Source organism: Balaenoptera borealis (assembly GCF_965194805.1).
Source record: "Balaenoptera borealis genome assembly, chromosome: 4".
Classification (NCBI taxonomy): Eukaryota; Metazoa; Chordata; class Mammalia; order Artiodactyla; family Balaenopteridae; genus Balaenoptera; species Balaenoptera borealis.
The window spans coordinates 42901657-43033262 of NC_138861.1; the positions used below are offsets into that span (position 1 = coordinate 42901657).

General features: G+C 42.8%; 1 protein-coding gene and 1 long non-coding RNA gene across 9 annotated transcripts; both read right to left on the minus strand.

Moving 5' to 3' along the window:
* Nucleotides 1–31977: 31977 nt before the first annotated feature.
* TMEM154 (transmembrane protein 154) lies at nt 31978–76041 on the minus strand. 8 transcript variants are annotated; one of them, XR_014244534.1, is made up of 8 exons: nt 75682–76024; nt 53114–53371; nt 52985–53023; nt 47589–47616; nt 46347–46432; nt 44432–44492; nt 41239–41474; nt 31978–34352 (listed from the first exon to the last, which is right to left on the minus strand). XR_014244534.1 is itself a non-coding variant. In XM_082391581.1 (7 exons), the coding sequence occupies exons 1-7, from the start codon at nt 75767–75769 to the stop codon at nt 34337–34339; spliced, it is 576 nt and encodes a 191-aa protein (XP_082247707.1). In that variant the 5' UTR covers nt 75770–75999; the 3' UTR covers nt 31978–34336. The 8 variants fall into 8 exon arrangements, 7 of the variants coding, with proteins under 7 accessions (XP_082247707.1, XP_082247710.1, XP_082247709.1 ...); XM_082391581.1 differs by lacking the exon at nt 41239–41474 and having other exon boundaries at nt 75682–75999; XM_082391579.1 differs by lacking the exons at nt 31978–34352; nt 41239–41474 and adding an exon at nt 41484–42461 and having other exon boundaries at nt 75682–76031.
* A 3803-nt stretch (nt 76042–79844) lies between these two features.
* LOC309628455 lies at nt 79845–109144 on the minus strand. The gene is made up of 5 exons (XR_014244535.1): nt 106572–109144; nt 104649–104987; nt 85124–87473; nt 83954–84255; nt 79845–80803 (listed from the first exon to the last, which is right to left on the minus strand). It is a non-coding gene; the product is annotated as an uncharacterized lncRNA (long non-coding RNA).
* Between the last annotated feature and the right edge of the window lie 22462 nt (nt 109145–131606).

Genomic DNA, 131606 nt, shown 5'->3' on the forward strand with positions numbered 1-131606 from the left:
AAGATGACCATATGTGCATGGGTTTATCTCTGGGCTTTCTATCCTGTTCCATTGATCTATATTTCTGTTTTTGTGCCAGTACCATACTGTCTTGATTACTGTTGCTTTGTAGGATAGTCTGAAGTCAGGGAGCCTGATTCCTCCAGCTCCGTTTTTCTTTCTCAAGATTGCTTTGGCTATTCGGGGTCTTTTGTGTTTTCATACAAATCGTGAAATTTTCTGTTCTAGTTCTGTGAAAACTACCATTGGTAGTTTGATAGGGATCGCACTGAATCTGTAGATTGCTTTGGGTAGTAGAGTCATTTTCACAATGTTGATTCTTCCAATCCAAGAACATGGTATATCTCTCCATCTATTTGTATCATCTTTAATTTCTTTCATCAGTGTCTTATAATTTTCTGCATACAGGTCTTTTGTCTCCTTAGGTAGGTTTATTCCTAGATATTTTATTCTTTTTGTTGCAATGGTAAATGAGAGTGTTTTCTTAATTTCACTTTCAGATTTTTCATCATTAGTGTATAAGAATGCAAGAGATTTCTGTGCATTAATTTTGTATCCTGCTACTTTACCAAATTCATTGATTAGCTCTAGGAGTTTTCTGGTAGTATCTTTAGGATTCTCTATGTATAGTATCATGTCATCTGCAAACAGTCACAGCTTTACTTCTTCCTTTCTGATTTGGATTCCTTTTATTTCTTTTTCTTCTCTGATTGCTGTGGCTAAAACTTCCAAAACTATGTTGAATAATAGTGGTGAGAGTGGGCAACCTTGTCTTGTTCCTGATCTTAATGGAAATGGTTTCAGTTTTTCACCATTGAGGACGATGTTGGCTGTGGGTTTGTCATATATGGCCTTTATTATGTTGAGGAAAGTTCCCTCTATGCCTACTTTCTGGAGGGTTTTTATCATAAATGGGTGTTGAATTTTGTCAAAAGCTTTCTCTGCATCTATTGAGATGATCATATGGTTTTTCTCCTTCAGTTTGTTAATATGGTGTATCACGTTGATTGATTTGCATATATTGAAGAATCCTTGCATTCCTGGGATAAACCCCACTTGATCATAGTGTGTGATCCTTTTAATGTGCTGTTGGATTCTGTTTGCTAGTATTTTGTTGAGGATTTTTCATCAGTGATATTGGCCTGTAGTTTTCTTTCTTTGTGACATCTTTGTCTGGCTTTGGTATGAGAGTGATGGTGACCTTGTAGAATGAGTTTGGGAGTGTTCCTCCCTCTGCTATATTTTGGAAGCGTTTGAGAAGGATAGGTGTTAGCTCTTCTCTAAATGTTTGATAGAATTCGCCTGTGAAGCCATCTGGTCCTGGGCTTATGTTTGTTGGAAGATTTTTAATCACAGTTTCAATTTCAGTGCTTAGTTTTAACCATTTTTAGTTGCACAATTCAGTGGTATTAAGTACATTCATAGTGCAATCATCACTACTATCCATTTCAAGAACTTTTTCATCACCCCAAACAGAAATTCCATACCCATTAAATGACAGCTCTTCACCCTCCCCGCCCCCCACCCCAGCTCCTGGTAATCTCTATTCTACTTTTAGTGTCTATGAATTTTCTTCTTCTAGGAACCTCTTATAAGGAGAATCATTCAATATTTGTCCTTTTGTGTCTGGCTTATTTCACACAGCAAATTGTTCTCAAGGTTCGTGCATGCCATAGCATGTATCAGAATTTCATTCCTTTTTAAGGCTGAATAATATTCCATTGTCTGGATATACCACATTTTGTTGATCCACTCATCTGTTGGTGGACATTTTAGTTGTTTCCACCTTTTGGCTGTAGTGAATAATGCTTCTATGAACATGGCTGTATAATGTCTGCATCTTTTTTCAGGGCTATACATCCTGTCCAGTGGTCCTGTCCATATAGCTATCCTCTGTTTGTTCCAATAACACTCCCTTTCCCTTGGCCCTTTGGGCTTAGGGTGGTGAGGACTCCCTACTCTTGCTAGTCTTGGGCCTCTGCACCATGCCTTGTGGGCTTCCCTATACGCTAGCCATGCTTTGGTAATTCTTCCCTTGATTAATCTTTGTTCGAGTTACCCAGTTTGAGTGTGACATCTATTCCTGGCCAGGTCTGACTTTCACTAAACTTTTGCTACAAACTCTCCCCACTTTAGTCCTGAAACAACTGAACACCTCTCAAAGAATTCCTGGGCATATGACTGCTCAATACTGACAAGCACCTGGACATTTAAAATAACACTGATGCCCAGGCTCCTTTCCATTTCAGTCAATTCAAAAAATCTAGTTCTAAGACCTGGAAAATCTTCATTTTAAAGAAGTATCCCAGTGATTCTAATGCTATTGGTCCAAAGTCCAACATGAACCCCCAGCAACTGGGACCAATGGTTTGTAGCCCTGAACCAATGCAGTTCTAGGTCCACTTTAGGAACTTAGGCCCACATTTCTGAACCACAATAGCCAAAGTATATGGAAGTGAAGATATTTGAAAATTAATCACATTTCATTCATGTGCACTTTCTAAATTAACTTTGTTTTATATTGTGTTGCCTTCCAAATGGTCAGCTTTTAGGAAAGAAGAACAGAACGGTTTTCATACCCAGAAATTTTCTTCTAAGCTGCCAACATCTTGTCCACTTTTCTCCAGGCGCTGTCTCCTTGCGCCCTAATCTTTTTACGTTCAAGATTCTGTAGCAGCCATAAAAGGTTAAGATTGACAAACTACCAGCATCCAACCTTCACACTTCCAAAAGCTGCTTCATTCTCAATATTCCTCGTGGTATATTTTCCGAGGTATACAAATCCAGCTGTCCTGAAGCGTAAGGTTAAAAGCCACACCAGACAGCTACAACTACGTTACCAGTTCCCCCGGCCCTCCTGGCAAACGATGGCTGCAAAGTTAAATGGTGCTCAGAGAGAAGTCGGGGCTGAAAGGCAGCTCAGAAAACAAGCCTTATCTACCTCAATATTTTGCCAAAGACAACTACAAATTCAGAGTATTAAATAAGTTATATATTCTTTGCTTATTACCTCATTTTCATTCTCAATCCTTTGAGGTGGTAGTTTTACGCAATTCATTTAACTTCCCTCATTTTCAATTTCTTCATCTACCAAAAAGAGAGAAAAAATATTTTGCTCTACTAAAAAGCATCTAAGATCTCAGCAAATTAAAAATTATTCAGTTTGCAGTTCCATATTACACAGGAGGAAATGCGGTGCAGAGGAGTTTAAATGATAGCTCTAAATTCAAACCGCTCTATAATAGCAGAGTTAAGCTTCAAATCCAGACCTTCTGGTGTTTTGTTTGTTTTGTTTTGTTTTTGATGTCCAAATTGCATTTTATTTTTAATAATAGGTAGGTATTACATTTACATTAAAAATTTCCTATTTTGAAAAATAGCTTTAGAAATAGAGTGCTAGTTTGAATTTTATGTTGATATAAACGATGTACAAGGATCTCTTTACACAAGGGCCTTCCCATTTTGATCACTGCCTTAGCCTTCCTCTGGGTCCTAACAGTATAACCACTTTTTGTTTGTTTTGTATTGCTTACTAATGTATGAAAGTCGATTTCTGCTCTACTTTTTTTTAATTTGGTCTCAAATAACTGCCCCACGTTCTTTTGCCTAAGTGAATACACGATCAATTCTTTTTTCTGCCCATATTAGTCTCTTTTAAAGCATGATCCAGAGAAGGGACAGAGGAAATGTTTAAGTATGATTTGGTTAAGGTTGTCTTCTGGGTAGCTTTTGGCAAAATTAAGAGCTTTTTTATATTCACAAACTTGATGGTAAGCCCTCCCAGTTCTTGCTTAGTTGATGGGCCAAAATGAAGCCAGTCAGAGGTGCAGAGGAATTTAATTAGCTCTAAAACAGAACAAAAACAAAAAAGAGAGAGAAATCAAGCAAACAAGAACAGATGCTGTGAGTATTAACCTTCCACTCTGGCTGGTGAGACAGTGGGAGCGTGGTTGATTTGGTTAGTGCAGCCTGTCAGCCCTGAGGTTTTAAAAGATGAAATACCTCCAACCTTAAGTGAGCTGGACAGGAGCTAAGTGCAAGGGAGGCGTGAAGAACGGCGAGGAGGCCCCCGTCTGGTTCACTGTGGCATTCGGTTCAGGTTAGACACCAAAATAGCCTGCAGTTCCGTGCACAGCACCGGTGGCCAGATGTGAATGCTCTGCAGGGCTGAAAAACGGTCCTTTCTGGGGGCGGGTGACTTCTTCCAAACTTATCTGCACACCTTTTTTTCCCCTTCATCTTTGAGATAAGAAGTTGAATCACTAAGTTTCCTTCCTGCTCTTTAACTCAAAAAACCAATAATCTTCATTTTCTAAGCATCTTTCTAGATTCTGCTGGAAGCTGCCCTATAACTGACTCAGTGCTTTCCTAATATCCTATGAACTGTTGATAAATTGAGATTTTAATGTTTAGTATTTCAATGTGACAACATTCGGGAATATCCTATTTGTCTTTTGAAGAACTTAATCCTAAAGCACTATCATAATCTCTTATAGCAAGCTGCTTTTTTGAACCAGAAGTGGTTAAAGATAGATATCTTTATTTTCAGTACATAACATACAACTTCTCTTTACTTCAAAATCAGAAATAGGTTTCTACTGGGGGGAAAAAAAAACCCCTCTCTTTCTCATCAGGCAGTGGTTTAAGAAAGTGTTCTGCAGATTTTCCCAAAGCAAAAACCATACTTTCACTTCTGCAGTGAGCACAGCCTTTGACCAGCACTGAGATGTCACTAAATTTGCAATAATTTTCAAACACGCCACACCCTGGCATCGAGTTAACAGTTGGAGTCATTGGCACAGGCAGAAATCAGACACCAGTTTTTGGCAGTAAGGAATGGGTGGAATGAAGCACGTAGGACAGCTTGCTGGAAGCCAGGTGTTGTTTCAGTGCAGTGTCATTGTCAGTTTCATTTCCTAAGGGTTTGGGGCTGATTGGACAGCACAGTGAGTCCACTGCGGCCACAACACCTTCACGTTGCCATGAATACCTGAAACAAGAAACAAATGTTCCTTATACTCCTCAGTAGATTCTTTAAAGGAATGTCATTTTGATTATAGCAAGGAGTAAATAAATGACTAGTAGAGGTAAGAGTGAGTCTGTATTGACAGGTTATGCGGGAGGAAGTGACAGTTCCGATGGCCAGAACCTGCCCCCTGCGTTGAACAGGGGATGTAAGGGACACTCCCACCTTTTGGCCCTGGACCTGCAGGTCTCAGGGTGTGATGCCAGATTTGCTGTGTTGTGTCAGGACAGGGGTCTTGTTGAGAGCACAGGGTAAGACCGGATCCCCGTGGGTGAAGAGAGGAATTTTCCTGGCATGGAGTGGGGAGGGGGAGGGGATTGGTCATTCCCAGGGAAGGAGGCTGGTCCTCAGGAAGGAGCTAGAAGTGGGAGGGCAGGGCACGTGGGCAGGAAGGGCAGCCCCTTCTTCTCATGGCCTCCCCCTGGCCTAGGGCCAGGATTTAGACGTAATTCTGCAGCCTGTCCCTCTGGGGGAGAGAGTGAGGCGGCCTCCACTGTGGAGACCTCCTGGGAGCAGGGTGGCGAGGCTCTTCCAGGGCCCCGTGGATGTTGGAGCACACTGTTACCCTCTGCGGCTCGCGTTTAGGCTTTGCTTTAATGATTTTAGCTCAGTCGCGGCTGTGGCTGTGAGGAGTTAAAGGTAGGGTCGTTCACCTTCTCCTGGGTCAAGGGGGAGCTTGTGTTACAAGGGGGTACTCCAGTCTCAAGTGGGACAGTCCCAAAAGGATGGTGAGCATGGGAAGCGGAAGATGGCATCTGGCCACCAGCCCCGGTGGCGCTTTTTCCTCTGCTGCCACCTTGGAAGCAGTTTACATGGTAGTTACCCATCGGACTCTTGAGCAAGACTTTGTGGGTTTATGTCTCCGTCTGTCGCTTACTGGTTGTTGACCTTGGGCAAGTTAACCTCTCTTGGCCTCAATTTCATTGTCTGTGAAAAGGGGATGCAACAGGTTGGTTGTAAGGATTAAATGAGTTTATTGAGTAACATGTAAATACTACTTAGGTGTTAGCTTTTCTTGTAAGATTAAGGATGCTGATGGATTTCCTTATAACAAGGTTTCTCAGGATCACTGGTGAAATGCGTGAGCAGCTACAGAAGGCAAGGCCAGGGGGAAAAGGAGTATGGGAAGACGATCGAAGAAGAGGACGATGTGGCCGCCACATGGCAATGAAGAGGAAATGGTTTAAAAGGACACCCTGCACTGTCACCTCCAGGAGAAGTAGTCATGGCACCCCTGTTTCCGCCCAGTGCAGGGGGTGGGGGGGAGAAGGACAGGGGTGAGCTTTCAGCCTAGACTTAGGGTCCTTGATGGTAACAAAAGGAGTTGATCCAAGGAAATCAACCCCCGGCCAGTCCCTGCCATGAGATGAAAACTCTATATTTTATGACACAGTCTTAAGCCCAGACTCCAAGCATATTTGGTGTGGCCGCTCAAGGAGGAGCTGATGGAAACCCTCAGTCACAAGGGGAGTCTCTTTTGCTCTGGTCTGCTGGCTGCTTCTCGTGACACGTAAGGTCTGCTGATCCCCTGCTGGATGAGTTTCCCAGGGCTGCCATAACAAACGATCACAAACTGAGTGTGGCATAGAACAACAGAGGGTGTTCTCTCACAGTTCCAGAGGTGGGAAGTCCCAGATCAAGGGATTGCCAGAGCTGATTCCTTCTGGAGTCAACAGTTAAGGTTCAGGATGAGCTCAGTGACCCCCCACTCCGAGCCTCCAGCTGCCGATGGAACTTTCCACAGGGCCCGACTGTGACAGTAATAGGGTGCCTCTGGTGAGGTCAGGGTTTGCACAGAACAGCACGACGGCAAATGCTGGAGGGAGGGTGTTGGGTGAAAAACCTTATCCACGTCTGTTTGTGCAGCTCTCTCCACACCAAACTGCTAAGCCCCCATCAGGGCATTGCTCCGTCTCCTCAGGGCACAGGTGGCCACAGAGAAGAAGGACATGTCCTCTGCCCATAGCCCCAGCCCAAGCTCCTGAAGTCTGGCCTGGATCCTGGCATGAAGGATGGCCCGTTATTAGATGCAACCGAGAAGGACATTCCAAGCCACTTTATTTTCAAATGGGCAAGAGCAAATCAACAGCCTTTCCTTTTCATCTGGCAGGGTATTTTCTTCATGCAGCAGCACTTAGCAACGGCTTCTTCCCTCCTGATTAGAGCTGCCATTAGTGAAATGATTCCTCAGCGCCGTGAGTCAGCTCAGATCCTGACAACTGTAACCATTCCAGATGGTGAGAACATCAGCGACAATAACGGTCCTACCTGTCGGTGTCTGCGGTACATTATTCTCGGAACCACGGGAGACAGATGCAAGCTTGTAGCCTGCAGAGATTTACAAGGTGTGGCTGCAAAGTCACAACACCGATTGCACTAGCCACAGGTGGAAATCAGGAGTTTTTTGGGTTTTTTTCAGAGTCACAGCTCACCAGAGGGGCCTGAACACAGCACCAACTGTGAGAATCAGAGAACAAAAAGACTCGTGCGACCCAGCAAAATGCCAAGTAAGAAGTAAGAAACAGGTGCTCAGACTGTCTCGGGGACCGTGCTGGTGACAGGAAGGCTGTTTGTGGGATTCTTTCCTACTGTCACCTCAATAGACTCGTAGACCTTCGAGGAAAACACAGGCGTCCAATATGTACGTCTTTCGGTGTGAAGAAAAAAAGGCCCACTGCAGTTGCTCACGGGGGCAGCAAAAAGCCCAGCATCCTGGCATATCGGTTTTTCAGGGGAAGATATGCTGAGTCAAAGAGAAAGAAAATCAGTTTTTAGAATGTGTGCAAATGACTTCACGAAGCTGTTTGAATGAAGCAGGTCCCGCCTCCCCGCCCCCACCCCCACCCCGAATATCTGGTTTCTTTGGAGAGCTGTGAGCGTGTACTAAGCACAGCTAAATTCACTTTAACAATTTTCAAGCTTACATTATAAAACATAGTCCTGGGCGAAGCCCCATCATCGTTACGGCAGAGCCAAGCGTTCATTTCACAATCGGTTGTTTAAAGTCAATAATAGATCAAGTGAGCAACTGCTAAAAAGATGATGCATTGGCTTCATTCCGTGTTGTTACAGAGCCCAGCATCCGGAGTTAATATACACACGGAGATGCTGGCAGACGGCTCCTTTTGGTAATAATCTTCATTTTTATGAATGGCTCATTTATTTTTTACATGTTCCTCTTTAGCCCTGCCCTCATTTCTTCCCTCTGTACCAAGCCCGGCTCCCAGGACTCAAAGGTAGAAGAGGAGACATAGATCTATCTGCATTTTAATGGAGACAGTGAGCTGGCTGCTGCTGACTGCAGCTCCACAGCAGTGAAAGACGATGAGAAAAAACATCAGGAAAACGAATCTGAAATTGGTCTCAGAAGCGCCAGTCAGCTGGTTATTTCCTGAGTCTACACCCTATGCATCTTTGTAGGTGTTTGTTTCAAATCCAGTTGGTGACTCATCATTACAGCGCGTCTCTCCCAGCTGCTCACCTCCTGCAGAGGAAACTTTCTATGCACAAGGCGTTTTATCTTTTTCTTCTCATCACCCGAAGACTAAGAGGAGCACACTTACTCGGTCAGGAAAAAAAAAGTACAACCCTCAAAGGAAAATGCATTAGACCTTTGCCTTGGAGGTGATTGGGGCCGGGTGTAGAGGGGCTTGCAGTGGCTCCAGCTTTTCTTGCAATTGCCTGTGTGTTTATATCAGAGCCCCCAAGGGTCTGATCATCGCTGTTGAGCTGTCCTGTATTTTTTCTGCCCACCAGGCTCTCTGCTTTCCCCAGATTTCTGAATGTTTCCCGCCAAGGAGGGCATGAGGCTACCCTCTGTTATTCTCCAGAGCACGGATTCCTCTTTAACTGGTCACCCCCTCTGCACAGCCCTCCTGCAGAACAAAGATGCAGATGGGCAAATTGAGAAAGGGATGGCTAAGCAGCTCTTTGGGGTCATGAGCTACAGCCAAGGGAGAGTTGAGACTCCTCAAAACATACAAGAAGTGGTAGAGCCAAGTGTAGAACTTTGGCTGCAGAGTCGGACTGCCCTGCCTGGAACCCTGGGCCTTCTGCTTAGTAGCTGTGTGAGCCTCAGTCTCTAGAAAGTGAACACAATCATAGTTCCTCTTGCAGGGGGCTGCTGAGAGGCTTAAATGAGTTAGTGCGGGTAGATTACTTAGACTGTCGCCTGGCACAATGTGAGTTCTAGCCACGGTTGTTATTTCAACTATTGTACTAAGCAGTTCCCGCTTTAAATGCCCCAAAGTGCCCAGTGGTGCCCATCACCCTAGATCAGCAATAAGAAGACCTCGTCAGGGGAAATTAAGCCTCTCCCCCCGCCTCTCAGATCCTTAGTGAAGGGAGCTGGTCTCTGATTGCTCCTGGGTGCTGATGGAGTCATGCTTGTGTTTTCCTCCGGGTGGAAAACTGAAAAGACCTCCTCTCCCAGGACTCACAGTTGGTCATGCCTCACTTGTGTTGGTATCTCGTCAAGTCGGGGGGCTCACTTGACACTGTGGGGGGCTGTCAAAGCAGACCTGCAACCGGAGCACTCACACTTTGAAGCAGTGTGGGAACAGTTGGATAATGTAAAAGGCAGCCTCTGATCAGGCCTCCCCATTGCGTGGTGGGGATGGCAGCACTCGGGCGCTCCGGGCAGAAAAAGATCAGAGAAAACAGCTCAGCCCTGGAACCGTAACACCTGCCCTACAGACGTCTCTTCTCGGTGCTAACAGGTTCTTCTCTTCCCTTTTCTTTTTCTTCCTCCTTCTCCTCCTCCTCCTCCTTATTCTTCGAGAATTTATTTGAAATACGTTTCCGAGGAAGACCCAGCATATTGAGGTGGTATCCAATATGATCTTACAGTGGATTTCACAGTGGGGTCCTCAGATTCCCTGCTGGAAAATGATCTGGTGTGCTCATTAAAGCTGCTGATTCCCAGGCCAACCCTCCTCAGGGGTGATGACTCAGGACTACGAATTTTTAAGAAACTGCTCAGATGCTTTTTATGCACAGTTTAGTGTGAGAACTGGTGACTTGGAAATGGTTTAATCTAGTGTCTTGATATTGCAGATGGGGAAACTGAGGCCAGGGAAGTGAAGCAGCTGTCCCAAAGTCACCCAGCTAGTTAGTGGTAGTTGCAGAAGCCCGTAGGAGAGGAAACTCGGGAGTGTTCTCACCACAGAGAGGACTTCAGGCTCTCCGGATGAGAGACCTTCCCAGACAAGCAAATACAGAGTTCTGTTTCCTCTCCAGCTGGCATACAGTCCTGGCCACAGCCATAGGAGACTTATTGCCATATTTTACAACAGACGTAAATTCTGTGTTTCCAAATAAAACTCAAATCCAGTATATGCCCAATGAAAATAAATTAATTTTAATGAGGATCTCACAGTGTTTATGGATTTTGCATGTTTCATTTGGTAGTTTTATGCTATTTTACCTTGAGTGTTGATATTGAATTGAGGAAGTGTTTTTTTTTTTTTTTAAGATAGGAAAGAAAAGACCATAAATATATTTCCCAGCCTTTTATATTTGACAAGAATTACTAATGCTAACACAAAACTATGTAAAGTAGCAAAGAGTAGATCATGACACAATTGGGAAATGTCAGGGATAAAGGCTGAAGGTGGGGAAAACATGGCTACAATACAGGTGTCTGTATCTTACCTCCAAGTCACGATGTTTTAGAGACTCGTGCATTTGTCATCATATTGGAAGTAATTCAAGGCCAGAGTCTGTGACTGTTGTCTTCTTTATACTGTCCTGCAACGCTAAGCTCAGCCTCATGGAAACACTCAAAATATGTTGCCCGATGAATGGAAGAGGGAGTTGAGGTGAAGGTGAAATAGTGGGAGAGGAGATACGTGAAGGTGAGAAAGGAAAATGAAATCAAGGTGTGGAGGAAGCCTTTATAGGATTGGTGTGTTTGGAAGGGGATCGGTGTCACAGAGGAGAGTGGCATGGTTTGGCAGGCAGGCCACAATGATTCCAAGGAAACAGAGATGCTAGTAGGACAGATGCGGAGAACTGGAGTGATGGAATTTAAAGCTGAGGCACATGAGAAGCTACCTATCCAGCTTTACACTGAAAGCATCTCAGAGGGATGGGTGAACCATCTATCTAATTTCATTCATTCATGAGAAGCTACCTATCCAGTTTTACATTGAAACCATCTCAGGTGGCTGGCTGGCTGGCTGTTCTCATTTCATTCATTCATGTTTTATTTATTCACCAATTCATTCAATGATTCCAAAAAAGATTTGTTGCTTTCTAATAATACCGATAATAATGACTACCAATTATGGACTGCCTACTGTGTGCCATTCCCACTTCACACAACAGAGGAGCTGGGGCTCAGAGAAGCTGGGTGACTAGCCCGAGGTCACACAGCTGGGATTCAAATCCAAGCCTGCTCCCTGCCAGCTCCCCTTTGAGTCACTATAAAGTTGTTTAAAGTGAGCCTTTATTCAGGCAGGTTCAGGTGCAGCTGCTACGAACTCTTCCCACTGACTCTTCCCTCACTTCCTCCAGGGGCTCTGGTTCTGCCCAGCTCTGCCTCCTACTTGCTGTGTGATATTGGCCAAGTCCCTTCATCTCTAGGGGTCAAGTCTCTTCATCAGCAAAATGCGGGGACTGACTAGGTGATTCCCGAACTTCCCTGTTGCTCTAGCATTCCACGCGTCCGTTACTGGACACTCATGCCTCTCAGCTGGGCTAACGTTTATGAAACCTCACTTTCCTCTCATGACCTCGACGGTCTCCTCTAGGCTGTTGCTCTGTGTGGTAGAATCAGCCCCACCCACCTGATATACACTATTCTTAGTAGAAGAATCCTTGACTTTCTTCAATGTAGCAGTGCGCACATCTCAAAGGCTACATTCCCAGCTTTACTTAAAGCAAGAGGCACCTCTTGTCTAAGCTTTGGCCGATGAGATGGAAGTGGATCGGGCTTTCAGGGGAGTCCATTTCACCTCCCTCTTCTTCTTTCCTGCTGCCAGAAAGGCAGCTTTGATGACTGGAGCCCCAGCAGCCACCTGAGGACAAAGGCGACTCTGAGGATTGAATGGTGGCACAGAAAAGAGAGGGAGAGTGTGGGTTCAGGGGACCATGGACCCACCAGACCAGCCCTGGACTTCCTACCTCCAGACTTCTTTTAGGGGAGAGAAAAATAAGCCTTTACAAATTTAAGTCTCTGTCTTTAGATTTTTTTTTGCTATATGCAGGCAAACTAACTCTCACAGATATACCTACAAACTCTTCATTCTTTCTCTCTTTCCCTCTAGCTGTAATATTTCCCTTAAGTCGTAGTGTTAAATTTGCTACATCCTGCTGGACAAATTCATGACCTGCTGGCCCCTCCAAATAAATATGTACAATGCCAGATGCATAATCATCCCTAGAAACTTTTTCTCCTGTTCCCTTTTGCAGTAAATGGCAGGGCCACTTTTTCTGTCACTAGTGTTCAAAAACCTCCATTCCTCTTAATCAGTTATCAAATCCTATAGTTTCTCCACTCATTGATCTAATGTTTTGAGGGCATATTATCTCAAGAGATGCTTGGCACCAGGGTACGATGGTAAGCCAAACAGATATTAATCTATTCTCGTGACGCTTATAATCAAGGGCAAACATTTATCTGTTCTCATGACACATAATCAAGGCAGGCATTAGTTGGAAAAAACACACACAAACAAGCAAGTGTTACACACACAAAAAAAGGTGCTGAGGACACACAGTGAGGGCCAGGGAAGGCTTCGACTGAGCTGAAACCCAAAGGATGAGTGGGACCTTGGGTATGGGGGCCCAAGGAAGGAAGGGCAGAGGACAGTCCATGAGCTGAAAGAAGGCTGTTGGCTGAAGCACTAGGAGCCTTGAGGGATCCAAGAGGCAAAGGCAGGGTGCAGGCACATCAAGGACTTTGAGCTTCATTCTAAGATCAACAGGAAGCCATTTGCAGGGTTTTAAGTGGCAAAGAGACGGTGGGCAGTGACCTGACCATATTTGCGGTGTCATTCCTAGTTCTTTCCTCCTCTTTTCGTAATTCCGTCTGCTGTTACACTCGTTCCCTCTTGCCCGCTTCTCTTCCTGAAGCGCTCCCTCCACGGACTGAGCATCATTATCCCAAATCCCAGGGCTGATTATCTTGCCCCCATTCTCAAAAGTCTTCACGAGCTCCTCATTTCCTGCCAAATGAAATCCAACTTGAACTGTGCAGCCTTTGTCACCGGCCGGTCTCCCTCCCATCCCTGTGCGCTCCAGACAGACTGCACCTCGTTGTGCCTCCATCTCCCTGCCCTTCCCCCTGCCCTTCCCTGGGAACTGCAATGTCATTTTCTTCCTATTTTTTTTTTTTGAACTTCTTTTATTAATTGATTCTGCCAGCATTTATTAAACACCCATTGTGTCTAAGTTGTTACATATTCCAAAGGCTACCTGTATGATAATGTATGAGATGTATAATAATACACTGAAGATGCAAAAAATACTTTTAAACAAAAATGAAAAATAATTTGATAAATAGAAATGAGGACTTTACTAGGACATTTTAAAAATTATGGAATTAGTATAGATATTATTGTCTGATAGGTAAAATTGTGTGATGTTAATTTAGCAAGATAGTAGTCATAAATTCAAAGTCATAGTTTGCTATATGTTGATTAAAATGTTATAGTACAGACATAATCTTGGCACTGCCCTGCAGTAAATAAATGTATCCTGTGGAGATTCAATATCTCATGTGTAAATATTATTCGATCCATATTTAATGTCTCCAAAACTTATTATAGATTTTCATATTCACTGCTATTACTTTTTTAATAAACTTTTTTTTTTTTAGTTTGGAATAAACTTCAATTTCCAGAAAAGTTGCAAAGATAGTACAATGAGTTTCCATAGGTACTTCATCTAGTGATATTGCCATAACCATGATATATTTGTCAAACCAAGAAATTATCATTGACTGCAATGTCATTTTCTTGAATGACCATCTGTAAAAACCTTCTGTCCTTCAAGACTCTGCTCCAAGTCAACTCTTTCCTTGAGGTGTTGCCGGCTTTCCCATCCCAAAGCCATCTTTGCTCCTGTGTCTCTGAGCTCTGTACCTGCTCCTCACCAGGAACTTGTCACTCTCTGCATTTGGGCACAAGCCTTATCGCCCGAAACACCTTGATGGGAGGATCCTAGCTTCCCTTCTGCACCCAACAGGTCTCACTGTGCCCCACTGAGAGCAAGGGGCTCAGCAAATGGCAACTGAAGGAACAGATGAATGAAACTCAAATAAGCATGCAAACAGCATCCAGGGTCACACTTTGCAAACTTTCTCTGAAGTCAATAAAAATGGCACATCTGCATGGTGACCCTGGTGAGATGCAGGCTGATTTCGGAAACAGACGATCTGGGTTCAAATCCCAGCTCTACCACATACTACCTGTATGACCATGAGCAAGTTACCTCACCTCTCCGTGCCTCAGTTGCCTCATCTGTAAAATGGGGGGTAATAATATACCTATCTGGTGAGGTAAATGAGTTACCTCACATGGACACTTAGGAAAGTGCCTATTACAGAGGAATTACTCAATAAAATCTTCATCATCACCCTGTCATGCTGACTTAGAAGGACTCTACCTTTGTGAGAAATGCCTTCTGTGACCCAGTGACCTACAAAATGGCACCTGGGGCCAGAGCCCTGGGCAGCACGACTCCCCACAAGCTGTTCATCGGGGGAGCCTCCCAGCAACTCTGTAACTTGACGAAATGAACCTGGCAGGCCTTTCGTCTTGTTTCATAGACTTCCAGTTAGTGCTGTTTCGGCCTGTGAACTGAACTCCTTAAGGGCAGAGACCATAAGAGCGCCAGCCAGTACTATACAATCGTTAACATACACCAGGCGCTCACTATTCAGAGCATTCACCAGAAAAATCTCATGAGGCAACTAGGACACAGAGAGGTCAGGTGACCTGTCCAGGGGCACACAGCCAGCATTCCAACCCAGGCCATCTGGCTCCAGGGGCTCTGGGCTTTACCAGACTCCTCCACCCCCCTCTGCGTCTCTAACAGCTGGAGCATAATAGGCACTCAATACATGTTTGCTGAGTGAAGGAATCCCAGTGGAAGGGAAGCCTTCCAGTATTTTCTCTATACAGGATTTCTGACTGGCTTCCTCTCTCACTGACCCTTTTTTTAAACTCTCCACTAGCAGCTGGTAAGGGAGCCTGCCCTTCTCAGGAAACCCTGCTCCTGCTAGGCTGCTCTAGGGGGTCACCCCGTGAACGCCCCACCAAGGTCCACCCCCAGCCCTCTTCTCACTGCCTCTTTCTTAGAAAGAGGATTTTAACTGGAATTTATTTTCAATAACTTTTTACTCTATCAAAGTTGTGCGTATTCATTGTGGAAACTCTGACTGCTACAAAAGTGCATGAGAAAGAGAAGTTTAAATGGAGCATATTTCTGCTCTTTATTCAAAACCTTCTTCAGTGTTAAATGATCCTTAGGGCAAGAAAATGAAAAGAACCCTAGTGATTAGATATTATGCATTGTGGGGAGAGAACATCTTTCCTGGTCTGCCTTAGTCTTGCTTAGCTTCTCAGGGTCCTGACAATCGCCTTAGCCTCCTCCGCTCCTGTCCTAAACAGTGACTTCATGCACAGGGTATATACAGAGTTCCAGAAACTGCCCTGCTTCTCCCATAGTCTCCGAAGAGAAAGAGGCAAACTGCCTGGCTTACAGGAGAGCATGTAGAAAAATCTATATATTCTGCCTTATGGAGCAAGTTTTTGAAGCCCTCTTACCTTTTTTTTTTTTTTTTTTCAGTATCCTTTTTCCTACCTACAAAAAATGGTCCTGGTCATGTACACCTAAATATAGTCAGTCAGCTTTGCAACTAAGTTTCAAAAGACATTTATGCTGCAAGAATATCAGACCTAAAATTAGGATTTTTCTATGTTTTGTTTCCTAATAGTTCTGCCTTGGTTAATGAAAACTTACCCACTCTGTTCTTTTTTTAAAAAACTTATGCTACAAAGGCAATAGATATTTACTGCAGAACATTTAGAAAATACTTTAAATGCACAAAGAAGGATGTGAAAAGCATCGGTAAATCCACCATCCTGGGAACCTGGATGGTTCTGGAGCTCTGACTCTCTGCATGGGTAAATGAGTGGAATGGGAAAGAGGAGCATACCTAGTAGTGAATAATTGTGTACGTGGCTGGGCCCAAATGCCCTTCATCTGGTTGCCACGCTCTGATTCCCCTTGGAAACTGCTTCCCCCACATCCTCTTCTCCTCGACCAACCAACTAACCAACCAACCAACTAGTCAACCACCCACCTACCCATCCACCCACCCATCCACCCATCCAACCATCCAACCACTGCATGCACACACATGCACAGACTTCAACCTGTGGCAAGAGAAAGAAATGTCCATCTCAGTCAGTCCCAATCCCCATTTTCACGGGGTTAGACATAAAACCCAGATGGTCTAATCTACTTCCTTCTGGGGGACTTTTCTTAATTTGATGCAAGGAAAGAGATTCCCTTCTACTCTGATGGGCAAGATGGAAAGATGAGCTCCCTGGAGCTACTAGCTGCAATCGTCATAGCCCTGTGGAGAAGGTTGGTCTCAGAATGAAAGATAGAGAGAAAACTGGAAGCCTGGTTGTGTTGGAGTCACCGGGCTGGCGTCCCTCATTCCAGACACTCCTGGTACTGGCTGTCTTCCCGCCTTTCCCCAGTTTGGGTCCAGGAGTCCCTAAGTTTCTTGGCCTGGGCCAATTTGAGTGGGACATTTTCTTATTGGAAACAAGAGTCTTGTTTAAACAAACACACCAACATTTAAGAAAAAAAAAATTAGGAGAAGTATGTTTATTAAGGGTAATTTTTTTGTTTATTCAAAGGAAATCATTGGGCCTTGCCCTGTCCACACCTCATGTCACCGCTCTGGATCTGGCCAGAGACGTAGGTGGCCTGCCCCCTCCCTCAGGTGGCCCTGTCAGCTCTGACAGGAGTCGGGGTATGTGCCCTGTGCTGTGGGGACACTCGTCCTAGCCCAGGGTCTGCTGTTCATGCTGTCTCCCTGGAGCTGGGGTTCCCCACTTGACAGGGAGGGTGTGCAACTCTGGCGAAGAGAAAGCACTGGCTCTTCGGTGTCTTTCCCACCCTCCCACCATTAGGCCAGGCTGACCACCGCTCCCTGTGCGTCCAGGGGCCAATAGAGGCAGGCTGTGGACATCTCGGCTCCACTGTGGAATCACCCAGAGCCCCCTCATCCCACTCCCATCCCTTTCTAGCCCGCTTCTAACTCCTGCCTCTAATCTGTGTCCCAGGTTTTGACTCCTCTCCTGCCCTTTTTTGATCTTCACAACTAATCCTGGTTTCTCCTGTTTAACCAGAGAACTCCTTAAGAATTTTTTCTCACATTCTCCCCCAACCCCCAGCCCACTAAGTTCTCCTTGCTCACTTCCCAGCCCCACTGAGAACACAAATCCTGACATTAATCCATGTGGCTGCTTCCTCAGGTAGATCTATCCTAACTCCCTGAAGATGGAAGTTGGGTAGTATAAGCACAGAGGAAGGATGGAGGTCCATCTGGAATGAACAGGGGTGGGGATACATTCACACCAGGTAAAAAGTCATCAGTCACCACTTGGAACAGGATGGAGACATTTCTGTCCAGATTCATGGAAGTGTGAAATAAATGGGTCTCCTAGTTTACTATCTCGCCCTGTCAACTGGCTTGGCTGCCTTCACCGACATCCGGCGCTGGCTGGAGAACATCTCGGCAAGAATGTATAGCACCTCTTATCTATTTAATCTGCCTTCCTGCCCAGAGAAGAAACAACCCATATCTTGTGCTTGCATCATCACCTTAAATAGATTATTTACTCTTTGATTAATAAAACCTCTATTTCTTTTCTCCATGGACCCTCCAGAGGGCAAAGAAGAGAAGCCCAAAGCTGAGGCAGAAAGAACTGTGGAGAGGATCTTAATGATCTTCTGGGCTCCTTCCCCAGGATTCCTTCACCCTCCAAATTGGGGCCACTTTATCTCCTCCAGCTCCACTTGCTTGTTAGTTCAATTATGATTGTTCTCAGCCTCCTTCCAGAATGGATTTAAGGTAGCTAAAAATAAAACACACATACAATAGGACAATTTCAAATAAAGATTAAAAGTGATATCAGAATCCACTAGATGGAAGGTGAGAAAGAACACAAACTGGGAAACTTGGAGAGAAAATGATGATGGAAATTGAATAATTCTTTGGGTTCTGCTCTCTCTGCTGATAAAGACTGACTAGGTATCAGAGTAAGGGTAGTACAGTGACTCTTAGCTCAGTAGGTGTTTGGTTTTTCCATGATTATTGAGCATCTACTAGTGTGAAACACTGTTTGGGATACACTTGCCTGAGACTTTTCAACATCTATCCTCAAGGTGCTCACAACCAATCTGGTCCCGTCATAACCTTATGAACTGAGAATAGTCATAAATTTCTATGTGTCTGACCCACCCACAATCTGTTCTGTGCCACAGCTCATGCCTCATGAAGTGGGTGAAACCACTTCTACCACCTACCAAAAATTATTAGACCAGGGATGTATGTCTAAGCCAAAGACAGCCATAGGGGCACTGGCCTCAAGAGATGTCATATATTCCTGAGGACACTTGATGTGAGACTGCCTAACATATTTCCTCTGTATTGCTTAGGGCTACACCAATTTGGGCAGATCGTATTTTCCAAAGATGCCTACAGCATATCGCTTATCTCACTTGTCTTCTCACAATGTGACCTTGACAACCCTCCCATTGAGGGGTAGAGTGTGTGTCCTCTCCACCTTGAACTCTTTACTGTCTCAAATAACAGTATGGCAGAAGTGATGGGATGTGACTTCTGAGTCCAGCTTATAAAAATGCCATGTACTTCCACTTTGGTCTCTAGGGAGACTAGCTCTTGGACTAGCTCAGCTACCATGCTGTGTGGAAGCCCAAGAAATCCATGGAGGGGCTTCCCTGGTGGCGCAGTGGTTGAGAATCTGCCTGCCAATGCAGGGCACACGGGTTCAAGCCCTGGTCTGGGAAGATTCCACATGCCATGGAGCAACTGGGCCCATGAGCCACAACTACTGAGCCTGCGCGTCTGGAGCCTGTGCTCCACAACAAGAGAGGCCGCGACAGTGAGAGGCTCGCGCACCGCGATGAAGAGTGGCCCCCGCTCACCACAACTAGAGAAAGCCCTCGCATAGAAACGAAGACCCAACACAGCCAAAAATTAAAAAAAATTAAAAAAAAAAAAAAGAAAGAAATCCATAGAGAGGCCCCTACCATGGGAACCAAGGCCCCTGGCCCACAGACCTGGCTGAGCTCCAATACAACAGCTGGCACCAACTTGCCAGCCATGTGAGTGAGCCATCTGAGAGTGGATACCCCAGCCCCAGCTGATGCCATGCGGAACAGAGATAAGCCATTCCCACTGAGCATCACCCAAGTTGCAGATGCATGAGCGAAATTAATGAATGTTGCTATTTTAAGCTACTAAGTTTTGAGCTGGTTTGCTCGGCAGCAACAGATGGCCAGAGCACCAATCCAATCAGATTTTCTCTCTTGGGAAGTATGAATGCATCCAGAGGTGGGCCCCTTGAACTCAGGCTGAATCCCAAACAATGCTGCTTTTCCTCTTCTACACAAGTCTTATGTATACGTTATGCTTGGCTATTCTTTATTTTTTTTTTAATATTTATTTATTTATTTATTTGGTTGTGCTGGGTCTTAGTTGCAGCAGGCGGGCTCCTTAGTTGCAGCTCATGGGTTCCATAGTTGTGGCACGTGGGCTCCTTAGTTGTGGCATTGGAATTCTTAGTTGCGGCATGCATGTGGGATCTACTTCACTGAACAGGGATCGAGCGCAGGCCCCCTGTGTTGGGAGTGTGGAGTCTTAACCACTGTGCCGCCAGGGAAGTTCCAATGCTTGGCTATTCTGAAAGCCAGGATGACTGTGACTGTGAAAGAGGTGATATTTCATGCTATTTTAAATTCTTTCAAATTCTAACACCAACACCCATTCTTAAATTTATTTTATTTATTTATTTTTGGCTGCCTTGGATCTTCTTTGCTGCGCGGGCTTTCTCTAGTTGCAGTGAGTAGGGGCTACTCTTTGTTGCAGTGTGCGGGCTTCTCATTATGGTGGCTTCTCTTGTTGTGGAGCACGGGCTGTAGGCACGCGGGCTTCAGTAGTTGTGGCATGTGGGCTCAGTAGTTGTGGCTCACAGGCTTAGTTGCTCTGAGAAATGTGGGATCTTCCCGGACCAGGGCTTGAACCCATGTCCCAGGCATTGGCAGGCAGATTCTTAACCACTCCACCACTGGGGAAACCCCCAACACCCATCTTGAGAGTATCTGGGCACACCTCTCCATTGCAGCCTTCAAGAGTATACATGCTATCCTGCTGACCTCAGAAAGTGGGAAATTTTTTTTCCCAGGTGACCAAACCCTTACCAGTACCTGGGTCCAGAAACTAGGCTTTTTCCTTTTCACCCCTATTCTAAGACCTGGCCTTTTTTCTCAGCATGATACACCATTTCCACTGGCTCCAGGGTCCTGCCTTTACTGTCATGCTGCAGCTTCTGTTATTTATCTCAGGCAGTGCCCACCTTCAGGCCTCCTTGACAATGATTAACACCTTCTGAAACATTTTCCTATTGCTTTTAATGGGGGGAGGCAGTGTCAAACAGTGGTCTAAAGCATGTGCTTTGCAGTTGGGGAGACCTGAAAAGTATACTGTGAGCATTAAAATGAGATGACATATTAAGTGTTTATAACCTATGGCCAGGATTGCTACTCCATCAAATGCCCCCATATTCTTTCACTGCTTTGTGAAACAGAACCCTCACTGTTGGGTGTGATAGGTTCCAACCATAGAGACTACAGTTCCCTGCTGCCTTCCAGATGGGTTGGCCAACGAGATGCAGGCCGAGTTGTTTCATTGGGCTGGTGGGGAAAAGTGGCTGACCTAGTTTGGAGCCTCACCCTTGCCCTGGTTCCCTCACTCCCCTTCTTGTGAATATCATGCTGGAGCTGGGGCAACCATCTTTGATCACATGGTGACCCCGTGGATGGAAGCTCAGCACTGATGGACACGGGGGAGAGTCAGCAGGAGCCCGGGTCCCAGATGACCATGGAGTTACCATACCTGCTTACCTCTCTACTCCTTCATGTGTGAGAGAAAAACCATCTTGTCAAAAACAATTTTATTAGAGGCTGAACTTAATCCATATCTGATACACATAATAAATGCTAGTCAAAATTATTGTTCTCTCTAAGCATCATTTCCCTAACTCTGTGAAACTGTGGAAACTGTGTGCTCTTTGGGGCCAAGTCATCTCCAGGCAGATCAGTCCCATCACTTCAGTTGCTTGGTCATTCCAGTTAAAATAAGAAGGAAATCCACACTGCAGCAGACTCTAGAGGCCTATCGATGCCATAACTGACCAGGTTTACTTTATTTGTTTATTTTTTTAAACAGTTGGTACTGCTTAAAAATATATATATATATTTTTTAATTTGGCTGCACCGGGTCTTAGTTGCAGCATGCAGGATCTTTGTTGCCACAGGTGGGATCTTTAGTTGTGGCATGTGAACTCTTAGTTGCAGCATGCGGGATCTAGTTCCTTGACCAGGGATCGAACCCGGGCCCCCTGCATTGGGAGTGTTGAGTCTTAGCCACTGGACCACCAGAGAAGTCCCTGACTAGTTTTACTTTAATTGGGACCATGAGGAGGAATCTTTCTGCTCATCCTTTGTCAATGTACTGACTAGTTTTTGTGACCTGCAAGAATGCATCCCCATTCAAAGAAGTCTTCGTATTTTCTACATCACGAACCTGCCAGTCGGCCTTGCTGTAACTGTTACAATGTCAAGGTGTGGAAAATGAGATTAGAATTAAAGGCATGAAGAAAAGTGAGTAATCAGGAAAAAGAGAAGGTTTTATCTCTAAGATTTTTCCATTTTTACTAAAAATATTTTTTAAAATTACATTCCCATAGACAATTAAAATTTTATTCCTCAACTTAAAAAGAAAGAAAAAGACAAGAATGGGTAATAATACCTTTTCGATATGCAGATAATCCAATTAATTTTTCGTCTCAACAATTTTGCATAAAGCAGGTTCAATTCTATGAGAATGTTTTGCATTGATATTGCTTCATTTATTTTAAAGATGTATATGGATCAAAAGAGTACGACTATGAAGGTAACAATCCTTTTTAATAGTCATGGAAGTTAAATTAAAAGGATTTTCCTTTAGAAAGATGCATAATTCACCTCTTTACACTAAGTCATCAACACTTTAGTAAACAAATATCTTATTTTCAAATAAACATTTATTCTAAATATTGGTATACATTAATTACCTGCAAATTAACGCAAAAGATTTCTTTTCTCCTATCTTGTAGAGCTTTTTCAATTAAATTTAGAAATGCTTTTCAGTCTATCACTGCTGAATGAGCAATTTGGCATATAAACATGTACCAAAAACCATGCAGCTGAGAATAGAATAATCTATACATACATATATTTATACATGTATACCTGACATTTATGAAGCCATAAGTCATAAAGAAAAAATATTATTATATATATCATTCTCAGCATGCAAGGTAGGAGAAAAAACCTGAAACCTTCAATCACTCTTAAAACTTTGATAGTTTTGCAAATCAGTTCCAATCAGCAGCAATGGGACCATTTCTTGTATGAGGCTTACAAGGTAGAATTTATACGTTGGTGGGACAAAAGCCAAGTGATAAATATGACATCTGATGATCTTACTGACCTCCTGAGGAAATACTTTACATTGCTTGTAAAATGAGAGCATCTAACACAGTATTTTTTTACATTAATCTCACTTTTAACTTTAAAAGCAAGATATACATATACTAAATTATTGCTGATGTATCAGATTGTTTTTTAACTTGTTGAATCACTACAATTCTTGCTCTTTCTGAAAGCTGACATTTATTAAACATGCAGTTTTCCCATGTTCCTTATGTTATTTATAATTTCAGGGGTTTCACCTAAGTCAGACTAATACAGTGATTACTCTCAACTGATCTTTTTTTTTTTTTAATATCTTTATTGGAGTATAATTGCTTTACAATGTTGTGTTAGTTTCTGCTGTATAACAAAGTGAATCAGCTATACGTATACATAAATCCCCATATGTCCTCCCTCTTGTGTCTCCATCCCATCCTCCCTATCCCACCCCTCTAGGTGGTCACAAAGCACCAAGCTGATCTCCCTGTGCTATGCGGCTGCTTCCCCCAGCTATCTATTTTATATTTGGTAGTATATATAAGTCCATGCCACTCTCTCACTTCGTCACACTTTACCCTTCCCCCTTCCCGTGTCCTCAAGCCCATTCTCCACATCTGCTTCTTTATTCCTGTCCTGCCCCTAGGTTCTTCAGAACCATTTTTTTTTTTTTTTGGTTCCATATATATGTGTTAGCATACAGCATTTATTTTTCTCTTTCTGACTTACTTCACTCTGTATGACAGTCTCTAGGTCCATCCATCTCACTACAAATAACTCAATTTTGTTTCTTTTTATGGCTGTAGTATAATATTATTATTATATATATATATATACACAATGTTCCATTGTATATATGTGCCACATCTTCTTTATCCATTCTTCTGTCGATGGATACTTAGGTTGTTTCCATGTCCTGGCTATTGTAAATAGAGCTGCAATGAACATTGTGGTACATGACTCTTTTTGAATTATGGTTTTCTCAGGGTATGTGCCCAGTAGTGGGATTGCTGGGTCGTATGGTAGTTCTATTTTTAGTTTTTTAAGGAACCTCCATATTGTTCTCCATAGTGGCTGTATCAACTTACATTCCCACCAACAGTGCAAGAGGGTTCCCTTTTCTCCACACCCTCTCCAGCATTTATTGTTTGTAGATTTTTTGATGATGTCATTCTGACTGGTGTGAGGTGATACCTCATTGTAGTTTTGATTTGCATTTCTCTAATGATTAGTGATGTTGAGCATCCTTTCATGTGTTTGTTTGCAATCTGTATATCTTCTTTGGAGAAATGTCTATTTAGGTCTTCTGCCCATTGTTGGATTGGGTTGTTTGCTTTTTTGATATTGAGTTGCATGAGTTGTTTGTATGTTTTGGAGATTAATCCTTTGTCAGTTGCTTCATTTGCAAATATTTTCTCCTATTCTGAGGGTTGTCTTTTCATCTTGTTTATGGTTTCCTTTGCTGTGCAAAAGCTTTGAAGTTTCATTAGGTCCCATTTGTTTATTTTTGTTCTTATTTCCATTTCTCTAGGAGGTGGGTCAAAAAGGATCTTGCTGTGATTTATGTCATAGAGTGTTCTGCCTATGTTTTCCTCTAAGAGTTTGATGGTGTCTGGCCTTACATTTAGGTCTTTAATCCATTTTGAGTTTATTTTTGTGTATGGTGTTAGGGAGTGTTCTAATTTCATTCTTTTACATGTAGCTGTCCAGTTTTCCCAGCACCGCTTATTGAAGAGGCTGTCTTTTCTCCACTGTATATCCTTGCCTCCTTTGTCAAAAATAAGGTGACCATAGGTGTGTGGGTTTATCTCTGGGCTTTCTATCCTGTTCCATTGATCTATATTTCTGTTTTTGTGCCAGTACCATACTGTCTTGATTACTGTAGCTTTGTAGTATAGTCTGAAGTCAGGGAGCCTGATTCCTCCAGCTCTGTTTTTCTTTCTCAAGATTGCTTTGGCTCTTTGGGTTCTTCTGTGTTTCAATACAAATTGTGAAATTTTTTGTTCTAGTTCTGTGAAAAATGCCATTAGTAGCTTGATAGGGATTGCATTGAATCTGTAGATTGCATTGGGTAGCATAGTCATTTTCACAATGTTGATTCTTCCAATCCAAGAACATGGTATATATCTCCATCTGTTGGTGTCATCTTTAATATCTTTCATCAGTGTCTTATAATTTTCTGCATACAGTTCTTTTGTCTCCTTAGGTAGGTTTATTCCTAGATATTTTATTATTTTTGTTGCAATGGTAAATGGGAGTGTTTCCTTAATTTCTCTTTCAGATTTTTCATCATTAGTGTATAGGAATGCAAGAGATTTTTGTGCATTAATTTTGTACCCTGCTACTTTACCAGATTCATTGATTAGCTCTAGTAGTTTTCTGGTTACATCTTTAGGATTCTCTATGTATAGCATCAGGTCATCTGCAAACTGTGACAGCTTTATTTCTTCTTTTCATATTTGGATTCCTTTTATTTCTTTTTCTTCTCTGATTGCTGTGGCTAAAACTTCCAAAACTGTGTTGAATAATAGTGGTGAGAATGGGCAACCTTGTCTTGTTCGTGATCTTAGTGGAAATGGTTTCAGTTTTCCACCATTGAGAATGATGTTGGCTGTATGGCCTTTATTATGTTGAGGAAAGTTCCCTCTATGCCTACTTTCTGGAGGGTTTTTTATCATAAGTGGGTGTTGAATTTTGTCAAAAGCTTTTACTGCATCTATGGAGATGATCATATGGTTTTTCTCCTTCAATTTGTTAATATGGTTTATCACATTGATTGATTTGTGTATATTAAAGAATCCTTGCATTCCTGGGATAAACCCCAGTTGATCATGGTGTATTATCCTTTAAATGTGCTGTTGGATTTTGTTTGCTAGTATTTTGTTGAGGATTTTTGCATCTATGTTCATCAATGATATTGGCCTGTAGTTTTCTTTCTTTGTGACATCTTTGTCTGGTTTTGGTATCCGGGTGATGGTGGCCTCGTAGAATGAGTTTGGGAGTCTTCCTCCCTCTGCTATATTTTGGAAGAGTTTGAGAAGGATAAGTGTTAGCTCTTCTCTAAATGTTTGATAGAATTCGCCTGTGAAGCCATCTGGTCCTGGGCTTTTGTTTGTTGGAAAATTTTTAATCACAGTTTCAATTTCAGTGCTTGTGATTGGTCTGTTCATATTTTCTATTTCTTCCTGGTTCAGTCTCTGAAGATTGTACTTTTCTAAGAATTTGTCCATTTCTTCCAGGTTGTCCATTTTATTGGCATATAATTGCTTGTAGTAATCTCTCATGATGCTTTGTATTTCTGCAGTGTCAGTTGTTACTTCTCCTTTTTCCATTCTAATTCTATTGATTTGAGTCTTCTCCCTTTTTTTCTTGATGAGTCTGGGTAATGGTTTATCAATTTTGTTTATATTCTCAAAGAACCAGATTTTAGTTTTATTGATCTTTGCTATCATTTCCTTCATTTCTTTTCCATTTATTTCTGATCTGATCTTTATGATTTTTTTCCTTCTGCTAACTTTGGGTTTTTTTTGTTCTTCTTTCTCTAATTGCTTTAGGTTTAAGGTTAGGTTGTTTATTTGAGATGTTTCTTGTTTCTTGAGGTAGGATTGTGTTGCTATAAACTTCCCTCTTAGAACTGCTTTTGCCGCATCCCATAGGTTTTGGGTCGTCGTGTTTTCATTGTCATTTGTTTCTAGGTATTTTTTTGATCTCCTCTTTGATTTCTTCAGTGATCTCTTGGTTATTAAGTAGTGTATTGTTTAGCCTCCATGTGTTTGTATTTTTACAGATTTTTTTTTCCTGTAATTGATATCTAGTCTCATAGCATTGTGGTCGGAAAACATCCTTGATATGATTTCAATTTTCTTAAATTTACCAAGGCTTGATTTCTGACCCAAGGTATAATCTATCCTGGAGAGTGTTCCATGAGCACTTGAGAAGAAAGTGTATTCTGTTGTTTTTGGATGAAATGTCCTGTAAATATCAATTAAAAGTCCATCTTGTTTCATGTATCATTTAAAGCTTGTGTTTCCTTATTTATTTTCATTTTGGATGATCTGTCCATTGGTGAAAGTGGGGTGTTAATGTCCCCTACTATGATTGTGTTACTGTTGATTTCCCCTTTTATGGCTGTTAGCATTTGCCTTATGTATTGAGGTGTTCCTATGTTGGGTGCATAAATATTTACAATTGTTATATCTTCTTCTTGGATTGATCCCTTGATCATTATGTAGTGTCCTTCTTTGTCTCTTTTAATTGTCTTTATTTTAAAGTCTATTTTGTCTGATATGAGAATTGCTACTCCAGCTTTCTTTTGATTTCCATTTGCATAGAATATCTTTTTCCATTCCCTCACTTTCAGTCTGTATGTGTCCGTAGGTCTGAAGTGGGTCTCTTGTAGACAGCATATATATGGGTCTTGTTTTTGTATCCATTCAGTGAGCCTGTGTCTTTTGGTTGGAGCATTTAATCCATCTATGTTTAAGGTAGTTATCGATATGTATGTTCCTATTACCATTTTCTTGATTGTTTCGGGTTTGTTATTGTAGGTCTTTTCCTCCTCTTGTGTTTCCTGCCTAGAGAGGTTCCTTTAACATTTGTTATAAAGCTGGTTTGTGGTGCTGAATTCTCTTAGCTTTTGCTTCTCTGTAAAGCTTTTAATTTCTCTGTCAGATCTGAATGAGATTCTTGCTGGGTAGAGTAATTTGGTTGTAGGTTTTTCCCTTTCTTCACTTTAAATATGTCCTGCTACTCCCTTCTGGCTTTCGCAGTTTCTGGTGAAAGATCAGCTCTTAATCTTATGGGGATTCCCTTGTATGTTATTTGTTGTTTTTCCCTTGCTGCTTTTAATATTTTTTCTTTGTATTTAAGTTTTAATAGTTTGATTAATGTGTGTCTTGGTGTGTTTCTCCTTGGATTTATCCTGTATGGGACTCTCTGCACTTCCTGGACTTGACTATTTCCTTTCCCATATTAGGGAAGTTTACAACTATAATCTCTTCAAATATTTTCTCAGTACCTTTCTTTTTCTCTTCTTCTTCTGGGACCCCTATAATTCGAATGTTGGGGCGTTTCATGTTTTCCCAGAGGTCTCTAAGACTGTCCTCAGTTCTTTTCATTCTTTTTTCTTTATTCTGCTCTGTGGTAGTTATTTCCACTATTTTATCTTCCAGGTCACTTATCCGTTCTTCTGCCTCAGTTATTCTGCTATTGATTCCTTCTAGAGAATTTTTAATTCATTTATTGTGTTGTTCATCATTGTTTGTTTGCTCTTTAGTTCTTCTAGGTCCTTGTTAAACGTTTCTTGTATATTCTCCATTCTATTTCCAAGATTTTGGATCATCTTTACTATCATTATTCTGAATACTTTTTCAGGTAGACTGCCTATTTCCTCTTCATTTTTTGGTCTGGTGGGTTTTACGTTGCTCCTTCATCTTCTGTGTGTTTCTCTGTCTTCTCATTTTGCTTAACTTACTGTGTTTGGGGTCTCCTTTTTGCAGGCTGCAGGTTCGTAGTTCCCGTTGTTTTTGGTGTCTGCCTCCAGTGGCTAAAGTTGGTTCAGTGCGTTGGGTAGGCTTCCTGGTGGAGGGGACTGGTGCCTGTGTTCTGGTGGATGAGGCTGGATCTTGTCTTTCTAGTGGGGAGGACCGCATCTGGTGGTGTGTTTTGAGGTGTCTGTGACCTTATTATGTTTTTAGGCAGCCTCTCTGCTAATGGTTGTGGTTGTGTTCCTGTCTTGCTAGTTGTTTGGCATAGGGTGTCCAGCACTGTAGCTTCCTGGTTGTTGAGTGGAGCTGGGTCTTAACGTTAAGATGGAGATCTCTGGGAGAGCTTTTTTCATTTGATATTACATGGAGCTGGGAGGTCTCTTGTGGACCAACGTCCAGTACTCAGCTCTCCCACCTCAGAGGCACAGGCCTGACACCCGGCCGGAGCACCAAAACCCTGTCAGACATACGGTTCAGAAGAAAAGGGAGAAAAAAAGAAAGAAAGAAAGAAAGAAAAAAATAAAATAAAAAGAAATAAACTTATTAAAATAAAAAAACTTTTTAATTATTAAAAATAAAAAAATTTTAAAATAATTTTAAAAAAAGAAAAAAAAAAAAGAAGAGAGCAACCAGACCAAAAAACAAATCCACCAATGATAACAAGCACTGAAAACTATACTAAAAAAAAAATAAATAAATAAATAAACGGACAGACAGAACCCTAGGACAAATGGTAAAAGCAAAGCTATACAGACAAAATCACACAAAGAAGCATACATATACACACTCACAAAAAGAGAAAAAGGAAAAAAAATATATCTATATATTAAAAAAAAAAGGAAGAGAGCAACCAAATCAATATACAAATCTACCAATGATAATAAACTCTAAATACTAAACTAAGATAAACATAAACCCAGAAACCAGTCAGTCACATACAGCAAACCCCAAGTCTACAGTTGCTCCCAAAGTCCACTGCCTCAATTTTGGGATGATTCGTTGTCTATTCAGGTATTCCACAGATGCAGGGTACATCAAGTTGATTGTGGAGATTTAATCTGCTGTTCCTGAGGCTGCTGGGAGAGATTTCCCTTTCTCTTCTTTGTTCGCACAGCTCCTGGGGTTCAGCTTTGGATTTGGCCCCGCCTCTGCATGTAGGTCGCCTGAGGGCGTCTTTTCTTTGCCCAGACAGGACGGGGTTAAAGGATCAGCTGATTCGGGGGCTCTGGCTCACTCAAGCGTGGGGGAGGGAAGGGTACGGATGCGGGGCGAGCCTGCGGTGGCAGAGGTGGGAGTGACATTGCAGCAGCCTGAGGCGTGCTGTGCGTTCTCCCGGGGAAGTTGTCCCCGGATCACGGGACCCTGGCAGTGGCGGGCTGCACCGGCTCCCGGCAGGGGCAGTGTGGATAGTGACCTGTGCTCACACACGGGCTTCTTGGTGGCGGCAGCAGCAGCCTTAGTGTCTCCTGCCCATCTCTGGTGTCCACGCTGATAGCCACTTCTCACTCCCGTCTCTGGAGCTCGTTTAGGCTGTTCTCTGAATCCCCTCTCCTCACGCACCAGGAAGCACAGAGGCAAGAAAAGTCTCTTGCCTCTTCCGCATCTCCAGACATTTTCTGGGACTCCCTCCCGGCTAGCCATGGCACACTAGCCCCCTTCAGGCTGTGTTCACGCCGCCAACCCCAGTCCTCTCCCTGGGATCCGACCTCCGAAGCCTGAGCTCAGCTCCCAGCCCCCGCCCACCCCGGCGGGGGAGCAGACAAGCCACTCGGGCTGGTGAGTGCTGCTCGGCACCGATCCTCTGTGCGGGAATCTCTCCTCTTTGCCCTCTGCACCCCGTTGCTGCGCTCTCCTCCGTGGCTCCGAAGCTCCCCCCAACCTGTCTCTGCCAGTGAAGGGGCTTCCTAGTGTGTGGATGCTTTTCCTCCTTCACGTTCCCTCCCAGAGGTGCAGGTCCCGTCCCTATTCTTTTGTCTCTGTTTTTTCTTTTTTCTTTTGCCCTACCCAGGTACGTGGGGAGTTTCTTGCCTTTTGGGAAGAAACTGAGGTCTGAGGTCTGAGGTCTTCTGCCAGCGTTCAGTAGGTGTTTTGTAGGAGTTGTTCCACATGTAGATGTATTTCTGATGTATTTGTGGGGAGGAAGGTGATCTCCACGTCTTACTCGTCCGCCATCTTGAAGGTTCAGTCAACTGATCTATACACTGGAAAAGATGTCACCTACTGTTTGTAGTATCTAGAGATCATTAACTTATTCCTTTCCATGCAGACAAAAGAAGTGAAAAATGTGAAGAATAGGCTTTTTGTAAAAGTCTAATTATTTATTTATAACCTACCAAAGGCCAGTGATAATAATATGACGGCAACGAAGGAGGATGATTAACTGAGCCTTCTGCACCTGGAGACCAATTGGCATGGGACCCCATCCACCTTTGGTTGTCTTAAGCAGTTCAACATATATTTCTAATCTTGTACAGCAATGAGATTAAAGTCCTTATGTTACTGTAAGTACTTTGGTTTAAGAATTTAACTTCTTAAAATATCATTTCAGAAATGGCTTAGAGTATCAATAGAGGTGATTTTAAAAGTTTTATTTTAGGGGGCTTCCCTGGTGGCGCAGTGGTTGAGAATCTGCCTGCCAATGCAGGGGACACGGGTTCGTGCCCCGGTCTGGGAAGATCCCACATGCCGCGGAGCAACTGGGCCCGTGAGCCACAATTACTGAGCCTGCGCATCTGGAGCCTGTGCTCCGCAACAAGAGAGGCCGCGATAGTGAGAGGCCCGCGCACCGCGATGAAGAGTGGCCCCGCTTGCCACAACTAGAGAAAGCCCTCGCACAGAAATGAAGACCCAACACAGCCATAAATAAAATAAATAAATTAATTAAAAAAAATAATAATACTTAAAATGTTTATAAAAAAAAAGTTTTATTTTATATATTGTATGGATTGCTGTCTCATGAACATGACGTATTATTTAGAAAAGATAATAGGGCAAAAAACAATACAAATCCCACCAGATATCTACAAAAGGACTAAGAGGAAAATAAAATTTGGTTACCAGACAAGACAGTATCAAGGCAATGTGAAAGAGATGTGCAAAAAAATAAATAATTCAGGCAATTGGGTATTTGGGTTATGCAATTATTAATAACCAATTTGACTACTTCCACACCACACTAATATACGGTGATCTTCTGGTTATTGTAAGAGCAAAGAAATGTAATCTATGAATGAAGCTACTCTGGACCACCTATTGTAGATATTAAATAGGCCAGAATTCATCCTGCGTGTGAAAAAGTAGCATGTGTAAATTTAATTCAATAGAAAATGTCAATGTCTTCCTCACAGTGAGAATTTCAGCCATGTCTTCCCAGTGTGAGCCATGTCTTATTGCTCTACTATATTCAGAATTTGTACTAATTCTGACAGAAGTTGAAACTAATGTGTACACTTTATGTTTACTCAACATAAGGGCCTTCTTACAGAGATGGTGAAAACTGATAGTTTAAGCAACCAAAGCAAATGAACAGACAAAAGTATTTTTTAAAGCGCCCGTTTACGTTGCTAGAGCTACAAGGGTGATCAGAAGCATCTGTCACCCCATGGATGTCAAGATCGATCCATGCTATGTGCTCGCTGTTTGGATGACAATGACCTTCCCAGAGAGAGGAGTCACAGCACTGAGTTGAGACTGAGATTTTCACATCTTTATTACAACAAGTTTCCTGAGGAGTTCAACAAGGCAATGTTGCTAACTTAGCTTACTTAATACGTACAAAAATGCAATAAAATTTACACAACTTGAAAATATTCTAAAGTCAGATTTTGCTCTGATTGGCTACCCAATTAGGGCAAATTATTAAGATTTTTACTAACAATAATCTGAAACATAAAAATTAAGTTTGGGTTTAAAAACAATTCTTGGAATGATCATAATCTATGATGCCTCTTGACTGGACAGTAATAAAAAGATACAGAGCACTAGAATTGAACTTTGGCTGTTTTGACTCATACTAATGTCATATATCTTGCCAGAATAAACTCTTTTTTTAAAGTGCTTTGCACATTATGCAACTATAAAGGTTAGTACATTTTTCAGATATAAACACAATGACATATTGCTGAAGCTTGCTTCTTCTGGAATTTGAAGTCATTTCAAATACTGAATGAGAATATATTTACCATATCATAAAATATAACTTCATCAAAGTGAGACTCCAAGACCTCCTATCCTTCTCTGAACTGCTAAAGTCCACTATTTGGTAGGATTGGATGACGCTTACAGGCCTAAAAGTTAAGCAAAACTCTTAGCTACCTAGAGAAAGAAGAGACTCTTTACAGAGTCAAAATGTGGATGAGAAACAAAGTAACAAAACAGCCAGAAATGATGATTTGGAAAGTAGCAATTTTGGCATAAATATCTTGAGAGTCACTATGGACCACAAGTTGAATATGAATATGCAAAATAGCAATGAAAACAAAAATGCCATATTAGGATGTGCTAAAGAGAATACAACAGACAGATCTGTTGTGGTTCTGTACCATGAAAACTGTCTTTTGCCAAAGCTCTTTGCAATCCCGGGATGGCCTAAGAGCAGTAGTTAAACACAGCCAGATAGTTCTATCTTTCACTGCGGTGGAAAGACCTCCCTGGCTTGGAACTCTGCCTTTAAAATTGTGGGCATAGTTCAGAAGGCAAGTGCTGGTTAAAGGGATTCTGAAAAAAAGGACTGTTTTCGTTATGCATTAAGGCAGCCTTTCAAACACAAGAACCCAAATAACAGCAGCAAATATTTGGTGAACCTCAACCCCCCCTCAGTTTATATGCGGGGAGTAAGATACAGTTTTCATTCTTTGTTTCTTTCCTGGAATAAAACATCAGGTGCCGTGGAAGAGCTGAGGGCTCCTAATTTGCTAGATTGCTTTAAAGGTCAGAATTGGAAAATTAAGGATTAAATGGAGATTGATTTTATGTGAGTGGGAGCGATAACTAGCCCTTCTGCATTTTGCACCATTGCTTCTAGCAGGAGGATGTCAACAAATATCACGTAGGATGTCATCTCTGATGACCGGTGGTGGCCTCCTGGGAGCTGCGTTGAGGACACGAGCCCTGGTCCGGCTGGCAGGAAAGATCCTGAGTGTGAGGAAGGGTACCTGCCTCGGGCACAGACAGAGCCTATTGCTGTTCTGCTTGTTCCAAACAACCTTAAAGATCTCAGAGACACAGAAGGTGGCAGAGGAGGCCCAGCTGCACACATCTATCCATACATCACACGCAAGGGAGTTGTGGTGAGGACAGGGATGAGCCGTGGGGAAATGTGAACAAGCAGTTGATTTTCTCCGAGAAGGAAAACAGTTGCTCTTTCACTGAGAATTCCACTCCTCCATCACCTGGCCAACTCAGGGTCAACACGTCACCAAACAGCATCCCTTCAGGACTGTGGGCTCTCACACTGTGTCTCATGGCAGGTGGAAATGAGCTTACCCACCCCCTGGGATGGTGTCCACATTGAAACACTTGCTTTGTTTGCTGTCTTTTCCATGACATAACTCACCTTGAGCAAAGTTCCCACTGAATGTAATTGACCTATCAGAGAACTTAACTCATGAGAGGAAATTATCCAAAGCTATCTAGGTCGCAAGGTGACCCAGAAGGAAACCATAGACAGCTTCCTGATTTGTACCCTGAGGAATGAAGCAGAAAGGTAACAAGGACTTGAGAGCGTGGCCAGGGTAATGGTACAGTCATCTAGAGGTTGGCTGAGCGGAGGGAACACCCACTGATAAGCGCTGACTGCATGTTATGGTTCCTCCACCCTCAGCAGCCACGTCTTTGCCTAGCACTTCTCAATCGAGCATTCTTCCAAGTACAGGTGATGCACTGGGCGTTGGAAGAGTGGGCGCTGGAAGCAACAGCAAAAGGTTCTTGTGTTTACGTTGATTTGAAATTAATTAAATTCGGATCCTCTTCATCCTCTGCTGGCAGGCCCAGCAGACTCCCTCCGGGGCTGCTTTCTCTTGGAAAACATTAGCACGATTCAGTTTCAGGATTCATTGTCACTGCAAAACACAGAACAATAGTATATTTCCAAGAAGCTACTGAGAGCTGGTCACTCGGCTATGGAGGTGACTCAGGAGAACATAAGCAGTTAGGGAGCCGACGGTGTCCAGATTACAATTTCTGAAACAAAGGTCAGTTCAGTTTGGATTTTATATCTGAACCCTGAGGAGGAAATCTAGGAAAGCCAAGAAATAATCCCTAGCTCTAGTTGTAATATCCTTCCCCAGGGCTGATGTGGAGAGAACCAGATGGAGTCGGGGTTCCCCCTTTAAAGAAATCGAATCCCATTCTCTATGAATAGATGCCAAACTGCCTTTTTTTTTCCTTAAAAAAAAATTTCGAATATGTTATTTTCTCTCAAGGGTTTGTGGTCCTGGCGTGTTTTCAAAAGCCCGCTTTCCCCCCATGCACAGAGGATCTGGAAGTGCCTTCTCAGTGTCATTTAGAATTCGATCATCAGGCATCTTGAGGTGTGAGTAGACATAAATTATGGACATGGTGTGTGGACATAACCATGCTAGCGGGCTAATTTCTGCTTTTGTTTCTCACTTGGCTCTCTCAGCCACAGATCTGGCTCTGTAGCTCTTTCCCAGTGAGACCATGTCTCCACCCAAGTCTCCTGGAAAGCAGACTGCTTGACCTCCCTTGCCTCCACCTACTTTTTAAAAATTTTGTGTCCTTTCACCCAAATTCTAGCATGTCTCTACTTGAAGGGACCTGTGTTTCCAAGGAAGTGCCTGAATGATGATCATCAACAGGACCTGGTGTCTCCTTAGCTCAGAGGCTCGTAGAGGCTGCAATAGACCATGTTGTTCTGACTCCTACTTCAGTTCTCGCCTGCTCAGTGACACACCAGGTGTTTCCAGAAGGTCTCTGAAACAACTTGATAGATGATAGACAGCTAGCTAGCCAGCTAGATGATAGAGAGCCAGCTAGCCAGCTAGATGATAGAGAGCTAGCTAGCTAGCTAGCTAGATGATAGAGAGCTAGCTAGCTAGCTAGATGATAGAGAGCCAGCTAGCTAGCTAGCTAGATGATAGAGAGCCAGCTAGCTAGCTAAATGATAGAGAGCCAGCTAGCTAGCTAAATGATAGAGAGCCAGCTAGCTAGCTAGCTAGATTTATCCAAGAAAGAGGAGGGGAGACATTGTGTGTGTGTTTGTGTGTCTGTGTGTTGTGAAGACAGGGGGAAGAAGCTGTGACCAGGAAGGATGACCAATGGGAAAGAAAGGGGAAAGCAGACATGGACAAAAGGACAACTTCTGTAGGAAAACTTATTTAATGGAAACTGACTGAAAATGAAGACATTCTTTATCTGAAGAACAAACGTAACAACTCATTTCATAAGTCACACTGAACAACTCTTAAACTGGGCAAGGAGGCTTCCTTTCTTGGAAATTGGGTGGTAGCAAGATAATATTTCTGAGATCCAGGAGTTCATCTCTATGGAGCATAAGTCTCTGAAGTGCATGTTTTCCTTTTGTGGCCTTATCTTGACATTTCAGCTACTCTAAGCAGACCAAAATACAATACAAGGCTGTACAGCAATGGGCACAATCCCTCTTTTGCCCACAACACTAATCTGTGTCCAGCAGTTAAAATAGAAGTGATTTTTAAAGTTAATTATTATAAAACCAATCCATATTCATTGCTGAAAAAATACAAAATACAAATAAACCAAATAAAAATACTAACAACCTCACTACAGTTAACATTTTGGTATTTATTCTTCCAAACTTTTTTCTGTGATAATGATATATATTCTTTTTGTACAAAAATGGAATTATGCATATTGTGCTGTAATCTGCTTTTCTCACTCTCATTCATATATAGACCTCTTTTCTGGCTAATAAATATACCATATCTTTTTAAGTGGCTATAGAGCACACCATTGTCTCACTATACCAAGAACATTATTTTTAGGCATATCCTTATTGTTAAACATTTAAGCTATTTCCAATTTATAATTTTTGTTTATTCTAAAAATTGCTACATCTTTGCATGCTTCCAGTTGTTACCTTTGCATAAATATCTAGAAGAGGAATTGCTAGGTTAAAATGTATGCAATTTTAAAGCTTGACCAGCCCATTGTCGAATTACCCCCCTTCCTTAGAAATTTACCTTCTCTTGACACTTTCCTTTCGGGAAATATCCTTTCCCCAACATTCTAATACTGGATATTATTATTTTCAGCTTTTGTAAATTCAATAGGTGAAAATAATCTAATATTTACCTTAACGTATTCTTGGGTTACTTTTTTTTGTTACTAGGAAGACTAAAGTTTTTTTCAAAGCTCTATTGGTAATTTTAATTTCTTCTTTTGCCAAACTGCTTATTAATATTCTTTGCTCATATGGGACATTATCTTTTTATTGATTTATGTATTAAGAATAATAATTCTTTGTTCATCATACATATCACACATACTTTCCCCCAATTCGTCATTTTCCTCCTAATTTTATATTGTGTTTTTGGAAGTATAAAAAATTTGAGTTTTTAGTGTAGTTAAGTCTATCCTTTTCTGATATGGTTTCTGACCGTGTGTCATGCTTTTCAACCAGACCTCACCTTACAGTTATAATATTTACCTTTAATTTTTCTGGATTTTTTTCTTTCTTTTTCACATATAAACTTATCTGGAGTCTATTTTAATCTAAAGTGTGAGGTCGAGTTCTAAATTTTCCCTCCAAATGTTAGTCAGTTGTCTTAAGACTATTTACTGAATAATCCACTTGCTATGAATTGCTACTTTTATAATATATTAAATGTTTACATATACTTGAGGCTGTTTTGAATATTCTATTCTATGCCAGTAATACTTATTTGGTTCTGGGTGTACACAGTTTTAATTATTGGAGCATGTTCCCTGCAAATCCACCTCCCCACACACAATTGTTCTCTTTCCTTCTTTTAGAATTACCCTGACTATCTGTGCACAATTATTCTTCCAGATGAAATGTTCATTGGGATCTTTAAAAGACTAAGTTGAATTTAAAAGGATAATTTTCACACGGTTGAGTCTTTCATTCAGAAACACAGTATGTTTCTCTCCACTTGTTTATATCTTTGATGTCCCTCCATAAAAATTTGAACAATTTCTTTTTATATTATCCATACATTTTTTGATTAAGTTTTTGCCTAGGTATTTCTCTTCTTGGGCTACTTCTATGGTTGAGCCAATGCTGTTGTGTGCTCATGGTGGCTTTTTGAGCACAGGGTCAGGTGGGCAGAGCTTAAATCAGGGGTCAGCCACTTTCTCGCTGTGTGACCTTGAGCAAGTTAACATTTCTTAGCCCATCTCATCTGCAAAACATGCATAATAATACCATGTGCCTTAGAAGGCTGTTGGAAAAAATCAATGAGAAAATGTGGGCGAAGCTCTATGCCACGGGTCTGACCTCCAGACACATGAACGGGCATTCTGATTTTGCTAGACTCTATGCTAGCAAATGTTCAGTTAAACACAAGCTTGAACATTGCTTCAAACAGCCAGAGCCTTTAAGAAACCATCTTCCAAAACAAACTTTCAGTTTCTGAGGACAGTGTAACCTAAATGCGGTTTGTTTAGAACACTCTACAAACATTATGAAGGCTTAGAGTGTGACACTGTCCACCAACCAGAACCCATTCATTTAAAGCATCAAAGAGCACAAGACCTCACGCATGATACGTGTGGAGCTTATGTGCTTAGAGATCTGGGCACTGACAACGTGCCAGGCCTGCCACACCAGAGACAGTCCCAGTGTGGGTACAAGTTGCTTCAGCAGTGGGTCAGCAGGTCATTCCTAGTGTCGCAACTCTCACACGCGACTTTCACCAGTGGTGTGATGGCCAGCGTGCCTGTTAGCAAGTCAGCAACTCGGGACCTGGCTCCCCACCCATGCCCGAGCCTGGAGGCATTATTCTCCCTCACGCTCATTCCTTTATTGAGTTAGGTGTGTTCCTTGCTATCTTTGTGGCTATTTATCATCTCTGTGAAATGATCAAATCAGCCCAGACGTTTCCAGCTCTGGCAAATCCTAGAGTTCCCTGTTAAAAATATCTTGGCAAACTGCCACAGAATTGCAACAAATAAAATCAGCGATCCCGCTTCAAACCTCTATTGCTTGCCTTGATGTTAATTCGTACAGTTTTGGTCACTTATCTGTGACGGTGGCATGAGTGAGTGATTTTTCTCAGAGTGTTATATGTAGATATTTTAAGAATGTGGGGTAGCTTTCCCAAAAGCTGTATAGTAACAAGCCTCCAAACTGTAAAAAACCAATTGAATTGATTAAAAAGCATCATCTGATGATTTTTAAGAAAGCATTCAAGTGGAACGCCACCAGTTAAATGAGGAGGTGCAATTGTAACACCTCGTTTCATAACTGCCCCTTGGTTGCAGTCAGGATCAGATAAGCCATCTTTGTCCTTCTGACCAGTTTACCTTGTAACAATCCCTCTTTCTGACCACAGCTAATGTTGCTTGTCTCCCAAGATGTAATAAACCTATGCTAAACCTTTCTCTAATTATGATGCTCTCTAACTTGGTTTGGGGAGGAATGCAAAGTTCAGCTTAGCACAAAGTCACGGAACAGTTAGATCATGCTCTCTTCCTCTTCATCAATAGAATGTCCCTTCTCCTTCCCGTAAGAGGCCTGCCCAGGTGGAATTATAGAGACGAGAATCTGGCTGCCATCAGAGCCAGGCCCAGAATTCGTCCAAGACACATAGATCATGCCCACGGTGTAGACACAATCTGGGCTAGTATTCAAGCAAGGCTGTGGTGTATTGAATTTAGTGCATCTTCCCTCACCCACCACACACAGGCGTAGACACACACACATACACACACCCCTGCATGTTTACCATCTCATTTGAGGTTAGCATCCTGCAGGATTATAAACTGTTACTTTGTATCCCTCATGATACTTAGCTCGGATTTGAGGGAAATCAGTTGGCACTTAATATACTTAATATTTAATACTTGTTGACTTTTAAGTGACTTGAGGGACTAGAGAGAAAAAGAGGAAGGAAACTCATAAAGTAATTGGAAGTGGCCACAGAGATTTACTGGAGTGGAGAGGCCAAAACGGTTCACACAAAACTGCTGTTTTCTTGCAATTCATGGTTCAGTCTTGTCAATGTCTGCACTGCATCAGCCACCGAAGACTTTCATAGTTGGCCTCATGGTGGATGGCTTTCTTGCTACTAAGGGTTCTTTTTAAAAGTTTCTAACTTGTTTTTTCATTTATGGAATACCTCTTTTATTTTAACTAATTAGTCAAAGAAAATGAAAATCCAATTTTAAAAGAAACGCTTCTCTAGATTGAGCTTCATCAAAAACTTGCTGTGCAAACTTGGACAAATCACTTAAACTCTCTGAGTTCCAGGTTTACTCAGATGGATTGTTTCATTTTTAGCTGGTTGTCTTGGCATGATGTGGACAATGCCAGGCACATATTAGGCACTCAATAAATATATTTGAAAAACTACATTGACGATCATACTTCCTCCAAAAAAAGACAAAGAGAAGGGAAGAAACAGGGAGAAATTCAAAAAATTCTCTATTAAGCTAACCTGCATTTTCCTGAGAAATACTAAAGTGATACATTTTTATAATATTATTGAGCTCAGACATGAATCATAAAATGAACAATGGAATTATTACAAAAGCAGAACAGGTATACTGTTACTTACCTTCTCTGACTTGGTTAATTTCCTAGGTAATAGTAGCTAGGTATCTGGCATCTAGAATAAATGTCTTATTATTGTTTTTATTACTATACTTTCAAAGTTATAAATCGACTTGGATGAAATCTAATTCTCCCCCAATCTTTCCCAATGCTGTTACTCAACATAAAATCATCACTGTGGCCAACAGGCATAAAGGGAAAGAAGACGTGCGCTTGGTTAATATTTGCAATTCCTTTTCTGTGGTTATTCACCTAAGCTTGCAGAGGCAGAAACACCACGCTTTCAGGAAATTGTCTAGTTATAAAGGCCTCAGGAAGAAGGAAGAGACTGCCCAGACTGTAAGCACCAAGATGAAAGGAATTCCATCTTGTTTTTGCCACTGTCGAGTGGCATTCGAGAAAGTATTGTAAGGATGGGGGTAGACAATAAGGGAGTGAATTCTTTCAAGATAATTTAAACAATAATAAAACCAACTCAATGGATCTGTTTTTTGTTATCAACACACGCTGGCAAGGCTGAACAATGTCAGTGATGAAATTCTCTTCAACTCTAGGGCAGACCTCGGCTCCACCCTGCCCACCCCTTGGACACTGTTCCACTGACACTGTTCCCAGTACCCCATATGTTGCCTGGCACATAACATGTATGAACTATAGGGAAAAATGCTAAGGTGGGAAATAAGGATATAGAATTCCCCTTCCCCCACCATTCCTTTGCTGTCTTTTCCCACTGATTTTATGAAAACATGAAAACCATACTTTAAACTTCCCATGGTACTTTGTACATCCCTGGCCCTTATTAAATTCCTGTGCTAAATTTCAGATTCCACAGCTCAAGGAAAATGTCCACTCAGTGAGGACAAGGCAAAGTAATGAGGAACTGCTGTCTAATGGGCTGTGTGGGAAAAGTCCGGAAAGACCTGAGATTATGGACCTGAACAAGAGAAGGTGAAGGGTTGACGTCTGCACACAATGTAGTGCATTAAGTGTAGGATGGTGACCAGATCACCTCGTTTGTCCCAGGATCAGAGTGGACTTTATGGATAACAGAAGCTCTATGTCACGGTGTCTTTCTAGCATCAAGAAGTAAATGGATTCCAGAAATCTTAGCTCCCCATCCTCCTGCTAATCCAAGCAGGATGGGGAAGTGTGTTTTCCACTAAATTCAATCTGCAGTGACTGTTATAAATTTTCTGAAGCATTAGAGTCACCTGTATACTGCTTAGACAGTAGAGGAAGGATGATTCACAGAGGTCAAAACCACTGGGGAACTTTGGACGTAATGATGTGTCAAAACAGGTTAACTGATTGTAACGAAGGTCCCACTCTGGTGGGGGATGTCAGCAGCGGGGAGGGCTGTGCATGTGGGAGCCAGGGGTATGGGGGGCTTCTATGTACTTTCTGCTCAATTTTGCTGTGAACCTAAAACTGCTCTAAAATAGAAAATCTTAGAAAAAAAAAAAAAGTCAGGTGGAGAGGATGGCGAGAATTATTGCCAGAGCATAAAAGAATTCATTTCATTTGTGTGGTGCTTTAAAACTTACAAAGTTTTTTTTCTCTCTTGGAATCCTGTTAAACTAGAAGGACAGGTGGCATTATATCCATTTTACAAGATGAGGAAACTGAAGCTTACAGAGTTAAAGTGACTTGTCTTAGTACAAAGAACAAATGATCATCCAAGTCGGGTCTTGAAACCAGTCTTCTGATTCTAAGCCCAGTGACCATTGCACTCACCACTTGTATCTCTAATGATTCACAAGCTTTCAGAAAAAAAATCTTCTATCTGTCCTGGATTCGAGATTCAAAGCAAATGTTTCATCAGTTATCAATGTAATTAAGACAATAAGAGAAAGAAATATAAATAAAACCACAACAGAAAAGATTATGCAAACTATAAGATAATCCAAACTATGTACCGTTTCAAAAATTCCAGACGGCTAAGAGGACTATTCTGAAATCACCAGCATATTACCTATGCTGGTAATGGATGGGGAACCTAAAGGCTCCAGATCATTACTAGGGGATGAAACAAATTCATGATTTCTCAGGATTGGTAAGCTCCAAAAAGAAGTCCCCAGGGAAACCAGGAGCAAAAATAATGCTCCACATACTAGATGTGCCTGGACCTTAGGACACAGGCTCATTAACCCAAAAGGCAATAAGTTTATGTATATCAATTCTAACTTTTTATAATAATTAAAAATAACTAATACTTATTGAGAGTTAATTTTGTACCAGGATTTGTTCTAAGTGCTTTGTACTTTTCTGAGTTTTTAGTGAATAAAAATTAAATTTGCTCTGCAATATCATGATACCCTTTGAAGTAATCAGACAGTGTCATCAGCACCAAAGACTGGGGACTCGCCACTCTTGGTTCTATAACCCTGGTCCTGGCTTCATCAAGAGGGAATGAGGTGACAGCCTGACAGTTGTCCTGTGAATTAAAACCAGACCAACAGAGGAATGTAGACATTCCCTTTAAAATCAATAATTTAGCATAAAGCAGCTCTCCAAATAGGTTAAGGCTTTTTGCCTTAAAGGCAGAAATGTGGTAGAGCTTATTTCAGAGACCAGCCTCTCAGTATTTCAAAAACATGATTTCTAAGAAGCTTTTAGCACCATACAATTCTATAATGTTAAGCTTCTTCTATGTTGCCAATAATTTCAAGGAAAAAGAGGCAGGTATATAAAAACCAATGACATCTCATATCTTTTGAGGGTGCACATCAGAGATACAGTAACAAGATATTTATAAGGTTTTGGGGGGTGATCTGAGCCCTAAACTGGACACACATAGATGTTCATTTTTAGGTAAAAATGCAAAGGAAATAATTCCTTCGTAATGTCCTCTGTGATACTCCCACTAGCATTCTTTTTTTCTTTCATCTGCTTGTTAATGCCTGATATCTCCTTTAAATAGGATAGACTCTTTTCTGAACCAGTGATGAATTCTAACATGCAAGTACCTGCAGAGGTAACAATGACTGACATCTACAATAAGATGCATATTCTGCATCAGAGCGGAGGTTCACCTCAGTAAGATTGTGGTGGCATGACTTCTTAGGTAAGGCTTAGGGGAAGAAGCAGAACAAGGGTCCGGAAGACAAACATCTGACTGCCCCAATCACTGTCTAATAACCAGTCTTTCCTTGCAATGCTCTGGCTTCAGGAACTGCTTATGACAAGTGACTGCACTCTGGAAACATTTAAGGTGACTGGTGCAGGACCTCTGGTTAACTTGGAAGGAGAGACGGTGGGTGGTTTTTACCCTGCTTTGAAAGTTTATTTTGTTTATTCCGACAGAAGTGTAATATCTCAGTTACAGGCTCAGTCAAGTTCCCTACTCGTTGGTCATCTCGGAGTCACCCCATCAGCAATTCTGTGCCCCCCAAATCACAGCAGTGCTCTGTGGAGCAAGTCCCTGACTTACTGAATCATCAATCCTATTTCCTGCGAGCATGTCCCAAGTCCTGACCAAAGGATTCTCTGATCAAAAACACCCAGACACGGTAATTTCTATCCTCACAAAAGATAATATAATGTAAACAAGATTGTGGAAGGCTAAAGGACGCACAGGCCCCAGCGCACTAAAATTTTCTATTAAGCAGAGCCACCTAGTGGTAGAATGGAATATAGGTTTTTAAAAATTCTCATTTAATTTCTCTCGTATAACAATCCAATTCAGGTGGGGTTTTCTTTTGTTTTGTTTATGTTCATTTTACTCACTCTTGTTTACAGTTACCCCTTTGAGATTGTCACCTCCATCTGTTTTCCTTACCAAACAGCTACTCATCCAAGGTAAACAAACCTACAGTTTGTCATAATCAGAAAGTTTTAGGACTAAAACAGAAGCCTACTCAACAGTGTCTCTTTAGAAGGGCAAAAAAATGTCACTACTAATTTATTTCTAAAGATAAAGAGTCACTAGGATATTTACTTTGTACCTTTCTATTTTCCATAACTCACACTTCCGTTTCTCCATACACCCATGAAAATTGTCACATAAAATTTATAGGCACAGGGACTTCCCTGGTGGTCCAGTGGTAAAGAATCCGCCTTCCAATGCAGGGGACATGGGTTCCATCCCTGGTCAGGGAACTAAGATCCCACATGCCGCGGGGCAGCTAAGCCCGCACGCCACAACTACTGAGCTGGTGCCCTGAAATACAGAAGAGAAAACCCGCATACCAAAACTAGTGAGAAGCCCGCGTACCACAACAAAGAGCCCGTGTGCCGGCAACTAACACCCGACGTGGCCAAAAATAATAAAATAAATAAATGAATAATAAAGAAATCTTAAAAAAAAAATTTACAGGCACAGAGAAGGTGAGCAAAAGTCCTCAACTGTGGTCTCCAATCTCCCCCTCCCAACCATATATAATCTGTGGTAGAAATTAGAAGTACCTTGGGTTGCTGTGGTTTGGTTCCTTTTCTTCCTCTAAAGTAGGTAAACACTCATAGTTGGCTAGGACAGAATAAAAGCAAGCTCATTGTTAGTCACTAAGATTCTGTTTTTTATCCACAAAACTCGTGCAGTTGAGCATCACATTTCTCTGATCTGTATGGTTAGTTGTGCAGAGATGGCCTCACCAGGGAGTTTCAGAGGTTAAAAGATTAATGACGGCAAGGCTCTTGAAATGGAAAAAGCACTAACAGCACAGACACAAGACTTCAACGTGCCTCTGGCCCCGTTGGAAAGGGCACAATTCATCACTGCTTGGTTATTCAGTCCCTGAAGAACACCACTGGGGCTCCAAAGGCTAGAGTCTGCATGGAGCAGGGTAGATACTGGAATAAAACAGCTTCACCCAAGGTCCTGTTGTGTCTGCAGAATGATTTCAGTCCGGAGGCACAACAGGAAAGAAGCAGGTAAAGTGGGGAACAGCCGACCTTCTTAAAGTCATCAGAATTCTCTCCTATTACACGACTGCTGTTTTCAAGGGGGAGAAATATCAATTGGATCTATCACCTATGTGTCAAAACCACTCTCTGCTTTAGTTGTCAAATGGAAATGCCTTTTTCCAGATTTCTGGTTTTAGTGAGTGTAACAGGATCATGATTTTATATTACAATTATCTCAGTCACAAAAGGAAATACACCAAAATATGAAGAGAGATTGGTTCTGGGTGGTGGAACACTTTTCTTCTTCTTCTTTTTTTTTTTTTTTTTTTTGCATTTTCCAAATTCTACTGTGTATGTATATTATTTTTATAAACTAAAAACAACAAAATGAAACTACTTTAAGGGTTATCTCAATGACCCACCCCTATCCTCAAATGCTTTACAGAACCATTCTTCCCTCAATACTGGACTACGAAAAACCGTTCAAAATTGTACAATTTAGTTAAATGGTTCTCATCTTTTGGAAAGCTCATCTTGATGAGCCTCTGGTACAAAAATTCTAACACCAAGCCTCTGGATTTGAGAACTCCATTGTAGATTGTTGAATCTGACAGCTCCCAGGGTATTTTCTTTAAGATAAATGTTAAAAATACAAGTGATATGATAATATTAATAGTAGATTGTATTAATTTAGCATGAGCATTAAAATAATTTATTGATTTTTTAATGGAATAAAAAATAGAAAAAACAGCTGTCATCATTTTTAAATCTAAATATTGATTTAATGAAAAGTAAAGGACATATACTACAATTATTGCCAGATATCAATTGGAAATTAAGTTATAATTGGATATTTATATTACTATCTCTATTAGTGCTGTCCAGTAGAACTTTCTACAGTGAAGGGAGTGTTCTAGATTTGCACTGTCTGATATAATAGCTGTTAGCCACAGGTGGCTACTGAGCCCTCAAAATGTGGCTGGAGTGAGTAAGGAACAAAATTTTAAATTTCATTTAATTTTTTAAATTTTAAGTTAAATAGACATATATGGCTAGTGCCTACTAGACAGACAGATCTATGTAAACCATATTTGATAAAGTTCTATATTTATATACAGATTAAAATCACAAATCTCTAGATTCTATAATATATCAGGTAATGCCAGATGGTAAATTTTTCCAGACAGTTTGGTTTCAAGAGATTTCCTTGCTCAAAAATAAGATCATTTTCAAGAAGAAAGAGGCCATTTGAAAAACTTGTGCAAAAATACAAAAGAGTGGCAACAATTGATGCAATAATTAAACTGCATATTTAAGGATGGTCAGACCCCCCGCTTACTTCATGCATGTGCCAGATGTAATGTGGGTGGGCTCACAGGGTCCCTCCAGGACTCATGGAATAGTTACAAAGCGGGGGCAGCCCTCTCTTACCAGAGAGCACAGAAAAAACCACCTTAGGTTATTCCACACCACATACCATTTCTATTCATGCTGTTCATCCACTTATCAAGCTCTTCCATTTCTATTTCCATCACAGAGGGTGTGTCTTCCTCAAAAATAGGTCTGGAGCGAGAAAATAAAGAGCTTGTTGGAAAAAACAAAACAAAAAACAAAACCAACATGTGTGATGTGTTGAATTTTGTTTGAGGAGCGCCTAGGACGTTGACCGTTGACTGTAAGGAAGATGAACTTGATTCAGTGTCTTACACTCCAGGGTAGGCTGGGGGTTTGCCCTATTCAAGAGGACCAAACTCTAATAGGAAAAAAGGCAAAAACGAAAATAAACCTTCATCCATTACTGATGATGGGCTGAAAGGCAGCCCAGGAGACTCTGCTCCCCCGGAAGATACCAAGCCCGAGACTCCTCCGGGGAGTTGCCACATTTAGCATTTTAGCCTTGCTCAATTTCACTTCCCTTTCTTTGGGGGTTTCTGATCAGTGCTCCAGGTCCAGAGGCCACGGTCAACAGGCTACTTTCATCACCTCGCCCTTCCATTCCCAGGCTTTCCTGCCTTGAAGAAATGGAGCCCTTGTGCTAAAAAATCCACCGTCCTCCCTGGCCGGTGCTCAGCGCGCAGTTCACGGGAGAAGCCCAGGTTAATGTAGGTGGGGTTGGGGGAGGGGACCACCTGCTCTGACCGCTGCGCTGCGTAGGCGCCACCCTGCAGAGGAAGCCAGCCTAGTGTCCAAACAACCGGGGAAGGGGGGCAGAGGTGGTGGTGACATCGCCCCAGGCTCCTCCGGGTGGCATCCTCTCTTCCTCTCTCTCCTCCACCCCTCCCGCCACCTCCATTCCTCTTCTCGCCCCCTCTCCCCACCACGCTCTACTTCTCAACATACAAACCCCAGGCTTCTACCAGGGCTCCCCTCCCTTAATACCAGCTAAAGTCTCTTCCCTGGAGATAAAATTTTTAATCAGAATAAATGAACGGATGTCCTTGAAATACACCCAGCGTCAGCATACTCAACCAACAATGCATTTGGAATCAGTAGCAGTCAGAAAAAAAGTTCTTTTCTGAACAAAGGACCTTGCCCTCCTCTCAGATCTCCCCTGGGGTGAAGTGTGGGCACTCTGGCACATCCTCCTGGGGCTGGGGAAGCCAAAGGTCCCCGCAAGGGGTGTCAAACCCAAAACTCTTGAAAAGCCGGCTCTCTAATCTGTTCATCCCCCGACATCCTGGCCCATCCCGAGCTGGACTGGACGCAGTGGGGAACTTACACTTTCATGTTTTCACTTCCCAGGTGATCTGCAAGAGAGTAAATAGGAAAGTCATGTTAGCGTTCAGTGTGTGTAACAACTTTTTATTTCCACAACAGCTGAAATCTCCTCTACAAAGAGAGGAAATGACTTCAAGTAGATAACGTTTTGAAAGGAGCAATAGTTAACCTCTATGTCAAACAAGGGCAGACTGCCATATTGAAATGTGGTCCCATCCACGTAAATCTGTTCTTTTAGATCTGGTGGTCCTCTGAGAGTGCTCACTTCACAGCGGATGTCCATCCCTCTTGACTATTTTTATCCATAGGAAGAGGAAAACAGTGGTAAGAGGGAGAAAGGAGGAGTTGAAAAAAGGGCTTGTTCCTGGGCCCCCACATGTGCCGGTTCAAACCACTGCTGTCTCATCTCCTTGCAACACACCAAACCAAACGTGACACTGTCCCTTTGTCCCGGAGTAGGACGTGGGGTATCAATCACGGGCTCCCCCTGGAACTCTCCTTTCGCCCTGCTCTTTGTGTGGGTGGATCTCTCACACCCTTCTGGTCTCACTGAAACCAAGTCCCCCCTAAAACAGAAGGTCCCCTACCGAGTTTATGATTAATCTCTCTATCCAAATCTTCATCCCCCTTCTTGTTCCCTCTGACCTCAGTCCTGTGCTAACTGAACACTAATCAACCAGAGTCAGATGACTAAAACTGCTGTTATCGATAACATCGTTAATGTACTAAAATTGCTGTTGTAGATCTCACCATTAAAGCACAAACTCAGGTTGTTTCTCCAGGGCAAGTGGTGCTCACAGACCCCCAGCCATGGACCACCTGGCCAGAGAATCGTAAACCAGAAACATCCTGACTCCTAGAATCATGATTAAGAAATGTCACAGAAATGTCACAAGACGATGATTAATCGCAGCTTCTTTGTTCTTCTTTAAAAACACCCTTAACTCAATGATCAAGTTGGAGTGGATCTGAGGCTTGTCTCCCACCCCCTTGCTTGGCGCCCTGCAATAAATCCTTCCTTTGCTGCAAACTCTGGCTTCCTTTGCTCTTTCAGAGCCTGGCTTCCTGTACCGCAGGCACTCGAGCCCTTTGCCCAGTTACATCAGCTTATACTCTTTCCTCAGAGAGGCCTCCCCTACCTCCTCTGTCTGAAGGAAGGCCCATCTTTCCTACTGCTTCCCAGCTCAGCTCCTCGTGTGCTCCTTCACAGTGTCTGCCACAATTTGTCATTGATCAGTTTCTCTGTTTAACTCTTTTTTGTCTGTCACTCCCACTAGACCATAGCTGCCAAAGGGCGGGGATCATGTCTGCCTTGTTCATGGTGGCGTCCCCCAGCCCTACCCCATCCAGCTTGCACGGTACCTGACAAACACCCCGTAAATATTTATTGAATAAATGAATAGGTCTTAATCTGGATTGTCCAGCCCTGGGGTTAAATTCGTGCCCAATGTTTTGGATTTAGCATTCTCATAATAGTGAAACTTCCAACAAGCCTGCTTTTTGTTGCTGTTAGTTGAGGTGAGTCAGGTAACAGTTTGCAAAATGGCTCGAATGCTGACCAGACTCCAGATGAACACGGGCAAGAATTAGGGCCCAGTGCTCAAACTCTGTTTTGTTTGGCAGGGGAACCAATGCACCCAGAGAAACGAGGCAATGATGGCCAGAGAGTGGATAGCACAGCCCCACTGCACCTTTTATGATGTGAAAACCACTGAGAAGCAAACCACTTTGTAGAGGTCCACCGAATAGTCAAATGGTCTCGATCCTTAGCCATCAGAGGCCTCCTTTGTCTGGCAGGCAGAGGTGCAGGTCCTCAGCGAGGGGACACAACCAGCAGGCACCTGGAACTGAGCTCTTGGCAGCCGGGAGCTGCTGTAATTTCCTGTGGGTTGGCAAGCTTTAATGGCACCGCTAACCCAGGAAAGTTGGGCCTCAGATGTCAGTTTCATGCCATCACTGCTTCCCTTCGAGGGGCTGTAGGTTGTGCCCTCCTGCCTCTCGGTAGGAATCTGAAGCTTCCCGCAGGTGCCTAACTCCTCAGACACTTAAATTGGGGAAAGGGGAGTACGCTCATCTTATTTTATATCCACGCATTTTTCATCTAAAATGTACAGGCTATTTCCTTAAGGGATTTTACTAGAAATAAAGCCCCTATACAGCTGAACCTCCCTTACAGGTGACCCATAAAAATGCCCCTTTTTTGTCCCTCCCGCCTCCCCCTCCCTCTTTCCCTGCTTAATAACCCTTCACAGCCCCACTGTCGAGGGGGGGATTTATCTTTCTAATCTGGGTGCCCGCAGGCTTCGCGGTGAGCCAAAGCTAGCCCTGCATGCGGATGATAGAAAAGTTTAAAAACCCATTACAAAAGTGCATTACAAACGTGAAGCTCCTGTAATCAGTATTCAAAGAGAGCAAAAAGCCTCCTGTGGCCTCGTCTCCCCTGCTCCACGGCCATTACCCTTGCCCCAGTCGCCATGGCAACGGGAAAACATCTGGGAGAGCGCCCCGGAGCCGAGCATTAAACTGGGAGGGAGACCAATTACCCGTCCTCAGCGATCAGACCCTGCCCGCTCCACTCCACCTGGCTTCTGTCTCTTTATTAATAGCCACCTACTCCTTCTGCACCGGGAGGCAGACGCAGGTCTCACACAACCCCCGACCCGCACTTGATTCCACTTTCCCTCCCACAGCCCTGCCACTTCCTGTCGGCCTCCCCACTCCCTCCGCCTCCTTCAGTTCCCCCCTGACACCCACTTAGCCCCACGAAGCCCTCCTGCGGGCTAGACTCCCGGGTGCACTTGACTGTAGGATTGCAGGGTAGGGGTGGGGATGGGGGGCCCAGCAGGACACCGGCTTGCTTATCTGGTTTCTGTGCTGAACAGTGAGCAAGAGAGTGTCTTTATGGAGATTGAGCCCAGCCAGGTGTCCTGTAGTTAAAGCCTGTTTAAAGGGATGCTTTACTGCCAGCTGTTTCCCCTGCAGCTCTTTCCCAGAGATGCAGCACATCAGGACACCTAATAAATGTTAAATAATAACAACTGCAAATCTAATGCCTGCAAGTCTAGGGAGAAGGACAATAGCACATTAAGTCACTACACAGCCTTCCCTTTCCTGGACAAGGAACGGACAGGCCCAAAGAAAAAAGGTAATTTCCAAACAGGTGAAGTGTTCTTTCTACAAATATTGGCCAAGTGCTCCCCAGTTGTCAAATTTAAAGAAATTTCTTGGTGTGGAAGAATACAGCAGGCTCTATTCACCTGAGGACAGAAACAATGTGTCTATTCCTAACCGGAGACATCACCCATGCCCTCCCACAAAACATTCCTTTGGGAACTTTCCAAGCAAAATGCTGGTCTGACCCAGTATGACAGTTTTATTTTTCCTGGAAAAATAAATTAAAAATATATTTAGATCAAATTCCATTAATTTAAATATATTTTCCTTTTACTGACTTGCATTGTAATGCTAAATATGAATGGGGGGACTTCAGTGGGCAGTGGTTGTGAACCTTTTATCTGTCAGTCTGACAGAATATGTTGGGTACTGTTTTTTCTAAGTGCTTTAAATAGATGAATCCACTTAATTCATGCAACAACTCTATGAGGTAGGTGCTGAGTTTGCCCATTTGACAGATGAGAAAACTGAAGCAGAGGTCATAGAGCTAGGAAAGGCAAAAGCCAACTAGGCAGAGTATTCCAAAGTCTGTCCTCGCCACACTATTCAACAAGATAAATAAGACAAGTTCTTAGTTCTCTTGGACCTTAAAGAGAACATAACCTAGTAAGAAAGAGAGACCAAAAAAAGGCAAGTCACCAACTTATGCCAGTGTAAATACTGTGCACAATAAGTGTGAACAGTCAAGAGGTGGTGATTAATTTTGCCTGGGGTGTGATTACTCAACTCTTCATAAAAACTTTAGAACTGGGCATTGAAGAAGGGGGTGGCAGTTTGCCAAGCAACTAAGAAGGAAATTCCAGACAGAAGACATAGCATCAATCAGGCATGGAGGCATCAGGAAAGGGAACAGCAAATACTGCCTGGACGGTGTCTGAGGTCAGTTCTCACTTGTGAATGGCTTTTGAATTTTGAGATTCTCCAAATAAAGTTCAGTGAAAAGTCCCTTTCTGGATTTAGAGCTTCAGAGCATGACCATTTGACTAGTCAGCCCCGACCTCCCCCTGACCCCATGACTCCATTAGGTAAGATCAGCTATAGGCTAGGGTTTGGGCAGGAAATTCTTACTTTCCCTACTTAAAAAAAAAATGGGTCCAGGCAGCTCTGTTTGCTTTTTCTCTTTCTCTAGCTTACAACGGAGCTCCCACGTGATGACTGGTATTAGGTCACCCTGAAATTGCAAGCAGTGGAGAAACATGTGTATTTTCTACTTTCTTGGAATCTACTACCCTGCCATGAAAGGTAATGCTTGCTCTTCAGTTCTTCCTTCCCAGCTCGCATTTGCCCTACCTGCTGGCGTAATGGAAAATGACCATTTACAGCTCCAGGAGAGCTTAAAGCCTCTCCTGGTACAAGGATGGTGAGGGGGCCCGCAGGCCAAGGGCATGATCTCAAAGCCAGAGGTGCCCTGTTAGTCGATGTGAAGGACACAGAGTGAGTTTTGTAGGCACATATAAATACGTATCTTATCACCCTTGAGTGATTTTTGGAATGCCTAAAGGCTTCAACTTGAAAATCTAATTGGAGTCACTTTTACCAGCACAAGCCAAAAGAAACCAAGTCTGCTTTGGACTCAGAACTATTCTGACACCTACTATTTGATAGTCCTGGCATTGGAAGTGAATCCTCTCAAGAGTGTATCTCTGACCCCAGGAATGTTCTATCAGATTAGTTTTCCCCTGATGATAGTCATCTTTAGCCAATCAGGAATTTCATTCTAAAAGTTAGCATAGCTTTAATAGAATAGGAACCATGCTTCACCCAGGGCTTTTCAAGATTAAATGGGGATGGGGCATGGGGGAGAAAACAGTATCTGTGACAAAGCACAGATGGAAGAATCCTCTTCTTGTGGCGAAGAGCCCAAGGACTCCAGCCTTCCCACCCTGCCCCCAGTCTGACCCACAGCTTCACCAGCCTAACCGTTTCCTCCAATGGTTGGGAAATGTTACGTTGACCTATTGGCCAAAATTACACAGGGCCCTCATCTAGATTAGATACAGAGATGGCAGCTGTGTATTTTAATTTTCAATTTAGGCTGAAAGCATTCTCTCTTCTTTTTTTTTTTTTAAATAGGAAGGAATATGGCATTTCTAAACTCTGGAAAACTTCATTGAAACAAGTCATTCATCACGTATTATTTTATGTAGTTGCTTCACTTAAAAACCTCTCTGTTTCTTTTCCCATACCATCCCAGCTCCAGGCAGGTGTTAGGATAATACTTACGTGTCTGTAAAGCACTCTGCGATCCTTGGCTAGAGGGCTCTGTGTGGAAGCAAAAAGTATTGTGTTTTATCAGTTATTCATTAACATATGAAGCAGTTGTCTGGAAATGGGAACAGGCAAAATATTTACCTTGTTTATTCCTTTTTCTTTTATGGTATATTACAAAGAGTATCACGGATAAAAATAGGACGGCCAATACAATCAACGGGATCAACACCATTAATATAAACTTTAATTGGCCTGCATCTTCATCAATAACGGTAGAAGTCATACTGGCAGTGAATATTTCTGTGGTCACCGCAGCAGATGTGCTTGGAGTCATAGCCTCTTCCTCCAGGTTTCGCATGTCTCCGGACATTTCTGCTGACAGTTCTGTTTCCTCCATTTCTGTGGGAACACACACAAAATTGAGACTGTCATGGAGACAAAGTTAGTATGGTATGTTTTCAATGATTTGAAATTTATCCTACATGCATCCAGTGATAAACTTGATCCACTGGCTTTGGTCTTCCAGTTCAGTGTGACACAGAATATTATTGATTGAACATAAATGGAGCTCAACCTGGGAGTATATTGAACATGGATCAGAGCCCAGAGATAAACCTCCCACAAAGGCAGGCAGTTTAGACGCACTTAAGCCAAGGGCGTTGAGAAGCTTTATTGTGTCAAGGGCGATATTCCAGGTTATCCTATAGGGTATTTTAATAACATTTCTGAATAAATCTAAATTCCCTTTTACTGAGAGTTAAGCACTTGCCACGTAACACTTTTAGGTAAAAGGATTGCACTATGTCCTAATTTTTTTTTTTTTTTTTATAAAAGTTAACCTGCCAATGGAAAAGAATTCTTTGAAATCAGGGTGACTGATCAGATGTCAGTGTCAGGCCTCAGTTCTGCAGAGAACTAAGTCGCCTCTGAAATGATCCTACAGAAATCCTCCTGGACTCTACATAAAAATATAATGTGTATCTCATTTGTAAAGTGAAATTCTCAAGGGGAAGTTCCCTTAGAAACTAAGGCAACTGCACCAATATTTAAATTTATTGAATAACATGCATCTTTAGAACTTTCCCTATTAATAAGCTATACGCAGGTTTATTCTGTTGGGACTTCAGACTGTGTTGGAAAACATCCGTGGCTCATCACAGGATAGGAAAAGACTAGTAGCTAGATGATTATTTGAAAAATCTTTCCTCACCTGGCTCTGTAGTGACCGTGGTCAGGAGAGCCCAGGTTTTCTTCCCATCGTGGTACAGTGTTGCCTATCATTCAGGTGGGGTCCAATGAGAAAACGAGCATATGAGCTGAGGCTACAGACAACTTATCCAATGGAATAATTTATGTGAAAGTTCTTTCTAAGGTGAAAGCTACTCTGCAAAGGAAGATGTCCACTTCCTGAAGCCATGTTCAGGCACGTTAGGCCACCACCCAGAGGGTGACCGACTGGGTACGGCAGGGTCAATTCAGTCCTTAGCTCTCCACATGACTGCATGACAATGATTTATAAAAGTATTCCTTTGATCACAGTCTAACTTTTCAGTTACATAAACACTTCAATTTCTCCAAAGACCAGGGGATCCACTTGGTAATCACATCTGTCAATGCCACCCCAAACCCTCAGAATCAATTACAAACTGCAGAGTCTAAGTAACTGGTGTTCTTCTCGTGTATATACTGAAAGCAGGATTTAAAAATATCTACCACTAGGGGCTTCCCTGGTGGCGCAGTGGTTAGGAATCTGCCTGCCAATGCAGGGGACATGGGTTCGAGCCCTGGTCTGGGAAGATCCTACATGCCGCGGAGCAACTAAGCCCATGCACCACAACTACTGAGCCTGCGCGTCTGGAGCCTGTGCTCCGCAACAAGAGAGGCCATGATAGTGAGAGGCCCGCGCACCGCGATGAAGAATGGCCCCCGCTTGCTGCAACTAGAGAAAGCCCTCGCACAGAAACGAAGACCCGACACAGCCAAAGATAAATAAATTAATTAATTAATTTTAAAAAAATGTATTAAAAAAAAACTACCACTTATTGACCTCTGCCTTCAGGGTTAAGTGACTTTGCCCTATATTTATGTCTTTGAAATAAGGTAAGTCAATAACGTATTCACATACTTGTTAAAAACTTTGATATATCATGTATCACCCTGGACCAGGAAAAGATATTTGTCCACCAGGACAATCTCCTCCTTAAAATCACCCTGCTTGCAGAACTACTGAGACCAAACAGCATTCTTCACTGGTAACCCAGGCCAGCAAAGACTGGATACATTTGGGGGGGACGGGTGGGCAGTGGGAGCAGTGGCACACACACAAATGCAGTTGGTGACAATGGCCCTGTTCCTTGAAGTCAGTGCTGATGGACCTTCCTCCAATAACCAGACCTCCTTTTTATTTCTTCTGTTTATTTACTTCTGCTACTGCTATAGCTGCTGCTATGATTTCAAGTTACCTTTTCAGATAATTTACTAAGAGCCAAGCCCTGTGCTCTGCCTTGTACCCAGATTATCTCATTTTGTCCCCACCATTTTTTCAGATAGAAACTGGGCAGGGAGCTTATACAACTAGCACACAACCACAAAGCTATCACAGGGGAGTGAAGATTTAAACCCAGGAGGGATGATTGCAGAACCTGAGCTTGGAACCTCACACAATATTTTCCTTCCCATCAGGCAGGAATGGAATGATTACAAATCATGAACTGGTAACCAAGAGAGGGAAACTTGTGTTCTTGCCCCTCAGCCTACAGGAAGGTGGATTTCTGGCACAAAGGCAATGAGGGGCTCTCATTGGACTCTTGCTAAGCTCCTCAGCCCAGGCAGCTGTGAGCAGAGCTGCCCAGAACAACAGGATCTTTCCAGCCTCTCCACGGAAGACGAACAATTTCCCAGTAGAACACTCAGAGCTCTGAGTCACACTTGACCTGTTGCCCCAGAAGAGGAGAAAATGGGAAAGGAAATAAGCTAGCAAGAATAATGAGGGTGTTTGGACAATCAGGCATGAAAGAGAAATGGAGAGAAGCACACAGATGGTCCTGGGTTGGGCACATTTATTTCTCAGTACAAGGGACAATGCTGGTCACAGGTGGTGCTTAGTGGCATTTTGGAGTGAAAAGGACTGGAAATTTTCTCCACGATATCCCTCTTACACACACCCTAACATATGTTTTCCATGTTAACCATCATTTACTCTCTCTGATTCTCTAGTGACTATTTAAATAAATGAGAGTCAAGGGTTCTCTGTGTGTGTTTTATTTTTCTTTATTCTGCAAGCCTTCATCTCCAGACACTCCTGTGACATCCTTCCTCACATCCCTCCCTTCCCAAACAAGACCATAATAGCTCCAAATAACAAATAACAGTCATTTATCAGGTGCTGATAGTATATGCTAGGTACTAGGATAAACATGCACCATCTAACTATCTTCACAACAAGTTCATTGTTCACAATACAAATAAAGAAACAGTCTCAAATGTCTCGCCCTGTGGTACAACCCCGATATTTACTCTGTCAGCTCTACTGATACACAGAGTTCTTTTTAAATTTTATTGAAGTACAGTTGATTTGCAATGTTGTTTATTTCTGCTGTACAGCGAAGTGACTCAGATATATATATATATATATACACACACACATATAATATATATATATTCTTTTCATATTCTTTTCCATTATGGTTTATCACAGGATATTCAGTATAGTTCCTTGTGCTATACAGTGACCTGGGAAGAGCCTCTCTTGCCTCCAACCCTCCCTTTCCTTTTGTTGTTTATCCATCCTATATATAATAGTTTGCATCTGCTAATCCCAAGATCCCAATACTTCCCTCCCCCACTCTCCTCCCCCTTGGCAACCACAAGTCTGTTCTCCATGTCTGTGAGTCTGTTTCTGTTTTGTAGATAAGTCCATTTGTGCCGTATTTTAGATTCCATATATAAGTGATATCATGTGATATTTGTCTTTTTCTGACTTATTTCGCTTAATATGATCATCTCTACATCCATCTATGTTGCTGCAAATGGCATTTCATTCTTGTTTATGGCTGAGTAGTATTCCATTGTATATATATGCCACATCGTCTTTATCTATTCATCTGTTGATGGACATTGAGGTTGCTTCCATATCTTGGCTATTGTGAATAGTGCTGCTGTGAACATATGAGTGCATGTGATATGTAGGGTTTTGAAGCTGTGTTCCCTTGAGCATAGGTGCCAGTGACGGTGAGGGTTCTAGTCACTTAGTGGTTATGGAAATTTGGGCTCAATGTTCTAACCTGTACAACTAAGGAATGAGACCCAAGATCCCATCTATTTCCACATCTCTATGTTGGTTCTAAAGCATTTATCTTGTTTTTAATTAGACTTTTTGAACAGGCACTACACACATGGCACTAAGCTCAGAGAGGACATTTCACTACACCCTTTCCCCAGCCACTCAGTTTTCCTCCCCAGAGGTAACCACTGTTTCTGTCAGAAAACTCTCTGCATGTACAAGTGTAAGTATCATTTCCTGTTTCCTTTTTGAACACAAATGGTAGCAAAATTTATATACTGTGCTGCCCCTTGCTTTTTTCACTTAAAATTAGATCTTGAAGATCATTCCTTGTCTGTATACAGAGAGCTGCCTTTTCCTTCCATTATTTGTATATATCACAACCTATTCCTATTGATGGGGACTTAGGTTATTTCTTTTGTATTCGTATTTGTAGGTTATTTGTTTTGTGTTTCCCATGATGCTGCCACAATCGCCCCTGCACACCTGTCAGCTTGCACATCTGCAGTGTATCTCCAGACTGGGGAGAGGAGGTTGGGTGCAGCACCAAACTGCTTTTGGGGGGTCTGCCCTCACAACTGCTCCAAGACAACTCCAGCCAGTCCCTGTGCAATGAGAATCGGCAGAAACTAAGTTGGAGAAGGGCTGGGTACGCAGGGGGTCTGTGATGGAAAAGTTGAAAATGTTGGGGATCAGCCCAAGAGTTTGTGCGAAGAGCATCAAATGTCATCAAAGGGGGAGCCGGAAAACCAGGGCAGGCCAAGCATCTCTAACCAGGAGTGAGTCGCCAGGGGGACGGGAATTCCAGCTGTGAAAATGCTGTGTGTTCCACAAAGGCCCACGCTCATGCCTGGTGTTGGTAGTTTGCTATTTCCTCCGTCCTCTGCCCACTCTGTTTCCCCATCTCTAGACTGATCTATTCTCTGTTGCCCAGGAGACTAATCTGCCCGGTATAACTTCTTCATTTTGTCTTCTTATCTAAATGTGGACATATTTCATGGAAAAAGGGGTGCAGCCAGGGGTTAGGGGGTGGTAAAACTGAAGAGGCTGCAGAAATAGAGAGAGGACCAAGTGTGAGAGTGGAGAGACGGGCAGCAGCCAGCGAAGTGCACAAGAGAAGAAGCAGAAGAAAGAAGGAGGACCATCGTTGAAAGCAGAAGGGCTGTGTGAAGGGCAGCGGGCGTGGCTTTGAACCCTGCCTGCACTGGTGTAGGGGCTTGAGGGCGAGTCTGCCGGGACCCCTCTTCCCTCCAGGGGCCTTAGTCACGCTCTCTCCAGTGACCCCAGTGCAAACCTCCTGGGATTCTCCCTTTCACGCTCTCTCTCTCTGCTCAGAAAATGGAGCATTAATAGGAGATAATGGGAGTGGTCATGTGAGCGATGAAATTAAGCTGCAACACTTCCCTTTACTTTTGATCCTAAAATCCTAAAATGGCCAGATAATTAACTGCACAGTGTAGAGAGTCACTTAGAAACGACTATTGACAATATCCATACAAACACAGCTGGGATGCGTATTTCACACATCTGGCGGGGACCCTGGGAGGGATCCTCATAAGTGGGAAAAGAGGGAAAATGCTTGAGGTGAGCCTGGCAGCTCAGCAACCGGGTGGGCACCTCGCCCCTTTGTCACCGCTCCGAGCATCGTCCCCCAGTGGAAGTGACTCTGTTTCTCGGTGAAGCAAACTAGCTGACTTCTCTTTTTGAAAATGGAACAAATGTGCGACCAAGCTCTAGTTCTTAAAGTTAAAATAAAAGTCTTATATAGCAACTGCAAGGTTGCCACACTGATATTACAGTGTAAAATAAAACAATGAGGAGAGAATGTTATTAAACTCAGAATATCGGGAAGCATGTTGGACCTCAATCAGATGCTCCATTCTTTCACTTGTTATGTCGACTCCACACACAGATTGTTGAAACCATCTTATAATTCAGGTAGTGAAACGAAGAAAACACGGCAGGCGTCAGGTATTCAAATGCTGTCCTGCTCGGTGGAGAAACTGGATTTAATATGGATTTCAGGATGTTCAAGAAACCAAACCCAAGAAGCCTGCCCACTTTCCATTCCCCCGTACCTCTGTCTACAGCAAAGAGTCAGATTCATGTTAGAAGGAAGAGATCAAACCAAACCAAGAAGTCCTCCTGTGCTTCTCAGCCTTGGCCGTACATTAGAGTCACCCAGGGCCCTTTCAACCCTCCCAATGCCCAGGGCACACACCCAAACCATTCCATCTGAATACCTGGGGTGAACCCAGGCCTCAGTATCTTTTACAGAGTTCAGTGTGCAGCCAAGGTTGAGAACCAGGGCTCCAGACCCTGCCCACTCCTGGCCCTCCCCTGTCTACCCCTCTTTCTCTCTGTTCCTTCTTGGTGAACTGGAGGAGAATCAGGCCAGGGATTTGGATCCCAGCTCCCAGCAGCTGCCCACTCTATCACAAGAACACAATCGTTTAAAAATCATCACTGAAGCCTTGAACCCCTGAGAGTCTCTGGCCGGGATATATTGAGAGAGGGCTGTGACAGTCGTGCCTTATTATTCGAATAAGTTTGAATAAGAGACTTATTAATAAGAGAGATTGTGCTGGAACTTAAAAACCACATCTCCAGCAAAGGTCACTGCTGGCAGAATGGCTTAGAGGTCTGAACCAGCAGTCCACCCGCATTAGTGTGTTCCAGAATCATCGGGAGGGCTCCTCCCACACACATGGCTGGGCGCCACCCCCAGAGCTTCTGATTTAGCAGGTCTAGGATGAGGCCAAGAACTTTCACTTCTAACAAAATGCTGATGCTGCTGGTCTGGGGGCTATACCTGGAGAACCATGGGTTTGAGAGGCCCAAACAATCTCATGGAGTTGTGTTTAATTATCAGTCATACCTATTGTTGCTCATGGCACTTACTGTGCACCAGCATCATCTGGTTTTTTAAGCTCCACCCAAATCAGTTACTTGAGGACATCCGAGGTTGTGGCCCTGAGCAACAGGATGTTTTTAAAGCTCCCTAGATGAGTCCATTAAGTATTTATGCTGGGTTGAAAGTTACTGAGTTAAATCATAATTCAATCGACTTTAATTTGCTGTTATTCATGAAGATAGTCCTATTAGCTTTAAAGATGACTGGAGAATCCTACACAGACAGAAGCCTTTGGGAGCAAAATTAATAAGGTGTATTTTGGCATTGAAATTGGAAGTAAAGAGTAAAACTGTCACTATTTGCAGATCACATGATACTTTATGTAGAAAACCCTAAAGTCTCCACCCCCAGACTATTAGAACTAATAAATGAATTCAGCAAAGTTGCAGGATACAAGATTAATATACAGAAATCTGTTACATTTCTATACATTAATAATGAACTATCAGAAAGAGAAAGGTTTTAAAAATGCTGTTTAAAATTGCATCAGAAAGAAGAAAATACCTCAGAATAAACTTAACCAAGGAGGTGAAAGACCCATACTCTGAAAACTATAAAACATTGATGAAGGAAATTGAAGATGATACAAAGAAATGGAAAGATATCCCATCCTCTTGGATTGGAAGAATTAATACTGCCTAAAGCAATCTACAGGTTTAATGCAATCCCTCTCAAAATACCTGTGACATTTTTCACAGAACTAGAACAACTAATCCTACAATTCATATGGAACCAGAAAAGACCCAGAATTGCCAAAGCAATCCTGAAGAAAAAGAACAAAGCTGGAAGCATAACCCTCCCAGACTTCAGACTATACTACAAAGCCAGAATAATAGAAACATAGTATTGGCACAAAAAGAGACACATAGATCAGCGGAAGAGAATAGAGAGCCTAGAAATAAACCCAAGCACCTATGGTCAATTAATCTATGAGGAGGCAAGAATATACAATGGAGAAAAGACAGTCTCTTCAATAAGTGGTGCTGGGAAAACTGGACAGCTACATGTAAAAGAATGAAATTAAAACATTCCCTCACATCATATACAAAAATAAGGTCAAAATGGTTTAAAGACCTAAATGTAAGACCTGAAACCATAAAAGTCCTAGGAGAGAACATAGGCAGAATACTGGTTGACATAAATTATAGCAATATATTTTTAGATCTGTCTCCTAATACAAAAGAAATAAAAGCAAAAATAAACAAATGGGACCTAATTACAAAAAGCTTTTGCATAGCAAAGGAAACCACCTACAAAACGAAAGCACAACCTGTGGAATGGGAGAAAGTATTTGCAAATGATATGGATGACAAGTGGTTAATATCCAAAATACATAAACAGCTCATACAACTCAATATCAAAAAACAAATAACCCAGTCCAAAAATGGGCAGAGGACCTGAACAGACATTTTTCCAAAGAAGACATAGACATGGCCAACAGGCACATGAAAAGATGCTCAATATCACTAATTATTAGAGAAATGCAAATCAAAATCACAATGAGATATCACCTCACACCTGTCAGATGGCCATCATCAAAAAGTCTACAAATAACAAATGTTGAAGAGGGTGTAGAGAAAAGGGAACCCTCCTACACTATTGGTGAGAATGTAAATTGGTACAGCCACTGTGGAAAACAGTCTGGAGGTTTCTCAAAAAACTAAAAATAGAACTACCACATGATCCAGCAATTCCACTCCTGGGTATGTATCCAGAAAAAATGAAAATCCTAATTCAAAAAGATACATGTACCCCAATCTTCACAGCAGCACTATTTACAATAGCCAAGATAGGGAAGCAACCCAAGTGTCCATCAACAGATGAATGGATAAAGAAGATGTGGTATATATTGGGGGGGCCAAAAGGTTCATTCAGATTTTTCCTCAACATGGCTCTAGTAGCACTTGGATGTCTTTAACTTCATTCGCAACAATTTTGTTAGATTGTATAGTGACAGCTGTCATATCAGCGTGCATTTAAAAAAAGACTTATCAAAATTGGTGAATTTTTGTGTAGCCATTTTAATATTGAAGATGGAAGAAAAAAGCAATATTTTTGGCATATTATGCTTTATTATTTCAAGAAAGGTAAAAATGTAACTGAAACACACAAAAAGATTTGTGCGGTGTATGCAGAAAGTGCTGTGACTGATCGAACGTGTCATAAGTGGTTTGCAAAGTTTCATGCTAGAGATTTGTTGCTGGACAATGCTCCACAGTTGGGTAGACCAGTTGAAGTTGATAGTGATCAAATCAAAACAATGATTAACAACAATCAACGTTATACCACGCAGGAGATAGCTGATATACTCAAAATATCCAAATCAAGCATTGAAAATCATTTGCACCAGCTTGGTTATGTGAATTCCTTTGATGTTTGGGTTCCACATAAGTTAAGCGAAGAAAACCTTCTTGACCATATTTCCGCATGTGATTCTCTACTGAAAAGTAATGAAAACGTTCTGTTTTTAAAACAAGTTGTGCTGGGCGATGAAAAGTGGATACTGAACAATAACGTGGAACGGAAGAGATTGTGGGGCAAGCGAAATGAACCACCACCAACCACACCAAAGGCCGATCTTCATCCAAAGAAGGTGATGTTGTGTGTATGGTAGGACTGGAAGGGAGTCCTCTATTATGAACTCCTTCTGGAAAACCAAATGATTAATTCCAGTAAGTGCTACTCCCAATTAGACCAACTGAAAGCAGCACTCGATGAAAAGCGTCCAGAATTAGTCAACAGAAAACACAAAATCTTCCATCAGGATAATGCAAGACCGCATGTTTGTTTGATGACCAGGTGAAAACTGTTACAGCTTGGCTGGGAAGTTCTGATTCATCCACCATATTCATCAGACATCGCACCTTCAGATTTCCATTTATTTCAGTCTTTACAAAATTCTTTGAATGGAAAAAATTTCAATTCCCTGGAAGACTGTAAAAGGCACCAGGAACAGTTCTTTGCTCAAAAAGATAAAAAGTTTTGGGAAGATGGAATTATGAAGTTGCCTGGAAAATGGCAGAATGTAGTGGAACAAAAGGGTGAATACATTGTTCAATAAAGTTCTTGGTGAAAATGAAAAATGTGTCTTTTGTTTTTACTTAAAAAACTGAAGGCAGTTTTTGGCCCACCCAATATATATAATGGAATACTACTCAGCCATAAAAAAAGAATGAAATTCTGCCATTTGCAGCAACATGGAATCACCTAGACAATATTATGCTTAGTGAAATAAGTCAGACAGAGAAAGACAAATACTGTATGAGATCACTTATATGTGGAATCTAAAAAATAATACAAATGAATCTACATGCAAAACAGAAACAGACTCACAGATACAGAAAACAAACTAGTGGTTACCAGTGAGGAGAAGGAAGGGGGGAGGGGCAAATTAGGGATATGGGATTAAGAGATGAAAACCACTATGTATAAAATAGATAAGCAGCAAAGATATAGTGTACAACACGGGGAATTACAGCCATTATCTTGTAATAACTTGTAATGGAGTATAATCTATAAAAATACTGAATCATTATGCTGTACACCTGAAACTAATATAATAATGTAAATCAAGTATACTTTAACAACAACAACAACAAAAATAGGTGCAGGTACCTGTCAAGTAGTCTATCTCTTCAACTCTGACATCTTTTTTAAAAAATCAGTTGTTCAGTATCTGTGACACCTGACTGTGATGTGGCCAGGGGTAAGCCGGGAATACAACAGGAACGCATGACGTTACCCGACCCCCCCAGGCCCCAGCTGGGCTGCAGGAGGATGATTGTGCTGATGCAGGGGGCACTAACGCCGGGGGGATGGACCACCTCCTCGGCGCTGGGGTGCTGGCGTGGACCAGACGGTGCCACTGGGACACCATCCTGCGTAAGGCACAGGGGGAGCTCTGAAGGGTTCTGCCCTTTCTCTAGTTTACTTGGTTTTGAAACAGTACTATGAGCTGTTAATTACCTGACATGATTTCCTCCCTGTACCTATTTGCTTATTGCCGGTGTCCTCCTTTGCTCTGCTCTGTATCTATCTCCAGCCCCGGGAACCGTGTCTGCTGTACGGTTGCTCTTCACTGGACAGCTATTTAGGAAAAAGGCCAGATGAGCTGGAGGTAAAGTGCTAGACAGGCCTCTCACCTTTCTATCAAGAGACCGATATCTTCCTCCCTCAAGCAACCGAACCCCCTTCCAGGAACACACACCGTGTGTTCTTAGTCACGTAGAGAAAAGGGATATACGGTGGTTTTCTCAAAAACTTATCTGAATTTTAAAGAAAACACTGGGAAATGAGAGGAATTGTTTAGTGAAAAGATAAGCATCTCTAATGATGAAATTTCACGTTTCTAGCTTTTTGGGTTTTCTTTTTGTTTGCTGGTTTTGGTTTCGGTTTTGGAATCAGGTGTGTCACAGGGCTCCCCACGTGTATAGCCCAGGCACCTGAACTCTCTCTGGGGAGCAGGACTAGCCGGGGTGGAGGGACTGCTGTTTCCTCTGTAAGCTCTGGTGTACTATGCAGCTGACCTTTTTTATTTAGTGAATATGTTCACTTAGTACGTTCTCTCTGACATTATACTTGAAGACGAATAAATAGTTGGGGGAACAGGCTCAGTGCAAAATCAGTGAAGGTTAGTGGCAGATGGTAAGCACCGAAGGGCAGTTTAGGTAAAGTGGTGCCTGTGTTTCGTATACCCTTTCTCTTCAGCCATCAGATGACAAAAGGTGACAATGCCTTATGTAGAAAGATCATTAAGAAATGTCTCTTTTGCTTATTTTGAGCAGGGTCATCTGATAAAAGGCTTTCATACAATAGTCTGCTCTGGAAAGCACCTGTGAAGCACCGTTGTGTTTTACCCCATTGCCTTGAGAAGCACCCTGCAATTGCAATTTACTATCAGATTACAACATGCCTATCATATGATATCACTCATATGTGGAATCTGATTTTTAAAAATGATACAAATGAACTTATTTACAAAACAGAAACAGACTTACAGATACTGAAAACAAACTTATGGTTACCAAAGGGGAAACGTGGTGGGGAGGGAGAAATCAGGAGCTTGGGATTAACATACACATACTACTATATATGAAGTAGATAACCAACAAGGACCTACTGTATAGCACAGGGAACTCTACTCAATACTCTGTAATAACATATATGGGAAAAGAATCTTAAAAAGACTGGATATATGTTTATGTATAACTGAATCACTTTGCTGTACACCTGAACTTGACACAACATTTTAAATCAACTATACTCCAATAACATTAAAAAAAAAGAAAAGGAAGGAAAACATGTCCCACCATGGAGGCCCACAATGCTCAGATGCATTTTTCATTTTATACTTTTTATTTGGTGTCTTTTTCAGAGAAAGCTTGCTTGTTTCTAAGCAGACTTGCCCAGACCCTAAGGCTGTCTCTGGTTTGAAGTTACTCACCTGGAGAAGCTGCATTTTTGACCATCTGAGTACCTTTTCAAACACTGGAATCCTATCCTGGCCTGTCAGTACCTGGCAGTTTTAAGAAATGTATATATTTTTATGACACAGAATACACTTTTAACATTTAAAATTTCTTCCTACCATCAGTGGGATGATAGATACAAAAGTACTTTATTTTTCTTAATTTTTATTTTATATTGGAGTATAGTTGATTTACAGTGTTGTGTTAGTTTCAGGTGTAGAGCAAAGTGGTTCAGTTATACATACACATATATCTATTCTTTTTCAGATTCTTTCCCATATAGGTTATTACAGAGTATTGAGTACAGTTCCCTGTGCTATACAGTAGGTCCTTGTTGATTATTTTATATATAGTAGTGTGAAAAATACTTTAAAATGAAAGATTATTAAGTGATAGAAAAGTATTCAGGTTAACAATGATAATTACTACTTTTATTATATTTCTACCTCTCTTTTGAAGCCAATTTCAAAATTACAATGTAAAAGAGTAACATGAAAACAAATGCTCCTCGACCTGTCCTGCCCTCCCTGGCTGCTGTGTCAGCCTCCCTCTGGGTGGATAAATGAGGGAAACTCTGGTGCAGGTCACGCAGGTCTCTGTGCTGGCCTGGCCTCCTTGCTCAGGTCAGCACAAGCTCAGAGTTACCAGAAGCCACTGCAGGAGAGACAAACCAAAACCTAAGCGGTAGATGTATGCTTGTGATCATCAGAGAAGAGGAAGGCAGGGGAAGGAGATGTGGGCGCCCAGCTCAGTGGCTGATGTGCCTTCACAAGGAGCTGCAGGAGGGAAGGGGGGAGGGTATAACCAAAAGTTCTCCGTGCCAGCCTTTGGGGCAGCAGAGGGCCAGAGTGTGTTTGCTGTTGGAAGTTTTCTTACAGGAGGCTCAAGAAGGAAGCAAGGTCGTGAGGTCTTCCAAGTGGCATCTGAGGGGAGAAAATGGTGGATGGGATTTTCTAGGGTCAGCAAAGCCACTTAGCATGTCTCTAAGTCTGGCCTGGCTTGTGATCCTATTTTACCTCCAAAGAGAATCAATCCTGCCCTTCCATCCAAGATCCTTGCCCATCCATCCAAGTCCTCAGAATTTCAGTATCGCAGCTTGAGCTTCTGATGAGCTATTCTCACTCTCTTTTGTCAACCTCTTTTCTGCGTTTATTAATACAATCCCATGACTTTTTTCCCATTTAGTTTTCTTAAATTAATTAATTAATTAATTAATTTTATTTTTGGCTGTGTTGGGTCTTGGTTGCTGCGCATGGGCTTTCTCTAGTTGCGGTGAGCTGAGCGGGGGCTACTCTCGGTCGCGATGTGTGGGCTTCTCACTGTGGTGGCTTCCCTTGTTGCGGAGCACGGGCTCTAGGCGCGTGGACTTCAGTAGTTGTGGTGCACGGGCTCAGCTGCTCCGTGGCACATGGGATCTTCCTGGACCAGGGATCGAACCCGTGTCCCCTGCATTGGCAGGCGGATTCTTAACCACTGCGCCACCAGGGAAGTCCCTCTCATTTAGTTTTTGATGTGACAAATTACATGAATAGATTCTCTAAAGTTGATCCACTCTTGGATTCCTAGTTTTAGCCTACTTAATCACCAGGGGTTTGTTTGTTTGTTTATTTTTTAGTGATAATTCCTTGTTATTTGAATGACTGATTTAGGACTCAACTTAAATATTCTAATATTTGTTAACTGGCTACATAGCCAAAATGTCTCTGGTCTTAGTGATGCACCAATACAGGGATGGTCTTTGCCTGGCAAAAGGTCATCATAATCATAAATAGAGTTACTAGATAAAATACAGGACACCTGTTAAATTTGAGTATCAGGTAAACAACAAATAATGTTTTAGTATAAATGTATCCCATGCAGTATTTTATATATACTTACATTAAATTGCATGGGATGTACAATAGTTATACTAAAAAATTTTTGTTTATTGGAAATTTACATTTATCTGAGTGTTTTATATTATTTGCTAAATCCGGCCATCTGAATCATAGACAAATAAATAAGCATAATTTTTAGAAAACAATAAATAGATTTTTAAATTAATAAACAGTGTTGTCAGGGGAAAAAGATGTCAACAAACCCTCCTAACAACTGGTCTCCTGTTTCTGAAAGCCACAATGGGGTGGGGAAATAAGAAATAATAAAGATCGTTTTAATTCATATAAAATATAGAAACATAGAAAAAAATTCAGATTGCAAAAAAAACCCTAGATTTGCTGATTTTGTTTTAAGGAAGCAAACACAAAACACCACCACCCATCAGATCCTGCTGTGGTGGATAGCTCTCCTTTCCAACCACATCCTCTAATTTCTCAGGAAATGCTTCTATGCTGTCTTTAGCACCAGAGGCAGACTTTTCTATTCTTTTTATGTTACATCACTTTTTTTTCAAGTTTTCAAATCAGCTCTTGCTGGCTTGAAATTTCATGTCTATGAAACTTATATTCCCCTTTTTTTTTTTTCAAAAATACTTCCCCAGGGACTTCCCTGGTGGTTCAGTGGTAAGGACCCTGTGCTTCCATTGCAGGGGACACATGTTCAATCCCTGGTCGGGGAACTAAGATCCAGCATGCCGCGGGCCACGGCCAAATAAATAACTATGTAAAAAAAAAAAAGAAGTACTTCCCCAAAATGTCTGTAACTACCTGGCTTTTCTGCAAATTGTCATGCTGCTCAATGCCTATCTTCTGGGTCTGAACTTCCCTCTATATTCTGAGAGGGAGATGGACAGAAGGCTCTCTTGGAACTACTCATAGGTGCAGCCATGTAGCTTTCTCTACAAGAGAGCGAGATATAGCTGTTTCCTGTTTGGTTTGAGGAGCCAGAACTGAACTATTCACACACAAAATGATTTGGGAGACTTTTAACATTTCAGAACAAAATAAAACTGGATTAATGAAAAATCATATTTATCCAGGTATCACCACAGTTTCATTGCATTATTGAAATGATTATAATTTTGTCACAAACACAAGTAAGTCTTGGGCTATAGAATAAATTTCATGTCATTCATTCCTTTAGTCAGTGAGTTGTGTGCCTGTCATGTACCAGGAACTATTCTAGAGACATAAGGGTGAATGAGACCAGGCCCCAACTTCCCTGGGAAGTGACTGGTAAGTAGGGACAATGGCATACAAATCAATAATTACATTACAGTTTCATAAAAGTCATAATATGTTTGGGCACAGAGCATCATGAGGACATGGGCGGGGAAGGCATTCATTGCATCCGGGGTGGAGGATTCAGGAGAACTTCCCAGAGGAGGTGACCACTGAATTGAATCTCAGGAGTTCGTCAAGCAACGATGGCAAGGAAGGCACCGCAGCTGAAGCACAGCTATGGAACGCTCCGTGGCCCGACAGAGGTTGGCACATTCAAGTACTTATCATAGGATGCATGGTGGGAAGTGTCTAGTAGGAAAGGAACACAGCACAAGCTTACAAGGGGCCTCGTAATGAGGCCGAGGGGGCTGGAATCTATCCGAAGGAAATGAAAAACCACTGAAGGGGTGAAAACAAGAGAAAAATAATCACAGTTTTGTTAGAGAACCATCACTCTGGAGGTTATGTGAAATTGGGTTGGAGAGGAGACTAAAGGCAAAGAGACTAGTTAAGAAGTTAATGAAGTAACCTAGGTGAGAGCTAAGAAGGGCCTAAACCAGTAGGGAGCAGAGAAAGAGTTCCGTTTTGGCCAGGCTGAGCCCAGGGCCCCTGGGACGTCTCCTAGGAGGACAGACGATGAATATGTAGGGCTAGAGCTAGGCAGACATCCCTGATTGGAGTGATTTGGGGAACCATCAGCCTAGGAGGGGGATAGAAATGATGAAAGTGTGTCATGACCCTGAGATGATGTAAGGAGTGAGAAAAGAAAAGATAAATACAAAAGGAACAGGTGGAAGAGAGAGATTCATAACCCCAAACTGGAAAGGAACAATCAGAGTCATAGGAGACCAAGAAGAAAATGGCCTCATAAGACCCAAGGAAGAGGAGGGTTTCAATAATTGATTATGTTAAGTGCTACAGAGAAAAACAGAAGATAAAGACGGTAATGGGTCCTTTGGGTTCGGCTATTAGAAGGCACTGGTGACCCAGACAGAGCAATTTGAGTGCCGTGCTTGACATGGCAGCCAGATCGCAGGGGGTTGAGAAGTGAACGGCGAGTGAAAATGAAGATGTGTTGGCTGTCTTTCAAAGAGACTGGGAGTTATAGAAAGGGAAGAGGGAGGAGAGCTCGCGGGGACTCAGGAGAGCTGGAAAAGAACTCACAGGCTCCCTCACTTTTCATTATGAACGTATACCTACCAAAGGGAATAGAGACGAATGTAACAAATAACAGGGGACCCACCCTAATTATCTTCTATTTCCCCATAATGACTAGAGCAGGGGTTGGCAAACTTTTTCTTAACAGGCCAGAGAGTAACTGTTTTAGATCTTGTGAGCCAAGAGGCAAAATACAGGCTATTATCTGTTTTTATGTAACCATTAAAAATATAAAAACCATTCTTAGCTCAAGTGTTGGAAAAAAGCAGGAAGCTGGCTGAGTTTGGCCCATGATTCTTGGTTTGCTGACCCTGGACCACCATGTTTTTTTCTGAAAGAAACACAACATTGTAAATACAGCTGAAGCCCTCCTTCCCCCAATCTCTTTCAAGTTAACCGCTCTTCTCAATTAGCACGTATCAGTTCCACACTTTCCAAATACGCCCGTGTCCCTAAGCAATAGAAGCAGAATTTGGAGTGTTTTAAAAACTTTAAATAAATGTAATTATTCTGCACGTAATAATCTTCCACTGGTTTTTTGGTCAACATTACATTTGAGACTGATTTATCTTAATACATTTGGCTGTAGTTCATTAAGTTTACCTGCTCTATGATATCTCATTCTGTGACTATACCAAGTTTCATGTATTTTTCTTTTGTTAATAGATATTTAGATTGTTTCTATTTTTCCCATTTTTACAAACAGTGCTACAATCCACAACCTTGGCCATGACTCTTTGCCGTCGTACATTTGTGAGTGATCTGACAGTGAATTGTTGTAGTTGTAGGGTATGAACATCTCCAGTTGACTAAATATTTCCAGATTGTTCTCCAGAATGGTTGTATCAAAAAAAAATTCCTTTTCCAATAACCTCATATAGTTAGTAACCTGAAAAATTCACCCAGTATGCAGCACCTAGAAATACTAGATGAAATAGAAGAAACAACTTCTTAAATGTATAAAGAAATCACAAAAAAAGCAAGGAATTCCCCAGGGCCCAGAAAATCTGGAGAAAGAAAAAAAAAAACTTGTAGAGGAAATTTAAATTCAGAGCCATACCTACCCACCTACGGGGACTTGCCTGAATCCCACAGGATATGATAAGCTATATAGTACTTTCAGGCGTTCCTGTCCACCTACTGGGTCAAAAGTGAAAGCTAAAACACCAGTTCATGGTTTTAAAAAAGAAAGAAAGAAAAAAGAAAAGCAGCTGCAATGATTCTGGCAAAGTTCAAAGTCAGGTGCACTTCCCCCAGGCTGACCTCATCATCATCCTGACACTGTGGACCCCTGACCCACGGCCTGGTTTTGAATTTGGTTTTGTCTGCTTCTTTCTCCTTGGCAGTCACTTTGGTCTCTTTGGTCACCTGCTTCTGGTTACTGGCTTGCCTCTGCTGGCCTGCACCTCTAATGAAGTTTTGGTACCTCACGCAGCTCTTGGAGGCTGATCCCTGAGGTCTCCCTCTCCCCATCCCAAGGCTGGGGTTTAAGCCTGAGGTCCAAGCACCCGCTCTCCTCAAGCCCAGAGCACACCCCTATCTGAGTTTCTTCCAAAGCCTATTTTGTGGTGACAGGACTGAGGCTGCACTGGGAAAGTATTTACAGTAGCTTGGTGACAGGATCAGAAAATTTGGGGTTCTGTTAAATAGGGTGGGCCACGCTCTGTGTGCTGGGTTTGGCCCTAATTCCCCCAAGATTTTTATCATGATGGGAGGTGACAGATACAAGAAGCAACAAGATTCGATCTACATAAACTTCAGATAAAAATTATCAAATAGTGAATAGTATGTTTAAAGACATAAAAGAAGGAACAAATAAGGAAAAATAAAACCAAGACTCTCTCTATATATTGTACAATATTCTGTATTCTAGGATTTTCTAGAAATGAAAAATATGGTAACTTAAATTCAAAGCCCAGTGCATGGGTTCAGCGGCAGGAGACACTAGAGGATTGCACTGATCTGCCCTCCCATGGGCGGTGCCAGGTTTCTGTCTCTCCACATCTTTGCCAACAGTTGAGGGTGGTGCAAACTATATGCAGGTAGGCAAATTACAGGTTGCACTGTTTCTTTACAGAACTGAGCCTATCCCAGCCAAAGTCCCGCCCTCTTCTGTTTTCCTGGGTCAGCCTTTTAGACACGGAAGAACTTTAAGCCTTAATAAAACCCTCTCTGCTTGTTTGTTTTTTTTTCTTTTCTTTTTGCCCCTGAGGGCTGTTTGGTCCTTGGGGTCAGTTCTCAGCAGGGCTCTCCCACGGTGTGACTCTGCCTGACAGAAGTCTGGGCTTTCTCTCCCTGGTTCCCACACCCCAAAGCCTCTTACCCAGTGACTTCAACATTCTGTTTTTCCTGCTTCTGGTCTTAACTATGCTAATCCCCAGATTCTCTGTTGCTCACTCTGTACCTTTCAGCCTCTCCCTTCCCCTCCACAGGCCAAAGTTTAACCCAACTCCACTATCCCTTTTCCTGTCAGCCAGTCTCTGACCCAATCAAACAAATACAGCTCCTTTATGAACATGTGATAAACTTACAGCCCAGCCAAGAGTTTGTGTGATACACCTACACAGTCAGGAAGGCATACTTTTCCAAACCTAAAACTAGACACATAGCCTGGCAGAGCCTGAACACCCAGAGGTAATACAGTGTATTGTTAGAGCGTGGACTCCTGAGGCTGAATCTTACTTAGATCCACTACTTAGCTGTGTGACCTTGGCAAGTCAGATAACCCCTCTGTGCCTGTTTTCTCATCTGTAAAATAGGAATAATAGTAGCCACTGTATAAGGTTTGTTATGAGAATTAAATGAGTTGGTAGATATAAAGTGTTCAGAACAGGCATATACTGAGCACTAACTATGTTGGCCATCAGCATTTTTACTACTTGAAATGGGGACTGTCCCAGGAAATAGAAGGTGGTAGTCACATTCATTGAAATAAGAACAGTATCAGAAAGTGCAGTTTCAACTTTGCAACCATTATTTTCTTCTTTCTCTCCTTCTGAAGGTTCGTCCAATAATTATATGATCCTTACTGTTCTGAAACAGCCCAGAAAAACCTCCTAGTCCTCTCTGTCAAATTCAGTGTTTAACTCTGGTCACCAAAACAGTTACAGAGGGCTTATTTCTGCCTTGTGACTTTTTGCTCTTTTTTCTACAGACCGTTCTGCTTTTAGAAGCTAATAAATCCTGTGCTTTTGGTATCTGGAAGTTGCTTTTAGCTTTCTGATAGTGTTAAGCTGACATTGAGAGGGCACAGGGTAAGGAATGAGGTGGCCCTTCATTCCACAGGCAGAATGTTGCCTTGAGTCTGAAATTTCTTGGCATCCTACACTGGCCAAGAAACCTAGGCCCAGAGCTTCTCTTTAATTATTCTCATCTGTTTTGTCAAAATCCCAGAAAAGCTATTTTCTCATTTCTCTCACTTCTAAGTGGATTATTTCACTTGTGATAGTAATCAGTTCTGCACCAGGCTCTCTATCGACATAAAGCAAAACAGATGCTGACTCAACCATAATGATGCTGGTCTCAGGTAACTGCAGTTATTAAATAATGTTGCCTATTTGCGGTTAATAAAGGCTTGACTTGAGATAAACCTGGATTATGCTTGCAAAGGAGAATCAGGCTGTTCAGTAGATCGGATTCTTTTACCAAACATCTCCAAGGTATTTTTTGAAGAATTCAAGGAAATAGATACAACTGTGACACCTTTAAATGAACTCACATCCTAAAGTCTTAGGCACCATCAGCTCAAAAGGATATACCTTACTTAATTTTACAATATATATTCAATCCTTAATTTAGAACAGCCTTTCCCTTGGCTAATCTCAAAGTAATAGGCTTTGATTATACAGCTGCTTGCAAGTGGGCATTTTTGCATTTTCAGGCATTGGGAATGGAGACAGGTGAGTGTGTGGGATGATTCAGATAATCCCTGTTCTCCCCTGAAATGCAGCTTTTCATCTTCCACTTCTCCTGACATCCTAACACTACCTGCTCTCAGGAGCTCATCAGTCTTTAGTGATCAGTCTCATATCCATTCTAGGACGATTTTAGTACTTATCAAGAATAACTGAGTTCCTAATTTATGCTGACCCTTTACGAGATTTGGGGAAATCAAAGATGAACAAAAGGGGATTTTCTTTTCCCTGGAGGTGCTCACAGCCTGGTGGGAGGCATGGACGTAGACACAGTTATGATTCCAGGTGGTTAGCTGGGTTTACAGAAGTTTAGGTCTCTGGGGGTATAACAGGCAGCGTGCCAGGGAAGGGGCAGTGAGAGAGACACCAAAGAAGAGGGAACATTCAGTCTGAGCCTTTTAAGGTTACATAGGCATCCATTCAGTAGAAAAAAAGGGAACTTGTCATCACTTGTGGCCAGAGCCCCAGAAGCCTGGAGCACACGCTCTGTACCGTGACTGAGGGGCTGCAGCTGGGGAGCAGGAGGGAGACAGAAGGAGATGCTGTGGAAAGGAGGTTGCAGCGAGAGGCCAGGGGCCATAAATGAGGACCCACCGGAGCTCTTTCAGGGGAAGAGTCACTGATCAGATACGGGTCTCAGAGGGACACCTTTCACTGAGTCCTTTGCATCTCCTGAATTGCAGACACTTTGAGTCAATCATTTTCAGATGCTCAAGAAACTACTCAGGCAGGTTAAATGTCATTCTCAGGAGCGTGTTTGAGGCAAGTGTGGTAGCTGTGAGAGTTAAAAGAGGTGAAGAGGGATGGCTGGGCCCTGCTTCCGTGGGTGCTGAGGGACGCCCCTCGGAAAGGAATATGGTCCAGAGGTCCAGGCAGGGGGCGTGGTCGATCCCCTGCGGCGAGAGGGGAGACCCTGGAGTCCAAATCAGGAGAGCTGACTGTCGGTGGGTCTCACCTTCCTCCACCTCAGTTTCTTCATCTGCACCCCCAGAACAGCTGTACACTCAGTATAGCTGCACCCCCCAGTACAGCTCTACACTAGCAGCAGGCGGTGTCCACTGACAGGAACCACAGGCAACTAGCTTATTTACCCAAGGGCAAATCCACACAGCTGTAAGAAGCAATGGAGGGTGATTGTACTTGTTGCCAGGGTATAAATCAATTGCTGCTCTTAGCTCAGAATTATGAGATTTAATATTTTGTCTTTTCTGGTACCTTTGATTCACTACAGTCACATTACTTTTTAAAACAAAGCTTCATTAGTCGCAATCAATGCAAAGAAAATCTTTCCCAAAGTAACAAGATCAAAGGAAAGCAGATGAAAGATTTAATAAGTTACAGTGGATGCCTGGTAATTCCTCAGATAATTTCCTGTTTACTTTTTTTTTTTTTTAATTATGGTGTTTCTTTAGTCTACTTTCCAGTAGTAAATTTCCATACCCCAGTTTTCCAGGAATTTTTGGAACCAGCAGACTTCTCAGCCCACATTATTAAAAGTAAATTCATAATTTCTCTGTTTCAGCTGACTGAAACGTTCTTTTACAGGAACTGCCAAAGAGTTGATCATTTTCTTAATATGCCCATTAAAGCCAGTAAATGACTGGGACCGGTAAATTACATCTTAGAAAACAAAGACTGCGGGAAGGGTAAATTCAGGGAGTGAGCTGGAGCTGGATTAGCCGGCTGCAAACGAAGCCAAGTCCCTCCTCCCTCCTTCCCCCAAAAAAGACAGTTCGACTTTTCTCCACTTTTTTCATAGGAAGGCTTAGAGTTTTCTGGGTGTTACCCTCCCCGGCAGAGCTCTGTAGCCTCGGCACGAGACAAGCGTTCATTTTCCTCCTCGCCTGGAGTGGAAAGCCTAGGGGTGCTTACCCTGCGCCTGGCGGGTGGGGAGGAACGCGATGAGCAGGGCGAAGATGAGGGCGGCGCGGGGCGCCTCGGGATCCGCGCGCCCCGGCATCGTGATGCTGCGCGCACTTTCAGCCCCGCAGAAACGTGAACGTTTCCTGTTTCCTGCTTGTTTGGGTCGGTGCTGACTTGAAGGAGAGGTGTTTGCCTGTTTTTTAGGAAGTGATGTAATTCGGCAGGAGCCTGTCAGACCAGCAAGAATTGCCAAAGAGAAGTTGCTCTTCAAGCACTGATTTAGTTAACACGCCTCTCGAGCCCTTTTCCGTCTCGGCCCCGCGTGGGCCTCCATCTTTCGACATTGTCCCCGTGGAAACAGTGTCCGTTGCTCAGATGTCATTCAGAATCTGGGACTGGGGATCGGGTCTCGATTTGTGATTTTATTGATCCTCAGTCCCCAGGTCAGCCTCCGGGGCTGCCTGGAGGCTAGAGCAGCGCTCTCCGATAGAACTTTCTGACATGATGGAAATGTTCTGAATCTGAGAGGTCCAATACAGTAGCCATTAGCCACATAGGCTGCTGAGCACTCGAAATAGGGCTAGCGAGAAGTGAATTGTTAGTTTTTATTTTTTTAATGTAAATTTCAGTAACTCCATGTGGCTAGTGGCTACCATATTGGACACCAGACAGCAGGGACACCTGTGCCATCAGGAAATGGCCATCCCACTTCTCTCTGGCCAGGCACATATGCTCCTCCTTGGGCCCTGAATGCCCCGCCCCCCCAGCTCATCAGAAGGAAAAGGACAATGCTACACCCATGCCTGAAGGCTGTGCCCTTCGTCTCCAGAGAGAAATCATCTTTTTAGGTTTGGTTGGTTTATTTTTTTTCATTATAAAGACTTTATTTTTTAGAGCAGTTTTAAGTTCACAGCAAAATTAAGAGGAAAGCACAGAGATTTTCCATACACCCCCAGTCCCCAAACATGCACAGCCTCCCCCATTATCAATACCCCCTGCAGAGTGGTACATTTGTTACCATTGATAAACTTACATGGATACATCATAACCACCCCAAGTCCATAGTTCACATTAGAATTCACTCTTGGCGTCGTATATGCTATGGGTTTGGGCAAAGGTATAGTAATGATATGTATCATCATTATAGTATCATAGTGAGTAGTTTCCCTGCCCTAAAACTCCTCTGTGGTCCACCCGTTCATGCCTCTCTCACCACCACCCCAACAGCTGACAACTACTGATCTTTTTACTGTCACCACAGTTTTGCCTTTTCCAAAATGACAGATAGCTAGACTCATGAAGTACGTAGCCTTTTCGGACTGGCTTATTTCACTTAGTGATATGCATTTAAGTTTCCTCCATGTCTCTTCCTGTCTTAAGAGCTCATTTCTTTTTAGTGCTGAATAATATTCCATTGTCTGGATGGACCACAGTTTATTTATCCATTCACCTACTGAAGGACATCGAGGTTGCTTCCACGTTTTGGTGATTAGGAACAAAGCTGCTAGAAGCATCCGTGTATGGCTATTTGTGTGGACATAAATGTTCAACTCCTTTGGGAAAATACCAGGGAGCTCAATTGCTAGATCTATGGTAAGAGATAAATGATTTTTTAAGGGGCCTATTTCCAAAGCAGAATATGTTCTCAGGGGGGAAAATAAATTCTGTATTTTACCTTTCTTCCTTCTTGAATGACTATTTTCTCAGAGGTTGTTAACAACAAACAAAATAGAACTGAGTTGGATTAGAACGGGGGTGGAAATCCTACCCAATTGAAACAATGCAGGAAGGGGGTGATAGTTCATAGCAGTGTTTGGGGTGATTAGAGTAGGTTAGGTTTTCTGTGTTCTATTGAAGTCCTTTCCTTGGATTAGGTCTAGGTCCTAAACACTGTAGAATGGAATTTCACATAAATGTTGAGTATTTATCCCACAAATATCATAAGACCGTTTTGAGAAATAAAGTTTATAGAAAAACAACAAAAAAAGAATGGAATTTCATAATTATGTTTGTTATGGTGCCAAGAGAGACAGGCAGACAGAGAGAGGCACCAGACACCCATCTCATCTCTAACCCTTTGCTGGCAGCCTATCGTGAGTCACCAACTTCTGGTCCATACCATCTTCACTGATCCGATTGCTGTGAGCACACGAGGTGACTGGATTCCTCAGGCCCTGACATGGCCATTAATTTTTTGTTTAGTGCATTGCTGCTCTTCACTGTCATTAGTCACCGCTTATCTCAGTTCTTATCCACAGAAATAGGTTGACGATGCACGTACTAATCCGTGTTACTGGATTTACAGTCTGCATTTCGATATTTTAAACTGGCAGTTAAGTCAATTCCTAATAAAATATGCTTTTGCGCTCTAGGTGACAATACAGAACAAACAGCAAAAGAAAAGAGTTCAAAACTGGATGATCGATTTGAAAACAACGGAGAAAGACCTATTAATCAAACTATCGATGAGCAAGTGAAAAGACCACTGGCTCCAAGACCCTCTAGTGCTAAGTTTGAGGGCGATCATTCCTGCACTAGCAGGCATTTCTCCCGCTGCAACGCACGTGTGCCAGAGAGAAGACCCGGGGCTTGGGAGATCTCTTCATTTTGCCATTTACGCTCTATTAAAACCATCTTGGATCCCAGGCTTGAGGCATGTGTTTGGCAACAGCAAGGTGTGAGCCTTGGTTTCTTTGATTTTAAAATACAGCTTGCTGGAGGCTTTGCAGAGTCAGGTGTCTGCGGCTGGAGCACAGACATCCGTGGAGCCCACACCCTGCCAGCCAGTGTCTCAGTCTCTCTAAGTGTGCCAAGTGTTGCTTCTGAGCAGGCAACACTACATCACTTAGAATGATGTGCAAAATAAGCTGCAGAGAAACCCTGCATCACCTTGTACTTTTCTTTTGACTCCTGTGCTCTCTAAGACCCTTCGAGTGATAACCTGATCTCCAGGGGAAGAAAATTACCATCATTGATCAGAAAACCGTGGCACCTCCATGATCTCTTTGCTGCAGTTAAATCCCAGGGTGACTGTGCACTAGGTAAAGGGCTATTTACCTTTGTTTGTTCTAATTTTACCAACCATTCATTTTGGCAGTGGCCGCCTGGCCTCAGATTAAATCTTGATACACTCGTGGCAGGAAGTCAGGGCCCCAGTCACAGCTGTGAGGCAGCGGGGAGCCTCAGCGAGAATGGCAGGCACACGGGCCAGGCGTGAGGTCAGCGGTGCCTGCCTTCGGCTTTCAGCGCAGGTAGGAGGAGGGGAGGTAAGGAGGTAGGGTGCCTAGGAGGTGCCCTGAGGCCTCCTCCTGCTCAGGAGGGCAGGAAGAGAAGCCCGTTACTGGTTGGAGGTGCTCTTTATGACTTTCACACGAGAGTCTGGCTTTTACAATCAACTCTCATCCAATTCCTCCTCCCTTCCCTTCTGCCCCTCCTCCGCAGCCCTAAAGGAAGAGGGACTCCAAGGGAACAGCCCAGAAATGATAAGATCTTGCAGGGAGTGCACCTGCCCCCATTTTCCCCCTCTAGCCGCCAACCCCGCCATTTCCAACACACAGGCACACCCCCTACACATGTTCACACACACTCATGGACGCTGTGGAAATACAGGAAGGCCAACCAAATTAGAACAAGCCAAATGGCAAAGGCCATTTATCGAGAGCTTGCTACAGCAAGGGAGTCGGCCACCATCACTTGCATTACGCAGAAACTCAAAGTCTAGCAGAGGAGTGGGAAAGCTCTACAGTGGAAAAAAGGGGAGGCTTCAGCACCCTGATGGGAGCCATTGGCATGGGGAACTAGAAGCCAGTTCTAGTGACTGGTTCCAGTGATTGGTTAAGGGGTACATATCCGGCTTCTCCGAAATTGGAAGCAGAGGAATAATTAGGGCCAACTCTTACAGGGATTGCTGCTCAGTTTCTTGGACCAGTTGCTAGAGGTAGGGTCTGAGTTCTGTTTTCATGTACATATATATGCCCTGGCCGTGGTCTGTATACAGTCTCTCAACACCCACCCACACGAACACTCACATACTCATAAATGTACCTGCATGCTCACATGCACACACACAAACTCACACTGACACACTTGCACACACTTTCTGGGGCTCCTTTCTCTGTCTAAATGCTAGCTGGTAGTAGTTAAAGACTCTGCACTGTTTGCTTAACCAGGTTAAGGTCAGGGTCTAAAGGAGTGCCAGAGAGATGAGTGGGCAGTGCAGGGGCTGGGGCAGAACTCCAGAGCGTTCAGGGAATCCCAGCCAGGAGAGGGCCTGACAGCAGTTCCACTGTGTCTTAGTCAGCTGGGCTGCCATGCAGATTACCATAGACTGGGCAGCTTAAACAACAGACACATTTTCTCATAGTTCAGAGGCTGGAATTCCAAGATCAGGGGCCAGCACATCGAGTCCTGGTGAGGACCCCCTTCCTGAGTTGTAGACGGCCACCTTCTTACTGGGTCCTCACACAGCACTGAGACAGAGCGAGCTCTCTGGCATCTCTTCTCACAAGGACACTAATGTCGTAAGGGCCTCACCCTAACAGCCCCATCTAATCCTAATCACCCCCCAAAGGCCCCGTCTCCAAATACCACCATATGGGAGGTTAGGGTTTCCAATCTGAATTTGCTGGGACATGAGCGTTCAGTCTTTAGCACACTGCCTTTGAAGCTGGGAGTCCACACTGCCAGGTTCATCTTGACCAGCCCCTGTGACTCATCAGAACCCTCAGTGGCTCTGTCCCTACATCCTGGCTGCCGACCCTGGTCACTCACCCTTCAGCTGGTCACTCCGAGAAGCTGTTGCAGGATTTGGGGAATTCCAGCAGCTTCAACCTGGACCTCCTCTGTTACTGAGTCTAAGCTCATACTGCTGGCTGCACGACAGGCCAATAATCGAGAGACGAGTTGTTAGGGCAAGGAATAATGACTTTATTTGGAAAGCCAACAGACCGAGAGATGGTGGACTCATACCCCAAGGAACCATCCTGCCTGAGTTAGAATTCAGCCTCCTTTTATACTGAAAGGGGAGGGAGTAAAGTCAAACACTTCCTGGTTCCCATCAGCCTCCAGAGAGGAATGTGTTCATTTCTTCCTTCCTGCAGTCATTCACTGGTGGACCTGGTCAGGATGTTTCCTGTGAGCCAAACAAAGGTATTTTACTTAATGCTCATTACCTGGGAGGCAGGATTCCCAGAGATGGGCCATTATGTATAATGTAAGCCTATAGGCAACATCCCTTTTGTGATTAACTTGTAATAGAATACAAAAGGTTCTTCCCTATTACACCTCCACGACAGAGTCTTCAGGGCCTAAGCAGATGGTCTGGTCATCAGAAACGAAACTGAGAAGGATTGAAGTTAAGAGCTGAAGTGGCGTGTGGGCTCTGGTCTGGAGGGTCCTGTGGGGAGCACCTGAGGAGAAGAAGCTGGCTGGTCTGGAGATTCAGGGTCCTCCTCTCAGCGATCAGCAAGCCCCTGAGGGCAGGGGGCTTCTCTGTCTGGTTCTCCAGTCTAGCCACAGCATTTAGGACAGTGTTTGTTTTGTTCTGGTTTGTTTTTTTGAATGAACAAATGAATGAATGAGTAGGCAGATAAAAAATTCCCTTTACAGCAGTATTTTTTAGGTGGGCTGGGAGTGGGGACACCTACCCCAGAATTATTCGGGGAGTTTGTCAAAATGCGTAGCCTTGGAGCCCACCCCAGCACTACTGAGTCTGAGTCTCTGGAGCTGAGCTACAGAACTCTGCATTTTTAATGATGCTTGGGGGCATTTTCACACATGATAAAACTAGAGAATCACTCTTCTGGCATTTCATTTTTGGTTCCTAGAAAGTTATGTCCCCTATGTCACACAATAAGAAATAAATAGTATGATGTAGTTTCATTTTTGCCTTGTTTGCCAAAAAACCTGGAACTAGAAGTAAAGCTTGGGTGTAGAACTTTCATTAGCCCAGGTTTCCTTACCACTTGTAGGGGCATTCCTTTCCCTGGCTAACTGTAACTCATCCTGCAGGACTTAGTCTAGGAGACATCTGCACCAGGGAACCTTCTCAGAAGCCCCCCCCCCTGCCCCCAGCTGGCCTAAGGGGCCTTCCCCCACCTCACCCCACAACACCCATCAGAATGTACCAAGAAGATCCGGTTGGTCGGTCTCCCCACCTCACTGCCCTGGTGGCCTCCCACACCTGTTAAAAGGAATTAAACTTCCTTCCACTGCTGTTTCAGTTTTGACCAAATCATATCTTGATAGCTTTTCTTTCTAAGTCCCTTCAAGTATTTTTGAAGTAGGACATACATCACTAACAAATACAGAGTATCTATATCAAAGTCCACTTGAGAATGATAAATGCAGATGAGTGACCTCAGCGCTTGTTCTTTTATTTCTTTTTCTGTTTAATTTGACTTTCCAGATTCACAGTTGATGATGTGCTGGCCAACTAAGTCCTCAACACCAATGAAACTAGAAAATACAAAGGCACGAAGATTTGGGGGAAATAGTAAATTATAATAGAATAAAGAAAAACACCACGAGGAACAATTCCAATGCCAAGGTATGTGGGTCATGCCAAAAATAAGCAAAAATTGGGAGGATTTGAATCAAGTGGGAGAGAGTAGGGCAGGCTGGGAGGTAATTATTTTTAAATTAAAATAATATATTTTTAAATTACAAAAACAGTACATGTTTATTGTGGAACTTTTTTTTTTTTATAAATTTATCTGTTTGGGTCTTCGTTGATGAGTGCAGGCTTTCTCTAGTTGCGGCGAGTGGAGGTTACTCTTCGTTGCAGTGCGTGGGCTTCTCATTGCGGTAGCTTCTTTTGTTGCTGAGCATGGGCTCTAGGCACGCAGGCTTCAGTAGTTGTGGCACTAGGGCTCAGTAGTTGTGGCTCGCGGGCTCTAGAGTGCAGGCTCAGTAGTTGTGGCGCAAGGGCTCTGCAGCATGTGGGATCTTCCCGGACCAGGGCTCAAACCCATGTCCCCTGCATTGGCAGGTGAATTCTTAACCACTACGCCAGCAGGGAAGTCCCTATTGTGGAACAATTTTAAATGCATATAAGCAAAACAAAAGTATTCCATGCTTAAATCCTTCAGATCTTTTTCTATAGATATTAGCTAGCAGTATCACCTCTACTTCCACTTGCAGCACTAGCCATTCATGTCATTATCCTGCCAACAGACTGAAGGGACAAACTTGGGTATGGAAAAATGGTAATTTGCTCTATTTTTCTATTATAGCATCAATTTCAAATTTCAGTTCTGGTCGTGGTAAACTGAATACAGTCACAGATACAACCCGTCATCTCTCTCCCTCCATCCTCCTCCTTTTCTCTGAGATTGCCTTGGGAATGCCAGAGCTGGTAGGGAGGGCTGTCTCCTTCCTTGGGCCTTTAGAAGATCACAAGTGATCGACTCTTTATCTTTGCATTTTAGCTGAGTCCTCCTTTTCCTAGACCAAATAGTAGCCTAATTTGCTAGTTATGGGGTCTTTAGACGGGTGTGTAAATGGAGTCCAGAGCCCCCCGGTCCACATATTTTTTAAATTTCATCTAGTATCCTGCCACCATATTCATAACTTCAATAACAGTGAAACTAATTCCCCTGGAGGAAGGATGGATGTGGTGAGACACTGGCTCCATTGGACTGAGAATCCCAACTTCAAGGCCCCAGTCTTAGTTCTTTCATGAACTAGATTCTCTGGCCTCATTTGCTTTGTCTGTGAAACAGTGAGGTTGACTAGATGATTGCTAAAGTCCATATTCTATGAGTCTATGAGGTTCTTTTGGGAGCATGCTCATTTAAAAGTTCTTAGTGGAGAAATAGACCTCAGCTTCTAAAGACAGGACCTGCAACAAACAACCCAGCCCATTCTCAAGCCTGTCCTTCATCACTGAGCTCCAGAAATGTAGGCAGGTATTTACAGCAACGTTGAAGCCTTGGGCCGAATGAGAGAGGAGGGCGGAGGACCTCCAGAATTGCCAGACAGCTGAGTACGATGAAGTTGAAATGGAGCAGCTATTAACATGGGGGTTGGAGCAGCATGACAGCTGTGGATCTGGGGCAGGAGGAAGGAAATGAACAGGCAAGTACACCGAAAAGAAAGATGATGTGTTTCCTTCACTGTTTGTGAAGCAGCAGGCACAAAACTTATCTGAAGGCGGGGACAAAAGTCTTCAAGTCTCTACAGTGATGATCATTTCAGCTACAACCACACAGGGGCACTGGCACTGGTGTCGCAGCACCCACAGGCCAGCAACAACTCCACTACATGGAAAGAGGTCACTTACTTCTAGATCTCATTGTGAGGTTTTCTCTTGAGGACAGTGGCAATCCCTTATAGCTGATTAGATAGGAATGACAGGAATTTCATCCATGCCCTGTAACTTGGCAGTTTCTTCCACTCATGTAGGCAACATTTACTTCCCCGCCTTCTCGATCTTGACCCAGGCCACGTATGACTTGCTCTGACCAAAAAAAATACGGGTGGAAGAGACCGTGTGGGCTAAATTCTTTCAGAGCCATCACACAGTCTGGCTCGCCGTCTTGTGTTCCCGGGATCTTGCATTTCTGTGATCTGAGATCCTGAGCCCTGTAATGCAAAACAGACCTCAACAAGATCAGCAACCTGGAATCCAGTCCAGCTCAGCCTGGATCAGCCAAATCTCAGCTGACTAACAGATCCATGAACATAAATGTTTATGATTGTAAGCTATGGAGAGATTTAGGGTTGTTTTCATATAGCATCAGTGCAGCAACAGCTGACTAATAAAGCTCTTAAGATTCTTCATTCACAAGTTGCAGACCTGAATAGAAAATGTCAGAGGAGAAAATAAGAGCTGCTTTTGGAGAAGTCGTGAAAGCACTGAGAAATGTGGCTGTCACATCATCCTGTAAACAGTAAAGATAAGGCTTGTGGAGATAGAGCTGTTTACACTTAACTCGCCACTGTCATCTTCCTGCCCCCCACCTGTGGGGGCCAATGTTCAGTCCAGAGCCAGCAAATGTACATGGCTGAGTCATGCTGAGCTATCACCCATGGCCTTCCTGGATCTCTGGGTCCCTGGACAATTGTGCTGGAAACACTGTTCATGGCAGTGTTTATTGGAGAGGAGGTATACTGACAGCATCTGCAGCGTGTTAGCTGTACTCGTGACCTTTATCACATTATATTTGGATTATATAATTTAGACAATCTCTTTCTGCCCTGATGGACCATGTGCTTCTGGAGAGCAGGATCCATGTCTGAATCAACTTGATGACTTCCTCCTCCTCAAAACTCTGCCCCACAAGAGAGCCTAAAACTACTGAATACATGTTGAATGAACAGAGGAATTAGAGGAAGAATCTAAAAATGGCCCTTATTCAAATGGGATTTTTAAAACTCTCTTCTTTGCACTTGGGCACCTGCATTTGTAAATAGTCACAAGTTACTGAATCAGAAACAAAATAATTCTTACCATCTCCCAGCCAGGAATTTAATCCGAGAGCCTTTTTAAAGGAGCACAGTCCCTGGAATGAGCCCCAGTCACACCCTGCCTAATTCTCCTCCTCTGGTGTAGCTATTTTTTGCCATTGCATAAACCTGTCTGTCCTCTCTCCTCAGGGTCCTTTGCAAAACATGTTGCTTCTTTAAAAAAAAAAAAAGAATAAAAGAGAATGGAATGGAAGTCTTCATGTGTGGGTTAGGGTGTGAATACCTGAAGGGGTTCGCCTGGCCTCGTTGGGCTACCCAGTGGTTCTGGCACACGTGGCTGCTCCCGTGGGGCTTTGGCAGGAGTGGACTCTGTTTTTGATACCTGCAGAGCACTAATAAAACCTCCTCTTTGACCATCTTTAGGGATGGAGAATTATTCTGGCCAGACACAGAATAAGAGAAAACTGATCGTCATCATATACATCATCATATACATCATATACAAACATTAGCATGTTGAAAAAGCAGTGAGGAGAAAAATATGCTTGCATCTGGATAGAAAACTGGAGGATAAGATCCACCAGGAATTAACAGTTATCTCTGGAGAGGGACAGTGAAATCCGGGCGGGAGGGGGCAGGAGGAGGAGGAGGGGAAATCAAGGGGACAGATCTCCTTTAATATACTTTGGTACTATTGGAAACAATGTAATACATGTATTACCTTCTTAATACCTTCTTAATATTAAAAAACAGAGCAAAATAGATGTGTGAGGAGAAAAAGAGACCCACAATGATGGAATGACTTTTAGGCCTGCAGGTAGGTTGGAAAAAACTTGGATTTTTAAGAGAAATTGTGTATCAAAAGTAGGATTGTCTAGTAAACAAAGATGGAAGGAGGAGTTAGAAAAGAGGAAGTGTTTTTGAGTTCAGTGTCCAGAAAATGAAGTTTTCTTCTGGGAGATTCTGTGGACAGAATCCAGAGAAGCTACTAAGTCTGCACATGGATAACGGTAAAAACATCTTTACAAAAGGTTGGCAGAGAGTGGGAATTTTAAAAAGCCTTGTTTATCTGATGATGATAAAAGACTGTGAATGGCGCTAGAGGGAACAGTTTAGGGGGAGAGATGGAAGGGTGACCAGAATACAACTCTAAGGCCTTCCCTGGTGGTCCAGTGGTTAAGACTCCATGCTTCCAATGCAGGGGGCATGGGTTCAATCCCTGGTCAGGGACGTTACACATGCCATGTGGTATGGCCAAAAAAAACAAAACAAAACAAAACAAAAAAAAAGAACACAACTCTAAAAATTCATCCTATACCAGGGGTTCTCACCGGGGGCACTTTCTCCCCAGGGACATTTGGAAATGTCTAGAAACATTTTTGGTGATGCTACTGGCATCTAGTAAGTAGACGTCCTGCAACACACAGGCCAGCACCGCCACCAAAGGGATCACCCAGCCACCCAAAATGTCAATAGCACTGAGGCTGAGAACCCCTGTACTAGACTAAAGTGAAAATTGAGATTGAGAAGTGAACACCTCACCCTGGGTGTGCTTTACAGCTTACAAGGTGTTTTCCCACCCATTTACTCCTCATCCCAAACCCTGAGGGAAGCAGGGCCGGCATCCTTATTTCCCTGAGGCAGCTGAGGAATGGGAAGTCTGGGACCAACCCAAGGTCACAGAGCTTGGAATCCAGGTACTGGGCCTGGGCTCCATGCTCGTCCGACTTTCTCGTGGAACCCACATGACACACTGAAGTCCTCTTGCAACCAAATGGTTGAGTGAATATGTGCTATACTCCAGGAAAGGGGCTGCCATTGAAGCACAAAGTAGGAATGTCTCAATTCCAGGGTGTAGTGATCAGAAGAAACTGATGGAAAATTATTCAAGTGTCAGTGAAATAGCTACAGAGTTTTCTCCTTAGTAGTGGCTCTTAGTCACGTTTGTTGTACACCCGCAAAAGGAATTTTTGATATACAGAGATCTGAAAGTGCTCGGCTTGCTCAGGGAAAGGCAATCTCACGCGGTCAGAAAGTGGGGTGTATCAAGAGACATGGTGGGCGATAAGGTTAGAGAGGACGAGGGCTGGAGACGGAGTGAGGAATGGAATTGGATTCTGTCGGTGACGAGGAACCCTGGACGTTGTTAAGGGCAGTGGTGACATGACTTGACTGGTATTTAGTAAGCCCGCTCCATGAAGAACATTGTCTTTTAAAGAACATTTATTCTTCCTGCCCGTATTACAAAACAGGTTGCTTTTGAAAGCATTGCATTTGATGTTGGTGGGTTTTCATTGAGGACTGGGTGCTTTGCTGCAATTTGGATGAAACCACTTTCCGAGAGATCGGAGGCAGATGAAAATAGCATCTTGCACAGCTGTCCATCTGGGTGCCTGTTTAAGTACATAGTAAGTGAAGTCATAGCACAAATACTCACATGACTAACTATCATCTGAACTAACCCAAACGGGTTTATTACTCCAATTCTAAATTCAAATGCACCAAAATAGGCTCCAGTGTGTTCCCAGGGTATGTAGTATCATTTACATGTGCTAACTCTGGAATGGAAATCATCACACTCAAAGGCATTAGAAAAGAGAGCCTTTATTTACTTACTTATGGCACCATGCTGGCTACTACCAAATAAATTGCTGTCTTTGCCTTTTAACTGCTTCCAATTCATATGTTAATACAACATTTATCTATTTCTCAGGTGATACATTCTCACTGTAGAAACATTAGAAAATGCAGATAAGTAGATGGCAGAAAATGTGTCACCCACTATTTCTTTCTAGAGTTTTTTTCAAATTAATAAAGATAAGTTATCATTTTTCTCAAAGGATAATTCTGAAATCACACTTGTGTTTTCCTGTTTAAAAATTAAATCTTGGGATTTCCCTGGTGGTCCAGTGGTTAAGAATCCCCCTGCCAGTGCAGGGGACACGAGTTCGAGCCCTGGTCTGGGAAGATCCCACATGCCGTGGAGCAACAAAGCCCGTGCACCACAACTACTGAGCCTGCGTGCCACAACTACTGAAGCCCGTGCGCCTAGAGCCCGTGCTCTGCAATAAGAAAAGCCACGGCAATGAGAAGGCTGCGCACTGCCACGAAGACCCAGCAGACATCAATCAATCAATAAATAAATAAACAAACAAATTTATTTTTTAAAAACATTAAAATCTTCCATTTAAGTAAGTACATAAACCTAATCTATCCTCCAGGTAACTCTTTTTCTTCTTGGTGAGGTTTATGCCAATGTGATAACCTCTCTGGGAGTATAATTGCATGTACAAAAGTATTTGCCCTTAAAAAAAACTGCAACATTGCCTCATGAATTGTTTTTTTCTTAACTAGTTAATTTAACATTTCTAAATATTCTTAGTTTTTCAGAAATTATGACATTGTGGATTATTTGTTCCTATAGAGCACATTTTTGTTTCAGCCCTGATAATTCAGTTTTCATTTCTTTTCCCCAAAACAGGTTAAAAATCATTGCCGATTCTAAAAGAGAGACTTTGATTCAATTTTACTTCGTTCTTTAAACCTGCAGTGGGGGAATCAGTGTGTGTCACTCGTTCACAGCTCTCCAGGTCATGGAGGCACAGTTAGTACCGTGAGGGTATCACAGCAGTGACTGAAGATTCTAGTTCTAGAGTTGCTTTCTAAGTCATCCTTTTAAACATGTGAGGCATGGTGCCTTTCACTCCTAACTTCCTCTTACAGTTTCAGGGAAGATACATCAGGATATCTTATTGTCTTGAGGTTGTCACTGTCATTGTCACTCTAGGGGGCCCTTGATCCAACGCTGTCCAGTGACCCATAAGGTAGTGGGCCTGAGGGCTTTTGCCCTGTAAAGGTGATCACAAGCTAATCAAACTTTGTCCCTCTGAAATGAGGACTAAACGATTTGTGGCCCTTTGGCCAGTGGGTAGTGAAAGGAGAAGGCAGAAGTCACAAGCAGAGGAAGAGAGGCCTATGCAGGAGACCACGTGGGTCAGAGAAGCTGGAGGCAAGGAGAGGATGGATGGAGGCAAGGAGAGGATGGACGGAGCTGTGAGTGGTCCATCCACAGGCATCCTTATAATTAACTGCCTTTCTCTTTAAGGGAATCACATGCCTTGTTTTTGTTTTGAACAATCAAAAGTGCTCCATGCTTATTTTCATTCTAGAGTTCATGGTGATTAGCATAAGCTTTACACAAAGTGAGTCTTAATGTTTATGGAAATAAATAATTCATTTGTTCTCTCCAACAACATTGTATTCAAGACCTTGGAAAAACTCCACATAAAATGTCATGATTCTGAAAGACAATATGAAGAGAATTAGCAGACAAGACCCAGACTGGGAGAAAATACTTGCAAAAGACATATCTGATAAAGGACTGTTATCCAAAATATACAAAGAACTCATGAAACTCAACAATAAGAAAACAAGCAACTCAATTAAAAAAGGGGCCAAATACCTTAACAGACACCTCACCAAAGAAGATATACAGATGGCAAATATGCATATGGAATGATACTCCACATGTGTCATCAGGGAAATGCAAATTAAAACAATGAGATACCACTACACACCTATTAGAATGGCCAAAATCCAGAACACTGACAACACCAAATACTGACAAGGATGTGGAACAACTGGAATTTTCATTTATTGCTGGTGGGAAAGCAAAATGGTATAGCCACTTTGGAAGACAGTTTGCCAGTTTCTCACAAACAAATTCTTGCCACATGATTCAGCAATCATGCTTCTTGGTATTTACCCAGAAGAGGTGAAAATTTTATGTCCACAAAACAACCTGCATGTGGATGTTTCTAGCAGCTTTATTCATAATTGCCAAAACTTGAAAGCAACCAAGATGTCCTTCAGTCGGTGAATGGATAAACTGTGGCCCATCCAGACAATGGAATATTATTCAGCACTAAAAAGAAATGAGGTCTCAAGCCATGAAAAGACATGGAAGAACCTTAAATGCATATTACTAAGTAAAGGCAGCCAATCTGCAAAGGTATACATACTTTGTGATTCTAACTATATGCCATTCTGGAAAAGGCAAAACTATGGCGACAGTAAAAAGACTTGTAGTTGCCAAGGGTTGGGCTGGGGAGGGATGAATAGGTAGAGCAGAGAGGAGTTTTAAGTCAGTGAAACTATTCTGTATGATACTATCATTGTGGACTTATGTCATTTACATTTGTCTAAACCCATAAAATGTACAGCACCAAGAGTGAACCCTAATGTAAACTATGGTCTTTGGGTGATAATGATGTGTCAATGTGTGTTCCTCAACTGTAACAAATGTACCACTCTGATGGGAGATCTTTTAACAGTGCTATACATGTGTGGGGCAGGGAGTATATGGGAAATCTCTGTACTTTCTTAATTTTGCTGTGAACCTAAAACTACTCTAAAAATATGAAGTATTTTCTAAAAATACAAAAAAAAAATCATCATTCCTGATCTCAAGGAATTTTTGAGATATACACACAAATATCTGCAGACAAATAAAAATATAGTAATTTTAAGATGGCTAAAATAACATGTAACATTTAGGATGCTTTTGACTTCAGCAAACAGAAGACCTAACTTAAATAGCTTAAACAAAGAGAATCTCACATAACCAGAAGTCTGGAGATAAGGCAGCTCCAGAGCTTGTTGGTTCAGTGGCCCAAGGACATCATCAAGGAAGGACCCGGGTTCCTCCCATCTTTGTGCTCTGCCATCTTCAAGGTATTGACTTTGGTCCTGAGGCTCCTTCCCTCATAGATGCCAGACAGCTATTCCTCCTCCAAGTATCAAACCTCACATAACAGTATGAAGACTGGCACAGAGAATGTTCCTGAGTCCTGTTCCAAGGGAAATTTTCCCAGAGACCTACCAGCTGACTTCCCTTCACATTTATTGCCATTTTCTTATACGAGTCACTGGCAGGGGAAATGGAGTTACCTTTATTGGTTTAGCCTAATCAAGAGTCCCACCTGATTATACTGTATTACAATAATTGAAATTTGCCGAGCAAAATGTTCTTTCTATTTCCCTCCCTCCCTCTCCTTCTCTCTCTTTCTCTCTCTCTCTCTCTCTCTCTCACACACACACACACACACGCACACGCACACACACACAAGATAAATATATAAGATGACGGATGTGTTAATTACCTAGATGGGAATCCTTTCATAATGTATACATATATCAAATCATCACAATATACATGTTAAGTATCTTACAATTTTATTTGTCAATTACACCTCAATAAAGCTGAAAAAAAGACTTTAGAGGGGCTCATGACTTATCCAATCCCTCAACCTAATAGGGGTCTAGTAGACAGGAGGTGGGGGGGGTATAAAATGACTCTTTAGTGGGTGAGAGCGTCTGTCACATGGGTCAAAAGGGCAAGTTAAAAATACTGATAGAATAAAATAGAGAATAAATTAAAGGTAGTAAGAAAAATCTAGATAAAATATAAATTAAGAAAAAAGATTAAATACAGCATAGTTTAATGAGAAGAGGAAAACAGAAGCTGCGGAAAATAAGATCTAACTGAAACATTAAATCCAGAAAACTAAAAGACTGAAAGGATGAAATGATGAAACAGGTTAAGACCAGCAGTTCTCAAAGTATGGTTCTTGAACAGGCAGCAGCAGTGTTACCTGGGAACTTGTTAGAGATGCAGATGATTGGAACCCACCCCAGGGTTACTGAATCAGAAACTCTGGTGGTAGGGCCCAGCATCTGTTTTAACAGGTTCTCCTGGTGATTCTGATGTAGCCAAAATCTGAGGATCCAAAAGGGAAATAGACATTTTCAAACATTAAGAATTATAAAACTGAAAAGATCAATAGGCAAAAGGGCAAAATAAAAACTAGCACCTGGACCAATTCCTGAGTTAACGGTCCTCTGATTCCCTTTAGCACCGCCACCCTTTACCATTCCTTCCTGACTGACCACCCATTTGGTTGCCCAGCCAAATCAGAGGTTCTCCCCCGGCTACCCTTTAGAATCACCTGGAGAATATTTAAATGACGTTATATCTCAGATCCCACCTCAAACCATCTAGGTTGGAATCCCTAGGGGTGGGGACTGTCATCTGTATTCTTAAGAAATCCTTAGGTGCTTCTATTGTACACCCATAGCTTTGAACCACTGGCTGAGAGCCTCTGGGCTGAGAGCTGAGGGTCAGAGAGGCCTCCTGCTCTCCGTGGCTCCCTTGGCCTCACGTTTGCTTCCCCAACAACCTGACTAAGAACATTTGGGAAAAGATGAAGCAAGCACGCGTGCAGCTCATTTCTCCAGCAGGTCTACACATCCTGCCCTACCAGATAACTCCATTTGGACTCTGGGTTGCTCAGTGTGGGAAAGCACAGGCCGATGCTGGAGTCCTTGATGTCTCTTGCGTCTTCTAAACCCCTGCTGCGAACACAGTGCCCTCCAGCTAGGCAGCATCCCATCAGTGCAGCTGCCTTGGGTGGGCAGAGCTTGGCCCCCACGGAGGCTGGGCGTGGCAGTTAAAAGCAAACCACGGTGGCCAACAACTCATCCAAGCACTCCCTCAAAGAGTGCCCCTCCGCAGGCTGATCTGGTGCTCTGCTCTCTCACCAAGAATGCGGCAACACTTTTATCTCAATCTTGGGCAGGTGTATTAGCCAGTTTTCCTTCCTGGCTCATTTTCGTCCCCTCTCTGACATGGATTACTTGATCCTTCAGCCTAATGCACTGGACTCTAGGGGCACATGGCCCACACCACTGACCCCCTCATTGAATCAGCAGTGCCTACAAGGTAAGACACTTCCTGTTCACTTGGAGAAAGATTTCTGGAGTCCTGAACATTAAAGGACCACAGTGCAGGCCTCTCGTCCATTCTTGAGTCATCTCCCTGAACTTCACATCTCTACAGACAGATCCCTTCTCCTCTGTACACCTTAGTGCCTGTCTGCCCTTATCCACTCTGCGGATAGGACCTGCTGACTCGTTTCCCCTATGTGTCCTTCAATCAGCAACCTTGACCCCCACAGTCCCCTCATCATACATCTTAAATATCTGAATCAGTGATTCTCAGTCATGGCTAGACTCCCCTGAGAAGATTGTATACATACATGGGACTTCCCCGGTGGTCCAGTGGTAAAGAATCCGCCTTCCAATGCAGGGGACATGGGTTCGATCCCTGGTCAGGGAACTAAGATCCCACATGCAACGGGGCAACTAAGCCCGCATGCCACAACTACTGACCTTGCACGCCTCAACAAGAGAGCCTGCGTGCAGCAAAAACTACAGAGCCCATGCGCCCTGGAGCCTACGCGCCACAACTAGAGAGAGAAAACCTGCATGCCACAACTAGAGAGAAGCCCGCGAGCTGCAACTAGAGAGAAGCCTGCGCGCCACAATGAAAACCCGACACAGCTAAAAAAAAAAAGAAAAAAAAGAAAGATTATATATATACATATGGATAGTACTTTGTGGTGGTGATGCTTCTCAAGAGGGTGAGTGCAGAGAGGAAACAAAGAAGGGTCTAAGGAAGGAGCCTAAGGGAACCTAAGGAATTTGTGTGTGTGTGTATATATATATATATATATATATATATAAAATTATAATATATAACATATAATATATAATGTATAAAGGAATTAATATAATATGTATACAATGTATGTATAAAGGAATTTATATATGTTATAACATATAATATGTAAGTTCATATATATAAAGGAATTTACATACATAATATAATCAAATACAATATATAATCATATATAATTAATATAGTATATATTATATTGATTACAATATTATATAAAAATTCCTTTATATTTATATATTGTATGTAATTATAGTACATATGTAATTATATATACATATATATGAATTTCTAAGAAATTTTATTATATATATTTCCATACAATATATCCTATTATATTATAATTAATATAATACATTATATATTAATTATTTATGTATATTAAATTACATGTTCCATGTAATTATATTATATTAAATCCTTTTATATATTATATGTAATTATTATACATATACCTATATATAAATTCCTTAGGAATTCATATATATGTAAACTATTATAATTAATATGATATATAATATTGAAAGGAATTTATATATAATGTAGTTAATATATTATATATTAATTACATATGATTACATATTATATGCAATTATATATAAATTCTTTATATAAGTTCATATATTATATATAATAATATATGTACATTCCTTTAGTTATATGTAATTATTTTATATTATATAGATATATAAATTCCCTAGGTTCCCTTCTTAGAGATTCTGATTTACATGGTCTAGGTCGGGGTCTGAGCATTTCAGAAGCTTCTCAGGTGATCTTCCTGTGCAGTCAAGATTGAGAACCACCAATTTAGAATGAAATCTTTGTAAACTCAGATTTCTAGGTAAGGTAAATATAACACATTTAAAGCAAAAGGGAGAAATACAGCTTACAAAAGTCCCCAAGTAATTCATGTCCAGGGGAAGAAACCCTGGCTGGTCACCTCCTCTGCCCTCACCCGCTTGAAAAGCATCACCACAAAGCACTATCAGTGGCCCCTGAAGCCACACGGACTCCTCCATTGAACCTTCATCTTCCATCCTGGCCCAAAGTCTTCGCTCGCACTCACCCGCCCCAGGCCCCCCGCCCACCGACCTCCACACCGGTAGAGAGCTCAGTTCAATCGCCTCTTCACACCTGCCTCTACTGCTAAGTCTCCCTGGAACCAACCACACAGGTGATGCTCCTGAGGTTTCTTCTCGTCTTCAAGACCATCTTTGCTGAAGTTCCCAGCAGTGGCAAAGCAAGACACATGAGAGGAATGCCCCACAGGGGCCAGCAGGCGGCGGTTCAGCAGAAAAGAGGACTGGGAGGTAAGTGACCAGCTGTCCTGGCTTGCTTGTTTCAGTGCTAAAACTGGGACAGTATTAGACAAACCAGGTCAGTTGGTCACCCTACAGCTTTGTATCCTTCTGGAATGGAAACTCAGGTGGGGCAGTGAGACCTTCCTTAACACAAGCATCTTCTGTCTTCTTTGTTGCCCTGTACCCATGCAGGGAGTTATTTTTCCAATTTTATTTTTTGCTTTTTCAAAAAATTAAGCAATTGATGTGTCAATCATAGAAAAATTTAAATAGCCAGAGAAGCAAGATGAAAACAAATGAAATCGCTTGTAATCTCATTCCCCAAAGTAAACGACTTTTGAGATTCTAGCGTTTTGAGATTCAATCTTTTTATGCATATATATTCTAAATTTCTATGCATATATAAATATGTTAAATTTATTTTTCTCTTAGAGAAATCAAAGATGTCGAGAGAGTAGAAAAGATCATTCAGCGCAAATGAAAGATGGCACACCAAGGGAAATGAAAATGAAAACATGAATGACTCAGTAAGTTAAAGTGGAGAGAATCTGAGCTTCGCCAGAGCCATGGCCTTGCTCTGAGGCATCGGGGTTGTGCTTTGTCTGTGGAGGGAGGTGGTTAGAGCCATGAGATCATGCTCCTGGCATCCCCTCTGATGGTGACCAAGGTTCTGTGTACATCCTAGGCTCCAGAACTCAAGGGGACTGTATGGCACTTTCACAAGAGGCAGTTGCTATAGCACATGGAAAGGGCTCAGAGAAGAGAAACAGGGATGGCTAAAGGGAGCACAAGGAAGCCTGCGAACAGAGGTGAAAAAGCAGAGCTCTTCAGCCTGAAAAGAAAGAAAGTGAGGGGCAACTTAATAGCACCCTTCATGTAGATGAACGGTTTGCCCCACAGGCTGGCCTGCTGTTCTCCATCTTCACTAAGGACCAAAAAAGGAGAACAAATAACAAATGTTCCTCTCCTGTGTAAGGGCTTTTACTTTGCCCAATGCCTTTCCTTCCCATTGGTTGATATCATCCTCAGAACATCTCTGAGATGCTAAAAGAGCTCACACAAAGGATTTAGGTTACACAAGAGAAAATGCTGTGAGGGTTGTTAGAGCATCCAATGAGATTTTCCATGGAGGTCACAGATTCTTCTTTTAAAGGTCAATGAAAATAGAATCATTTTTCATCAAGTAGGGATGCTTTATACATCACCCTGCCTAAGGACAGGGAATAATAAGAATGCTTTCCATTTATATAATACATTTAAAAAATATCTTTCACCTTCCTAAACTCATTCTTTCTATGAAAGAATCATTTGAGGTCACAAGGAGATATTACTTTCCCATTTTCCAGATGAGAAAATGGAGGTTTAAAGAAATGAAGTGGCTTGCCTGTGGTCCCATAGTGAATTGGGGAGGTAGAGTATATTCTAGACCTAGTGGTTCTTGGTTTCCAGGTCTCTTGCCACACTAGTGGTCCTCAGCCTTTAGCACACATCAGGAACTCCAGAAGGGCTTGTTAAAGCACAGGTCACTGAGCGCCCCCCCTCCGCCCCCGAGTTTCTGATTCAGTAAGTGTGAGAATTTGCATTTCTAAGTTCCTGCTGGCCAACTAGATTAGTGATAGAAAAAAATTTCAGTAAGGCCTTAGACCCATAGAAGCTGCGTTTCAAAAATAGTCTCCATGGAAGCCATTACCTTCTGACCACCTTTACAGCTGGCCCTTGTGTTATTAGAGCAAAATAGCACGTATGTCTGCTCACAGTGTAGGGGTCCAGCTCTCCTTCCCAAACAGTGTCTCAGAAGAACACAACCCAAAGGATAGGAATGGAGCAAGAAACTAAGACATTTTGGGCACCTATTCTTTTTTTTTTTTAATTATTTTTACTTTTTAATTTAAAAAAATATTTTTTTAAAATTACACCTATTCTATTCTGCGACAGGCACTCTTCAGGTCTTTTATAATAACTTACTTCACGTTTGCAGTTACTCTTTGATATAGAAACAATTATTCCCATTTTATAGATTAAGAAAGTGAGGGCTTCCCTGGTGGCGCAGTGGTTGAGAATCCGCCTGCCAATGCAGGGGACACGGGTTCGAGCCCTGGTCTGGGAAGATCCCACATGCCGCGGAGCAACTGGACCCGTGAGCCACAACTACTGAGCCTGAGCGCCTGGAGCCTGTGCTCCGCAACAAGAGAGGCCGCGATAGTGAGAGGCCCGCGCACCGCGATGAGGAGTGGCCCCCACTTGCCACAACTGGAGAAAGCCCTCGCACAGAGGCGAGGACCCAACACAGCCAAAAATAAATAAATAAATTAATTAATTAATTAATTAAAAAAAAAAAAAGAAAGAAAGTGAGGCTCTGAAAAGCTATGCAACTTGCCTAAGAAAAGAATTAGAATATTCAGCTTCGAAACTATATTTTCTTTGACCTCATAGATTTAATTATTTTAGATCCATTACCTGATTTCCATTATACTCAGCCTAATTCTTTTAGGTCCTCAGCATATTACACAATGGTTCTTTCCCCTACTCTACATGGTTAGTTATTTTCCCCAGCCTATGGCATTATACTTAATTTCTTTTTAGTTCATAAAGTTCTTTTCTGGACCTTGGAGCCAGAATCATTTAGGATTTGTTAGTTGGCTGATTAGTTTGATGCAAAAGACATGCCTAGGAGGGAATTAGTTGGGATATTGTGGTACATCCATACGATGATGTTTTATTTAGTACATATTGACATGAAAAGATTGTCATGATATATTTGATTTTTTTTAAAGCAAGTTATAAAACATGCACAGAATGCTGTTTTTGTAAAAAAAAAAAAAAAAAAGAATTGTACATAAACACACACATGTGCATATGCAAATACACAAACTCACATTCCAACATATACACTCAGAGAGAACATCAAAACATTAACAGTGATTAACTCAGAATAAGGGGATGATGGGTGACTTTTTAATTTTCTCCAATTTGCTTTTCTGAATTTTATAATTTCTCTTCCATGGGTATATATTATTTAGTGTAAGAAAGTCCTCTTTGCCCATCCTTAAAATTTCCCTCTTCTCTCCCCACACTAAGTTCTTTATGTGTTCCGGGTGTTTGTTCTCCTAATTAAATACTTAGCTCTATGTTATTCTCTATACCAGGAAATAATAGTTCTTTGGGAGCAGAAAGAAAAAAAACCAGCCTCCCACCCATGTCCCATTCAATGAGAAAGAAGGCAGCTACTAAATCTCCCCTTGGACTCCCATTTTGTACGTGCAGTGAGAGTGCTACTCAAAGGCATCTAAGAAGAGAACGTGTGTAATAATGATTTCTTCAGGATTCCAGGGCTCTGGAGGGTATGCCTAAGCATTTATTAATTATTTATACTTACCAACTCGTAAATCTAAATGATTAATATCAACAGCAGATACACCATAATAAATACTTATAGGACTCAATAAACAAAACTTGCATGTTGCAGCAGTGCCTAAACAATTAATAGCTGGTGTTTGAAGCCCTCTGTAAAGTAGTAAATTCTCTGACATTTCTCTGCCCAAGTGACTCTGTTTGAGACCCCTGTACAATGGGGACCAAAGCTGTGCAGGTTTGAAGAAGGAAGATTCTGCAATGTGAAGCCAGGGCCCCTTGAGGAACAAGCCTCAGGTCCAGACCTCTTCCAGTGAAGGTCTTTCTCCAGTGAAACAGGGACCACAGGTGATGCCCTGGGTTGGGGAGTACTCACTCCGTCACACCCGATGCCCTGGGTTAATCTACCCACCCAGTTAAAGGGAGTGGATCCTCAAGGACACAATCACCTTTGACCTCTAATGTCTCTGGAGCCAGAAAGGGAAGGAATGTGTCTTCTTTCATGAGAGCTTCTAGAAAGGACAGGATCAGCAAGTGGGGAGTCAGGGGACAGGGAATCATTCACTGCACAAAGACAAATATTTGAAACTAGGACATCTCTAAGCCTGCAAATTAAAAAGAAATCTATAAATCTTCGGAATAAGATCATAAGAGTGAAAACATCCTCTGGTCCAGGTCCCAACCCCTCAGTGCTGTGTTGGGACAACCCTCCTAAGGAAAACAAAGGAGTGACCCGTCAGGCCTGCTGGGCCGGGTCTGGGGGCGGGTTGCTTAAACAATGATTGTCTTCTAACAAACTCTCAGGGAGAGCAAAAGTCAGGCAAGCATCTCAAGTGTTCTATCTGGGAGAGCCAGCCTCTGGCATTCTCCACACTCACCCTGCACCTTATCTGTCTTGTCACCATTAAACAGGTGATGTGGGCAAGGGCTATACAAAACAGAATGACGTCACAGGCCCTGCCCTGCGGGTTAGGGATCCAGGCAACTGTTTGCACCTGGATACGTGGTGGCCAAGAACGAGGTGCCCCGTTGCTGCATTTCCACTGGGCGCTGGCTGAACAGATTCCTTCTGCCTCCTCTCTTGGCCCTGTTGCTGAACAAAAGTACCCCAGACTCGCTTCCTCTCCGGGGTGATCTTTGGGAACAGATGTGCACAGAAGGCGTCTGTTCCCGGCCTAGCCTGCCTGCCTACAGTGAATTAAATCTACATTTCGGTCCACCCTCAGTGATGTTAGGGGCTATCCACGGCTTGTTCCTTCCCCACCTCCCAGCACTCAGAGGGTCTGTGCAGACTGAGGCCCCAGAAAGGAGGGCCGAGCAGGACAGCAGGGAAAAGGCCCAGCTGGCAGCCCCTCACACCCTGAGCCCTCTGCCCAAACAGCACTGAGAATGTTTCTTGAGCAACCTAAGAGGTAAATACACAGTGGTCCTGGGAATGCCTCTGCTCCAGCAGAGAAGCAAAACCATCAGCTTGTATGTGCAAAGGGGGAGAGAGCTCTTAGAAAGATTCTTCAGGAACCTTGACCATAAGCTAAATACCATGAGGCACAGTCGTTTTCTAGCCACATTTTTTGCAGTTCTGTGCTGTGTGTTTATAACTCCCGACCACTCGCTTTATCACTCTGCCTCCTTCCTCTCCTCCAGAAAGGCTCAGGGAAACAGCATCTCTCCGAGCGCCTTCCACAATAGCAGAATGTTTCTTGTCTCCCGCAAGCTGACGGTACCTTTGCTCCTGTAACCGAACCAGGGCCCCTTCTCCCTTCCTGTCCTCCTCCGACTGGTAGAGTCACTGAGAACACATTCCTTCTGCCTTTCTACATTATAAGTAAACACCATGACACTGATCTTTCTGATCTGCTCCCACCTCCCCACCAATTTCTCAGGCGCACTGTTTTACTTTGAGTTTCTGAAACAGCTTGTGTCGGCAGGTACAAGAACCCTATTGTGTAGAGAGCCTCAAGCTCAGCTACTAAGAATGAAGCTAGAGCAAAACATTTGAATGAGCCCCTGAAAAGCTAGGTGGATGACAAACAAGCACATGAAAAGATGCTCAGTGTCACTTGTCCTTAGAGAAATGCAAATTAAAACCACACTGAGATACCACCACCTATTTGAAGAGCTAAAACTAAACTAAACTAACCATACCAGGTGCTGGTGAGTATGTGAAGCAACAAGAACGTTCGTACACTGCTGACGGGAATGTAAAATGGGCAGCCACTTTGGAAAACTTCAGAAGTTTGCCAGTTTCTTATAAGATTAAACACATACCTTACCATATGACCCAACAATCCCACTCCTAACAGAAATAAAAACCTATGTTCACATAACAAACTTTATTTGAATGTCTACAGTAGCCTTATGAAAAATTGCCCAAAGCTGGAAACAACTTAAATGTCCTTCCGCTGGGAACAGATTAACTATGATTCATCCATACAGTGAAATATTACTCTGCAATGAAAAGTAAAGAACTACTAATATACATGCCACAACATTGATGAACCTCAAAAACATTATGCTGAATGAAAGAAGCCAGGCTCAAAAATCCACATAATGTATGTCTTTTCCATTATCATGATATTTTTGTGAGATTCTTGCAAAGGCAAAATTTTAGGGGCAGAAAACAGACCGGTGGTGGCCAGGGACTGGTAGTGTGGAGGGGTTAACCACAAAGGGGCGTGGGGGAATTCTGGGAGTGATGGAGTGTTCTAGATCTTAATTAGGGTGGTGGTTACACTACTGTACACATTCATCAAAGTTCACAGAACTATACACTGAGGGTGAATTTTACCCTCCATAAACTATACCTTAGCTTTTAAAATACAAAGCCAGAGTCTCCAGGCAGCCTGTGTAAATGCTTACGATGTCACCTTTCCAGTCAGCCGCCCCTGAAGGGCCATGTCACTGCTTCTCTCCTCCCCGTCTGTATGAGAAATGTCACCTCAGAGCTGCTGAAAAGGAATGTGGCTTTGCCACAGGCTTTTCCAGCTCAGGAGGAAATTGCTGTTGCTGCTTCGTTGACAGAGGTGATGCTGGTAATGAAAGTCAGCTTGTGCAGCTGGTTAAATCCAGCTGGGAGGGACGCTGTCAGGTCTGCCCTTTATAAACATCAAGTCATCAGGGGTCATGTAGGACATGGCCACCACGAGCCACTGAGCGCCTAGGATGACCTCTAGGGTGAACATGACAGGAGGCAGCCCTGCCTACCCCATGGTCAGCACATGACAAACTCAAGAAGGTCCCCAACCCAGGTTACCCCCCATGCCTCCCCTCGCCGACACAGTGCCCAGTGCCGGAGGTGGGCGCAGGGGGCGGCTGTCCTGGTGAGTAATGCCTCACTCTGCAAGCAGAAAGTTGCCTGACTCTGGCTTAGAAAACCAGGTCTCCTGGTCGCTGGTTACCCTGATGAGCAAGGTCTAGCTCTGAGCCAGTTTGAGACTCTGGGTTGCCTCCACGCGGAAAGCACGTGTTCCTGAGAGCCAGCCAGCTGCTGCTTCTGGAAAGAATCCTTTGGGCCCGAGTTGAACTGGGGCCTGGATGGTTCTCCCAGGTGAGTTCCTCTCCAGCCTGCTGAGCCCGGTGGCGGGGGGTCCCTAGCGAGGCAGGCCAGCCCCGCAGCACGTGGAGGGCAGGATGAGGATTCACCTTGCCCCTGGTTTCTGCCTCGCCCTGGCCCCAGGCCTCTCTCCCCTGGTCTTTCTCTTCCACATTCTTTCCTAGCTCTCAGTTATTCTGGCCATCAGCTTCTCTCTCTCTAGCAGCTTCCTTGAGGTATAACTGATACACGATAAACTGTACGTTTTAAAGCTCACAGTTGGATATATTTTGCCATGTGCCTACATCCAGGAAACCCTCACCAGAATCAAGACAGAGAACCTACATATCACCCCCCAAAGCTTCCTTATGCCCCCTTGGTCATCCCTCCTCCTGCCCTTGCTTGCCCCTCATTCCCAAGAACCACTAACCTGCTGTCACTATAGGTTAGTTGCATTTCTAGAGTTTTACATAAATACAATCATACAAAATTGCTCTTTTTTGGGGGGTGGGGCTGGGGAGTGTCTGGCTACTTTCAGAAAAATTATTTTAAGATTTATCCATGTTGCCGCATGCATCAATAATTCATTCTTTTTATTTCTGAGTAGCATTCCACCATATGGCTACACCACATTCCGTTTATCCATTCATCTCTTGATGAACATTTCAATTGTTTCAAGGTTTGGGGCAGCCTTTTTCTTAAACCAGTCAGGCTGGCAGTTCTTTAGGAAACACCCAGAGCTCCTCACTCTGGCTTCTTGCTCTGAGCGCTCCTGACCTGCCCAGTGGGAGCAGCAGGAAGTCATTCTGAGGTAGGAGGTAGATAGGCCTTGGGAAAACCTGCTGAAGCCAGTTTCATGCTGACCCTTTAAGATAAACTACCAACGGGAACAATGCGCCCTGACTGGGTGAAAGACAAAGCAGCCCACCACAGCCTCCTTATTTTTGTGGTTGAGAGGATTTCCCAGTCTAACACATGCACAGAAGGGGTCTCAAGTCATCCTCTAGTAACCTTGGCTGCATTGTAATATCATTATAATATCATTAGCATTGTGGTTTTGACAGCCCCCCTCCCTGTGGGTTTTGCTTAGGTGCTCACTGGAAAGATTCAAAATGGCACCTGGTGGAAGCCCAAATAAGGAATTATAGATGACATGATCATAGGGGAGGGAAAAAGGGAGTCATCCTCATCTAAACCCCTGAAGACTAACCCCATATTAACAACCTAAGCTACCCCTATCGGGGGCAACTCACTCTGCAAGTTCTCGTGTGTGTTCTCCCACACTGACTGTGCTTCTAATAAACTCTGTGCCTGCTATGCAATCTTGGTTTCTTTGCTGAATTCTTTCTTCAAAGAAGACAAGGACCTTCACTTGCTGAAAACAATTCCACAGAGCATGGGAATTATGGTGGGGAGCACTGACATCTCCTTACGGCCCTCCTCCTTTCCACCACCCCCATTCCAGTGGCCTCTCAAATCTCAACTGCCCCTTCATTCGAGCCAGAAAGAGAGGTCAGAACTGGGAGGAATGGGGCAGTTCAATAGTGACACCTTCTCTCCGTTTGCCTTGGAGAAGAAGGCACGTCTCTGCAGAGTAGTTGGTTGCTGACAGTTTTTATAATACCGGCTCTTGAAACATGTTTTTAAGATCCCAATATAGAATGTCAATGGCAGTGCTTCTTAAACTTTGATGTGGACACAAATCATTATAGGATCATGCTAAAAATACAGATTCTGGTTCAGTAGGCCTGGGATAGAGACCTCCGATTCTAGATTTCTAGCAAGATCCTAGACAATTTGATACTGGTGGTCTTCAGACCACACTCTTGGGAGGGGTCAGTCACAGGTGTTTAATTATTTAGTAATTGCTTTTAACAAGCGTTTAATCACTACCTATAAAAGGCCACTACATACAGGCTGATTGCAGTCTGCGTCTCTCCTGGAGATCCCTACAGCTCCTCTGCTCCGGCCAGGGCCTGCTGAACATCTCCAGGGCTCCCTGGAAGCCAGGGGGAAGAAGGACTGGGTGGTGTCAGACTCTAGAGGGTCAAGAACAGCATCCCTTATCAGCAAGGTATCTACTGCTTCTCTTGTGTTCTGCCTTACACATTAGTTCCTGGGAAATACTAAGTTCAGGAACTAAGACTCTGCAGAAATGGGTTATGGGACAGGCTGAAAGACTGGAAAAAAGGGAAAAGGAAACAAGGGTATTCAGAGGAAAGCAAGGAGGAACGCCTAATTATGTCCCCCAGGCAGATCCAGCTTAAGGCCCAGGACCGAATGGGGAATCTGAGATGTGCTGTTAGTTTAAAACCTCGATCCCCAGGAAAACTTTCCAAAAGGGCTCAGCTGCTCCACTATCCCCATGAAATGCCCCTCCCCTTCCTTTCACTGGCCCTCAATAACCCCCACGTTTGAGAAACGGTTGCATTCATCTGGCTCATTCTTTAGGCCATATACACTTGGCCCAGAGCCTAAACCTAATGGAATCTTTTTTCCGTAGGGACCAACTATCGCAGACCTATCTCGGGTGGAAATGAGCTGGTAATGGTAACTGTGGAGATCACAGATCTCTGGGTGAAAAGTTTCAATCAAGTGATTCACTCAATCATGCAAATGAATATCCATCTCCTATAATGTGCCAGGCGCTGTGGACACAGCCCCTTCCCTCAAGGGAGGACGAGATATATACTGATATATCTACACTCCTTCATGTGGGGAGGTACAAACAAAGCTTCTTGGGAGATCAGAGAAGGTCACTTCTAACCATGGTATACAGGGAAGGCGGCCCCGGGCAGGTGGCACTTACCTGAATGATCGCTAGGAGCTGGTCAGGGGAAAGCTGGGGAGAGGGTTTTCCAAGACAAAGTCACAGAGGTGAGAATGCCAGCTGTCTGTGGAGAAAGCAAGTCACCTGGTCTTTGTGTTGAGAGGAATGGAACATGGAGATGTGCAGGGACGCCAGAGGCTTACCTGCTGTACTTGATGGCTAACTGAAGATACAGAAGTGACAGAACAAAAACGGTTCTTTAATGTTGATTGGCCCCAACGTGCTTGGATCAGAGTGTGGGTGAGTCGGGAAGTGAGGAGAACAGTTAGGAAGCCACCGTGTCAGTCTAGGTGGGAGGGCCTCGGCCAGGTTGGGGTTCTGGGAACAGAAAAGTGGTTCAGATGAGCGGGTAGGGAAGGAAGACACCCCAGGATCAGGTAGATGCATGTCAGAAGTGATGGAGGGCAGGTGCAATTTTGAGTCTTTCTGGGAGAATGACAGTTCCAAACCGTGAGTTTGGTTTTCGTTAAATTGAGACATTTATGTGAAAATGTCCAGCAGTCAGTTAGAAACACAAAGCTGCAGCTTTGAAAGCCAGGGCCTCCCAGAGACACGTGCTTAGGTTACTCACACTGAGGTCCTTTTACAATCAAGCAAACAAAAACGAGAGAATCTCCAGTATCCGACCCAGTGCTGCTCACTGCGGCTCAAAGTGAGACAGAGTCCTTCCCTTGCGGAGTTCTCATGTTTGTAAAGGAAACAGGCCCTCCTGCAATCACAGATCCCAGGGCCGAGGGCCATCTGCAGTGGAGGTGTGTGCGGAGCTGAGGGAACACAGCTGGCCAAGGGGTGTGAGGGAAGGACAGGCTCTTTTCTCTCAGGCCTACATTTTCCCAGTGTTTACAACGAGCCAGGCACTGGGCTGAGCACGGCACAGTGCAGACTCGTGCCCGCTGCACTATACTGTCCCACTAAGTAATGTCTGCCTAGTCAGAGGAGAGAAACTAGTCAGAGAAGGAAATGGAAGGGAACAGTCCCAGGGGTAGGAAATCAAGATACTGAGATGCCCGGAAGCCAAAAAGGAAACAATTCCAAGTGGTAGCCGTGCTCATCAATGTCAAATACGACCAAAAAGTCAGGAAGGAGAAGAACTGAACAGAGGTGACTGAATTGGGGACTTAGAGGTCACGGTGACCTTTGGTAGCAATTTCAGTTAAGACACATCAGAGAGAGTCATATTCTAAGGGATTAAGGCAGGTGGAGGAACACTGAGTGAAGATGTCTTTTTAGAAAATTTTGGTAATAAAAGGGAAAATGAGTGCTCCTGGTTCAAGGTGAGAGCAATGTAGGATTCTTTTTTTTAAGATAAGAGAGCCTGGGGCAGGACTTCCCTGGTGGCGCAGTGGTTGAGAATCCACCTGCCAATGCAGGGGACAAAGGTTCAAGCCCTGGTCCGGGAAGATCCCACATGCCGCGGAGCAACTAAGCCCGTGCGCCACGCTACTGAGCCTGCGCTCTAGATCCCACGAGCCACAACTACTGAGCCTGTGCACCACAACTGCTAAGCCTGTGCTCTAGAGCCCATGTGCCACAAGCACTGAAGCCCGCACGCTTGGAGCCCCTGCTCCGCAACAAGAGAAGCCACCACAGTGAGAGGCCCGCGCCGCAACGAAGAGTAGCCCCCGCTCGCCACAACTAGAGAAAGCCCGTGCGCAACACAGCCAAAAATAAATAAATTAAAATAAATAAATTTAAAAAAAAAGAAAAAGTACTTTCCCTTTAAAAAAAAAGAAAGAGCGAGCCTGGGCCAGGTTGGTATTCAGAGGAAGAAGGAACCAATGGGGTGGTAATGTTCAAAGATGAAGGAGATAACTAACGCACTAGATTCGAGAGTGTAAAGGTCTCCTGGGCTGCCCACGTCTAGGGGCCCTGTCCTCCCCTCGGCAGCCACCAGGCCCTCACCTGTACCTGCAGCTCTCAGCGGGGAGACGGGGCCCCCGTCATCAGCATTCTGGTTGGACCCTGAGTCCTTCTGGAGCCGCCCTGCCCTGATCTGTGGTTTCTCTCTTCTGCTCCATTTCCCTGACAGTGAATCATTGGCTTAAAGCCCAGTTTCCTAGTGGTGTTATTTCTCCATGTTCTCACCTGTAAATAAAGTTCTGTCCAGACCCAAAGACCTCAAGAAACTGGTTTTCCTAGTCCTGGACACCAGAATCCCCTGATACCCAGTGACAGCTCTGTTAAGTGCTGACCATTTGTCCACCTAGATTTCTATGAAGTCCAGCTATGTGAACTTTGACACCCGGATTTAGGACTCGATTTGGAAATTTTGGTAGCTGTCCTTCTCCCAAGAGATGTCACGTGGAAAAATGCCTTTTTTAACCCACATCTATCAAATTACTTGCTTTATTTGCACCAGATAACCAGTGTTCAGCTTTCTCCAGTTTAGGCAGCCTGCTGTTGCTTCAGCTTCAGGGTTGAGAACAGGAGAAACTGTGCTAACAGGCATAGGTGCGGGGCATGGGGTGGGGGGCACGTCCTTCCCTCCAGGAAGTTTAAAATTAGAGGAGAAAGCTTGGGGAGTTCCAGCAGGTCAGCCTGGAGCTCCCCAGTCTCCAGCCAACCAGCCATCCTCTTGTCCGTTCTTTTATTCCGCCTCTCAGTCATCCACTTCCCTGTCTGCCGGTCAACAATGTTAGTGAAACACCCACAGCATGCCGGGCTCTAGAAACAAGAGACCGAGAAAGCCTCAGGAAAGACTGCAACTAGCCCATCAGTGACTCAGAGACCTAGACACGCCCAAACCGCTCTGCTTTCTGCCAGGAAGAAAGGGGAAAACCTGTTTTATTTGCAGTCTCAGTTCCGGGGCTTCCCTTAACCAATTAGGACCACAGGCCTCACACCTAGGAGGTGTAAGCAGACCCATCCTTTGGCAATGCTGGGTAGTATGGCCCACACGGGGTGCCAGGCATTTAAAGACCTCGCCCCATTGCCCAATCTGGAGGTGAGGATGAACGCTACCTGCCTGATAATTCTTGCTATTAATCATAGCGACAGGAACATGAGTATTTTTAACATTTGAAACTCAAATCAAACACCAGGACCTGCTCCAGCAGAAGCCCCATGACCAGCGGCTTCTCAGCTTCTACTGTTCAGCAGTTAGGGACCAGCAGCGGCTCCCACAGCCCGGTCCTACCTGGAGATGCCCGCTTCTGCCTCCACTGCCTTCCCTAACAAGACACACGGGACCCACGGTCCCTCCATCTGCTCCTCCAGGACCAGAGCAGAGCCCAGCCAAAGGCCAGGGAAAGAAAGATGCAGGGACATCAACTCAAGGGAGGAGTGAAAGAAAAGACTTTAACAGACCAGCAGGAAGCGTGGCCTACCTCACCCGGCCTCTGTCAGACATGGGAATCAACAGGCCTCTAGCTACATGATGTTCGTTTCAAAATAGATTCGTATTTTTTACTTTTCTGATTAAAAGCAAAAATACTGTTATGGTGGAAATTTATCAAACATTAAAAAGGATTAAGAAGAAATCAGAGTCATCCAGAAATAAACACTGTTCACGTTCGGTCTGTTGCCAGCCTTGCTTTGTCTACATATATGTTATATGTTCCCAAAGTTATCTCCTTTGTAATCTGCTCTTTTTTTCACTTCATACGTCATGTCCACTTCCTCACATTTTCAGATGTTCTTCGACACCATATTTAATGGCCATGTTGAATCCATGGAAAGAATAATAATAATGACAGCAGCTAACACTTAGAATATAGCAGGCACTTTACACAGAGTAACTCATTTCATTCTCACAATAACTTAATGGGGCAGATGCTATAAAATTATCCTCATTTTACATATGAAGACTGAAGCACAGAGAAGCCACACAGCTAGTAAGTGGAGAGGCAGAATTTGAACCCAGGCCATCTCAGTGTCCATGCTCTTAACCACTTAATCATACTGCAACGAAATTTACTGAACCTAAATTCCTTCTTGATGGAGATCACTCCAGCTCAGGGGCTTTTTTACTGTCGTAAACAATACTGAATTGAACATCCTTGAATACACAATTTTGTACACACTTAAATATTTCTTTACAACAATTCCAAGGCCAAAGGGAAAAATCACTTTTAAGACTTTTGATACATACTGCTGAATTTCAGAAACATACCAAATTATATTCTGCATATATGAAAGTATGACTTTTTAAAGAATGCTTACCAATGCTAGGTATTTTTTTTCTTAGCAATTTATCTGGAGGAAATGGTTCCTCATGATTGTTTTAATGTGTATTTCCTTATTTACTAGTTTTATAGAAATTTTTTTCATTAAAGTATTGGCCAGTTGCATTTTTTTCTTATAAATAACCATTTTGTTTGTTAACATATTTTTTCTATTAGGGTATTCTCTTTTATTTTAATTAGAAGTGTTGCGAGTATATTAAGATTTTAAGTCTTATGTCAGGTACATGTGTTGGAAACATCATTCAAGGTTGTCATTTGCCTTTTAATGTTGTTTACAGTGGTTTTTAAAAATATACAGACATTTTTAATTTTTAGTTTTTACTGTGTCCAATTCACTGATCTTTTCCCTTATGTTCTATTTTTAATGCCATGTCTAGAAAGGATTTCCCTACCTCAAGAGATTAATATTCACTTATATTTTCTTGCAGTTCTTTCCAAACAATATCATTTAATGGCTTTATGATCCAGTGAGGAAAACTGCAGAAAATCAGAACAACTTGTCCAATGACATGATTGTTTGCCCAGCTCAATATCTACTTTGCTGCCATTTAAAAAAATGTCCCTCTTGGGAAAGGACAGGACTCGGTGCCATTTTGTGGGTCTCCTGTGAGCTGCCTATCATTCCAACTCAGGGACTTTAGTTTACCACGTACCCCAAGGCTTCATTTCCTATCTCAGAGGTTGTCTGCTTGAGTCAAGATGATTTCTTTGCTGCTGTTGATGGGAGCCGTGGGTGTACCATCTGTGTGCACTTGGACCACTTTCTTTCCTCTCCAGGCTTCTCCAAAGAATATGTTTAGGAAAAATAAACACCTAGAGCTCCCAAAGACATTGAGAAATTGGTCCAAGGACTCCAACATTTCTTTTCTTAAAAAAAAAAATCATTGCCTTTGTAGATGCTCGCTAAACCTTCTCCCGGCAGGAATACCCCACCCAGGGGACCACCTCTATCTGGCTGTGATCCTTACTCAGTAAAGTTGTTTTCCAAGCTCCACGGAGCATTCTTGCTGAGTGACAAGAAGACTTGCAGTATTCAGCTGCACTGCCTCAGCAGCCACCGGAAGTAAGAAAAAGATAATTTAAGTGCATGAGAGTCACACACTGCTGGCACAGAGTGTCTTTCTAGACAAACTTTACCAGGTGGGGAATGATCGAGCTATATTCTAAATGCCTGAGCAAGAAGCTGACAGTCAAGGTGACAGTCAAGCGAATAGACCCACTTGTGAGTGAAGAGCCGCTGAATTCCCGATTCTTATAATAATTCTCCCCCGCATGTGAGGAAAAGTAAAGAAAAATATTTTCTCTGCATAAGTTGTCATCATCCCCTCATTTCACCATCTTTTTCTCCCCTGTATTACAATTATTACCAGGGTCTTTTAAGAGTTCTCACAGAGAAGTGTTTTGTCCCTACAAGGACAAAGGTAGGAATGAAAGGCACCTCAGCTGACACAGGGATGGAGGGACTTGGCTCAATCTGACCAGATTCTTAGAAAACAGCATCGTTGTGCTAATTGCACAGTTTTCTCCCCATCCTCCCTGCACCAGAAGATACAGGTTTCCTGCAACCCTGAAGTAGAGACTAGCAGTGAGTCTGAAGTTAGCAGCAACCTGTTCCTTCTCTTGAAACAGAGGAGGGAAAAAAGTGCCTATGAAATACCAACTTTCAGTCACTTTCAATTTCTTCTCTCAGAAACACTGAAACAGTCTTTACTGAGGAGTTCAGGCCTGCTGGGGGCAAAAGAACGTTACAAGTAGAAATGAGAAATTCTAAGAAACTCAGTTCAGCATACTATCAACACTAAACCCAAAAACCAATAGTTTTGTTTTTCTAAATACACTTTCCTTCTTAGATTTACAGAATTTACAGTTTTAGATTTACAGAATTATTGTGAAGAGAGAGTTCCTATATACCTAGTTTCTCCTATTATTAACTATTAACATCTTACATTAGTATGGTACATTTTTTACAGTTAAAGAACCGATATTGATACATTATTATCAAAATCCATACATTATTCACGTTTTTTAGTTTTTACCTAACATCCTTTTTCTGTTCCAGGACCCAACATTACATGTATTTGTCACGTCTCCTTAGGCTCCTCTTGACTGTGACAGTTTCTCAGACTTTCCTTGCTTTTGATGGCCTTGACAGTTATGAGGACTGGTCAGGTATTTCGTAGAATGGCCCTCAGTTTGGGTTTGTCTGATATTTTTTTCAGGATTAGACTGCGTTACTACATTTTTAGGAGGAAGATGACAGAGGCAAAGGGTCATTCTCATCACATCAGGCCAGGGACACACACCATCAATATGCTTCACGACTGTTGACATTAACCTTGATCACCAGGATTGAGGTGGTGTAGGGCAGGTTTCTTCACTGCACAGTTGCTCTTTTTCATGCCCTTTCCATCATGCTCTCAGGAAAAAAGTTGTTATGCTGAGGCCACACTTCAGGAGTGGGGAGCTATGATCTGCTTCCTTGAGGGCAGGGTGTCCACGTTAATGATTTGGAGTTCTTCTTCCACACTTATGTATTTATTTTATGTATATCACTATTGATTCATGGACATTTATATTATCATATTATAATATGTAAGTTCTATTTATATAAGTTATATATGTTATAATTATAGTATAACTTTAGGTTATAATTCCATATGACTTTAACCAATAGCTCTTTTTTTTTTTACTTTTTATTACAAAATATTTTGAATATATATAAAAGCAACCAAAATAGTGTAATGAGCCCTCATGTACCAATCATCCAGCCCCAATACCCATTAAACCATGGGCAATTCTGCCCCCCAAACACCCTCAGGTATTTCTATATGTATCCCTAAAAGACAAGGATTTTTTTAAAATAACTATGATACAATGAGCACAGCTAAAACAATTAACAATAAATCCTGAAAAGCAAATCATCAAGATTTAAATTTTGCATTGTTTCATTATTGTATATTTTACAGTTTTTCTTGTAAATCAAGATCCAAATCAGATCCACACATTGTGATTAATGTGTCCTTTAAGTCTTGTTTAATCTGTAAATTCCCTTTTTATCTCTCTCCTTTTTTTTTTTTTTTTTTGTAAGTTTTGCAATTTATTTGATGAAGTGATCAATTGTATATCCTGAGAGTTTTCCAGGCTGGATTTTGCTGATGGTATTGCTGAGGAGAAGTTAGAGTTTCCTCTGGCCTCTGTAGTTCATTCAAATTGGTAGTTGATCTAGCACCACTGCTGGTTTTCAAAGCTTACATCAATTGTCAGTGAATAATGAGACAGAAGTTATCTGTCCTTGCTAGTGTGACCAAGAACATGGAAGCTGGTCTGGGCGGGGCCACGTTCGAGCCTTGGACCAGCGTTACCTTGAAGTGGGTGCATGCTGTGCACCTCCAGAACCCCGTCTTCACCTGAAGTCGCCTGAAGGATGCCCGCCAGCCGGCTGTGAAAATGGCAGCATACTAACTTGGCATGATCTGCAATGGAATCCCCCCAGAATTCAGGTTCAAAGTGGCCTGTGCAGATCTCAATCTCCTGTTTCTATTAATTTTTAAAGGTTTTTGAGGTTCTTTATAAGCAGCTGCTGATGCGCTAAGTTTCTTATCTATTAAAATTCCTGAGCCCTGTGATCAGAAACAGCTACATAATAGGTAAGAAGCCTAGGTATGAAGAGGTGGGGTCCCTTGTTCAAAAGTATTTAGAGGGACTTCCCTGGCGGTCCAGAGGTTAGGGCTCTGAGCTTCCACTGCAGGGGGCACAGGTTCCATCCCTGGTTGGGGACCTAGGATCCCACATGCCCTGCAGCGCTCCCCCACCCCCACCAGAAAAAAAGACCAAAGTATTAAGAATTTCAAGACAGCAATAGCAGAGCATTAAATCAAGCACTGGGCCCTTCTAAGTGTAGGACCCCGTGTGACTGCAGGGCCCCGGAAGCCCGTCCTGGCTGTGATACTCCTTAGGAGATAAACGGGAAGATGGATACTTTTATCATCTCCGCCCCTTACCCAGGCCGAAGGAAAGGCACCTCTATGGAACAGAGCACTTCCAACCAGAGCTCTCCGAGTTCTTTGTGGAATACCCTAGGACACCGACACACACATCCCTCCATGACAAATCCCTCCTCATCTAACTCAGGGACACCAGCGACAAAGGCCTCGGCTCTGCATCCAGGGCACGATGGGACAGTTTCATGGCATGTTACACTGCCTGGCACCAGGGGAGTTCAGATTCCAAGAGCCCGATCTCCAGTATTGTGGTTATGTGGGAAATGTCTCTTATTCTTAAGAGATACATGCTTAAGTATTTTGGAGTGAAGCATCAAAATGCCTGCAACTAATTTTCAGATGGTTCAGGATATATGTACACTACATATACATGTAGTGGTAAGGGAAGGCCACTCTAAGAGTGTGTCAAGTGGAAATCTAGGGAAAGAACGTTCCAGAACAGAGAACCACAGGAGCAAAGCCTTGAACCAGGGTGCCCTTGAACCAGGCAACCAGCTTGGCAGAGCTAAAAGCTTAAATTTGGGGTTCCGAAAAGAAACGCTTTATTCCGTCTATCACTGTAGGAACTCACCCTGCTCTGTCATTTGTTTGTTTCTCTCTCCTCTCCCCGACCCATTAGAATGTGAGGCCGTGAGGAGGAAGCCTGTGCTCCTTATTCACCCTGTCCCACCGGATCCCAGCACCCAGAACAGGGCTGCAGCCCGAGGAACTCGGGATTTGTTCACTGGGTGACAAGGGATGAATCAGTGGTCGGAAGGGGCGTTTAGCTCAAGACCGTCCCCGGGGCCCGTTTCTCCTTGTTCTCCCGCGCACTGTTGGCCCGACAGGAGGAAAGGAATCAGTGATGTCAGTCACACTGACCCATCAGATCTGCTGCAGCTTCTCGGGAGGGAGTATGAGACGTTTCAAAGAAAGCCAAGGAGAGGAGAGCGCTTTTGCTAGGACGGCAAACATCTGTGGCAGAGATGGTGGGGTGGGCGGAAGAGGAGGATGAAAGGGGGAGCTTTCCTGCTGTTCAGATCATTCCACATAAACAGAGTCTGGGCTCCACCCTCCCTTTCCCTTTGTGGACCCTCCTAAAATGTGTGCGCGTGCAGGGTGGAGGAGTTGCTGCTGGTGTATTTCATCTTTGCTCAGCAGCCCTCTCTTGTCAGAAACAGGATTTCAAAGGTCCAGGGGTTAAAATACCACGAAGCCCCCTCACCAGGCTCCCCAGGGGGCTTCACAACCTGTTGGAATTAATCTCCTGAGGTTTAAGGCATAACCCACGGAGCGATGTGGTTATTATAATTTTTCAATCTGGCAAGACTCAGGAGCAGGTTGATTTAAAGGGAGATTTACATTCACCTGCCTAGAATGTTGATGATCTGGCAGAATTACAGCGGAATCCAGGGCCACATTTTCAAAATAACTTTTAACAGACAGGCCTAGTCTGGTGCCAAGAAAAAAAGAAAAAGAAAACAACTGTCTGGGAGATCAAATAAAATGATAATTCCGGACCTTGAGAATCAGAGTTGGTTACATGCCACGGTGCTCAGCACTCTTGTCTAACATGTTTTAAGAACAGCAGTTTTCTTAAAAACAGCCCCATGTGCGGTATCGAGCAACCTGTGAGGTTGCATCCCCACCTTGTGAAAATGTGTGCATTTATTCATCCTAAAACTTCCTGAGATTGTGAAATACTAAAAAGTAAAAATAGGACTTGTCATGTCAGACAGGATTTACGAATCAAATATGACTTGTATGTCAGAGAGTAAAAAATAGAAGCCTCTGAAGAGTTAGAAGTTTGAAAATATAAAGGTTGTTTTTTCCTATCATTCCCCAAAGCCAAGAAAACAAAATACAAATGATGCCAAATGATTCCACTGTTTCTCTCTGCTAGTGAGTTTAAAATATTTTAGGGAACAGTCCATCTGTTTAGACAAAAGAGCAACAGTCCCTTAGCCTTGACACAGGTCAAACTTCTTAAGAGACTTGGCCCTTTGCCTCGGATAAAAGCTAGACACGCCAAGTCCACAGACGTATCAGAAATGAAGGTGATTCCCTTCCAGGAACACTTATTAGTTCAGCCATTTGGCAAATGAATAGGTAAGCGCCTTGTTGGCAGACGGATAAAACTGAAGCAAACAGCAGCTTGAAAGTTTCTGTAGCTTCTCTCACAATCAAAGAAATATAAAGTTGGTGATACCACCCAGCCCATTATGGACTAGAAAAACTGGCATTAAGTATTCCATTGCAGCAGGGCTTGTATCATACAAATAACCAATCTAACGAATCAATGCATCTAACAATAATTAGACATCTGCTTTAGAAGAATTGTCATCTACGTCTTCGTCTTAGTCATCAGAAGTTTTAAGAACAAACTTAAAACTACCAGCAAAATCAAGCAAATCCCTTCAGATTGTAAGCAAGTGTCTGAAGACGACCTAGGAAATAAATGTAAGGAAAGGCCAAGTTCATTGTCTATTTTTCTTTGGGTCTTTACTTCTGCTTCTTTTGCTTTCAGGCTGGGGCAAGTCCTTTCTTAACAGTATCCAGCTAATGTCTTAGAAACTAAACCAGTAAGAACTGATACGGGGACATATGCTGTTGAGATAGCCTCTGAAACACACATTTTAAATGATCACAGTGTTTTTAAAAATAGTTTGGAATTTGAAACTATTTTCTAAGACCTATGTCTAAATATTAGTCAGAAAACTTTTTAAAAGCCCAGGCTTTCATGAATTCATTTGGAAAAAAATGTTTGTTATACATGTATGTTGGAACCAAAACAACACCTTTAATTTTTAAATCTCATTTTCTTTATTCATATAGATGAAGTAATCATTTCTATCTTACGATTGCTACTAGACAGAAAAATGCCCTCACACTAAGATTCTCAGCAAAGAGGGCTGATCATGTGTTCAGCTTTGTTCTCTCTTGCCTATGATGATACATGCCACTCATCCTCTATTTACTGAGACCCACTATGTGCAAAGAAATGCACTAAAGGCTTTGGTGCATACAGAGATGGCTCAGGTGTAGCTCATTTTGCATTTTGCGTGTTGGATAAGGGACACACAGGGTTAGAAATTGGGGGATCGAGTTCTAGTCCTGGGTCTGCCACTGACAGTGTGACTCTTGGCAAATCACTTAACCTCTGGAGGCCGCACTCTCTTCACCTATAAAAAGAGGAAGAAACTAGATCAGTAGTTCCTAACCTGGGGTCTACGATCCCCAAGGTGTTCGAGGATAATATTCTGGTCAATAAACTTGTATGGGGAAAAACTGCATTGTATTTCCACTCACCTCTAACTGAAAAAGTACATTTCCTCCCATTGTGAATGTAGGCAACAAACCACAGTTGTATTAGCTATGTATTAGCTGTGCTTTGCCACCAATAGAAACCAAAGATATCTTCATTTGGCAATTGTTGCAAATATGTTGAAATATTGTTTAGGCTCATTATTACTTTGAAGTTATGGTAATTATTAGACCAGCTGCTAGATTTTTTTTAAAATAACATGTTAATAAAAAGCATATATATCTATTACTACAAATTTGTTTTTAAAAATACGTTGAAAACTCCACCTTATACCCATTAGGATGGTTACTATTTAAAAACAAACAAACAAACAAAATAACAAATGCTGGAGAGGGTGTGGGGAAAAAGGAACCCTCTTGCACTGTTGGTGGGAATGTAAAATGGTGCAGCCACTATGAAAAACAGTATGATAGGTCCTCAAAAAATTAAATATAGAATTACCGTATGATCCAGAAATTCCACTTCTGGGTATATACCCAAAAGAATTGAAAGAAAGAGCTCAAACAGATATTTTTACACCCATATTCATAGAAGCATTATTTATAATAGCCAAGAAGTGAAACAACTCAAATGTCCATGAAGGGATGAATGAAATAAATAAAGTGTGGCTTGTACTTACAATGAAATATTATTCGGCTGTGAAAAAGCTACATCCATGCTACAACATGGATGAAGCTTGAGGACGTGATGCTAAGTGAAATAAGCCAGATACAAAAGGGCAATACCATACGATTCCCCTGTTTTTTGAGGTACTTAGAGTAGACAAATCTATAGAGACAGAAAGTAGAAGGGTGGTTGCCTGGGGCAGTGTTGGGATGGGGAGAGAACAGAGGGTGTTTGTTCAATCAGTACAGAGTTTCAGTTTTGAAGATGAAAAGAATTCTGGAGGTGGACGGTGGTGACAGTTGCACAACATGTGAATGTACTTAATGACACCGAACAGTACGTTTTAAAATGGTTAAGATGGCAAATTTTATGTTATGTGTATTTTATCACAATTTTAAAAAACAAATAATATATATTGATGACTATATTTCAACATGGTTGACGTTTCTGGAATCTTATGCATTTTATTTTATGCATTTAAAAATATTATTCTGAAAGGGGACAGTGGGCTTCACAAGAATGCCAAAGGGGTCCATGACACAAAAAATAAAGAACTCCTTAAAACCTCCAAAGCGGTTGTCAGTTTGGAAACTCTAGAATTCTCTGAAATGGAAAAGGAAGCAAGAGAAAAAAAATAGCAGTTTTATAAGATGGAAGAATGCAGCTCTACAGAGGAATATTGAAACCTTCAATATAAAGTATTTTTTCACAATAAAAATTTTAAACTAGATTCAGAAATATTTAAAATGTTCTTCAAATCCCAAGAAAGAACAACCATTCTACAAGCTGCCCTTTTCTTCATAATGCTCACCTTGGGCATCTGATCAGGCGCTCTATGAATGATTTTAATTATTGATTACAACTAATCAAGCCATTTTTTTCCCCAGCATTTAGCAAGGTACTGTAGCAGGCTAAGACTTTTATATCATTTTGCATGTAGGAAGAAAACAGGAAAGACATCCTTTCACTTTCTCTTATATATTGACTTCAAACGGGAAGAGGAAAGTATCTCAAATCTTTAACGCAGTTTATTTGCTCTGACACTGCTGGACCAGCCTCCCCTTGTCTGCCCCAACTGGCCCCACTGCAGAAAGCAGGCCAGTCTGGGCAAAGGTCAAAAGGAAATTCCTTCCTCAAGGAGAAGCAAGGTCTATTTCCCTTACCTGATCCCCAAGGTTTTGTCTAATTACCTAAGTTGCAAGTCGGTCACTTTCAGTTGTAAAGGATTTTTGTATAAACTGCTAACTAGGAGGTCATTTGTACAAACTGCCCGCCCTGAAGAATGTCTTCATGTTGCTTATCTCACAGGTTCCCGATTTTGTCCTCCAGGGACGTGTGGCCACATCTGGAGGCATCATTGGTCATCAGGACTGAGGGGTGGGATGGGCGGGGGCGTGTATTGGCATTTAGTGGAGAGGTCGGGGCCAGGGGTGCTGCTACACGTGCTGCAATGCACAGGACAGACCCCTACCCCCCAAAAGATTATCCCGCTCAAAGTGTCCATAATGTTCGGGTTGAGAAACCCTGCTTTATCTGATTTTGTTTAAAAGAAAATGATTCTCGGATGTCTCTTGAGAGCCATCTTGGGGGGAGGGGCGGTGGGCAAGGGAGAAGAGCAGAAAGTCATACTGAGCAGTTTAGGCTTTACTAACTAATACCTGTCATGCTCACTGCAACCGTGTATTTTAGTATTTTCTCCATTTGTACAAATGAAGAAGTAGGCTCTGTAAACAAGCCACTTGTTGGGGTTGTAATGTGACAGGTCTAGAATGAACCTGAGACAGTCTGGCCCTAAAGCCTACGATATCTCTATTATTTGTGATCTAGGTACTAAAAATTCATCTGGAGTGTAATAGAATGAGCCTCAAAAACCCGGGTCCCTAGTCTTTATTAAGCCCTTACCATGCCATGGACAGAGACCTAGGATCTCATACAAGACCCTGTATAGCCTAACCCTCTGTTGCTAAAGCGGTGTACCAAAGAAGTACTGGATTGTTCGAGGGGAGCAGAAATGAATCGAGAAGAAAAAATGAATCTGTATGAAGCTACTAAATAATAGCGCAACCTATTGTAGCACAGTGTATTGAATTGAAATAATAGCACACGTATACAACAAGAGTTGAATTACTTGGCATCAGCAGTGAGTGCGACGGGAGTTGAGAAGGGGCCCCTCTCATGTGTGTTGGTGTAGACAGGACAGCTTCAAAAAGGAAGTCAGAACTGCACTTTCAGAGAGCATAGGCTTTGAAGACAGAGTTAAATTCAGGAGGTTAAGGCAACATGTTATTGTGGGGAGTATGAGGTGCTCAGACGTCAGATTCCCTAGGTTTAACTCCTTCCTCTAGCACTTAATAAGTGGTGTGGCCTTAGGCAAAGCATTAAACCTTTTGGTGTTTGTTTTTTTCATATGTAGTATCCAGATACTACATTTGGGTTGTTATGAGAATTAAATATGATAATGCATGTAAAGTCTTAGCCTAGCGCTTGCCCCATGGTAAATGCTCACTGACTGTTAGCTTAAAAAAAAAGTCACGGTGTGTGTGTGTGTTTGTGTGTTTGTGTGTGCATGTGTGGGCACGCAATGTCAGCAGGAGTTCTTATTTGGAAGCAACAGAAATCTAGTTAACTTAAGTAGGAAATAATTTTGCTGGAAGGTTACAAGGTAGCTCCAAGAATTGACAGAGGGCAGGAAACCTGTATCAAGAAGCCAAGGGCAGCTGGGTCACCGAAATTACAGCCCAAATCATGTGGTGACAGGCACAGTCCTGTCTCCCACCAACACTCACACAAGGAGGAGTTCCCCCAAGGAGGAAGGGGACGAAGAATTTGGGTAGCTTCTCAATTATGAAATATCTACTAATGTGGGTGTTATGTTTGGGGGGGGAGTCAGAATGGATTTTAAGGGTTCGATGGTGAGGGATAACAAGAGGAAAGCCTCTAACATTGAATGGACATAGGGTCGGAGGTGCAATGGAACCTTCCGACGGTGCCTATAAAATCTTTAACGGTGCAAGTAAAATGAAAGGAGGAGTGAGTGGAAGGGAAAGCGGCTTCACCAGCAGGCAGAGGAGAATGAGCTCTTACCTCTGACGGACCAGAAGGCACAGCCCAGAGGGACCTGCCACAAACTCAAAACTTCTTTTAAGTGTCCTGTTTAGAATTTAAAGTTGCTGTGAATTTAATATTCTTGCTCCTAATAGGTTCATTTTACTATATAATATGATTTAGGTGCCTTACTAGTTAAACTTTTTAGTATTTTCCCCTCAAATCTTCAAGTAAAATGGATATTACAGGAAAATATATTTTATCCATGTGACTTCACACATCCGCACCCAAAGTGGCCTTGTACTCTCCAGGGGGATATGCATGGTTTCAAACATTCATTCATCAAACCTTGATTAAGCCCCTCCTACGAGACAGATGCTAGATATACAAAGTGAGTAGTAACCAGTGAGGCCCCTTCCCACGTGGAGTGATGGTCTAGGTCATACTCCAATCTAAGAAGCGTGAATCCTAGAGGGTTGTGAACAAATACAGCTGGAGAAATATGGATGGGGTAGACCATGGAGTCGATCTCAGTTCAACAAACACTGGGCCCTAAAGAGAAAAAAGAGTTTACAACAAGTAGGAGAGGCAGACAGGAAGAAGAGAAAATTAGACTCAGAAAGTGGGCAGAAAATATATAAAGACATTCAATATGAATGATGTAATTCCTCATAGAAATACCTATAAGAAAGAGAGACAGCACAAATGAGGCAGAAATGAATTCTGCAGAGGAGGAGACATTGGCATGAAGAGGGTTTTAAAGGATGACTAGAAGCTGACCAGGCAGGCAAGGAGGGAAGGGCCTTCCAGGCAGGGAAGACACGGCCTCGTGACACAGCATGGGGTGTTGGGGAGTTTTAAGTGTAAGAGAGTGAGTGGAGGAGACTGGAGAGATGATCAAGGACCAGACAGTGGTCCCTTTGTCTGTCTGTCACATAAGTGCTGGGACTTCATCTGAAAGCAGTGAGGAGTCACCAAAAATGTTGTAACATTTCTCAGGAATGAAAGGATCAAATTTGTTTTCAAGAAACATAACTATGGAAGCATTGGGTGGGTCTAAAGGAGACAAAACCATGGCCTGGTTTGACTAGTGAGATAGTCTAGGCAAGAGATAGTAAGAATCTGAAATGGGAAAACCACTGCGGGGATGGAGAGGAGGGAATAAATCCAGTAGTGATGAAGAAGATGATAATTATAGCAATAAAAAATTCCAGTTAGGATTAATAAAACCATTACTATATGCTAAGCACTGTTCTATGACCATTAAGTGAATTATTTCATTTTATGAATTCACTGAATAAATATTTATTGAGCACCTACTATATGCCAGATACAGAACCAGGCAATAGGATACAGCAGTGAATAAACTCAACAAAAAATCCTTGCCTTCATAGGGCTTACATTCTCCTGGGGGAGACAGACAATAAACAAACAATAAATACAATTTAGTAGCATGTTGGATAGTGCTAAGAGCTAAGGAGAAAAAACTAATGCAGGAAAGGGGAAATAAAGTATTGTGGAGGGTGTAAAGATTTTAGAGAGCAGAGCCACGCAAGGCCTCAATATAAGGTGAGATTTGAATAGACGTGAAGAAATGAGGGAACCAGCCACAGAGATATCTGGGGGAAGGGCACTGCATGCAGAGTGAACAGCATGTGTGACACAGAGGCCGGAGCATCCCTGGTAAGTTCCAGTAACAGCAGGAAGGTCATTTGGTCTTAGCTAATGAGAGGAAGAGGAACTGGAGACATGCTAGGAGCAGTGATGGGGTCGTGATCTTGTTGGACCTAGAAAGTCATAATAAGGACTTTGGCTTTTACTCTGAGTGATTCGGGAACTGGAGCACCTGGAGCAAAAGAGTGACGTGATGGGACTTGAATCTTAACAGGGTCACTCCTGGCTGATTTTTGAGAATAGATTGCAGAGACCAGGGCAGATTCGGAGAAACCGATATGGTACTGCCATCCAGGAGAGAAATGATGGTGGCTCAGAACACAATGGTCACAACAGGGATGGTGAGAAGTGATCCGTCTCTGATTAGAATTTGAAGGTTGAGTCAATAACATTTGCTGATGGATCAGATATTGTGTGCGTGTGTAAGAGAAAGAGAGAAAGAGAAGAGAGAGAAGGCAGAAACCAAGGATTTCTAAGGGTTTTGGCTGAGCAGATGGAAAAAATTGAATGACGTTTACGGGGAAGACTGCAGGGAGGTGGATTTAGCAGGTCAGTTTGGGACCTGATAAATTAGCGATGTCAAGTTAGCAGCTGGATATATTGGTCTGGGTTTCAGGGGAGCGGTCTGTGCTGGAGATAAAAATGCTAGAATGATCAGCATATAGGTGATGTTTAAAGCTAGATGAGATCAACGAGGGAGTGAATAACTTGTAAAAAGGAGAGGTCCAAGGACTAAGTCCCCACGCATTCTGACAGTCAGAGGTTGAGGAGTTGAGGAAGAAGAAATTATTATAGGACATGTAGATGGAGCAGTCAGAAGGGTGGGAGGAAAACTAGTAAGTGTGCTGTCCTGGAAGCCAAGTGAAGAAAGTGTTTCAAGGAGGAAGGTGTCGGAAACATCATCTGTGTGTAACTTGAAACTGTGAAGACTTAAGCCAGGGGTAACCCTGGAGGGAAGGTGAGACAGTTATTAAAATAATCAAAGAGTGATACGAATGACTGGAGACTAGGTGTTCCGGTCTGAGGACAAGCTCATCAGAGTTGACGCGGCAAGGAAGAGCCCCACCCCACCTCCAAGCTCTGTGAGTGGGGATCCGGCCCCCAGCAGAGGGCGCAGGGGAGGGAGTGTCCCTGAGGGATAGAGCCAAGTTTCAGTTAGGGAGGACAAGAGACTGCTCAGGAGAGGTAGGGGAAGGAGGAGTTTGCTGATGACCGACCCAGGTTCCAGAGAGCAGGTGAAAGGGTTTCAGAGCTGGGGAGGGGGGCCCAATGAGGTCAGAAAACAGCGTGGGGATTAGACTCCCAGGGACGAAAGTTGACCTGTGACTGCCGAGTCTTGTGGGGATGGGCATCGGTGGGGATAAGGGACACGATGGGTTAGTCCTGATGGTCACAAGGCAGATAGCAAGGGATCTGGCGGACTTGATAGGAGTTGGACAGGTTTGGGGGCTCCCCCCTGATGGCTGTTGGGAGGGGTGTGGGATCTGGCACAGGGGTGGTCTACCCTGAGCTGGTCCCTCTCTAGGGCCTTATTTAATCCACACAACACTGTGAAGTGAGTACTGTTATTATTCCAGTTTTACAAAAGAAGATATATTCAAAAAGTAAGGAGGATGAAAAGCAACAGGACTTGGTGAACAAAGGCCTTAAATTGCAGGTTGAATCTGGTCTTAATCACCAGTAAGGGAGCTGAGAAGGGAGGCTACTTGGGTGTGAATGTGGAGGGAAGAATAGACTGGGAAGCGGATTCCTGTTTAACAGGTTTTGAGTTGAAGGTGCGGGCAGAGGGGATTGACAAATGGAAATGAGTTGAAGATGACTGGAAACATAGAAGCAGGCTTGACTGATGTGTCAGAGCAGGAGAGGTTGATATGGAAGTCAGCAGTCCAAGCCAGAGCACACCTTTCCATCTCAGTTCTTCCCTGGGTAGGGGTCTTACTACCACAGGGGAAACAGATTTGTTTTCTAGGGGTGAGAAACAGGAGGAGATTAGAAGTGGATTTTAATTTAGGAACTTGAAAAAATCCCAGCTGTTGCCTTCAAACTACCCTTGGTAGTTTGCCCTCAACTTCTTGCCCTCAACTTCTCATGCCAGCTTCTCACTTGGCGTGATCTGAAGGATCTTCTCTCAATTTTATTGCTGGTGTAAAGCTGATGCTTTTGAAATATTGCTTGAACAGTGACCTCTAGTGTTATAAAGAGATCTCTGCTAACCGATGAAGCAGTCTAAAAATGAAAATTCCCTTAACCTAAGAGTCATTGCATAGATTCATATTGCCAGGATGTACTTTAATAAATTATTCAGTCCATCTCTCTGCCTTTAGGGAGGACATCACTTGAACAATTCCAGGTCACTTCCCTTCAAGGCAGATGTAATGGAGCTTGAGAAAGTTCAGAGAATGGCAACTAGAGTAAACAAGGGGAGAAATGTACTTTCCTGTGAGAATGGATTTTTTTTTAGAGATGAAGAAGAATATACTACAGACTAGAAAGTTGACACGTATGAAACACTGAACTAACAGAACAGATCTCCAAGTGTGAGATCTCTTTGAAACCATGAAGAGAGGGCTTTAGTATAATGCTGGCTACCACTTCTGAGTATTTGCTCTGTGCCAGGTATGCTTTCAACCACCCTTGAGATAAGAACGATTATTATCTCCATTTTACAGGTAAGGAAACCAAGGTATAGAAAAATTGATTGCTATTGTAATGAACCAAGGTGACACAGCTGAAAGGGGGCAAAATCAGGATTGGAACCAGGCTCCCTGACTCCCAAGTCTGTGCTCCTAACCTGTAGACACAACACCCCTGGAATAAACAAGAATGCTAATTTAGATATAGGATGCACATGAATCGGTAAATTAGCAAAGGATAAAAATGTAAATTTGTTCAAGAAAAGTGTGGATGTGGACATGGCAGTTTGGGAACGACTAGGATATTCTAGGCATGGGTGGTTCTCTTCCATTTCTCACCCAGCGTTCCTCAGTCCTAGCAAACCCTGGATCTGTGGACCTTCAGAGAAGAAACCCCATGCAGACTGAGCCATGCATTTCAATTTTTTAAAAGCCTCATTAGCAGAAAAATTCTTCGTGTCTAGTCCAAATCCCTCCTGTTCATGCCCATTTTCTTTTATTCCTTTTTTTTTTTTAAAGAATCAATTTTTTAAATTTATTTGGTTAGTTAGTTTTGGCTGCGTTGGGTCTTCGTTGCTGCACACAGGCTTCCTCTAGTTGCGGCAAGCGGGGGCTACTCTTCGTTACGGTGTGTGGACTTCTCATTGCGGTGGCCTCTCCTGTTGCAGAGCACAGGCTCCAGGCGCACGGGCCTCAGTTGTGGCACACAGGCTCAGTAGTTGTGGCACACGGGCTTAGTTGCTCCATGGTATGTGGGATCTTCCTGGACCAGGGCTTGAACCCGTGTCCCCTGCATTGGCAGGCGGATTCTTAACCAATGCGCCACCAGGGAAGTCCTCATTTTCTTTTATTCTGTCATCAGTGAAGATGGAAAACAGGTGGACAGAATCCTCGCTACGTTTTTCTGTATCTGAATACCATCCATAAGTCCCTCTTCAGTCTTCTGGTCTACCACCTTCAAGATACACCATCATCCCCCATCCTTTCCAGTATCTCCATAGGTCTTTTGTCTACCTTAAGGCTTTAATGCATCTTATGGGAACATTTTCAACCCTAAAAAGAAGTTTGTGCTTACTAAATAAATCATAAAGATGTCTTCCTTCATAATATTTACACAATGTTTCTCATTTTCAAAGGACTTCCATATACCTTATCTTGCTTGATTCCCATGTGCTTGTCCCTGTTTAACAGAAGAGAAAATGAGGCTCTGGCAAGTGAAATGATTTGCCTAAGATCCCATAAGGGAGTAGTAGAAAAATAATGAAGTTGACAAGAAAAGAGCCTGCATGGTATTTTATGACACATTTTTTTTAGAAAGCATGTAAGGGTTGGAAAATAATCCTTTTTACCTTTTCTGTTTGTTTTGGTAGCTATCAGCATCTGATAATAGAAATATCCAGCAAACAAAACAAAAGTACAGCTTCCCTTTCCTGTCATCCTTGGGGGTTTCATTTTCATGATTAGAGCCCAGAACCTCTCCTTCAAGTTATGGGACTTAGGTAACTACCAACTCAGTGCCACCTAATTATTGGGCCAGGCACTGTTCCAACCACCCTCCATGTACCAACTCATGTAATCTTCACAACAACCTTGTGTGGTGGGGACTGTTTTTTAACTCTTATTTTACAGATGAGGAAAGAAGCACAGACAGGGTAAATAATTTGCTCAAGATTTTACAGGTAGTCCTGGCCAATATAAAGGTAAAGTTAAAATAAAATCCGCCTAAATCCTGCTGTTAAACAGTAAGCATCCATCACAGACTATGACCCATTATGATGCTGTGTAGGCAGACAAATATGACTCCTTTGACACATGAGGAATTTGGGTTTTAGTGAGATTAAGTCACTTAGTGTTGGTCACACAGTGATGCAGGGCTGGTACCCGCTGGCACCCTCCAATGGTCATACCAGTTGTTAAAATGGTAAATTTTTCTGTACGGGTTGACCGTGGTGTTTCCTCAAGCCCCGCAAGAATCCCCATCACCCCTGCTGCCCAGGCTTCTCCCCTACAAGCCCTCCAGATCTCCCTACAGCCCAGCGACTCCAGGGTTCCCTGCTCCAATGATGCTTTCACCCGGCTCTGGCAGGTTCCCTTTGGGACCTGGCATCAGGGAGACAGGAGGGGGTTTCAGGGAAAGGGGTGGTCCACAGGAGAGAGGGCAGCCCAGGACAGGAGGATTTGAGGGGTGTCTGCTGCATAGATGGTCTCATTTCCCCTCTGCGTTATTACCTAACAGACAAAATAGGACTCAGGAACAGCAGAGGAAGTATTTCTCCTTTGTTTTCACATTACCTGGAGAAACTCTAGGTGTCTGAGCAAGGAAACAACCCTGTCTGTGCTGCTGGTGGACTTAGAGGAGAGAGGACCCCAGCATATGGGGAGGCCAGAGGGCTGGAAATGAAGACTAAGGGATCTCTCTCCTTCTTGATAGATGGATCCGTGAGGATACACACACATGAAGCCCTCCTATACCAGGCCAGGCCCTTACCTGGGCCTCCATAAATACGTGTGTACTTTCTTAAATTATGACGTGAGTTGTTTAAAAAAGAGCCGTGAGTCTGCTTTCAGCCTTGCATTTAGTAGGGGATTACTGTAGCTCCAGAGCAGACAGGCAGCAGCCGGGAAGGGATTACCAAATAGGGAGACAATGTTTTGGTAAAAGAGAGAGTCTCTGAAATGGGCCAGTAGTTATAAATATCAGTGGGAAATGCCTGTATGCTGATGTCAGAAGATGAATAGTAAAAGCAAGAAAGTCTTAGAAAAGGCCTGAGCATAACTGATTCTTCCACGTTTAAATCCTCTCAGTTGGTTCCCAGTCTCCTCAGGCATTACGTGGAAAAAGGAACAGCAGATGAGGCACCCATCTGTCCGTACAAGTACACTCTCAGAGCACAAGGAAGCAAACAGAAGCAAAAACAGGATAAACGGCACAGGGTGAGAAGTCAAGACAGATGACCAACAGATGGAGCCTGAAAACTGGCAAGCGTGTTCCTTAGTCAACAAAGAGATTCCACAAAGATTCATTTGTTGAGTTTAATAACCACATTCTTGCAAAGGGTATAGCAGAAAGAGAACTGAGTCATAAAAAGCAAAAGATGTTTGTATTACTTTCCTAGGGCTGCTAACTCGGTGACTTACAACAAAAATTTATTCTCTCACAGTTCCAGGGGCCAGAGTCCAAAATGGAGGTGTCGGCAGGGCCATGCTCCGTCTGAAGGCGCCAAGAGACAACCTTTTCTTGTGTCTTCCAGCTTCTGGTGGCTCTTGGCATTCCGTGGCTTGTGGCAGCATCACCTCAATCTCTGCCTCTGTCTTGTGACCTCTCCTCTTTTCATTTTTATTATTTTAGGGGTGAATTTTTTTCTTCCAGTTTTGTTGAGATATAATGGACATACAGCACTGTGTAAGCTACAGCATCCTGATTTGACTTACATATGCCGTGGAATGATGACCACAATAAAATTAGTGAGCATACATCATCTCCTACAGATGCAGAATTAAGAAAAAGAAAAAAAACCCTTTTTCCTTGTGATAAGAACTCTTAGGATTTATTCTTTTAACTTTCACATATAACATATAGCAGTGTTAATTATATTTATCATGTTGTACATTCCATCCTTAGTATTTATTTACCTTATAACTGGAAGTTCATACCTTCTGACTGACTTCATCCAACTCTCCCTCCCCCCACTCCCCACCTCTGGTAACCACACATTTGATCTCTTTTTCTATGACTTTTTGTTTGTTTGTTTGTTGAGGTGTAATTGACCTACAGCACTGTGTCAGTTCCTGGCACAGTCTTTCCTCTTCTTAAAAGAACACTGGTCATTGAATTCAGGGCCTGCCCTAAATCCAGCCTGATTTCATTTCAAGATCCTTAACTAATTACGTCTGCAAAGACCCTCTTTCCAAATAAGTCCACATTCTGAAGTTCTGGGTGGATATGAATTTTGGGGGAGGGTCATTATTCGACCCACTACAATGTGTGACCTATTGCAGGAAATGGACAAAAGGGGGAGACTATGCATTTATAAGACAGGAAATTCTTTTACTCTTTGTGATTAACTTGTTATTCTTACTACAGCAAATTATCTCACGATTGTTGACAATTAAAAGCAAACTTGACCTTTACCTATATCCTGTAGGACAGTGGTTCCCAGATGCTGGGTGATAGCACAGCCCTGGTCCAAGGGAAGTTTTCACAGGTCAAGGCATCTTTCCCTATAAACCCTGCAGGCCCTGAGTTGAGGCCCCGGGGCCTCCAGCTGCCCAGTCTCAGCTAAGCGGAATCACTGAGTAGGAGTTTCTTATAGGCACCTGGGTTCTTCAGGGCCCAGCAGAGAATGAGCGTGGCAACAGCGCTGTGAACTTGCTTCAGTTTGCACAGAATATTCCAAATTAAGGGAAATGCCATGAAGAGTGTCACTTCTATTTTTGTTAACAAATCTATGAGAAACAGAGCTTAATAGTGAAAGATAAAGGCAAAATATGAGAATAAATTGAACATTTACGCTCTACTTCATGATATCTCATTGAATATATAACCACAAGCTGATAAATGTGTATCAAACTAACAATTATATAAATGTAATATTGTAAAACAAAATTTCATATTGCAATTCTTCTCAACTCAAACACTATGTATATATTTGTAAAATTATATTTCATCTGTGTTTGTTGTCAGGCTATACCAACTGACCTTTATGCTATGTCCTTTTTACTTTCTGTATGTCCAATTAGTATCTTTTTAATGAAATAATAGCAAAAATAGATTTCTACCTCACAAAACTTAAAGAGGGCAACTTTTTGTTGTCCTGTACCTTAAAAACAATTTACTGAATATATTTTACGTTTCAATGACTTATTAACCTATTGCTTTGGAACACAGAATGATTACAGAAATAGATTTCAGAATATAAAGGTATTTCACCATAAGAAAAGAAAACCTGCCATTTAAAAGTCAAATTTAAAGGCTATATTGGTTAAAATATTACTATAGGCACTGTTTTGCTTTACAGTAAGAGAGTTTGCGCTTGAGGGAAGATACACCATGGAGGTCCTTTACACAATCAACTTCTGAAGTGCATTTGTAATATGATTCCATTTTATATTTAAATCCAAAATTTAAAGAGTACAGACTCTTTGCAAATCAAATTACAGCCAACGGTAGGCAAGGTATTCTCTCTGCAGCTCCCACTCTCCCACCCACCTGAGTGCTCCCCTGGCACCTTGAGATCAGGCAGGAAGAAGGGCTGCAGAGGTGGGAGCCACACCCAGACTGGGCATAGTCATCCTGGCCAGGACATTGGCTCTTCTTTTCCCTGGGCCTTTACTGCAATTGACCAGCACGTGACAACTGACAGTGATGGCAGGGTCCCCGGACCGTCACTCCAGTCACTTTCAAATGTCAGAAGACCTCAGTCCTCCTTCAGAAGGAAACCCTCACCCCAGCCTCGTTGAAAGGAAGTTGAACACCTACTCTGTCCAAGGTGTTCCAAGGGGAGTGGCTCACGCTTAATGGTGTTTTATTGTCATTACCTCTTTGGTGTTTGTCTGTGTAATTGCTTCTGTGCTTCTCTCCCTGTATCCTTAGGGAGAAAATCAAGACTTTCAGATGCTTTACTAGGAATTGTTTTTGTCAGCTATTGATAATTAGAAAAGCACTAAATCAAGTTGTCATCTAGTCTTTCCGAATATTTCAAGCTTTTAGAAACCAAGGTCTTATTCATTTTAAATGATTTTGAATTACAACCAGAGGTTTATTTACCAATCTCCAGTACAAAGTCATATTCTAAGAGACATGTCTGTCACATGGCTGACTTGCTTTCAAATTCTAACTCGTGGTATATGCGTATCTCTGGCTGATTCCCAGTGAAATCTCTTATTCACCTCCATGGAGATACATAGTTTAACTTGATGCATCAAACTGCTTGGGCCTTGCATTCCAGAGAAGGAGCTGGCATAGACAGGAGGATGGCAGGAGTCTAAAAAAGATGAAAAACAATTTCTTCCTGGTCTCTCTTGTGCTTCTGCAATTCATACATAAAATACATTATGCCCTTGGAAATGGCCTTTATTTTCTTCCCCTCCTCCCATTATGTTAGAGTCTAATATATCATAGTGTGAGGCAGATATAAGCATCCTTTTGGATTGAGCTGGCTAGTAAATTAACTTATGCTAAACGCTGTCTGCCCATGACTGTCAACTATGTCATCCTTGTCAGCCTCCTTTTCCTTCCCCCAGACATTTCATTTCACTGTGGGTGACATTTCATTTCATTCTCCACACCATTTCATCTCCTTGCAATGTATGAAATTTTTCAGTGAACAGCATACTCACTGACCCTTCTGAAGCTGACAAGGATACTTGTACGCCGCCTACAAGTCCAATAATACAACACTGTTTGGATTCCCTTCCAGTCTCTCTCAAGCTTGTCTACACTTCAGAAGCTGAGTTCTTAAAAAGGAGCACATCTCCCACCTGTGCTCAAAGGCCAAGACTGGACTTAAGCCTTCATTACAGACACACACCATCAAGGATAATCTATCACATGAAGGTCTTTAATAGGCTAGTGGGCAAAGGTCATCTAGGAATCAGAAATCAAGATATTTTCTGAGCACTTAAACAGTGTGACCTTGGATGTTGGCCTGGTCTGAGAGTCACCTTAGGAGCGCGTGATCCTCATGTGCTTTATGATAATAAGCGATTCTTAGCAGAGCAACTTTCTGGACGTCTCCTATAAATATACTGGGGACCTAAGTTCCCTGCACCTCTTCAGTCCAGATACAGAATCACTTTTTCACACAACTATTTACTGAGGTCCCACTAAGTGCCAGGATTAGATATTGTTAAATGCTGAGAATGCAAGGCTGAAAAAGATGTGTGTGGCTTAGTTCCTCACCGAGCTTATGGTCTGGCTGAGGAGCTAGACAAGAAAACTATGAAGAAAAGAAGCTGGGAAGTATAGAACACTGTGGGAGCACACAGGAAAAAATCCCTAACACAGGTCTTGGGAATCGGGAGGGCTTCCAAGAGGAAGCAATATTAAGCTGAGACCTGAAAGGTGAGTGGAAATTAGATAAGAGAATAGTGAGGGGACCAATCTCCTGTGGATTAAACATTGGCTAGGTTTATTATAGTAATCACTCACACACACCATTCTAGATTAACTTTAATGACCTCTTACTATTTCATGCTCTTCTGAAACCTGAGATGCAGTTTCTGGTTCTACTGCCCAGTCTCTACAGCTCGGGCTTGGCCAAGTCCTGGCTCATGGTGGGTGTTCAATAAATGAATGAAATGAAATGACCACTATGAACCCAGCATCTGACTCATTGAAGATGCATTCTTTTTTTCCTGGGAAGATGAATCAACTGAATGGAGACAGAACGTTTTTGGAGAGGAAGTAGAATGAAATAGTAATAATAGATAACCCTTACATACTCTGTACACCAGATACTATTCTACATGTTCACACATATTAATGCTTG

Excerpts from the sequence above, each read along its gene's own strand:
- TMEM154 (XM_082391579.1), bottom strand. The coding sequence starts at position 75,769 with ATGCCGGGGCGCGCGGATCCCGAGGCGCCCCGCGCCGCCCTCATCTTC. Across the intron at positions 46,433-47,588 it reads GGAAGTGAAAACATGAAAGT|ACCTATTTTTGAGGAAGACA; the intron begins GTAAGTTCCCCA and ends TTCTCGCTCCAG. Across the intron at positions 42,462-44,431 it reads CCAAACCACAGCAACCCAAG|GACAACTGTCAGGCTGTCAC; the intron begins GTACTTCTAATT and ends TTTAATTCACAG.